We start from the raw sequence: 103,359 nt of genomic DNA on the forward strand, positions 1-103,359 counted from the left end.
TGTACAGGAACACAATTATCAGCCGGCCGGGGGTCATTGTGCTGTGGCTTTTGCCTAACGCACACCATTAAGTTGTAACTGATAGTAAAAGATATATAAACTCTGCTCATTTCAACCTCGGTGGAGAAGCGCCTGGAGTACCCAGTGTTTGCTCCCTGCATGTGTAATAAAGGAACCACTTGAATATTGCATCTGGACTCCAAGTGTTGAAATTTTGTACCAGAGTATTCCTCGGACCTTTCATCTGTAATCATGGATGGTCTGAAACACCAAAGGTAGTATTTGGAATCCATGTGGAATAAGTTGGAGCAATTTGTTCAGAAGCAGATGTGGCTATGAAACAGATTTTGGTAGATATCTGATCAAACATGGGAAAGGAAAAAGTAATGAAAGTGAACAAGGTAGAAGAGGTCAACTGAAAGCAACCTTTGGCTTTAAAACATCTTGATCGCAGCAGGAGACAGCATTGAAGCAGGTAAGAAGTTCGATGGCTCACAGACAGGAAAGAATCTAATTAGTGTAGGAGTCTCAATGATCATGCAGAAAGCCACAGCTTTGGCAAATGGAGAGTAATCATCTCCCAGATCTTTGCCAGTGCTCCTGGATAGTTTAACACGTGGTGGAGGTTGAGATAAGAACAGGACTTTTCCTTTGCATTTTATATCAATAAGACACAAAAAGAAACCCAAAACTGTATGTATCAGAACTTTACTATTTTTTGCTGTTTTTAAAATGGGCTTTCTGTTATGATCCCAGCTGATGTTACTACTGGATAAGCCAAATCCTAGGGTAGAACCTGGCTTTATAGATCCTAACTTTTATTTTTTTCTTAGAAACGTGGAGAGGGGCTACTGAACAGAGTTAAAGGGGTCAGCTCGTGAACTTTTAACAAAATAAATAAACATTTATTAAACAAGAAAAGATGAACTATATTACAATACTCCACCCGCAACAATACCTTTATAGTTATCTACAGATTTGTAAGGATAATACAAGTTACAAAAGCTAGCTTATATTCTAATGTTTACAGTAGGTATGCAGTTCATGTAAACCAATAAGTGACCTGTGGCCCAGCACACCACGCTCTGAAACCAAGTGACAGATACCACCCCAAACAAATGCTATGGATCTCTCATCAACTTCCCCCAGGCGCTTGTCACATCGTGAGCCAACTGGTCTCACTGAACCCCGTCTTTCACCTGAGGGTTTCCGATCTCCATTCCCGAAGAACTCGCTTTGGAATCTTCTGCCAAACAGCGCTTTCTCTCAGACACCTTCCAGAAGGGTCCACCTTCTGATATTCCTAACCCCTGGCTCGCCACATGCGTTCAAACTTTCTTCCACCTACTCATATGTTTAGCCATGCCAATCGAACACCACTGCTTCACATGCCCAAAGTAAAGAGTTACAGACCTTCAGCTGTCCCCTTGGATCTTATGATTTCTTGCAAGCCTCTATTACTTTAAATTTGCGTCCTGCAGATTTCTCTCTTTAAGCTTGGAGCCTTTCTTTGCTCCTTACTCTTAATTTCACTTAACAGGACCTTTTCCAGATCCCTGTATATTCCCTTTGACTAGAAGATCTTGGGACTTTCTCCTGTTTCACTCTTTGGTTTTGGGTACTTTCTTCTTTAGTTTTTTGAACCTGCTCCTTGCAGTTCCCTCTCCCATGTCCTGCTTCTTCTGTCAGCTGGTTTCAACTCTAGCTTGGGACTTGCTATATATCCTTCTCCCATGCTGCTTCTGGCAACTCCTTTCATATTTAGAGCGCACTGACCAACTGAATTCAAACTGCTTTCAGTTTCTGTATATGTGTGTGGGCCTCTCTCTCTTGACTCCTATTGCTAGGCAACATCACAGGTTTTTTCTACCCTGTTTGTTTTAGCTCCCCTTCAAGAGTTACAAAACCTCCTTAAAATGCAGGCGTCTTTTAAAGTGAAACTAAAACTCAAGTTCTCCTTAACACACAAATACTGAAATACAAATCAAACTTAAACATTAAAGCTAAAACTCATTCCCAACACTGTCAAATACAAATATAGCTTTGAGAAGCTATCTCTGGTTCCTAAAATGTATCAAAAAGATAGCTGCTGCAGGTCTCATGACCACAGGATTGGCCATTTATTCTGGAGCTAAAGAACAAAAGAATCCTCCTCATGATCATGGACTCTTACACCAAATTGTAAGGACATGATCATCACAAAACCACGGACTCTCGGATCAAAACTCGTAATGCCAATAGAGTTGTTAACGGACCTATCTCACACCTAGGACTGCCCAAGTCCATTTCAAAAGGGGATTATTGAGGGACAATGGACATTATTTCCATCTGGATCATCTTACCCCTCGAGTGGAGTCAGAGGGTCTGCCTAGACAATGGCTTCCTGACAGGAAACATGCTTCACATGCCCAAAGTAAAGAGTTACAGACCTTCAGCTGTCCCCTTGGGTCTTATGATGTCTTGCAAGCTTATATTACTTTAAATTTGCGTCCTGCAGATTTCTCTTTTAAAGCTTGGAGCCTTTCTTTGCTCCTTACTCTTAATTTCACTTAACAGGACCTTTTCCAGATTCCTGTATATTCCCTGATAAATTGTTCAAGAACTAGTGGCTGGGGCATTATCAGTCCTGAAACCAAAAGCCAGTTCCAGAAATAGATTAACATCCCTTTTTACATAATCGTGGCGAAAGAAGGTCACATGACTCAAGTGACCATTTTGAAATCCCTAGCTTCCTTTGAGAACTGAGAAACTCTCAGACTGCTGTTCTAACACCAACTGGAAAGAACTCCAGCAATATGACTAACCAAGCAGCCAACCGCCACCTCTCAACTCCTTGATGTCTGTTTGATTTTTTTAAAGTCTCTGACCTGCCAAGCGGTCTAAGCATAGAAACTCCATCATGCTGCATTGTCATTCGTTTCAAGGACTCTTGTGTGTCCAACCAGAAACTCATCTGGACCGAACTCCGCCACAAAGGAAATATCCTCTTTAGTTCGACTTCTCAAACTTTGGAATTCATGTAACCTAATATTCATTTCTGTGGTTCTTTTATTGTTGTTGCCCATAGTTGTTAATCTTCCTCTTTTCTGTGTGTGTGTTTGTGAGGTTGCAAATACTCCCCCCACCCCCCACTCTGGGTTTGAATGTGACTAAAGTAACCTGAGTTAATCATAACGCTGTGAGTCATTATTAAATTGGATTGCACAAACTGAGGGAGGAAACATGCCACTGCCTACTTTAAAGGTAAGCTTAAAAACTTCTGCTTAGAGACAGACAGAGAGGATGAAGCAGTTCTGTTTCTCTCTCTCCTGTCTGTAACAATTTGCATATCATCTTTCCTCTATTCTACACCCCTTTATAACTGAATAGCTGAAATTAAAAGCTTGGCATATAAAATTATGCATGTGAACACTGTAAACTAGTATGTTGATGAGTCAGCATAGAACGTTGCACTTTACAGGATGCTTTTAGATGGAGTATTTCTATCGAGAGCTTCCATAGTTTATCTAAGCTGTTACTGGCCAATTCCAGGTGTCCTTCAGCATGCAATTATGTGTCTGTCTTCCAGAATGGCTTCCCGAAAGGCAAAACAGGAATTCTGATGCCTGTTCAATGTCTGTGTAATACCCTAGTTAGTTTCTCCTTTGATGCTGACCACAGCGAGCAAGGAGATATGCCCCAACACCATGGACAGGAATTTCTACACGTTTACAAAGAATATCTTTGGCAACTGGGCAGCTGCTCCACTTGTCAGAAGAATTCTGTTATGTTTTATTTGAAAGGCCTGGAAGAGAGCCATTGAAAGGAATTCAACTGATGGGCCTGTCTCTTCAACCCTTTCATGGTCTGTTTTAAAGCTTTCGACAATCACTCTTAACTGCCTGGCTCATTCTGTGAATTGTTTGCGAGTTTTCTCTGTAACGAAAGTGTCTGATGGAACCAACATTCATTAATTTCTTCATTGTTGCGGAGTCAATATCCTAGAATTCCTTGCCTAACCACAAGGATTGCAGTGTTGCAAGCTGAAAGGCTGCCATCATCATCTCAAAAGACGAGGCAAAGTCAGCAGTCATCTGTGATACAGATAAAATCAGATGCCCTCTTGTTCATTAACAGGTGAGACAGATTTTGATACAGGTAGTTGGAGATGTCACTGACGTTGAAAAACAGTATCAGAAAATTTATTGGAATTACAACAGTTGTGTGTGCCCATAGCCCACAATCCAGCTTAACCTTAAATACAATTCTTTGGGTAGCATTGATAATGATATAATTTTGAGCCTTTAAGTAATATTTCCAAATCTTTAGATGAAAATAAGCTAAATGAACTTACAAAAAGAGTATGTATGAACTTCACAGAAAAAAGCTATAGAAATCAGAACTGTTGGAGAGACAGGATAGGGTGGAATGAATACAGGAAAAGATGGATAGGCATGGTTTCAAAAATTCTTTCATCATGGCTGCCATGAGAAATGTGTGTTTTTTAATTTAATGTGGGGGTCATTGGCAATTTTATTACCCATTCCTAATTGCACTTGGCAAGATACTTTCCTGAACCGATTCAAGCCATTTGCAACACCCAGACTGAGTAATGACAGCAGATTTTCCTCCCAAAAGGACGCCAGTGACCTATATGGAGTTTTACAACAATCCAGTAATTTCATGGTCACCATTACTGTTACTAGATTTTTATTCCAGATTTATTCAATTAACTGAATTCAACCTCCCAGCTGCTGTGAAATTTGAATTCATGACTCTGGGTCATTAATCTAATTATGCTACAATACCCCAAAAACACGTGACTGATTTTTTTTCGGATATCGACTGAAGCAAGCATTGCTAACTTTTTTGGCGGAGAAATAACTTTGAAACCTGTGGATTAGGCCTTGTTTACTCAAATGTGAAAGTGGTGTTATTCATCATTTTATATCTGGTACTTGCTCAGACCGAACAGAAATTAAATTATTTTGTTCAGTATACAAGGTTGGTCAATAGACCTATAATTGAACTTCTATTTGTGTTCTTCTAAAAGGATTTTTAAAACAATATAAAGCAAACCATGTGGACATCTGTATTAAATTATTATGATATTGCTTATCTATAGCCAATCTAAATATGTCTTGCTCTTAACATGCCAAACACATTGGAGAAAGCCTCAGAAAATAATATTTTCATCAAAAAATCTAAAAATGTAAGCCTCAAAGGTAGCAGTCCAATTTCTCACTTACTTGAGTCTGGTTTTAAGATTCTGTCATACTTCTATTAAAGTAGTATTACCCATTTTGTGATCCTTTTGCTTTATTGATCTGTCATTTCTGAAACCTTTTTGCGCGTGTTTTAAAGGGCATTATGTTATGTGCAACTGTGGGACAGAAAACAATGCACACTCCATTGGCCTCATTCCTCAAATTAATCATTGGGAAGTCCAAAGATATTTGACTTTGGTCTCTGCCACAAACTCCCATCTACTGATGCCATTCCACTCCCTAGCCACTGTATTAATCTTTCAATTCTGACCTCTTGAATAGCCCTGATTTTAATTGCTCCACCATGGCAGTCGTGTCTTAAGCTGACGAGATCCTAAATTTCAAATTCTCTCCCTAAACCTCTTTCTGCCTTAATATCTCCTTATGTGATTCCATGTCGAATACTATTTGATAAAGTTTCTATGAAATGCCATGGGATGTTTTACTTCATTAAAGGTGCTATATAAATACAAATGTTTCTTGTTGAAATAAACTATTCTTGTCCTCAGCACCTGGCCTCTTCGATCCCAGGTTAAGCATACAATTTCATATCCTCTCCAATACAAAAACCACTTACCCCCATCTCTGCAACATTGCCCATCTGCTGATTGCCTTATTCATGTCTTTGCTACTGTGACAATTCTGATCCTTCCTTGGTGCTTTCCTACCTTCTCCTCTACATAAACCTGAGCTCAACCTATACTCTATGAATTCTAAACATCAGCACATTGTTATGTTGTGGCAGATGATGTCTGCCAGGCAAGTCAAATCCACGAGGGAAACTTGATCATGTGGTCACAATGATTTTGCAATTTGTATTTTATTTTGAGATGCATGCCCTGAATTCAGTAGTAATAAATCCACCAATACTCTAGAGATTTTTACAAAACTAAATTAAACATTTATTAACAAAAGAAAAGATTTCAAGCGCATACATATGTCTACAAATTGCTAATATAATAACACCTAAAACTGGCTTCCAGTTACACCCCCGTTAAGGCAACAGTAAACAAAAAATAGATTTTAAGCAGATTCCAGCCAGTTAACACAATACCCTGGACAGTGGAGTTCAAAGTGCCTTTTCCCAGCTTCAGTTTCTGTAGATAGCAGCTTAATGCACAACTAGTGGAGGTTTTTCACACTTATGATAGATCTCACAATGCCTTTCACTCTGACAAATAACCTCTTCTTCTATATACATGTTTCTCCCTTTTAATGCAAATTCCATTGCTCCCATGTGTCTTTGGAACTTTACCTTTCTTATAATATAAATAGTATCAGTATCTTTGAGGGAAAATAAACACACTGCTTGGCCTAGCTTCTCTGGCTAGGTGTAACATCCTTTAAAGGATTGGGTCTGTATAAACAATTGTTTCTGATGAATCGGTCGCAACATAAATCTCAAAACGCTGCAATGCTAACATCCAGATCCAGAGTCTCCTTTTGATCATTGAATATCTTCTCTATTGTACATTCAACTTCCGTGAAGAATATCCTATTGTTTTCTCAATTCCAGTTTCATCTTCTTGCAACAGTATAGCCCCAATACCTATATCACTTGTGGCAATGGCCAACTTAAATTGCTTGGAATAATTAGGTACTGCCAAAACTGATGTCATAGTCAATAGAGTTTTCAAGCTGTCAAATGCCTTCTGATATTCCTGTGTCCATTGAAACTTTTTGTTCTCTTTTAATGGTTCAGTCAGTGGAGCAACCACACTGTTAAAATTTGGTACAAATTTCTGGTAAAACCCACTTATGCCCAGAAATCTCAAAACTTCTCATTTCATTCTAGGCACGGGAAAATCCATGATACCTTTGACTTTCCCATCTTCAGAAGCCATCTTACCATGTTCAATGGTATAGCCTAGTCATGTAACTTGTGCTTTTGCAAATTCACTTTTAGTCAAGCTCATCACCAAATTACTTCCTTGTAGTCAACTAAATAATTCTTCCAAATGTTGTAACTGCTCCTTCCATGTTTGACCGGAAACTATCAAGTCATCAATACAAACAGCACAATTGCTCAGCCCTGCAATTACTTTGTCAGTCTTTGAAATGTTGCAGGTGCATTTTTCATACCAAATGGCATGAATTTAAACTGATATAGTCTATCTGGCATCACAAAAGCCGATATCTCCTTTGCCCTCTCCGATGATGATACTTGCCAATATCCTCTCAGCAAGTTGATCTTTGTGATAAACTTTGATTGTCCCACTTTATCAATGCAATCTTCCAACCCTACTATAGGGTATGAACCTGCTTTGTCAGTGCATTCATCTTTCAATAGTCCACACACATCATGTGTAGCTAAATCTGTCCTCTGCAGCTTATTTCCACAAATAGCTTTGTGTGATTACAATAGCTTCTCCAAATCACTTTGACACTTGTCTGGAAGGTAACTCAATATTACGTTTAAATTTTCAAGTACTCTCATCCAATTTGATTAGAGGAAAATCAATTTTGAAGCCTTAATTTCTGCCTCTTTCTCCTTATCTACCACCACTGACACCTCCTTTTGGTCCTCTTCCCTGTCAAAGTACTTTTTAAGCATATTTACTTGACACACCCTCTGCTTCTTTCTTCGATCTGGAGTATTTATTAAATAATTTACTTCACTCAATTTCTTTTCAATCCTCTAAGGCCCACTAAACCTTGCCTTTAACCCAGTACTGGTAATAGAACTAACACTTTTCCCCCAGCAACAAAACTACGAGCTGTGGCTCTCCTATCTGTCTTCACTTTCATCACTTGCTGTGATGTCTTTAAATGTTCCTTAGCTAACTCACATGCTCTGTCCAATCTTTCTCTGAAGTTTGATGCATAATCCAGGGGAGTAGTTTCCAAATTTTTACCCACCAATTTCACATGAATCAATTTCAGTCATCCCTCTACCTCATGATCCCATAGACTAATCCAAAAGGACTAAACCCAGTTGACACATTAGGAGCATCCCTAATAGCAAATAACTAGAATGGGATTTCACTACCCCAACCCTGTGGATAATCCTGACTATACTTTTTAAAGTTTGATGCCATCTTTCCAAAGCCCCTTGTGATTCAGCATGGTAAGCGAATGACTTAAACTATTTTATTCCTAAAGTGTTCATTATTTCCTCAACCAGCTGTGACTTGAAATTTGAACCCTGATCTGATTGTATTTCTTTTGGTAAACCATATATTGTAAAAAATTTAATCAACTCTTCCACAATTATCTTTGTTGTAATATTTCTCAAAGGTATCAATTCAGGAAACCTTGTAGGCACATCCATTATTGTCAGTAAGTACTGATTTCCACTTTTAGTCTTAGGGAGAGGTCCTACACAATCAATCATGACCCTAGTAAAAGGTTCTTCAAATGCTTTAATTGGAATTAAAGGTGCCGGCTTAATCACTGCTCGTGGTTTCCCTATCATCTGACATGTGTGACATGTTCTACAGAATTTAACTACATCTCTCTGCAATCCAGGCCAATAAAAATGTTTTTGTACTTTTGCCTGTGTCTTTCTAATTCCTAAATGTCCCCCCATTGGAATTTCATGAGCTATTCTTAGTATCTCATTTCTATACAAAAACAGAATTACCTGGAAAAACTCAGCAGGTCCGGCAGCATCGGCGGAGAAGAAAAGAGTTGATGTTTCGAGTCCTCATGACCCTTCAACAGAACTAGGTGAATCCGAGGAAGGGGTGAAATATAAGCTGGTTTAAGGTTGGGGGGGGGGGTGGGTTGGGGGGGTTGGCTGGGGGGAGAGAAGTGGAGGGGGGTGTGGTTGTAGGGACAAGCAAGCAGTGATAGGAGCAGATAATCAAAAGATGTCACAGACAAAAGAACACAGAGGTGTTGAAGTTGGTGATATTATCTAAACGAATGTGCTAATAAAGAATGGATGGTAGGGCACCCAAGGTATAGCTCTAGTGGGGGTGGGGGCATAAAAGATTTAAAAATAATGGAAATAGGTGGGAAAAGGAAAATCTATATAAATTATTGGAAAAAACAAAAGGAAGGGGGAAGAAACAGAAAGGGGGTGGGGATGGAGGAGGGAGTTCAAGACCTAAACAACTTTAGGTCTTGAACTCAATCCTCCATCCCCACCCCCTTTCTGTTTCTTCCCCCTTCCTTTTGTTTTTTCCAATAATTTATATAGATTTTCCTTTTCCCACCTATTTCCATTATTTTTAAATCTTTTATGCCGCCACCTCCACTAGAGCTATACCTTGAGTGCCCTACCATCCATTCTTAATTAGCACATTCGTTTAGATAATATCACCAACTTCAACACCTCTGTGTTCTTTTGTTCTTTTGTCTGTGACATCTTTTGATTATCTGCTCCTATCACTGCTTGCTTGTCCCTATAACCACACCCCCCCTCCTCGTTTCTCCCCCCCCCCCCACCCCCACCCCCCCCCCCCTCCCCACCTTAAACCAGCTTATATTTCACCCCTCTCCTTGGATTCACCTAGTTCTGTTGAAGGGTCATGAGGACTCGAAACATCAACTCTTCTCCGCCGATGCTGCCAGACCTGCTGAGTTTTTCCAGGTAATTCTGTTTTTGTTTTGGATTTCCAGCATCCGCAGTTTTTTGTTTTTATCTCATTTCTATATCTAACTGGTATAATAATCTGATGTACTTACCTCCAGCTTTCATTTGCTGAAACTTGATATGGCTACCACTTTCTCATTAGTATATTACCCTAAAGGTAATAACATTCTGGAATACATTCTGCCTCTGTTTCTGAGTAAGCTGTCTGATATAACTGTTTTATTTGTGGATCCTTTTTCGGCAACTCTACCAACTGCTTTAAGTGAAACTAATCAGTCTGCACTGGAGTGCTGCTTTGGGCTGCAGTAGAGTGCTTAAGTTAGTCTTTGGTGACTGAGGGAATTTAAGGGTTAATTTCTATCTAAAGCCTAGTCTTTTTAATTTAGTAATTAACTAAAAGTTGCTGTTTGGGTTGGACAAAAGTGAGTTTTAGGCCAGCTTTAAAACAGGGTTTATACAGGCTCTGCTTGCAGCTACAACGAGTTAATTAGATAACTGGCTTAAACAGGTTTTCAGAGGCTTAATTCAGAGAGCATAAAAACAAGCCATCTTATAGTGCTGACTTTGTCTGTACTGGAATGTGCTTTGGGCTGCAGTAGAGTGCTTAAGTTGGAGTTTGGTGACTGAGGGAGTTCAGTGAGGAGGGAATGAGGTGATCCTTTGAGTACCGTGAGCATGGCTGGTTAAGTATTTACTACATTTATCGCTTATAGTTTTTAAGGTCTTATTTTGTGGTTAACTGTTTGTAAGGGTTATATCCTGTAACAATGAGGAGTAGAGAAGAAGGGCCCTAGAGTAATTGATATTATTTGATATTAAGTATCTTCCAAAAGGTTTAATTTAATTTAAAGGAGTAAGTTATGGCAGGAGAGCTCAAAGCCGTGGCGCGCTCCTCCTGCTCTATTTGGGAACCCTAGAACATTTCCAGTGCCTGGGGCCAGCATGTGTGCGGGAAGTGTTTCCAGCTGCAGCTCCTAGAAGCCTGGTTTTCAGAGCTGGAGCGGTGGCTGGGGACACTGTAGAGCATCCGTGAGGCGGAGACTCTCATGGATAGCATGTATAGAGAAGTGGTCATACCGCAGGCTAGGAGTCCACAGGCAGGAAGGGAATGGGTGACCACCAGGCAGAGCAAGAGGACCAGGCAAGCAGTGCAGGAATCTCCTATGGTTATTCCCCTGCAAAACAGATATACTGCTTTGGATACTGTTGATGGGAATGGTCTCTCAGGGGAAAGCAGCAACAGCCAAATTCATTGCACCACGGTTGGCTCTGCTGCACAGGGGAGGAGTAAAAAGTGTGGGAATGCAATAGTTATAGGGGATTCAATTGTAAGGGGGATAGGCATTTCTGTGACCACAAACATGATTCCAGGATGGTATGTTGCCTCCCTGGTGCTAGGGTCAAGGATGTCTCAGAACAGCTACAGGACATTCTGAATGGGGAGAGTGAACAACCAGTGGTTGTGGTACACACTGGTACAAAAGACATAGGTTAAAAAAAAGGTATGAGGTCCTAAAAGCAGAATATAGGAAGTTAGGAAGTAAGTTGAAAAGTAGGACCTCAAAGGTAGTGATCTCAGGATTACCAGTGCCATGTGCTAGTCAGAGTAGAAATAGCAGGATATATCGGATGAATACGTGCCTGAAGAGATGGTGTGAGGGGGAGGCTTTCAGATTCCTGGGATATTGGGACCGGTTCTGGCGGAGGTGGGACCAGTACAAACTGGATGGGTTACACTTGGGCAGGACCGGGACTGATGTCCTGGGGGGAGTATTTGCTAGAGTGGTTGGGGAGGGTTTAAGGTAAAATGGCAGGGGGATGGGAACCTATGCAAGGAGTCAGAGGAGGGGGAATCAAGGACAAGAACAAAAGACAGAAAGGAGAATAAGAAAAGTGATAGGCAGAGAAATCAAGGGCAAGAATCAAACAGGGCCTTAGTAAAAAATAGTGGGAATGGGACAAGTAATGTTAAAAAGACAAGCCTTAAGGCTTTATGTCTTAACGCGAGGAGCATTCGCGATAAAGTGGATGAATTAACTGTGCAAATAGATGTAAACAGGTATGATGTAGTCAGGATTACAGAGACATGGCTGCAGGGTGACCCAGGGATGGGAACTGAAAATCCAGGGGTATTCAGTATTTAGGAAGGACAGACAAAAAGGAAAAAGTGGTGGAGTTGCATTGCTGGTTAAAGAGGAAATTAGTGCAATAGTGAGGAAAGCTATTAGCTCCGACGATATGGACCCTGTATGGGTAGAGCTGAGAAACACTAAGAGGCAAAAAACGTCAGTCGGTGTTGTATATAGACCTCCAAACTGTAGTGGTGATGTTGGGAATGGTATTAAACAGGAAATTAGAGATGCATGCAATAAAGGAACATCTGTAATTATGGGTGACTTTAATCTGCATATAGATTGGGCAAATCAAATTAGTGATAATACCATAGAGGAGGAATTCCTGGAGTGAATATGAGATGGTTTTCTGGACCAATACATTGAGGAACCAAATAGAGAACAGGCCATCCTAGACTGGGTATTGTGTAATGAGAAAGGAATAATTAGCAGTCTAGTTGTGCGAGGCCCCTTGGGGATGTGTGGCCATAATACGAAAGAATTCTTCATCAAGATGGAGAGTGACATAGTTGATTCTGAGACTAGAGTCCTGAATCTTAATAAAGGAAACTACGATGGTATGAGGCACGAATTGGCTATGATGGATTGGGAAATGTTACTTAAAGGGATGACTGTGGACAGGCAACGGCAAACATTCAAAGAGCGCATGGGTGAACTGCAACAATTGTTTATTTCTATCTGGCGTAAAAGTAAAATAGTAAAGGTGGCCAAACCATGGCTTACAAGGGAAATTAGAGATAGTATTAGATCCAAGGAAGAGGCATACAAATTGGCCAGAAAAAACAACAAACCTGAGGATTGGGAGCAGTTTAGAATTCAGCAAAGGAGGACCAAAGGATTGATTAAGAAGGGGAAAATAAAATACGAGAGTAAGCTTGCGGGGAACATAAAAACTGACTGTAAAAGTTTCTACAGGTATGTGAAGAGAAAAAGACTGGTGAAGACAAATGTAGGTCCCTTGCAGTCAGAAACAGGGGAATTTATAATGGGGAACAAAGAAATGGCTGACCAACTAAATACATACTTTGGTTCTGTCTTCACAAAGGAGGACACAAATAACATACCAGAAATGTTGGGGAACATAGGGTTAAGTGAGAGGGAGGAACTGAAAGAAATCAGTATTAGTAGGGAAATGGTGATGGGGAAATTTATGGGATTGAAGGCTGATAAATCTCCAGGGCCTGATAATCTACATCCCAGAGTACTTAAGGAAGTGGCCCTAGAAATAGTGGATGCATTGGTGGTCATCTTCCAAGATTGTATAAACTCTGGAACAGTTCCTACAGATTGAAGGATAGCTAATGTAACCCCACTATTTAAAAATGGAGGTAGAGAGAAAACAGAGAATTATAGACCAGTCAGCCTGACATTGGAAGTGGGGAAAATTCTAGAGTCCATTATAAAAGATTTAATAGCTAAGCACGTGGAAAACATTGGCAGAATTAGACAGAGTCAGCATGGATTTACGAAAGGGAAATCATGCTTGACAAGTCTACTCGAATTTTTCGAGGATGTAACTAGTAGAGTTGTTGAAGAGGAGCCAGTAGATTTGGTTTATTTGGACTTTTGAAAGGCTTTCGACATGGTCCCACATAAGAGATGTGTAAAATTAAAGCGCATGGGATTGGGGGTAGTGTATTGAGATGGATAGAAAACTGGTTGGCAGACAAGAAACAAAGAGTAGGAATAAACGGGTCTTTTTCCGAATGGCAGGCAGTGACTAGAGGGGTACCGCAGGAATCGGTGCTGGGACCCCAGCTATTCACAATATATATTAATGATTTAGATGAGGGAACTAAATATAATATCTCCAAATTTGCAGATGACACAAAGTTGGATGGGGGGGGTGAGCTGTGAGGAGGATGCAGAGATGCTTCAGTGTGATTTGGACAAGCTGAGTGAGTGGGCAAATGCATGGCAGATTTAGTATAATACGGATAAATGTGAAGTTATCCACTTTGGTAGCAAAAACAGGAAGGCAGACTATTACCTGAATGGCTATAAATTGAGAGAGGGGAATGTGCAATGAGACCTGGATGTCCTTGTACATCAGTCGCTGAAGGTAAGCATGTAGATGCAGCAGGCGGTAAAGAAGGCAAATGGTATGTTGACCTTCAAGCAAGAGGATTTGAGCACAGGAGCAGGGATGTCTTGCTGCAATTATACAGGGCCTTGGTGAGACCACATCTGGAATATTGTGTGCAGTTTTGGTCTCCTTATCTGAGGAAGGATGTTCTTTCTATAGAGGGAGTGCAGCGAAGGTTTACCAGTCTGATTCCTGAGATGGCGGGACTGACATATGAGGAGAGATTTAGTCGGTTAGGATTATATTTGCTGGAGTTCAGAAGAATGAGGGGGGATCTCATAGAAACCTATAAAATTCTAATAGGACCAGACAGCATAGATACAGGAAGGATGTTCCCGATGGTGGGGGAGTCCAGAACCAGGGGTCACAGTCTGAGGAGACGGGGTAGACCATTTAGGACTGAGATGAGGAGAAATTTCTTCACCCAGAGAGTGGTGAGCCTATGGAATTCACTACCACAGATTTCCAACTCACTGACTTCATGTGCCCAACTTCATTACAATGAAAATACCTCAATTTTTGAGTGTTACTTCAATCCTTGGCACCTTCCGTTTTAGTCTGAGAGAAAACTTGCTGGGAATTTCCACCTACTCCTCTTCCCTGACTACCCACCTTCCTTTCACCTTCCCACTTTCTATGCTTCTCTGATCGAAAAGGGTGACAAAAAAAGGTTTAGATCTATGAACTAACTCAAAATCATCAGTTACCTCTGCTGCTTTGTCTTACTGTTTTCTCCCTCTGTTCCTCCACATGAGTTCTCACCACTGAAGGAATTGAATCTTTACATTCTTCCAAAAGAATTACTTCTCTAGGAGCTGTATATTTTGTCTCTATCTTCAATGCCATAATCCACCAGTCAAAATTACTTTGTTTTACTCTTTCAAACTCAATATAAATTTGCCCAGGCTGTTTTCTCATATTCCTACATTTCTGCCTGTATGCCTCAGGAACCAACTCATATGTACTCAAAATAACCTTTTCTCCCCACATCATAGTCCACTGACATTTCTTCTGACAGTGAAGCATAAACCTCATGTGCTCTATCCGCCAACATAAATTGTAACAATGTCCCATTTTCTTGTTCCCATTTTATCTGTTTAGCTATATTCTCAAATGAAATAAAGAACACTTCCACATCTCTTTCTTCAAACTTTGGAAGAGCTTGCACAAATTTAAACATCTCCCCACTGGGTCTTAGGCTAATGAACTTTCCTCAGCATCTGATGTCTCTGTTTTAAAATCTATCTTTTTAAATCGGTACTTTCTGTTTCTTTTCTTCTCTCTCACATCCATTGCTAACTTCTCTCTCTGGAGATCAAGTTCTTGCATTTCAATTTCTTTGTGAAATAATCTCTCTTTTTCCCTTTGTCTGCCCCTAGTTCCAGTTTTTCATTTCCAATTCTTTTTCGTTTCTTTTGCCTCCAAATCAAGTTTTTTTCAGTTCCTTTGCTTATTCAAATTCAAGCTTCTTCGTTGCTAACTGAAGTCTCACTATTTCCAGCTGTGACTCACTAGTGTCAGGTATCACTTCCAACTCTAAATGCTGTGCTATCACTTCAACTATGTCTGCTTTCTTTTCCCCTAAAGGTAACCTCAACTGCAACTTATCTGCCAACTTACCCTTAGATACTTTTTGCAACCCAATCAGAGTTTTATCTTCTACTTCCAAAAATATTTTAGCCATGGATAGTGCCATTTTGGCTGTCTCGCCACTTTAAAAAAATTTTTATACCAGTTCCTGAATCAAAAGTGCTTCTCATACACGTGATCTTAAGATTCACCAACTCCAAACCAATCAAGGAATTTCAAATGTCCCGGACTAGCCCCCGATTTGTTTTGACATGGCAGATGATGTGTGCCAGGTGCATCAAATCTACGAGGGAAACCTGATCACATGATCACAACGATTTTGCAATGCGTACTTTATTTCGAAATGCATGCCCTGAATTCAGTAGTAATAAGTCCACCAAGACTCTGGAGATTTTTTTTACAAAACTAAACCAAACATTTATTAACAAAAGAAAAGATTTCAAGCACATACATAGGTCTACAATTACTATTATAATAACTCCTAAAAACCCTAATTAATCTGGCTTCAAATTATACCCTTGTTAAGGTAACAATAAGCAAAAAATAGATTTTAAATAGATTCCAGCCAGTTAACACAATACCCTGGACAGTAGAATTCAAAATGGCTTTTCCCAGCTTTGGTCTCTGTAGACAGCAGCTTAATGCACAAATACTGGAGACCTTTCACACTTCTGGTAGATCTCCAAACACCTTTCTCTCTGACACATAGCCTCTTCCTTTATACATGTTTCTCCCTTTTAATGCAAATTCCATTGTTCCCATATGTCTTTGGAACTTTATCCTTCTCATAATATAAATCTATTCATGGTGCTAATACTATCAGTAACCTTTGGGAAAAATAAACACTGCTTGGCCTAGCTTCTCAGCCTAGGTGTAACATCCTACCATCTCTTTGAAATTCAAACTACCCTGATTTATCCAAAAATGCAAATTTTCCTCACCTCACATTCTAAAACTTCAGCCATGTTTACGTATTTAGCATTTCTTTTGATGAGTCAATACCTCCAGACCAGCTGTCTCAAATTCAATTAAATCACACACACACAGAAACTATCTAAACACCACTTTTAACCCACTTTTACAATAAATCATACCAATATTATGAGAATTATTATACTTTTGTGACAAAGTTCTATTCACCCATCACCCTTGTGCTTGCTTAAATAAATAGCTATTGAGCATGTGAAAGAGGCTATGACACGGTGATGTCACTCTCTGAGGAGATGAGTGTGAAGCATCTTGGAGAGTAGCGCCAACTATATTTTGGTTTTATTTAACCTTTATAAATAGTTAGCATGGAAATAAATATTTTTGAACAAAAGACCATTGCCTCCAGCAAGATCTCTTCTCAAGTAAGAAACCAATAAATCCCAAGATGAACCCACGATAGATAGTGGCAGCAGTGACTGCATCCACAGAGGAACAGTAGAAAACAGCAGGAAAAGCCTCAAGTGAAACATAGCAACATTTCAGAGCAACGGGTGAAGGACTTAGAGGCCAAATCACCAATCACTCCGGAGCCAACCAAACAATGAGGGCAGCCCAGCAGCTGGCAAGCTGGAAAAGACAACCTTGAACCAGAGTGAGAAATGGCTACTAATTTGACTAGAGTGAGAAATGGCTGCTACTTTGACTAGATTGAGAAATGGCTACTGCTTTGCCGCTACCGGAATCCTTTCAAAATATAGAGGGCCCCAGAGGCTAAGCAATGGCAAAATTGCGAAGATATTTTATCTCGTTCCGCGAGACCTGAGGCGTTGTAAAGAGAACAAAGATCTAGTTAGCACTTTGCTAAATTCCCAACAGCATAAAACAAATGATGTGCTGGTCAGACAGGTGGTGAGCGAACAAATAGCCTCCTAGGAGGATGTCATTGGAGCTGTTGACTCATACTTTAGTCTTGGGCGCAGTCAAAAACAGGGTGAAGAGATTGACTCATTCATCAATGGTACTGCTGAGCCAAAAATTGAAAGTATGGAACGCTAAAAGATGACTTGATCAGAGCTAGAATTGGTGTTTTAGATGCGAATCTTTCTGACTTCTTACAATATCGGGAAGATTTAAATTTAAGCAAAGCTGTACAACTGACCAGACAGGCCAAAGAAAACGGTTTTTGTCAGAGTTGAGAGGGAAATTTCTGAAGAACAGCCTGATGAAGTTGCTCAATTTTTGGGTTGTAAAGTCACAAGTGTAGCAAGGCAGCAACCAGTAAACGCCGTGAAAAGGTAACGACCACCATTTTTCACTATCCCCGGGAAAAAGGCGGGAGAAAGGTCCACAGGGCGGTAAGAATACCGCTTCCGAACTGCACAGTGCCATGGGTGAGGCAAGGTCAGCCATTTTAAAGTGGACTGCTGCCCTAGAAAATTTGTGTTCAGACGATGGATGGATAAATCTGTAAAGGAACTCTGTTCAAGAAACTCGAGTTGACGTGGAATATTGTGCATCAAACTTCATAAATAAAACTCCATCCCTACAACCACAGGATGACATCGTGTATCTTTCATTTTTCTTTGAAGTGAGGCTCGATGCAACGGAAGACAGATACACCAAGGCTCAAGGTGACCAGCTGCAAGATGACATTCTGTACCTTGATTTGCTGTTTTGGGAAAGAGTGGAAGAGGATGATATCCAAGATGCTACTAATGTCAATGATTTATCACAGGAAGAGACCTGGAGCTTTAAGGACAATCACAAGTTTTTCTTTGGAATATCCTTCGTTCTTCTCTTCATCCATCCAATTCAATCATGGATAAGGCATTACATAATACTTGTTTTGTTGCAGCAGTAGAAGTTTGTAGACCCTCTACATCTGTAGAAATCTTCTCAGAAGCTGAACAAGCTTCATTCTTTCATGCAAGAGCAGTCAGCAGTCCAATCTTTCCCCGAAGAGCCAAGAAGAAGGGTAAGAAAAAAAGGGAAGAAAATTAAAATCTCCCATCGCTTTTGTACTGTGGACCAGAGGCAGAAATCTGTCTGAGGAGGTTGCTGCCTTCCAAGGAGAAGATTCTCAAGAGCATATTTCCTATATGTTCTCAAAGAAAGCCAAGAACACAGTTGGAGATTAACGCCACCAGCGCAAGGGACTGTGAGGGGGAGGTGTAGAATAGTATATTTATAATAGTATGGGAATAAAGACGCAGCAAGAGATGTAAAGGATTAACTCTAATGATAGTTACTGAGCATGTGCATAAGGAGTTATGCCAGAGTGATGTCACTTATTGAGAGGAGATGAATGTAAAGCATCTCAGAGAGTACTCCAGCCATGTCTTGGTCTTATTTAACCTTTGTAAATAGTTAGCATGTAAATAAATGGTTTTGAATAAAAGACCAATGCTTTCAGCAAGATCTCTTCAAGATTAAGAGGCCAATGAATCCTGATATAAAGCCACGATAACAGACTTGGTGATCTACACTGGCTCCCAGTCCATGAACACAAAAATTCAAATCCCTTGTGCCCCCCTGTCCCCTTTCCTATATAAAGCAGATGGTGTTGGGGCTGTGCATTCTCTGAACTCTAGCCTGCCTTACAATGCACAGCGTAAATTGATGCAGTCAGAGAACTTGAATTACTCTGCTAAGTATTGACCTCCCCATTCCTATTGGCGTGAATTGAAGTTACTATATTTGCATCACAGTGTTGTCAATGTATGCAGCCTTCTTAGGCTGCTTTATTCAAGTCACTGTCGTAAATGATCACCAGAGGGCACCACATAACATCAAAAACAGCCACAGAAAGATAACAGAGGAACAGAAACATGAGAAACTCACTGCTGTTCTTCTCCGCTGATACTGCCAGACCTGCTGAGTTTTTCCAGGTAATTCTGTTTTTGTTTTGGATTTCCAGCATCCGCAGTTTTTTTTGTTTTTAAACTCACTGCATGTATTGCAAAGCAAATAGATATCATATATATATATATATATATATATAAAAAACTTCCATATCGAATACTGCAATTTCTTGACAAATATTTCATCTGAAGTTTGGAAAACTAATAATGTCTATCAAAGTTTCATTCCCCAATTATAACTTGTTGAACTGGAAGAAAAGTACTGTTAACCATCTTCGAATCTTTGTAACACTGCCTTGACCTAACAAAGATGAGTTGAACGCTTTTTCAAAAAAGAAATGAAGGAGGCTAGCCTGGTGCATGAAGATGAATTATTCAAGCACGCATGTCTGCACCCTTGACGTTTTCTTGGGATTTTAAAGTAATGGCCTGACTTGGTCAACTGTTGACAATAACTGCAAATTCTAATTATTTAAATGTCAGCCCAGCTCAGCTGTAGCATACTCAATTCCCAATCTTGGAATTGAGCAAACAATTCCAGACTGGCACTTCCAACAGAGCACCGAGAAGTAACCGTGCGGTCGGAGGTGCTGTCGTTCAAATGAAACCTTAGACTGAAGAGCTAACTCCCTGAACAACTGGCACTTTTTTTTGAAAATTTGCAGGGAGCTCTCCTAGCACACTGAGTAACATTCATGCCTTCAAACCCACTGCCAAAGCAGCTAACAGCGAGTTCAGCATAACTGAAAGGGAGAGCAGCTGAGATTCTACTTCTTAGGTAAGACTGACTTCAATACAATGAGACAAAGTAAACTGGAGAAATCTGTTTATGGGTGAAACAGCAGGTCGGTGAGAGATGTTGAAAAATTAATGTGACACAGGACCAGTTTATACCCCACCCCAAAAAAAGGATGACGAAAGAGATGAAACAACATATGCCTATAATTAGGGATAGAGTGACTGAACATCTCGAAATTTTTCAGCTTCTAAGAGACAGCCAGCATAGATTTGTAAAGGGTAGGCCATATCAGCCAAATGTCATCAAAATTTTTGAAGAAATGATTAAAGTAGTAGACAGGGCAATATTTATATTATTTATATGGACTCCTCCAAGGGCCTTCAAAGAAGTGCCTAGTGAGATAGTTGATGCATTGGTTTTAATTTTCCAAAATTCCATAGATTCGGGGAAGGTTCCATTAGATTGGAAAATAGCAGATGTAACTCCTTTATTCAAAAAGGGAGGGAGACAGAAACAGGAAACTACAGGCCAGTTAGCTTAACATCTGTCATAGGGAAAATATTAGAAGCTATTAATAAAGATGTTATAACAGGGCACTTAGAACAATTCAAGGCAATCAGGCAGAGTCAATGTGCTTTTATGAAAGGGAAATCATGTTTAACCAATTTATTGGAGTTCTTTGAAGGAGTCACATGTACTGTAGATAAAGGGGAACTGTACTTAGATTTCCAGAAAGCATTTGATAAGGTGCCACATCAAAGGTTATTATGGAAAATAAAAGCTCATGGTGTAGGGGGTAACATATTGGCATGGACACAAGATTGGCTAGCTAACAGGAAGCAGAGAGTTGGCATAAATGGATCTTTTTCTGGTTGGCAGGATATTACATTACGAGTTCTGTGCCACAGCGAACAGTGCTGGGGCCTCAACGTTTTGCAATTTATATAAATGACTTGGATGAAAGGACTGAAGGTATGGTGTAATTTGTCGATGACACAAGGATAGGTAGGAAAGTGAATTGTGAAGAGAACATAAGGAGACTAGAAAGGGACATAGATAGGTTAAGTGAGTGGGCAAAGATCTGGCAAATGGAGTATAATGTGGGCAAATTTGAAATGATCCATTTTGGCAGGAAGAATAAAAATGAAACTTAATACCTGAATAGTGAGAGATTCAAATATCTGGGATTCATAGGGATCTGAGTGTCCTAGTGCATGAATCACAAATGATGCATGGATAGAAGGTTGGCTAGCTAACAGAAAACAGAGAGTTGGCATAAATGGGTCTTTTCCTGTTTGGCAGAATGTGACGACTGGTGTGCCACAGGGATCAGTGCTGGAGCCTCAACTTTTTGCAATTTATATAAATGACTTGAATGAAGGGACTGAAGGTATGGTTGTGAAATTTGCTGATGATTAAAGATAGGTAGGAAAGTAAATTGTGAAGAGGACATAAAGAGGCTACAAAGCGACATAGATTGGTTGAGTGCAGGTACAGCAGGTTATTCGGAAAGCTATTAGAATGTTATCATTTATTGTGAATGGAATTGATTACAAAAGTAGGGACGTTATGCTTTAATTGTACAGGGCACTTATGAAATCCATCTGGAGTACTGTGTATTGTATTGGTCTCCTTATTTAGGGAAAAATGTAAATGTGTTAGAAGCAGTTCAGAGAAGGTTGACGAGAGTAGTATCAGGAATGGGCGGGTTGTCTTATGAGAAAATGTTGGGCAGGTTAGGCTCGTATCCCGTGGAGTTTAGAAGAGTAAGAGGTGACTTAATTGAAACCTTTATGATCCTGAGGGGTCTTGACAGGGTGGATATGGAGAGGATGTTTCCTCTTTTGAGACAATCTAGAACTAGGGGGTCACTGTTTAAAACTCAGGGGTTGCACAGAGATGAGAATTTTTTTCTCTCAGAGGGCCATGATCTTTGGATCTCTTCCATAAAAGGCTCTGGAGGCAGAATGTTTGAATATTTTTCAGGCAGATTTGGATAGATTCTTGATTAACAAGGCGTTTGTCGGGGATAGATAGGAATGTGGGTTTGAGGTTACAGTCAGATCAGCCATGATCTCATTGAATGGCGGAGCAGACTCAAAGGGCTGACAGGCCTACTCCTGCTCCCAATTCATATTTTAGTATGTTCCAGAAAGCGTTTGATAAAGTCTCACATATGAGACTGTTGACTAAAGTTGAAACTCAGTGAATTGAAAGCAAATATTGACTGGTTAGGAAATTGGCTGAGCATGAGGAAACAGGGTAGAGCTAATGGGCAGATACTTGCATTAGCAAGATATGACTGACTCATGGTGTACTATGAGGATCTATGTTGGGGGCTCAATTGTCAACATATTATCAACAATTTAGATGGTCGGATAGAAAGACACACATCCAGATTTTCCAATGATAAATATAGGCAGTGTTGTAAGAACTCTTGATGAAAGCGTTAAATTATAGTGCGATATTAACATTTTAATAGATTAAGTGTTGAGGCAAAATGGTAGCAAATGGGTTTCACTTGAGGTAAATATGAGGTAATCCACTTACGATCTAAAAAAGGATAGAGCAGGGTACTTTATGAATAGTGAAAAGCTAGAAACAGTGGATGTCCAAAGATACTTGCGGGGGTGGGGTGGGGGGGGCCGGGGGTACAGTCCAGGCACATAGTTAATTAAAATGCCATGAATGAAATCAGAAAGTAATCAGAAAAGGTTAATGGAATGCTGGCCTTTATATTTGGAGGGCTGGGGATCAAAGTTATGCTTTAGCTGTACAAAACCCTGGTGAGGTCATGCCTGGAGTACTGTCAATGGTTCTGGGCACCAAATCTTAGGAAGGATATGCTGGTCCTGGAAGGAGTGCGATGTATGTTTACCAGGATGATATCTGAGCTTCAAAAGTTCAACCGGCAGGTTACATAAACCAGGCTTTACATACACCAGGGTTTACATAAACCAGGCTTTACATAAACCAGGCTTTACATACACCAGGGTTTACATACACCAGGGTTTACATACACCAGGGTTTACATAAACCAGGGTTTACATAAACCAGGCTTTACATACACCAGGGTTTACATAAACCAGGGTTTACATAAACCAGGGTTTACATACACCAGGGTTTACATACACTAAACCAGGGTTTACATACACCAGGCTTTACATACACTAAACCAGGGTTTACATACACCAGGGTTTACATACACCAGGGTTTACATACACTAAACCAGGGTTTACATAAACCAGGGTTTACATACACCAGGGTTTACATACACCAGGGTTTACATACACTAAACCAGGGTTTACATAAACCAGGGTTTACATACACCAGGGTTTACATAAACCAGGGTTTACATAAACCAGGGTTTACATACACCAGGGTTTACATAAACCAGGGTTTACATAAACCAGGGTTTACATACACCAGGGTTTACATACACCAGGGTTTACATAAACCAGGGTTTACATACACCAGGGTTTACATAAACCAGGGTTTACATACACCAGGGTTTACATAAACCAGGGTTTACATACACCAGGGTTTACATAAACCAGGGTTTACATACACCAGGGTTTACATAAACCAGGGTTTACATAAACCAGGGTTTACATACACCAGGGTTTACATACACCAGGGTTTACATAAACCAGGCTTTACATACACCAGGGTTTACATAAACCAGGCTTTACATAAACCAGGCTTTACATACACCAGGGTTTACATAAACCAGGGTTTACATACACCAGGGTTTACATAAACTAGGCTTTACATAAACCAGGCTTTACATACACCAGGGTTTACATAAACCAGGGTTTACATACACCAGGGTTTACATAAACTAGGGTTTACATAAACCAGGGTTTACATACACCAGGGTTTACATAAACTAGGGTTTACATAAACCAGGGTTTACATACACCAGGGTTTACATACACCAGGGTTTACATACACCAGGGTTTACATACACCAGGGTTTACATAAACCAGGCTTTACATAAACCAGGGTTTACATAAACCAGGGTTTACATAAACCAGGGTTTACATAAACCAGGCTTTACATAAACCAGGGTTTACATAAACCAGGGTTTACATAAACCAGGCTTTACATACACCAGCGTTTACATAAACCAGGGTTTACATACACCAGGGTTTACATAAACCAGGGTTTACATAAACCAGGCTTTACATACACCAGCGTTTACATAAACCAGGGTTTACATAAACCAGGGTTTACATACACCAGGGTTCACATAAACCAGGGTTTACATACACCAGGGTTTACATAAACCAGGGTTCACATAAACCAGGGTTTACATAAACCAGGGTTTACATAAACCAGGGTTTACATAAACCAGGGTTTACATAAACCAGGGTTTACATACACCAGGGTTTACATAAACCAGGGTTTACATACACCAGGGTTTACATAAACCAGGGTTTACATACACCAGGGTTTACATAAACCAGGGTTTACATACACCAGGGTTTACATACACCAGGGTTTACATAAACCAGGGTTTACATAAACCAGGGTTTACATACACCAGGGTTTACATAAACCAGGGTTTACATAAACCAGGGTTTGCATACACCAGGGTTTACATAAACCAGGGTTTACATAAACCAGGGTTTACATACACCAGGGTTTACATACACCAGGGTTTACATACACCAGGCTTTACATAAACCAGGGTTTACATACACCAGGGTTTACATACACCAGGGTTTACATACACCAGGGTTTACATACACCAGGGTTTACATAAACCAGGGTTTACATACACCAGGCTTTACATAAACCAGGGTTTACATAAACCAGGGTTTACATAAACCAGGGTTTACATACACCAGGGTTTACATACACCAGGGTTTACATAAACCAGGGTTTACATAAACCAGGGTTTACATAAACCAGGGTTTACATACACCAGGGTTTACATACACCAGGGTTTACATACACCAGGGTTTACATAAACCAGGGTTTACATACACCAGGGTTTACATAAACCAGGGTTTACATAAACCAGGGTTTACATAAACCAGGGTTTACATAAACCAGGGTTTACATACACCAGGGTTTACATACACCAGGGTTTACATAAACCAGGGTTTACATAAACCAGGGTTTACATACACTAAACCAGGGTTTACATAAACCAGGGTTTACATAAACCAGGGTTTACATAAACCAGGGTTTACATAAACCAGGGTTTACATAAACCAGGGTTTACATACACCAGGGTTTACATACACCAGGCTTTACATAAACCAGGGTTTACATACACCAGGGTTTACATAAACCAGGGTTTACATAAACCAGGGTTTACATACACCAGGGTTTACATAAACCAGGGTTTACATACACCAGGGTTTACATAAACCAGGGTTTACATAAACCAGGGTTTACATAAACCAGGGTTTACATACACCAGGGTTTACATACACCAGGGTTTACATAAACCAGGGTTTACATACACCAGGGTTTACATACACCAGGGTTTACATAAACCAGGGTTTACATAAACCAGGGTTTACATACACCAGGGTTTACATAAACCAGGGTTTACATACACCAGGGTTTACATACACCAGGGTTTACATAAACCAGGGTTTACATACACCAGGGTTTACATACACCAGGGTTTACATAAACCAGGGTTTACATAAACCAGGGTTTACATAAACCAGGGTTTACATACACCAGGGTTTACATAAACCAGGGTTTACATAAACCAGGGTTTACATACACCAGGGTTTACATAAACCAGGGTTTACATAAACCAGGGTTTACATACACCAGGGTTTACATACACCAGGGTTTACATAAACCAGGGTTTACATAAACCAGGGTTTACATACACCAGGGTTTACATACACCAGGGTTTACATAAACCAGGGTTTACATAAACCAGGGTTTACATAAACCAGGGTTACATAAACCAGGGTTTACATAAACCAGGGTTTACATAAACCAGGGTTTACATACACCAGGCTTTACATACACCAGGGTTTACATAAACCAGGGTTTACATACACCAGGGTTTACATAAACCAGGGTTTACATAAACCAGGGTTTACATAAACCAGGGTTTACATACACTAAACCAGGGTTTACATAAACCAGGGTTTACATAAACCAGGGTTTACATACACCAGGGTTTACATACACCAGGGTTTACATAAACCAGGGTTTACATAAACCAGGCTTTACATAAACCAGGGTTTACATAAACCAGGGTTTACATAAACCAGGGTTTACATAAACCAGGGTTTACATAAACCAGGGTTTACATAAACCAGGCTTTACATAAACCAGGGTTTACATAAACCAGGGTTTACATAAACCAGGGTTTACATAAACCAGGGTTTACATACACCAGGGTTTACATAAACCAGGGTTTACATAAACCAGGGTTTACATAAACCAGGGTTTACATACACCAGGGTTTACATACACCAGGGTTTACATAAACCAGGGTTTACATAAACCAGGGTTTACATAAACCAGGGTTTACATACACCAGGGTTTACATAAACCAGGGTTTACATAAACCAGGGTTTACATAAACCAGGGTTTACATAAACCAGGGTTTACATACACCAGGGTTTACATACACCAGGGTTTACATAAACCAGGGTTTACATAAACCAGGGTTTACATACACCAGGGTTTACATACACCAGGGTTTACATACACCAGGGTTTACATAAACCAGGGTTTACATAAACCAGGGTTTACATACACCAGGGTTTACATACACCAGGGTTTACATACACTAAACCAGGGTTTACATAAACCAGGGTTTACATAAACCAGGGTTTACATAAACCAGGGTTTACATACACCAGGGTTTACATACACCAGGGTTTACATAAACCAGGGTTTACATAAACCAGGGTTTACATAAACCAGGGTTTACATACACCAGGGTTTACATAAACCAGGGTTTACATAAACCAGGGTTTACATAAACCAGGGTTTACATAAACCAGGGTTTACATACACCAGGGTTTACATAAACCAGGGTTTACATAAACCAGGGTTTACATACACCAGGGTTTACATAAACCAGGGTTTACATAAACCAGGGTTTACATAAACCAGGGTTTACATAAACCAGGGTTTACATAAACCAGGGTTTACATAAACCAGGGTTTACATAAACCAGGGTTTACATAAACCAGGGTTTACATAAACCAGGGTTTACATAAACCAGGGTTTACATACACCAGGGTTTACATAAACCAGGGTTTACATAAACCAGGGTTTACATAAACCAGGGTTTACATAAACCAGGGTTTACATAAACCAGGGTTTACATAAACCAGGGTTTACATAAACCAGGGTTTACATAAACCAGGGTTTACATAAACCAGGGTTTACATAAACCAGGGTTTACATAAACCAGGGTTTACATAAACCAGGGTTTACATAAACCAGGGTTTACATAAACCAGGGTTTACATAAACCAGGGTTTACATAAACCAGGGTTTACATAAACCAGGGTTTACATAAACCAGGGTTTACATAAACCAGGGTTTACATAAACCAGGGTTTACATAAACCAGGGTTTACATACACCAGGGTTTACATAAACCAGGGTTTACATAAACCAGGGTTTACATAAACCAGGGTTTACATAAACCAGGGTTTACATAAACCAGGGTTTACATAAACCAGGGTTTACATAAACCAGGGTTTACATAAACCAGGGTTTACATAAACCAGGGTTTACATAAACCAGGGTTTACATAAACCAGGGTTTACATAAACCAGGGTTTACATAAACCAGGGTTTACATAAACCAGGGTTTACATAAACCAGGGTTTACATAAACCAGGGTTTACATAAACCAGGGTTTACATAAACCAGGGTTTACATAAACCAGGGTTTACATAAACCAGGGTTTACATAAACCAGGGTTTACATAAACCAGGGTTTACATAAACCAGGGTTTACATAAACCAGGGTTTACATAAACCAGGGTTTACATACACCAGGGTTTACATAAACCAGGGTTTACATAAACCAGGGTTTACATAAACCAGGGTTTACATAAACCAGGGTTTACATAAACCAGGGTTTACATAAACCAGGGTTTACATAAACCAGGGTTTACATAAACCAGGGTTTACATAAACCAGGGTTTACATAAACCAGGGTTTACATAAACCAGGGTTTACATAAACCAGGGTTTACATAAACCAGGGTTTACATAAACCAGGGTTTACATAAACCAGGGTTTACATAAACCAGGGTTTACATAAACCAGGGTTTACATAAACCAGGGTTTACATAAACCAGGGTTTACATAAACCAGGGTTTACATAAACCAGGGTTTACATAAACCAGGGTTTACATACACCAGGGTTTACATAAACCAGGGTTTACATAAACCAGGGTTTACATAAACCAGGGTTTACATAAACCAGGGTTTACATAAACCAGGGTTTACATAAACCAGGGTTTACATTAACCAGGGTTTACATAAACCAGGGTTTACATTAACCAGGGTTTACATAAACCAGGGTTTACATAAACCAGGGTTTACATAAACCAGGGTTTACATACACCAGGGTTTACATAAACCAGGGTTTACATAAACCAGGGTTTACATACACCAGGGTTTACATACACCAGGGTTTACATAAACCAGGGTTTACATAAACCAGGGTTTACATAAACCAGGGTTTACATAAACCAGGGTTTACATAAACCAGGGTTTACATACACCAGGGTTTACATAAACCAGGGTTTACATAAACCAGGGTTTACATAAACCAGGGTTTACATAAACCAGGGTTTACATAAACCAGGGTTTACATAAACCAGGGTTTACATAAACCAGGGTTTACATACACCAGGGTTTACATAAACCAGGGTTTACATAAACCAGGGTTTACATACACCAGGGTTTACATAAACCAGGGTTTACATAAACCAGGGTTTACATAAACCAGGCTTTACATAAACCAGGGTTTACATAAACCAGGGTTTACATAAACCAGGGTTTACATAAACCAGGGTTTACATAAACCAGGGTTTACATACACCAGGGTTTACATAAACCAGGGTTTACATAAACCAGGGTTTACATAAACCAGGGTTTACATAAACCAGGGTTTACATAAACCAGGGTTTACATACACCAGGGTTTACATAAACCAGGGTTTACATAAACCAGGGTTTACATAAACCAGGGTTTACATAAACCAGGGTTTACATAAACCAGGGTTTACATTAACCAGGGTTTACATAAACCAGGGTTTACATAAACCAGGGTTTACATAAACCAGGGTTTACATAAACCAGGGTTTACATAAACCAGGGTTTACATAAACCAGGGTTTACATAAACCAGGGTTTACATACACCAGGGTTTACATAAACCAGGGTTTACATACACCAGGGTTTACATAAACCAGGGTTTACATAAACCAGGGTTTACATAAACCAGGGTTTACATAAACCAGGGTTTACATAAACCAGGGTTTACATACACCAGGGTTTACATAAACCAGGGTTTACATAAACCAGGGTTTACATAAACCAGGGTTTACATAAACCAGGGTTTACATAAACCAGGGTTTACATAAACCAGGGTTTACATAAACCAGGGTTTACATAAACCAGGGTTTACATAAACCAGGGTTTACATAAACCAGGGTTTACATAAACCAGGGTTTACATAAACCAGGGTTTACATAAACCAGGGTTTACATAAACCAGGGTTTACATAAACCAGGGTTTACATAAACCAGGGTTTACATAAACCAGGGTTTACATAAACCAGGGTTTACATAAACCAGGGTTTACATAAACCAGGGTTTACATAAACCAGGGTTTACATACACCAGGGTTTACATAAACCAGGGTTTACATAAACCAGGGTTTACATAAACCAGGGTTTACATAAACCAGGGTTTACATAAACCAGGGTTTACATAAACCAGGGTTTACATAAACCAGGGTTTACATAAACCAGGGTTTACATAAACCAGGGTTTACATAAACCAGGGTTTACATAAACCAGGGTTTACATAAACCAGGGTTTACATAAACCAGGGTTTACATAAACCAGGGTTTACATAAACCAGGGTTTACATAAACCAGGGTTTACATAAACCAGGGTTTACATAAACCAGGGTTTACATAAACCAGGGTTTACATAAACCAGGGTTTACATAAACCAGGGTTTACATAAACCAGGGTTTACATAAACCAGGGTTTACATAAACCAGGGTTTACATAAACCAGGGTTTACATAAACCAGGGTTTACATAAACCAGGGTTTACATAAACCAGGGTTTACATAAACCAGGGTTTACATAAACCAGGGTTTACATAAACCAGGGTTTACATAAACCAGGGTTTACATACACCAGGGTTTACATAAACCAGGGTTTACATAAACCAGGGTTTACATAAACCAGGGTTTACATAAACCAGGGTTTACATAAACCAGGGTTTACATAAACCAGGGTTTACATAAACCAGGGTTTACATAAACCAGGGTTTACATAAACCAGGGTTTACATAAACCAGGGTTTACATAAACCAGGGTTTACATAAACCAGGGTTTACATAAACCAGGGTTTACATAAACCAGGGTTTACATAAACCAGGGTTTACATAAACCAGGGTTTACATAAACCAGGGTTTACATAAACCAGGGTTTACATAAACCAGGGTTTACATAAACCAGGGTTTACATAAACCAGGGTTTACATAAACCAGGGTTTACATAAACCAGGGTTTACATAAACCAGGGTTTACATAAACCAGGGTTTACATAAACCAGGGTTTACATAAACCAGGGTTTACATAAACCAGGGTTTACATAAACCAGGGTTTACATAAACCAGGGTTTACATAAACCAGGGTTTACATAAACCAGGGTTTACATAAACCAGGGTTTACATAAACCAGGGTTTACATAAACCAGGGTTTACATAAACCAGGGTTTACATAAACCAGGGTTTACATAAACCAGGGTTTACATAAACCAGGGTTTACATAAACCAGGGTTTACATAAACCAGGGTTTACATAAACCAGGGTTTACATAAACCAGGGTTTACATAAACCAGGGTTTACATAAACCAGGGTTTACATAAACCAGGGTTTACATAAACCAGGGTTTACATAAACCAGGGTTTACATAAACCAGGGTTTACATACACCAGGGTTTACATAAACCAGGGTTTACATAAACCAGGGTTTACATAAACCAGGGTTTACATAAACCAGGGTTTACATAAACCAGGGTTTACATAAACCAGGGTTTACATAAACCAGGGTTTACATAAACCAGGGTTTACATAAACCAGGGTTTACATAAACCAGGGTTTACATAAACCAGGGTTTACATAAACCAGGGTTTACATAAACCAGGGTTTACATAAACCAGGGTTTACATAAACCAGGGTTTACATAAACCAGGGTTTACATAAACCAGGGTTTACATAAACCAGGGTTTACATAAACCAGGGTTTACATAAACCAGGGTTTACATAACCAGGGTTTACATAAACCAGGGTTTACATAAACCAGGGTTTACATAAACCAGGGTTTACATAAACCAGGGTTTACATAAACCAGGGTTTACATAAACCAGGGTTTACATACACCAGGGTTTACATAAACCAGGGTTTACATAAACCAGGGTTTACATAAACCAGGGTTTACATAAACCAGGGTTTACATAAACCAGGGTTTACATAAACCAGGGTTTACATAAACCAGGGTTTACATACACCAGGGTTTACATAAACCAGGGTTTACATAAACCAGGGTTTACATAAACCAGGGTTTACATAAACCAGGGTTTACATAAACCAGGGTTTACATAAACCAGGGTTTACATAAACCAGGGTTTACATACACCAGGGTTTACATAAACCAGGGTTTACATAAACCAGGGTTTACATACACCAGGGTTTACATAAACCAGGGTTTACATAAACCAGGGTTTACATAAACCAGGGTTTACATAAACCAGGGTTTACATAAACCAGGGTTTACATACACCAGGGTTTACATACACCAGGGTTTACATAAACCAGGGTTTACATAAACCAGGGTTTACATAAACCAGGGTTTACATAAACCAGGGTTTACATAAACCAGGGTTTACATAAACCAGGGTTTACATACACCAGGGTTTACATAAACCAGGGTTTACATAAACCAGGGTTTACATAAACCAGGCTTTACATAAACCAGGGTTTACATAAACCAGGGTTTACATAAACCAGGGTTTACATAAACCAGGGTTTACATAAACCAGGGTTTACATAAACCAGGGTTTACATAAACCAGGGTTTACATAAACCAGGGTTTACATAAACCAGGGTTTACATAAACCAGGGTTTACATAAACCAGGGTTTACATAAACCAGGGTTTACATAAACCAGGGTTTACATACACCAGGGTTTACATAAACCAGGCTTTACATAAACCAGGGTTTACATAAACCAGGGTTTACATAAACCAGGGTTTACATAAACCAGGGTTTACATAAACCAGGGTTTACATAAACCAGGGTTTACATACACCAGGGTTCACATAAACCAGGGTTTACATAAACCAGGGTTTACATAAACCAGGGTTTACATAAACCAGGGTTCACATAAACCAGGGTTCACATAAACCAGGGTTCACATAAACCAGGGTTTACATAAACCAGGGTTTACATACACCAGGGTTTACATAAACCAGGGTTTACATAAACCAGGGTTTACATAAACCAGGCTTTACATAAACCAGGCTTTACATAAACCAGGGTTTACATAAACCAGGGTTTACATAAACCAGGGTTTACATACACCAGGGTTTACATAAACCAGGGTTTACATAAACCAGGGTTCACATAAACCAGGGTTCACATAAACCAGGGTTTACATAAACCAGGGTTTACATAAACCAGGCTTTACATAAACCAGGCTTTACATAAACCAGGGTTTACATAAACCAGGGTTTACATAAACCAGGGTTTACATAAACCAGGGTTTACATAAACCAGGGTTTACATAAACCAGGGTTTACATAAACTAGGGTTTACATAAACCAGGGTTTACATAAACCAGGGTTTACATAAACTAAACCAGGGTTTACATAAACCAGGGTTTACATAAACCAGGGTTTACATAAACTAAACCAGGGTTTACATAAACCAGGGTTTACATAAACCAGGGTTTACATAAACTAGGGTTTACATAAACCAGGGTTTACATAAACCAGGGTTTACATAAACCAGGGTTTACATAAACTAGGGTTTACATAAACCAGGGTTTACATAAACTAGGGTTTACATAAACTAGGGTTTGGTCTCCTTATTTAGGGAAAGATGTAAATGTGTTAGAAGCAGTTCAGAGAAGGTTGACGAGAGTAGTATCAGGAATGGGCGGGTTGTCTTATGAGAAAACGTTGGGCAGGTTAGGCTCGTATCCCGTGGAGTTTAGAAGAGTAAGAGGTGACTTAATTGAAACCTTTATGATCCTGAGGGGTCTTGACAGGGTGGATATGGAGAGGATGTTTCCTCTTTTGAGACAATCTAGAACTAGGGGGTCACTGTTTAAAACTCAGGGTTTGCACAGAGATGAGAATTTTTTTTCTCAGAGGGTCATGATCTTTGGATCTCTTCCATAAAGGGCTCTGGAGGCAGAATGTTTGAATATTTTTCAGGCAGAGCTGGATAGATTCTTGATTAACAAGGCGTTTGTCCGGGATAGACAGGAATGTGGGTTTGAGGTTACAGTCAGATCAGCCATGATCTCATTGAATGGCGGAGCAGACTCAAAGGGCTGACAGGCCTACTCCTGCTCCCAGTTCATATTTTAGTATGTTCCAGAAAGCGTTTGATAAAGTCTCACATATGAGACTGTTGAAACTCAGTGAATTGAAAGCAAATATTGACTCGTTAGGAAATTAGCTGAGCATCAGGAAACATTGGTGATTGTATTGAAGTTTTCAAGATATTAAGGGAAACAAATAGTGTAGATAGAAACTATTTCTGCTGGTTGTCTAGAGGAATACAGGGGAAGATGAAACAGAAAAAAAAAGGGTACGATAGGCACAAAGAACTAAGCACTGCAGATAGCTTGGACGAATATAGGAAGTGAAGGGACGAAGTAAAAAAGGAAATAAGGAAATCAAAGAGAGGGCATGAAAAAAGATTAGGAAGTAAAGTTAAAGATAGCCCAAAGATGTTTCACCAATACATTAATGCTAAAAGGTTAGTTAAGGAAAAAGTGGGACCTGTCAGAGATGAAGATGGAAACTTGTGTGTAGATGCAGAGGCTGTGGGAAGGGTTTTGAATGAACATTTTGTCTCCGTGTTTATAAAGGAAAGGGAGGGTGTAGATATAATAGTCCAGGAGGAACACTACAAGATATTGGACAGGATGGTCATAAAGAGAGAGGAAGTACTCGAAGGGTTGAAATCCTTGAAAGTTGATAAGTCACCAAGGCCAGATGGATTGTTTCTGAGGCTGCTGAAGGAAGTCAGGGAGGGGATAGCAGATGCTCTGAGGATGATTTTCCAATCTTCACTAGATACAGGGGAGGTACTGGAGGACTGGAGAAATGCAAACATAGTTCCATTGTTTAAAAAGGGATCAAAGGAAATGCCAAACAATTATAGGCCAGTTAGTCTCACAGTTAGTCTGACATCAGTGGTGAGCAAATTAGTAGAATCAATCCTGAGAGATAGGATTAACTGTCATGTGGAAAGGAATGGACTAGTCAGGGATGGTCAGCATGGATTTAGTAAAGGAAGGTTTTGCCTCACAAACCTGATTGCATTCTTTGAGGAAGTGACAAGAAGGGTTGATGAAGGTAGTGCAGTGGATGTTGTGTACATGGATTTTAGCAAGGCATTTGACAAGGTCCCACATGGCAGATTGGTCAGGAAAGTAAAAGCCCATGGGGTTCAGGGTAATGTGGCAAACTGGATAAAAGGTTGGCTTTGTAACAGGAAACAAAGGGTAATGGTCGATGGATGCCCTTGTGAATGGAAAGTTGTCTCAAGTGGTGTTCCACAGGGCTCGGTGTTGGGACCCTTGCTGTTTGTGTTATATATTAAGGATTTGGACATGAACGTGGGGGGCCGATTAGGAAATTTGCAGATGACACGAAGATTGGCCGAGTAGCGGATAGTGTAGAGGATAGCCATAATCTCCAAAATGATATAGATGGGTTGGTGGAGTGGGCGGTAAAGTGGCAGATGGATTTTAACATTGAGAAGTGTGAGGTCATACATTTAGGGAGGTCAAACAGTTACAGGGATTACACAATAAATGGGAATATACTAAGAGGGGTAGATGAAGTGAGAGATCTTGGCGTACAAGTACACAGGTCCCTGAAGGCAGCAATTCAAGTAGACAAGGTTGTAAAGAAGGCATATGGAATGCTCTCCTTCACTGGGAGAGGTATAGAATATAAAAGTAAGGATATAACGTTGGAATTGTATAAAACACTGGTGATGCTACAACTGGAGTATTGTGTGCAGTTCTGGTCACATTACAGGAAGGACGTAATAGCTCTGGAGAGAGTGCAGAGGAGGTTTACAAGAATGTTGCCAGAGTTAGAAAAGTGTAGCTACGAGGAGAGATTGGATAGGTTGGGGTTATTTTCCTTAGAACAAAGAAGGTGACTTGATTGAGGTGTACAAAATTATGAGGGGAATAGATAGAGTGGACAGGATAAAATTGTTTCCCTTGGTGGAGAATTCTAGAACCAGGGAACATAGATAAGTGGCAGAAGGTGTGGGGGGGGGACATGAGGAAGAACTTTTTTACACAGAGGGTAGTGAGTGCCTGGAATTCGCTGCTCAAGTTGGTGGTAGAGGCAGAAACTCTAAACTCTTTTAAAAAGTACCTGGATCTGCACCTTAAGTGCTGTTAGCTGCAGGGCTATGGGCCGGGTGCAGGAAGGTGGGATTAGAAAGGGCACCTGGGTGTCCTCGGGCTGGCATGGACAAGATGGACCGAATGGCCTCCTTCTGTGCCGTAACTTTTCTATGGTTCTATGATTGGGGGAGAGTCTAAAAATTAGAGCCAGACCTTTCAGGAATGAAATTAGGAAACACTTCTACACACAAAGGGCGGTAGAAGTTTGAAACTCATTCCGCAACTGACAATTGTCAAAGAAATGATGCTAGATCAATGGTTAATTTTAAGTTTGAGATTGATAGACTTTAGTTAAAGGAATTGATGGAGATGAGGCAAGGACAGATAAGTAGAGTTAGGTCTCATCAACCATGATCTCACTGATTGGCAGAACGGGCCTGAGGGCTGAAATGGCCTATACCTGTTCCTACGTTCCTAGATTAACAGCTCACTGTATTGTTCTTTGCAGCACCTTGCTCTATGCAAATTTGTGGCTCTGTTTTTCCACACAGCCGTGATAGCTACAATTCAAAAATTATTTGGGTTATGAAATGCTGTGCAGCATCCTGAGCATGTGAAAGGAGCACTATATCTGCATGTCTTTTCTGATGCAGTAGTTTGTTAATTGCCTGTGTATATTGTGATATGCAGCAAATAGATACACTGTATCTTGACTATCACTATTCACGGTGACACCTTAATTGCTGAATACTTGTTTCACATTAATAATCCCCTGCAGAGATACTTCTTTATATTGCCTCCCTGCTGATTATTATTGTCCTGAGCACTTCTCATTTTTAAGAATCTGCTCCCTATATTGTGCTTTAGGAAAGGGACAAAAGATTTAGAAGGTTGACCTTGTTTTTCCAATTCAGCTGTACAATTAATGCAGCTGTAAAGTGGTAAACTTACTTCACTGTTCTGTTACCAGAGTCTGGGGCAGTATCAATCCAAACTGATAGATTTAATGAATAAGAACATTATTCTTGCAATGAATGCCAACCAAGAATGGACACACTGTTATTTTCAGCCTTTCCTTGACTTGTTGCTCAATTGCTTGCTCCTTCAAATAAACATCTGTCGTTCTAAACGAGGCAGAAAAGTCAATAGTTGAAGGTTTTTGAAGTAATGCTTCAAATCATTTGACATTATCCAGTAATGTATTGTTGATTATTCCTTGTGACCATGTCACCCTTTACTGTACAACTTGCTATCATTAAAAAAAGGCTCATTCCCAGTAGGCTTTAAGAAAGACACATTGGAAAGTGAGTGCAAGACAATGGCTTGAGGCTCAGCAAGGAACACAACCCAGGAATAAGTAAGAGCAGGCATAAGGCAGGAGGAAACAAGCATCTGCCAAGGGCTCAGGTCAACGAGTTAGTTGGATAATAGTTGAAAAGAGGAATTTATTCAGCTCCAAGTCAGAAAATGTGATAGTGACTAATATTTCTTATTTGCTCTCAGTCTTAAACCAATGGAACTTTTATGTTTAAGAAACACTTCGATGTTTGGTCCTTCTGTTAATTAGTTTAAAAATAATTAGCATCATCAATTCATACGTTTGATCCTGCAAATTAACAATGTTGCAAGTGTGTAATTGGTCCTGTCTCAACAATGGAGAACTGCAAGTAACAAAGTAACAACCAAACTGCACTAATCACGACAAGCAATTGCAGTAATAGGTACTGGCCAGTTTGTCACTTTGGAAAGCAGATTTCAAATATTACAAATCACTACAAGTAGAGACCAGTGTACCAGGATACTGCAGTGCCCCATGGTCAAAATACTTCCAAAAGGTTACATCTGCACTGAAATAGTTGGGGGGGGGGGGTGGGGGGGAACATGCAGAATAATCTCAACTGTCAAATGACTGAGTGATGAGTTAAGATGGTAAGGTGGTGGAGTCACATCAGCTGTTGCTAGATTGGATTGGGCTGAATTTTAACTCCCAAAAGGCTGTGTCAAAGGTGAAAATGCAAGAAATTTTAAAACCCGCCCACTTAACAGAGGTGTGCTGAGAGACAGATCCACTTATGGATTGCCTTCAATCATGCAACCATTCTATTTTTCACCACAGACCATGTTTTACATGCCTTGGGAAACTTCATAGTTTAATGATGGTGAGAATCCATGAGATAATGGCCTTTACAGCACCACTTTTGAGCCAGGAGGATCTGGAGTGTTTCATCCAAATGCAATCAACTACCCGGTAAACCCGACCCCTCCATTCCCACAAGCAGGACTTCCCAATCACTATTTGAACCCCCCTCCCTCCATCATCCCTGCAGCATGCAAGCCGGACCCTCCCCAGCCACAATGATATCCAGCAATGGCAGTCGGGACCTCCTGGGCCTCCATTCTCCCCATTTCTTCACAATCCGGATCCCCGGACTAGAATGAGATTCCCACCCATGATCTGGATTTCCACCCTGCTTCCCCCTTGCCCTTGCAATCTGGACTATCCCTGATGGTCTTGCTCACTCCACACTTGCATCCACTTGCCTTCGTAAAGCAGGCTTTTCAGTTGCAAGGCTTTCACCTTGTCAATCAGGCTACCTGTGGCTGGGACTACATCAGGAGGCCCTGCAGTTTAATTCTGGATATTGAATAATCCATTCTACTAGATTTCCAGACCTCACAACAGCTCTCTGCAAACCCTAGAGAGAATTTGCAACCCCTACTCCCCCCAGTTAAATCCAGGGCAGAGTACCAGATCTACGAGCTTCAATCAGTCCAGTAGCTTTTTTCATCTTGGACTTCAGTTGTTAAAAGTAATAGATATTATTCAAAATAGAAGAACATTCATTGAGATATGCAATAGGAAACACTCTGAAGGTTGGATATGCTACCTTCTAAAGACTGAGTAACTGCAGAATTTTTTTTAAAAGATGTGAAAATGTAATTCATCTTTTTTATTTATACCTACAAAGCCCTTAACCGCAACATTTGACACTGAAGCTTTTTAAGAGACTACTGGTGAACAAAATATTCAAGTAACAGCATTTAAATCTGATTACAATGGTCTGCAATAAACTTTTTTTTAAAAAAAGCTTTTCTTCTAATCAATGATATCAGGTATTACAGTGATCATCAAGTCTTCGTTTCCACGGCGCACAACAAGGGCCAGAGTGTCGTTGTTTTTAATTGCTTCGCTCACTTGTTCTGAAGAAGTGATTGTTTGTCCATTGATGCTGATAATGATATCACGGTCTTTTAAACCAGCACTGAAAATGAAGATTTTTCAAGAATTATGCAAGTGCAGTTGTACATAAATATGCAAAGTTCCAAAAGTCAATAATCAGGGCCATGACAATGAATTGTACCAAAGAACTGGATACATCATGGGTATCAGAAGCCCTATAGTTCATGGCAAGATTGCTGGTTAACCTACTGTAAAATCAGTTACTTTGGAAAACAAACCATTTCATCACAGAAATATAACCTCTGTCCCCTTTTGACAGCACTATAATGCAGTGGTGATGGATCAATGGACCAATTAAAAATATAAGCTAAGATAGAAATGAATTTCAAGTGTTCCTTTGCTTTTGCTTAACTTAGCGAACATCTCCATTGAAATGGAGGCCACAAAGGAATTTCCCACGTTAAGTATTTGTAAGAAACATTAAAAACTAATTTACTCCCAAAAAAATTGCACTTGTTAAATTGGTTTGTGTCAGGGAATGCAGCTCTGCACCTGATGTCACCACTTAGCACTCCCAGGTTAGATACAGCACACCCAGTAAAGTTGAATAAAGCTTCCTTGATGCGACCCCAACAATATGTCTCAGCCTATAGCTCATAAATGCACTCATGACTGCAGGAGTAATAATTCTCAGAGTGGAACTGTCTGATTGAAATTAGACTGAGAAACTGGATCCTCGACACACAGCATACAGTTGACACTTAAATTATTCTGGGGTGCATTTTAACCCAGGTCCAGAGACAAGAAAAGGAAGCTTCTAACCAAACCCACCCCCCCAACACTAGCCAGATTCTCTAGGTTGCACCTTGTGAACTAAAAGTCAATGGATGGAACTGCCCCCGTTGACCATGGAGATCTCTTTTCAGATTGCAATGCTTGAAACTAGCAAAGCCAGTATCCAGCTGACAGCAGAAATGGTTAGTGATGGTAAAAATTCATCAATGAACTGTAACTACTGATAAAATTCCTGTTGCCTCACACAATTGTACCTTTGCTTGTATCCCAGTAACCATGTTGCTAATGATTATGGATCAGAAACTGAAAATCTTATAGCTCCAACAGTGGCAAATCTTGTGTCTTTTTCTAATCTTACCTGATGCTGTCAAGTGATTTTAGAGAGTACCCAAACAGATTTGTTCTGTATAATAAAAGCATAATATTGCACATGCTCCTTTTCCCTTTTGTTCCATAACATCTTTGTTATTTAATCTTTCCCACCCTGTAACCCTGACCTTCCCTTTTGTTTTACCTGACCCGCCCCCTCACCTGATTCCCTGCCTCTTTTCAACAGCATAAACCCAACACATTTCTATCTCTCTTGAGTCCCAAAGAAGAGAAGAATCACATTGGATGCAGAATGTTAACTCTGTTTCTTTCTTCACAGATGCTGAGTTTTTCCAGTACTTTCTGTTTTTCTTTCAGATTCTGGCTGGAATTGAAATATTGAGGGTTTGAATGTCTTGACTAACAGTCAAACTCTGTTGAGTTCAGTACTCGAATTTTGCTTTATTTCCACCAGTTGGAATATGGAATCAAGCAGTAAACTGCGTCAAGAAGATATAATAATTCTCATCCTGTTATTGGAATTTATTGTAAAATAGAGTAGTAGTGGGATGTGTCTATGTGTGTGTGTGTGAAATTTAATTCAATTAGAGATAGCAAGCCTGGGTGATTTGATCTAAGAAGAGAGGATAGGTTTGAAATGTTAATTAGATAAACATGGGGAAGTTTAGAAACATAGGTGTCAAGGGAACATTTGCATTTTGAAATAAATCACACTTGTTTTCAAAGAAGGGGTGAAATGTGTCACCTTGCCAGGTGAAGTTTAAAAATAGTGTGTTTATTTTTCCCAAAGATTACTGATAAAACTTAGTGCCAAGGGAGAGTTTTATTATCAGGCAGACAAAGTCCAAAGACATTGTGAATCAATGGGTATTTGTATTCAAAGAGAAAGATATGTACAAAGAAGGAGCAAGAGCTGTGTGTAAGGGAAGGCATTTTTAAGATCTTACAAGTGTGTGAAAAAGCCTTCAGCCTCTATGCCTCAAGCTGCTGTCTTCAAAGACTGAAGTTAAGAAAACTCACTTGGACATTGACTTGTTCAGGGGTATCATGTTTCTTTGCCTGGGTCTTTTAAAATCTATGTGTCTTACTGTTGTCTTAACAGAAGTGTAACTGAGAGTTAGATTGATTAGGGGATCTAAAAATGATTATAGCAGTAATTTGCAAATCTATGTATGTATCTAAAGTCATTTCTTCCATTAATAATTGTTTAATCTAGTTTGTAAAAACTTATAAGACTTGGTGGTTTTATTACTACTGAATTCAGGGCACGTATCTCAAAATTTATACAAATTGCAAAACAAATTGTGGCAGCTGTTTCAAGTTTCTCTTTGGGATTTGAACAACTCAGCATTTACCATCTGCTGTGCCATAAACAACTTATAAGACTTGTTCTGCACAGTAGGTGTATCTTGGTTGATATGAAGTGGTATAAAAAGTTGCCTATCATTTGTACAGTCATAAAGCTATCTAAACACCAAATGGAATTAATTTTATAACACTGAGTATACAAATATTTTGCAACCATACGCATTCCATTCTAAACTCAATTCCCTCTATCTATGCACCGTAAACAGGATTGACTTATAAATCAGACAGTTACAGCACAGCCTACCATTCGTCCTCCTCTGTGCAGCATATACATGTATATCTAGAAGATAGCTAAACATCACAGGAGGTGTGATCAGAAATGCTTGCCACTACTGTAACAGAACCAAATCCCATTCAAACTCTGTGCTGATGGTTGCAAAAAATAGTTCAATGGCTTGTATAACAGGAGGGCTTGGTGTGTTGATATGGGCAATCAGCATCTGGTAAGCATTGTTTCATCCATGGCTGTGTCACTGAATACAACCAATAAATAGGTTCTTAATATCTGTTTGGATTTCAAGACCATTGCATCTTGTCACTTGCCATATCTTATATCTCCTACCTTGCAGCAGGTGTTGCTGGAATGACTTCAAATATATAAACCCCAGCAGAAACATCTGGAAAATCTTTGTCACGCATTTTCAGGTCATGTAAGAGACTGAAATGAAATGGAAAATCATTAGTCCTCTATGATCTCTGTAACTAAGCTGCATGCACTGAAATTTTCAGTATTGTGTTAGTCAAATCCAGCAATTTCAGGATAAGTTCATATTACGGATCTTTGCAGTTAGATGGTTGCAAAATCTCAAGCACTAAATTTCTCAATGGTGATGTGGTAATTAATTTCCCCCAATTAGCCTTAGTGATTGCTTCAAGCTAGTCCTCCTAATTGCATCAATAACACTCCTGCTCAAACGAGCATTTAAGAACAGCAGTAGAAGTGCTCGGTTGCAGGGATAAAGTGAAGCGTATTCTCCAAGACCAAAGTCTTACAACAAGTTTAATGAGTACTTGAGAGCAGGTACTCAACACTTACCTCGGTGTCAGCGCTACCATTCTTATTCCCATATACTTCTTCTTAGGTGAAGAGTTTTCTGTTGGTACAAAAACCAGAATTGGTAAATCCACGGCATATTCGAAATGGAGGATCACGCCTACTTATTGTGATGTACAACACAGGAAATATGACAACACAGATTCCTGCTTGAACTCAGCTTCACAGCTACCAGCAGTAATACTTTCCTCAAGCATCCAGAGTCTAGACACTGTGAAGTGTTCAGTACTGGGGGGAACATCACAGCCTTGTTTGATCTCTTCCTCAAATGCAATTTTCAGGCCAGAGCTGCTGAGTACAGGTTCAGAAGCTGTGTCGCTGGTTCCATTTTCCCCACTTTTTGCCCACCACTAATTGTACTGCACTTCGTCCTGTGCTAGAATGGCTGGGATCAGTTGACTCAGCAGAGACAAGGTGTAAAATGTGCCAACGGGTCACATATCAACTAAACCATTGGTACTGGGAGTAGAAGGCACCAAGAATTTGTGCTTAAATGAAAAGAATAAAAACAGCTTCTCTCTACATGCCGCACTTCTTGTGGAATTTTAAAAACATAAGTGCATCACAAATTGAAAAGCCGTGTCGTGTTCTTTCTGCTGATTTTACAGTTCTAATAATCAAAACCAGTTGAGGTTTTTCCACCTCACAGTTGGTCGCCTTCAAAATACACCAGTAGGAGCAACAATGGTGTGCAATATAAAAGTCAACCAAGAATCTGTTTATAATCAGTAATATGCAATTAATTTACTGACTCATACCTTTTAGCTGGCGGTCATGCGATTCTGCAAGGAACTGCTGAATTCTTTTTGCAGGGATTGCAAAAGATATCCCAGCTGTCACTTTAAGTGTGTTAATGCCAATGACTTCACCATCCTGCAGTATAAAATAGGCGATAACAAAAATACCATTTAATGAAATTGCTTGGCTAAGGAAATGCTTCTTGAACTTCTGATATCTTGAGTGGAACTTTAACCCTCAAAAATGAATAAGTTTGGGATAGGTAGTTAGTAAGAATGTAAAATATTTCAAACCTTAAACCCAACCTGTCCACTTCTGGTTTTAACAGAGGTGGGATGGGGAGGGGAGTGGTGGTGGGTGACCAACCAGCTCTCAATAGGCGGGTCTCTCATTTAAATGTTTAAAAGATGCTGCATGCCTCAGATTTTTTCTTTGTTCCAACTTGGACGCAAATGTCCAGGTTTCCCAGATCTCAGGTAACCCAGCAGCTAAAGGGAGGCAAGGGTCAAAGAGGGCTACAGCACATAAAAAGGCCTTTTGGCCCATCGAGTCTGCACCGGTCAAACAAGTACCTAACTATTCTAATCCCACTTTCCAGCACTAGGCCCATAGCTTTGTATGCCACGGCATCGCAAGTATACATCCAAATAACTCTTAAATGTTAGGTGGGTTTCTGCCTCTACCATCCTTTCAGGCAGTGAGTTCCAGATTCCCACCATCCTCTGGGTGAAAAAAATCTTCCTCACATCCGCTCTAAGCCTCCTGCCCCTTACCTTAAATCTATGCTCCCTGGTTATTGATCCCTCCACCAAGGGGAAAAGTTCCTTCCTGTCTACCCTATCTATGCTCCTCATAATTTTATACACCTCAATCATGTCCCCCCTCAATCTCCTCTGCTCTAGGGAAAATAATCCCAGTCTATCCAATCTCTCCTCATAACTAAAACTCTCCAGCCCAGGCAACATCCTGGTAAATCTCCTCTGCACTCTCTCTAGTGCAATCACATCCTCCCCATAATGCAGATTCCAAAACTGCACGCAATACTCTAGCTGTGGCCTAACCAGCATTTTATACAGTTCCAGCATAACCTCCCTGCTATTATATTCTATGCCTCAGCTAGTAAAGCAAGTATCCCATATGCCTTCTTAACCACCTTATCTACCTGTCCCGCTATGTTAAGGGACCGGTGGACATGTACACCAAGGTCCCTCTGATCCACGGTACTTCCCAGGGTCCTACCATTCATCATGTATTCCTGTGCCTTGTTTGTCCTGCCCAAGTGCATCACCTCACACATACCTGGAGTAAATTCCATTTGCCATTGATCCGCCCATCTATATCATCCTGTAGTCTAAGGCTATCCTCCTCACTATTTATCACCCCACCAATTTTCGTGTCATCTTTGAACTTATTGATCAACCCTCCTACATTCAAGTCCAAATCGTTTATATCTACCACAAACTGCAAGGGACCCAACCCTGATCCCTGTGGAACTCCACTGGACACAGGCATCCAGTCACAAAAATACCCCTCGACCATCACCCTCTGCTTCCTGCCACTCAGCCAATTCTGGATCCAAATTGCCATTGGACCCCATGGGCTTCGTTATCAGCTTCCCATGTGGGACCCTATCAAAGGCCTTGCTGAAGTCCAAGTAAACTACATCAAATGCATTGCCCTCATCTACACATCTGGTCACCTCTTTGAAAAATTCAATCAAATTGGTCAGACATGACCTCCCCTTAACAAAAGCATGCTGACTGTCCTTGATTAATCCCTGCCTCTCCAAGTGTAGATTAATTCTGTCCCTCAGAATTGCTTCCAATAGTTTCCCCACCACTGAGGTTAGACTGACTGGCCTGTAGTTCCCTGGTTTCTCCCTTCCTCCCTTCTTGAATAACGGTACCACATTGGCTGTCCTCCAGTCCTCTGGCACCTCTACTGTGGCCAGAGAGGTATTGAAAATTATTGCCAGCGCCCCTGCTATCTCCTCCCTTGCCTCACTCAACAGCCTGGGATACATTTCATCCAGGCTTGGAGATTTATCTACTTTTAAGCCTGCCAGACCACTTAGAACTACCTCCCTTTCTATGCTAATTTCTTTAATTGTACCACAGTCCTTCTGGCTGATTTCCATACCCATGTAGTCCCTCTTACTTGTGAACACTGACGCAAATTATTCATTTTAGAACCCTACCTACATCTTCCGGCTCCACACACAAATTACCACTATGATCCTTAATGGGCCCTACTCTTTCCCTAGTTATCCTCCTACTCTTAATGTACTTGGAAAATAACTTTGGATTTTCCTTTATTTTGCCTGTTTTTTCATGCCCCCTTTTTGCTCTCCTAATTTCCTTTTTAAGTTCCCCCCTATATATTCTATACTCCTCCAGGGATTTCACTGTTTTGAGCCCTCAGTATCTGCCATAAGCCTCCTTTTCCTCTTTAGCCAATCCTGCATATCCTTTGACATCCAGGGTTACCTGGATTTGTTGGTCCCACCCTTTGTCTTTACTGGAATATGTTGGCCCTGTACTCTCCTTATTTCCTTCTTCAATGAGTACCACTGATCTGATGCAGACTTACCTAAAAGTAGCTGCTCCCAGTCCACTTTAGCCAAATCATATCTGATCTTATTAAAATCAGCCTTCCCCCAATTTAGAACTCTGATTTCTGGCCCTTCCTTGTCCTTTTCCATAACAACCTTGAATCTAACAGAGTTATGATCACTATCTGCAAAATGCTCCCCCACTGATACCTCTGCCACTTGCCCGGCTTTATTCCCTAAAATTAAGTCCAGGACCGCTCCCTCTCTTGTAGGACCTTCTACCATCTGGCTTAAAAAGCTTTCCTAATGCATTTTAAGAATTCCACTCCCTCAAAGCTCTCACACTATGACTAACCCAGTTAATGTTGGGGAAGTTGAAACTCCCCCACTATTACTACCCTATTATTTTTTCACTTCTCTGAAATTTGCCTACATATCTGCTCTTCTATTTCTCTTTGACTGTTTGGGGGCCTATGGTACACTCCCAGCAATGTGCTTGCTCCTTTTTTGTTTCTCAATCCTACCCATATGGCTTTATTTGAGGAACCTTCTATGATGTCATCCCTCCTTGCTGCTGTAATTGATTCCTTGATCAATAATGCGATACCCCTTCCTCTTTTACATCCTTCCCTGTCTCACCTGAAGACCCTATATCCTGGAATATTGAGCTGCCAATCCTGCCCCTCTCTCAACCATGTCTCTGTGACAGCAATGATATCATACTTCCATGTGTTAAATTGTGCCCTCAACTCACCTGCCTTATTGTTCAGACTCCTTGCATTAAAATAAATACCATCCAACCTTGCCAAACTCCCTTGTGCCTTAACTGGCCTATAATTTCTATGCCTTCCAGACTCACTTGCTCTCTGTTCTAATCCTGGTTGTGCATCTCCCCCGGCTGAACCTCCTCACAGGATCCCCTCCCCCTGCCAAGTTAGTTTAAACCCTCCCCAACAGGTTAGGGTGTTGCATGGAAGAGGTAAATGCTTTTCCAGCACTAAATGTGGGCTAGGAGAATCTGGAGTTGTGCCTCTACGCCTCTCCCAAATCCTGCCCTCTCACCTTTTGATCCAGCAAGCAAACTGTTAACCTTGAGCAATCAAAACCACCGCGCCCCCCCCCCACCCCACACTCTGTTCATGAACATCCCCTCCATGAACTTCTCCCTTCCTCCGCCAATCTCTCAAGACCATGTCATTGATGTCCTTCCCCTATCCCTCTAGCTGCCTTCCCTCTTCCCACAGTCTCTCCAGACACCCCCATCGATGTCCCCCTTCCCTAACCTCCAATCTCTATTTCCCTCCCCATGTTCACTGGCTGCAATCTTGTGACACTGGCCTACCTGCCCAACAACCTGCCAGCCTGTCTCTCAGTAAGTGGCAAAGTCACTGGAAGGGATGCCATCTTCAATTAACAATTAGTCTTTCGTACTTTGAAGGTAATATTTTTTAAGTAGAATGAATTATCATCAAAAAAGATAACTATATCCTCATGTTAAATTCTGCAGCAGTTGCAGGCAACACCTTCTTCCAGTTTTCCTGACAGCAAAACTGCCCTGTCCCACTACCTCCCTGTTAAATATTGGGGCCTCAGTATTGTCAATTCTTGCAGAAGGTAAAAATGGTATGATGTAAAATTTGTTCAGAGACAAATTAGAACAGCTAAGAAGCTATTCTACCCGAAAATCATTGCCTTAAAAGCATGAAGGCTAATTGTTTATTGAAGACAGCATCCCATCCAGCAGCTTTGCCAGTTATTGATCCTTGCATACACTCTCTGATACTAATCTAGCCCCTGCTCCCCACACTGCACCCTTTAGCTGCTGCTTCTGCCACTATGCCTCTGTTCTGTCATCGCTGGCTTCAAAAGACTTTTCTTCAACTAGGCAGAGCCTACAACCCAGCCATTACTACACGAGAAACCCTGAAGTATCTTTCTGAATGTATCGTGTACCACAGTAATGGCACTTATTGTCAGCTTATGTAACATTCTCACTTCTGAGTCAGAGTGTTTAAACCCTGCCCTAGAGACTCAAGCGCAAAAGCAAAGCTGACACTCCAGTGCGGTACTAAGGGACTGCTACACTATCAGAGGTGCTTGTCTTTCGATGAGATGTTAAACTGAGGCTCCATTTGTTTTCTTAAGCGGACATAAATATTCCATGGGCATTACTTCAAAGAAAGGGCAATTCTCTCTTGTGTTTGGCTATTGGATCCTAGCCACTAGTTTGGTTGAACTTATGGATCCTGGTTGCATGCTTATTTCAGGATGGCAGAGTTGGTACCACAGAGTAGATCAGCAGACTGTTCTTAGGTAGAACATTCTATTATTTACAAAGGAACTCAGCAGCTACACTTGTGTGTTAACAACTCAAAACTTGTCTCTACATTACAGACTCTATAGACTACTGACTGCTGAGGTAGTCCGCGCTTCTCTGCTATTGGATACTGAGATCATGTGATCTTCCATTATGACATTCCTCTTCAAGGTATATTACACATCAGATTACCACATCCCTCCCCCTTTACTCAAATACATTTTACAGTTACAATTTTTCTCAAAATATCAAATTATTTACACAGATAAATAATTTACAAATTCAGTCTTTCGGGGATTCCTTATGCGTGTAGAATGTCTCAGCTGTACAGCTTCAGATGTTTTGTTAGGAACCACCTTTCCTGGTGTTGTCCAAACATCAGGTTCTTTGGTGGGCACCTGCAAATCTATTTCCTCAACTTTTTCAGGTACAGATGACCCTTCAGACACATTTGTACTCAGCTGAGTTCTTTCCACAGGAGACATTGATGCAGTTGTGATCACTGGAGTAAACATTTTTTGGTACTTCATTTCTCTCCTCCTGATATGATCCACATGGCTCTGTATGACTTGGGCTTCCACTTTCACGTGGGAAGGAAGAGGTCCAGTCACTGCATTTATTTCGCCTGATAACCACTTGGGTCCTTCTCCACAATTCTTCACATAGAGGGCAGAATTTTACGACTCGGCGAGCGGGGGCGGGGCCCACTTGCCGATGCGTAAAGTGGTGCATGGTAACATCAGGGGGAACTCCCGACGTCACTGTGCCCTATTTAAATTTTCAGGAAGGCGGGAGCGCAGCAAAATCAGCTACGCGCCCACCAACCTGTCAATGGCCAATTGAGGCCATTGACAGGGTCAATTAAGTAATTAAAAGACCTGCCCGTCCAACCTTAAGGTAGGCGGGCAGGCCAGGAGCTCCGGCGGGAACTAGAAAAAACATGAAACCTCATCCACGGGCGGGATGAGGTACCATGTAGGCTTTAAAAAATTTTAATTAAAATTTTGTAAAAATTATGGACAAGTCCCAACTCATGAAACATTGTCACATGAGGGGACATGTAAGGGAAATTTCATTTTTCTATTTTTAACTTTATTACATGTACAGGCTGCACTTAGCCTCAGGGAGATGAGTGCTCTCTTTCACGCGCATGCGTGAAAGAGCGCAAACTCGATTTTGGGAATCCACCCCCGCCCGCACAGGCAGTGCATAGCACTTCCATGCGGACATCACGCTGGGCGGGCCTTAATTGACCTGCCCATGTAAAATGGCGGTGTGCCTCCGATTGGGGGCGCCGAATGGAAGGGCGCCTGTGCACGCCCACTCATCAACCACAGGGGGAAAATTCAGCCTATACTGCCTCTCCTACGGTAAACGCGCTGTCACGACTATGCCAGTCGTGTCCAGTTTTCTTACTTCCCTGAATCCTTTTCAACTTTCCCCCTAAATTTGGCGTTATTAAGCTCAATCTCGTCCAGAGACAATGATTCATCAACAATTCCACACGTGTGATATCTGTTGTTGTGTGTGGGGTGATCCCATAATGGAAAAGAAAATGTGCTAGCTTGGTCATTATTGAATCTCTAGTTAATTTATTCATGCCGGCTTTGAATGTTTGAACCACTCTCTTGGCCAGTCCATTTGAGGAAGTGTGGTACGGTTAAGTTTTTACGTGAGTAATACTCGAGGCACTCGTAAATGCCAAGTTGTTATTTGATACAACCACTTCTGGTAGTCCGTTGATGACGAAATTTTGACGTAGCTTGTCAATTGTAGCAGAAGATGTTGGTGACTTCACCTTATATATGCCCATCCATTTTGAGTGAGCATCAACAATAAGGAGAAACAGTGTTCCCATAAAAGGTCCCACAGTAGTCAGTCTGTAATCATACATATGGCCTTTCTGGCCACTCCCAAGGGTGTAATGGAGCTCTGCAGGTAGCTTTTGCACTTGCTGACACTGCATTCAACTCCTCACTAAGCTCTCTATTTCTCCATCCAGGCCACCATAGATAGCTGTGTGCTATGGTCTTCACTTGGGAAACACCTGGATGTGCACTACGTAGTTCAGTTAACAGTGGTTTTCATCCTATTGGAGGAACAGTCACTCAACCTCCCCATAATAATATACCATCCTGACTGGTTATCTCATATCTTCTGTGAAAATACGGTTTCATTTTATCAGATCGCTGCTCTTCTGACCAACAATGAAGAACTTGCTCATGTACTTTGGATAGGACTGGGTCTCGACTTGTTCAATCTCTGATTTGTTTGGCACATACTGGTGATGAATCTATGAAGTTCAATAATAAAACCAGTCCTTGAGGAACTGGAACATCCTCATCATTTTCTTTTAAGGGCAAACGACTAAGTGCATCAGCATTTGCTATCTGATTTCCAGGTCTATGGATGAAAGTACACTCATACGCTGCCAGTATCAATGCCCATCTTTGTATTCTTGCTAAGGTTATGGGTGGTATAGCCTTGTCCTCGCTAAACAATCCTTGCAAAGGCTTGTGGTCCGGTACGATAGTGAAATGACGACCGTGTATGCACTGGTGAAATTTCTTGACACCAAAGATGATTGACAGAACTTTATCTGTGAGTATCCCTTGTCTTCTGTGGTGAGCATTCCTGATACACATCCAATAGGCCGTTCTGAGCCATCATCCATTCGATAGGATAGCACCTCTCCCACTCCATAGGGAGATGCCTCACTTACCAACACCAACTCTTTTCTCGGGTCAAAATGCACTAACAGGGTGGATGTGTGCAGCAATTGTTTCACCTTTGTGAAAGCTACTTTCTGTGGTGTTTGCCACGGCCAATGTTGGTTTTTCTTGAGTGGGTAATACAGGGATGCCAGTTCTGTTGGCAAATTAGGCAAGAAGCACCCAAAGTAATTGATCATCCCCAAGAACGATTTTAGCTCAGAGGTGTTTTTTGGCACGGGTGCCTCTAATGGCTCTTACTTTTTCCTCAACAAGGTGGAGGCCCTGTGAATCTACCCTGTGACCTAAATAGCTGACCTCTTTCGCTTGGAACGTGCATTTTTTTTAAAACACACTCCAACCTGCGAGAAATGTTTCAAAATTTCTTTCAAGTTTGCCCAATGCTCCTTTTCAGTCAGTCCTGTCACCAGAATATCATCTAAATAAACTACAATGTGGGGCAGTCCTTGCAGTAAACTTTCCATTCTTCTCTGGAGTATGACACAAGCTGAGGATACACCGAAAGGCAAAAGGGTATATTGGTACAACTCTTTGTGTGTATTATTGGGACAAATTGTCAGGAGGCCTTCTCTAACTCTGTAAGTGTTGATATCATATCAAGCTTCATGCCAGCTTAGCATACAGGTCTTCAATTTGTTGTATAGGTGTCTGTCCAACTTAGCCACTTTATTAATTGTCAATTTGTAGTCTCCACAAATTCTAACACTTTGGTTGGGTTTAAATACGGGGACAATTGGTGTTGCCCATTCTGAGAAATGCACAGGTTGTATCACTCCCAGTTTCTCTAAGTTCAGCGTCGGCTTTTTCCCACATTGCATAAGGTACAGGTCTTCCCTTCATGAATTGGGGCATTGCCTCTGGATTCACATGAATTTTTGCCTAAAGCCCTTGTACCTTCCCAAGTTCTTCTTTGAAGACTGAGGAGTATTTCTGTAGTGGCTCTGGTAGCCCATTTTCTCTCAGTTGGAAGATTTCAGCCCATTCCAATTTAGTTTCTTTCAGCCAGTTTCATCCGAGGAGGCTTGGCCCCCTCACCTGCTACCACCATCAGGACTAGTTTTACTGATTGGCTTCCGTACTGTATAGTAACCCTGCTAATGCCCTTGACTTTGACTTTGTAAGTTTTCAATTTGGCATCTGTTTCTTCCAAGTTTAATTTGCGTTTCCCATAATTCGGGCATTTGAAGGTATGTTCACCTATTCCCATAATGGAAGCTCCTGTGTCCACCTCCATTCTAATGGGTCTATCATTCACCCTCACTATTACATACATTGTTTCTGTTCTTTCTACCTTCAAATTATACAATGAATACATATTTGAATCTGTTACTTCAAGCTCATCTATGTTGTGGATCTCATGGGGTTTTTTCTTTTGATTGAAAGTCTGCCTGATTCTATCCTTGCAATGTCTCATGAGGTGTCTGTTTCGATGACAGTAAAAGCATTCGTTTTGTTAAACTTCCATTCATTACAAGGTTGTCTGCTTCCATCTCTGTTACCATAATTCCATGTTTTTGCTACATTTCTTTTTATTTTTCTGCTAGCAGTGGCTGCTTCCCGTTTCTCATCAGAGCCATGCATTTTCGTGCCATTTTTGGCTGGGGCTCCTCACCCAACATGGAGGACAGTGTCATTTTGCACTTCCTGTATGACTTGAATTCCTTACTGTGCTTTCCATGGCCAGTGCTATCTCTAGCGCCTTCTGAAAATCTATATTTGTTTCAGGCAGTAATCTCTTCTGAATCATATCTTCATTTATACAGCACACCAAACAATCTCTAAGCATATCATTTATAGACGTACCAAACTCACAATGTTCTGTTAACTGTTTCTGACTTGCCACATAACAAGCAACTGTCTCCCCCCGGGGCTCTATCTCTTGAGTTAAATTTGAACCGTTGCATCATTGCCGAGGGCTTTGGTTGGTAACAACTCTTTACGAGGTTCACTAAATCATCAAAACCTGTTGAATCTGGAGCACAGGGTGCTTTCAAAATTCATATTGATCCGTAGGTCTTACTCCTACATGTGGATAAGAGGATCGCTCACCTCTCCTCCTTCACTGCAATGTATTTCATTTGGAAAAAGAACACGAGGCGTTCAACATAATGAGACCAATTTGCTGAGGCAGTATCAAAAGGATCAATTGTTCCAAACTGCGGCAAGCTTCAAGTAGACTACTCAACAATTAGGACAAAATTCTACTTACAATTGCCGTGTGAAGTATGGTCCAATTTCGTTTCTCTTGATTTCCTTCTTTAACTTGTTTTATTCTCATCCTTCCTTGCTTTTTCTTTGATTTTTCACCTGTTGCCAGTTTGTTGGATCCTAGCCACTAATTTGGTTGGAGTTATGGATCCTGGTTACATGCTTATTCTGGGATGGCTGAGTTGGTACCATAGACCGAGTAGCTCAGCAGACCGTTCTTAGGTAGAACACATTCTATTTATTTACAAAGGAACTCAGCAGCTGCGCTTGTCTGTTAACAACTCAAACCCTGGGCGAAATTTTATGGCAGTGGGATTTTACGTTCCCACGGAAGCCAATGAGGTTTAGAATGTCTCACCGCATTTTACAGCCCTGTCCTTGCCGAAAGAGGACCGTAAAATTCTAGCCCGTGTCTACATTACAGAGTCCAACTATAGACTGCTGACTACTGAAGTAGCCTGCGCTATTCCGCTATTGGATACTAAGATCATGTGATCTTTCATTTTAACATTCTTCTTAAAGGTATATTACACATCAGATTACCACATTGTCCCTTGACCAACATGATTTAAACAGTTTATCTTGTTCTTATCATATTGCTGTTTTCGAGAGCTTGCTAAGCACAAATTGGGTGCCATGTTTCTTATATTACAACAGTGACTACACTTCATTGGCTATAACTCTGGGGCGCCCTGAGGTTGTGAAAGGCACAACGTAAGTGCAAATCCCTTTTGTTGAAACATCAATGGAATTTGTGCAGTTTGACTAACTGTAAATTGCTTCAGGTAAAAAGAGAATTCTCCATGGTATGAAAGTTGTTTGAAGAAAGAATTTATTTTCAGGAATTAGGGGAGGGAAAGTCTAAATTATGGAAATGAGGCTGAGTTAGCGGCAATGGTTGAGCCACAAAAATATCTGACTTGAGTCCTATCACAACCCTCATAACCTTACTGTTGTTATTTAGAGTTCTTGGCATGTGCTGAATAATTTTGTCATTCATTAAGCATCTGCTTTCACCATTAATGTGCAAGTGGATAACAGCAGTTTCCATAATTTCACAAATTAATTTTTGGAAACTCATTGCACTTCCAAGAAGTAATCAAATATTGACAGTTGGCCTGGTTGGACTTGAGCCATTGGTGTGATACTTGATCAGTTTAAAAAAAAAAACATTTTTCTCATGCGTCATTCTGAAACTGTAGTTCCAAAAGTGATTCCTTTAACTGGAGAGCAGGAAGTGAGGAATAGCAGCCTGGTTAATTCCTCTCCCATGGGAAAGTTTCTACCTCAGTAAAGCCTATAACCGCTGCTTTTCACACTTGTTTTAAATTGGAGTGTTGTTTCATTACGTCTCCTCTCCTGAAAGGGGGAAAATCATTTTATGATCTAATTCCACAGGTGCCATTTACTCATCAAACTGGCATGTGAATGATGGAGACTCAGCCCATTTGTGGGATGCAATACAGCCCTCACCCAATCCTGTCCTCACCCAACATCAGGGCATGAGCAGGATCACTAGATGGCTAGTCCAACAGAGATTAACGTCATAACTGGCAAAAAATTCCAACAGTAATGCCACATGCAGGCCGGGACTGTCAATTGCTTTTTGGTACTGAAAGCTTCCCTGCCACACCCCATCCATTTTCACCTCTACAAAATGTGGCCCAAATTCTGAAGATAAATGAGTGCCGCCTCATCGGAAAGTTTGACACAACTGGGAAAAGTATCAGCTAAATTACTACTTGTGTTTTACATTAAGTGTTACAGTCCATAGCCTGGAGGATACTAAAGATGAAATGTGGCATCCCCTGTGCTACCCTGGTTTAGCTTGTCTAATTCCATGGAGAACACATATTCCACCTGAATCCTTCCTTGTTTATGTGGTTCAGTATTCCATCAATGAAGTGATTGAGTCATTGGGGCAAACTCAAAAGAGCTACATAATATTAAACAAAGAAGAACAGGTTATAATTGTTGAGCTGGCTATGTGGTTATGTTATAATACATCTCCAAAGGTGGATCATGGGAGGATGTTTTCCCTGGGTAGAAAATCTAGAACTAGGGGGTTATAGTTTCAGAATAAGGGATTGATCATCTAGGACTGAGATGAGGAGAAATTTAACATGCAGGTGCAGCAAGCAATTAGGGAGGCTACTAGTATGTTCGCCTTTATCACAAGAGGATTTGAGTATATGAGTGGTAAAGTCTTGCTTCAAATGTACAGAACCTTGGTTAGACCACAACTGGAGCACTGTGAGCAGTTTTGGGCCCATTACCTTAGGAAGGATATTATTACCATAGAGGGAGTGCAACAAAGATTCACAGACTTATTCCCGGGATGGCGAACTATCCTAAGAAGAGAGATTGGGGAAAATGGGACTGTGTTCACTCGAGTTTTGAAGAATGAGAGGTGATCTCATTGAAACCTACAAAATACTTAAAGGGATGGACAGGGTAGATACAAGTACAATGTTTCTCCTGGATGGGGAGTCTAGAACCAGGGGACACGATTTCAAAATAAAGCAGAAGCCACTGAGGACCGAGATGAGGATACTCAGAGGGTCGCGAATCTTTGGAACTCGCCACCCCAGAGGTTCTGTGGAAGCTCAGTCATTGAGTATGTTTAAAGTAGAGACTGACAGATTAATAAATGCCAATGGCGTAGAGGGATATAGGAATAGTGTGGGGAAAAGGCATTGAAGTTGATGATCAGCCATGATCAGATTAAATGGCTCAATGGGTTGAATGGCCGACTCCTGTCCCTATGTTCCTGTGTTCCTAAATTTCTTCACTCAAAGGGGTTTCTGTATCTATGGAATTCTTTACCCTAGAGAGCTGTGAATGCTCAATCGTTGACAGAGATTGATAGATTTTTGGATTCTAAGAGGATCGAGGGATATGGTGATAGTGCAGGAAAGTGGAGTTGAGGTAGAAGATCTTATTGAATAGCACAGCAAGCTCAAAGGGCCAAACGGCCCACTTCTGCTCCTACAGAACATAATTTGTTTGCAAGCGTGCTAGCTTGAAAACAAGAAAAGGCAGTGCCATATTTCAAATGCCAATCTCACTAAAAGGAAATGTACAATAGAAGTGCTGCAGACAGCTGTAAATTTTAATGCTTTCTGTCAGAATGTGGCTTTTCACCTATTTACTCTCATCAGCCCCTGCCTTACCAAAGTAATTTTGCGCCACAGCGTAGCAGCTGGTCTACTTCAATATGCCTGGCCTGAAGAGAATTAATGGAGAAATTGAGGTCACACACACCAGATCCAAGTAGAAAATTTAAGCTAAGATAGATAAGTTCTGATAGACACAAAACTTCCTGTGCTTCATATTTTGTTCCATGTACAATAAACAGCTTCCTTTAGTTCCATTATGGTGAGAAAATTAACTCAAAGCTTCATAGGGAAGAATTCTCCCCCTGTTGGGGGGGGGGAAATTCAGGTGCGGGCATGTGCGGGCACACCTCTGATCAACACCCCCAATAGGGGGCACGCCACCATTTTATGTGGGCGGGCCAATGAAGGCCCACTCAGCGTGACGTCTGCCAGGAAATGCTATGCGTTCCCTGTGCGGGCGAAAGGGGGGAATCCCTCAGCCGAGGGTGCGTTCTTTCATGCATGTGTGCAGAAGAGCACACTCATCTCCCTGAGGCTAAGCGCTGCCTCAGGGAGATTGGCACCAAATTTTAAAATGGCGCAGGTGGAAAAATAAAATTTCCCTGCCATGTCCCCTCATGTGACACTGTCACATGAGTTGGGACATGTCCATCACTTTTAATCAAACTTTCATTAAATTTTTAAAATCCCTCAAGAAACCTCATCCTGCCCATGGATGGGGTTTCATGCTTTTTCTGAAGCCCACCAGGGCTCCCTGCCTGTCCACCAACCTTAAGATTGGACGGGCAGGTCCATTAATTATTTCAATTAGTTTTTGAATGGCCTCAATAGGCCGTTGACAAGTCGGTGGGTGCAAGCCCCACTGGCCTGAAAATTGAAATGAGGGGTGACGTTGGGAGTACCACCCGACATCATCCCATGTCACTTTACGTGTCGGTGAGCGGACCCCGCCCCCTGCTCACCGACCTAAAGATCCTGGCCATAGTGTCAGTGTCATAATGTTGTATATTGGCAATAGTAAACTGAGCATGTTAAGTTTCACCAGAAGTTAAATGACTGAGTCCTTGTGGATACATTGTCAACAATTCTAAACATGTAAATTTGATCATGGGATACAATTCGCATTTTCACTGTCCTTATATTCTTCAGTGGTAAATATTAATCTCAAAGCCGATAGCCACCAGAATAATTTGAGCTCTTCAAGAGTTCAAAGCTTAAATACTAGAAAAGGCTATTTTAAAAAATATCTATTTAATAAGTATATGTTAAACTGCAGCTCACCAGATTGACAAGTGGTCCTCCTGAGTTTCCATACTGTAAAAAAAAAAAAGAACATGTTCAGAGGGCACGATTTTAAAGTAACTTTTCTATCCGTAATCAACTCACAAGACATCTTTGACTCAGAATATTTTTAAATTCAAAACTCTAGTTCTCTGATTTTAAAATTGCAATGTTGCATTCCTGTCTGTCTGTATGTTGGATTTTTCCCAAAGTCTGTAATATTTGCAAGAAATTACAATATTCAGAGAACTAATAACACACACTGATTGAAATCCCCAGAATAAAATCCTAGAGCAGCCCATAGAAATAACTAACCTGCTGTCTGTGTAAGCCGCTATGTTATAATTTGCAATTTTTGCTAAGCACCCTACTTAGCTAGTTTTAAATTTTCTATATTCTTCGATGGGTTTCCCAATAAGATGCTTCATTTTCTCTTTCCAGGATAGGTTGAACAACCCAAGCAAACTGTCTGAGCTTATCAGAATGTTTTTACAATTTGGCCACCTCAGATTACTGTGGCTCTGTTCTCATGAAGAGGCCACTTCTGAAAACATTCAGTATTTTTAAGTATATTTTTTTCCAAATGTTTTGGGATGGCAGGATGGGGCACCTCAGAGTGCAGGCTCAACATCGGTGATTTCCCATTCTTAACCATGCTGCATGTCAAAGGACAATGAATAGCGGGGGAAGCAAGTCTGGATTCTCAGTCATTTTTAGGCTCCGAGCTGTAAACTTAAAGTGGACTCGTGAAATCCTGGGATTATGTGGGCCACCGATCCTTCATACATCTGCAGTGCGTATGTGGTTTAGAAATGGGGCAGTTGATAAAAGGACTCCACATCCTGACACCATGACATTTGAGAATGAAGCTGCTATTGTGAAAATATCAAGCCCTTCTGAATAATATGATTAATTGCTGGCCTTTGTCCATGGCTTTTGAAATTGTTCCAGGACAACAACTGATGGTAAGATTCGTCAATCCAGTGGGTCTGCTCTTATCTGTTCATTCAAACTGAAATTGTGCAAAAAACACCACCTCTGCCTTCAAAGTTTCTTACTTTAAATTATTAGACATACATGAATGTGCAGGGCCAAAAGAAACCCATCAAGGTCCATCTGGCTATATTCTGAGAAACATTATAGCTCAACACACCACTATCAAAGATTTTTCCAGGTATTTATTCAAACCCTTGTTGAAGTTGTTGACACAATCAGCTCCCACTGCCTCCCTTAGCACCATTCCACATATTTAGATGCCTCTATGCAGTCTAAATCTCAACTGTCTTTTATATCTTGCATGTTCTAAATCTAAGGCAATGTCCATTTGCAAAATCTTTGGCAATGCTAAACTATTGGCGTTTATCTTCTGTGTCTCATAAGACCTGATTACTTCAAAAAAATAAACCCTAACTTAATAACTCAATTATAAATAAATACTAATTAACAGTACTAATTATGAGTAGGCAGGATTATAACATTAGAAACTCCGTTCCTGAGACTCCGGATGGAATCAGCCCAGATTTGCACAAAGTGCAGTAGCGGGTAGGAAAAGGGACGTTTTACCTCCCGGCTGCAATGGCGACTTTTCGCACCGTATTGTCCCATTCCCAGCCTCATTAACAATACATTCCTGGGTCGCCTGGTCATTAGCAGGGCAGCCTCTGATTTAGCCCTCCTGCCGTCACCTCAGGCCTTCAATAATCCAGGCACCATATTTAAAGGGTGCCCCTGCACACAGCTAGCATTTTCTAGCATCGGAAGCTCCTGCAAGGTCATGGGTGTCAAAGGGAGGAAACATGCTGCCTCCAAATTTAGCAACGCCTCCCTCAGGTGCCTACTAGACACTGTGGAGACCCGCCATGATGTCCTCTAACCCCACTCTGGGCAAAGACCAGCAATCAAGGTCACCAGTCCAGCATGGGAGACGGTAGCAGCGGTGGTCAGCGCCAACACCCTGCAAAAAAGGACAGCCGTCCAGTGCCAAAAGAGGATGAATGATCTCCTCTGTTCTGCCAGGGTAAGTCACTCTTCTCATCACTCTCAACTCACACACTCACAAACCCATCACACATCCACAGGGATCTCACTCACAAGGCACATTACCATTCACTCTCTTGCACACGCCTTCATCTGCCCTGTGGATCGGTCCTCATTACGTCCATGGCAGCACTCACCACCTACACATGCCAGCCATCCTTCTCATCTGGCCTGGCAGGCATCCTGGTGCACTCTCTCCATCTGTATTCATGCAGGACAACAAAAGGGAGAGGTTGCAGACTGGTGGAGGAATGCCCGACATCAAGGTCCCCACAGACTTTGAAAATACAGTCATCCAGCTGGCCGGCAACAATATGAGCTAATACTGTGCTGATGGTGAAGTTGGCGGTGCTCAACCAAGTGAGGCCCCAGCAGTGCAACCTCCATCAGACAACAATTCTGTGAATTAATTCTCCTGTTCCGCAGTCCCCTGCCATGCACTAAATTTTTCTCCTTGCTTTTGCAGGCACATCTGGGAAACGGCCAAAAGGGTCCAACACCCAGGTCCTCAACTCAAGCCCCAAAGTCACCTCGAAAAAGAATCTGATGACCACCCTCACTGAAGACCCATCACTGCGCTCACCCACACCCTCCACCAGTGCAGAGACACACACTTCGGTGGGACTTAGTTCTAGAGGAGCCTCTGGGTCACAATCTGGTGAGCACATGGCATTGTCTGATGCACAGCATGCAGCCACAGGGACTTCTCAGGTTCCTGGCACTCGGAGGACTGCTGGAGGCCAGAACTTAGCTGAGTCCAAGTCAGATGAGGAGCCTCTGGATTCAGTCCGACCTCAGTTGCTGGAGCTGCAAAGGCAGTCTTGGGAACATCAGGAAGGCACGTCCACTGTTGCAAGGCACAATGGAGGAGCCTGTCCACCTTCAGTCTGAGGTGACAGCACCGACATGCCATCGCACCGAGGTCAACACTGGTAGGATGGCAGCCGCCATGGAGACCTTGGTCCAGGACATCGATTTTCTGCATTGATGCGTGGGCTGAACCCCTTCACTGAGGCCATAGTTGGTCTCCAACAATGTCAACGCGAGAGGGGTGCAGGGCAGCTCATTCTCACTCCAGCTTCCCCTTCCCCTCAAGGAGTCAGCCAGGGGCCTTCAGACACACATAGGGAGGAGGATCAGCAGGTGCACACCCCAGGGCCATCCACCCAGGTGTCTCCAGGAGTGTCTAGCCCATCCAAATCCCCTCTTCCTGTGACCCCAGCTGCTCCAACTCCCACAGGCTGAGGCTAGTGTCACTGCCACACAGCAGGACCCTGAAGCTGGCTGGGGCCCTCCAGGTCTCGGCCTTCCAGAGGACGCCCATCAAGGTCATCACAGACAGGATGTAGCAGTCAGCAGGCTGCCTTCACCTCCACTGTGGATGTTGGGGGAGCACCAAGACGTAGCAGCAGAGTTAGGAAGGTTAAGAAGATGTAGTTGCATAGCCTGGGCACCAGTGTTAATCACTTGTACTTAATGTTCACTATTGTAAATAAACTCCGAAGAATATCTCCTTGCCTATGGCTCCTTGTTATGATGAGCAGTATTTGTGCACTTAAAGTTTCGTGGCTATGTCTCCATGACCCTGATCACAGAGCGCAAGTGAGCTGCCATCAGCCAGACAGGACTCAGACATTCACAGATGCAAGGTGAGGATGTCAGGACTGACCTCACCGCATCTCATCATCATCCTCTGCAAACCTTGTGGCTATGAGGGCCTCCAGAGCACACCTGCCTTGTCCTGCCAGTGCAATGACCTCATTGTCGGCATCCTTGTCTTTGAGGATGTCATCCCCTTCGATGTGCTCATCGCAGGATACATGCAACTAATTCATCTCCTCCTCAGCCAGGTCCCCGCCACTTTGCAGGGCCAGGTTGCGGGCTGTGCAGCAAGTGACAATGATCTGCGACACCCCGGGGGGGGGGGACTGTATTGCAGTGCTCCACTGGACCTGCTGAGGCACCACAACCTCATTTTCAAAGTGCCTACAATTTGCTCCACCAAAGTCCGGGTTACACATGAGCCTCATTGTACCATCGCTCTGCTGCAGCAGCATGGGTGTATTCAGCCACAGCCTCTGTGGGTAGCCCGTGTCCCCAAGGAGCCAAACCTGCAGCCTCTCTGGACCCTGGAAGATGTCAGGGATCTGAGACCTGCTAAGGATGTGGGAGTCATGATTGCTCCCTGGGAATCATGCGTGGACCTGCATATGTGTTTGTGGTGGTCGCACACCAGTTGAACATTCAGCCAGTGGAAGCCCTTGCAGTTGATGTAATTGACTGCTTGTTGCCCTGGAGATCAAAGCACCATATGAGTGCAGTCGATGGCACCCTGCACTTGTGGAAAACCAGAAATCTGCGCAAATCCCAGCGCTCTTGCTTCCTGGCTTTCCTGATCCCGGGTGAAATTCACAAAGTTCTGTGCCCTCATGAATATGGTGTCTGTGACCTCCTGGATACACTTGTGCGTGGAGACTTGTGAGATCCCACACAGGTCACCTGTGGAGCCCTGGAAGGAGGCACTGGCATAACAACTGAGCGCTGCAGTCACTTACACAGCCACTGGCAGTGGATGCCCTCCATGTCCCCGTGGCAACAAATCCTGCAGTAGGTGGCATATGTGACTGATTAGTTCCCTAGACATGCGCAGTCTTCGGTGACACTGGTTCTCAGTCATCTGCAGGAATCGCAGGCGCTGACTATGGACCCTGGGTCTGGCGAGGAGCCTATAAACGACGGCTCGCTGTGGATCCTCAGCTGCGTGCACAGCAGGCCCTGCTGGCCCTGTCATCCTGAGGGAGCTGCTCCTCCCTTTGCAGAGCCAGGAGCCTTTGCCGCTTTCTTCTTCTTCCCTGGTCTTTATAAGCCATGAGGCATATTGCTAAATCACCATGATCCTGATGTTCACCTCCTGCAGGATCAAAGAGAGAGACGCATGGGTTAGCATGGGTGTACTGAGAACCTCTGTTAGATAAGTCTGCAGGCCCCTTCATGCATACAGGAAGGTGCCGGCCACCACTTTGATGGCCAGTGTGTAGTGCACTCATTGGCTGCCCGGAACCCACCCACCTCCACCCCACTCCACAAGATTGATTGGTGGCAGCTTTGGCCGTTGGACTGCATGATGTGCTCTCAGCTCAGGCACAGGCATTCCCCTAAACAACACTGCAAGGCTGCGCTGTTAGCTTGAACCATATTGGATACTGGTCCACACCTTAATAAAGATATTGCAATGGTTGTGAGCGCCAGTAACTGCACCATGGCCACCTCTTGCAAGGAGATTGTACAACTTGCTCAGTTGGCCAGTTACTCTGCTGCCCCCTAAAATGCACATTCATTTGCAGTCTGCACCCGAGGGGTAAAAGTTTGTGCAGCATTTAGTGGCATTTCTGTGCTTTTGCATTGCTTGAGTGGGCAGAAGAGCTTCAGGAGCCCCACTCCAAGCATGTCAATGGGGCTGCAGCTGAACAATCTCTGCTGGAGAAGAATGCTCACTTTTGACAAGCTTTGCCAAGTGCTTGGCTGCTTCCCTCACCCACCACCACCCCCAAACCCCACCCCCCACCCCCCACCCCCCCAACACCCCTGCATGTGCTTGAGTACTTCCTTCAATCTGTCTGTACTGCCTTTCCCCCACCTTCCAGCATGTGTTGACTATTTCCTTCAAACTGTCTATGCTGCCTGACCCCCAGCACCCCCATTTCCAGTCTGACCCACACAGGAGCCCTTGCCCTGGCATCACACTGAAAGCCAGAGGGAAAAAGTGACTTGCCTGTGAATGTGCAGTGCCTCTTTCTTGATGTCCTTACTGGTGATGCTCGCAAGCGCTGTGCAAGGTTGTGTGCACTCAATGTTTAGGTCACCAGGTGTATGCCTTTTAAAGGCCGTCATGAAGCACGTCGCTCTGAAGTCATGCCAATGTTGGCAGTAAATTTGACGTGGGCCGGGGGGGATGATTCTGGCGAGCAGGGCTTATAGTAAAATGTATGAAAATGACGTTCCTGACATGCGGTGGCAATAAACGCGGCCCGACATTACGGGTGGAGTGGACGATCACAACTGGCTTCACAACGGTGTCAAACCGATTTTTGGCCTTCTCGCCATATTGTCCCCAGCCCCCACCGCACAACTGACACCAATGGAGCCAGAAAAGTCTGGCCACCAACTGTCCTTGGCAGCTGCCTGAGGTTGCACAAGACTGTTTGCAACTTTGATGTCGTATCTGACCCCGAAATAAGCTTCTGACCACTTACCCATACCATCACTAAGACTGGCTAGTTCCAACTCCTTAATTGCCAGACTCCACCCTTGCCTTAGCTCATCTGTTACTGATGTCTTTGTTACCTCCAGACTTGATTACCCCAAGGCTTGTTTTCCAACCACACTAAGTCCTTTTCACCCATCACCTCTGCGCTCAACATGCCACAATCTTAAAATTATCATCCTCCTTTTCAAATCCTGCCATGCTTCTCCCTATTTCTGTAATCACCTCCAGCTCCACAACTTTATGTTTATTCTTTCACAGGAAGTGGATGTCACTATCAAGGCCAGCATTTGTTGCCCATCCTTAACTGCACTTGAGGGCAGTTAAAAGTCAAGCATGTTGCTGTGGGTCTGGAGTCACATGTAGGCCAGACCAGGTAAGGATGGCGGATTTCCTTCTCTGAAGAACATTAGTGAAGCAGATGGCTTTTTATAACAATCAACGATAGTTTCATAGTCACCATTACTACTAGGTTTGACTTCCTGATTTATTAATTCATTGAATTTAAATTCCACCAGCTGCTATGGTGGGATTTGAACCCATGAACCTAGAGCTTTAGTCTGGGTATTTGAATTACTTGTACGGTGACATTACCACTACATCACCATCTCCCCCTCCCCATGTCTTGCGAGATCTGTGTTCCTCTAATTCCTGTCTTTTCAGCAACTCCGATTTTAATCACTCCACCATTCATGTCTGTGCCTTCAGCTGTCTATGCACTAAGCTCTAGAATTCCCTCCCTAAACTTTTTCAGCTCTTCACCTCCCTTTCATTATTAATGACGCTCCTTAAAACATACCTCTTTGACCAAGCTTTTGGTCACTTGCCCTAATATCTTCTTATGTGGCTCAGTGTCAAATTTTATTTGATAAAAAATCTGTGACGTGCCAAGGGCCATTTTATTATGTTAAAGGTATCATATAAATGCATGTTTCTGTATTTGTTTTGTTCAGGATAAAAGTAACTGGATGGTAATTTACCCATTCAAAAATCAGGATTACACTTACGAGCAAGATTATGCATTGTGCATTGAGACATGTTATTCTCATTGTTAAATTGTACAGATCATGGCATGTTTCAAAATCACACTCTGCTTTCTGCCTTGCTTAACTATTGTTTGTCCCTCATACTGTCAAGGTTCTTTGTTTTGTTGGAGCACAATCACGAGGAACATTATCTTAAAAAGTCATCATTGATTGCACTGAGTTATCCATTTCCCAGGCAAGTGTCTATTGCACAAAGTGAGTATTGGATTAGAGAAATTATTACTTTAGAAACTAGTTTAGCATTTCACCTTGTCAGGATTCAAGAGCAGTTTTATTATTAGCTATGAATATAGATTTTTATCTTATTTTTGCACATATTCTGCTCTTTGACCTTACGTTGATTATGGCATCTGTCTGAATGTAGTCCATATCAGAATCTTTCAGGCCGAGCTCCTTGCCTCCTCTCTCTGTGGTGCTGACAATCCCTGTCGTCACTGTATTCTGCAGCGAAAATGGACTGCCAATTGCCACCACAAACTCTCCTGGTCTGAGATCTGAAGAGCGAGCAAGCAAAAGCACAGGTAGAGGGTTCTATTCACAGAGAAAAAGATCAGATTAATGCTCAGTTTTAAAGTTTTGTAAACATAGAGTGTGAAATAGTTAAAGAAATGCACGGTTTCACATAAAAGAGAGTTGAAATCTTAAAGCACAGAAGGAGGCTATTCAGCTATCATGCCTATGCCAGCTCTGTGAAACAACTATGAAATTAATCTCACTCCCCTGCTCTTTCCCCATGGCACTGTGAATTTTTCCTTTTCAAGTCTGCGTTAAATAATATTCTCTTAATTTCCCCTCTGGTTCTTTTGTCAACTACGTTAAATCTGTATTCTCTGGTTACTGACCTTCTTGCCAGTGGAAGCAGTTTCTTCCTATCTACACTATCAAAATCCATCATAGTTTTCACCATAACTGTCTTGAAATGTTAATCTGTGACTGGAAGTGGAGAAAGGAAGGAAGCAGTCCCGGTAGCACCCACAAAGCGCTCTTGGTGCTGCCGGGACTGCTGGAGTGGCCGGCCAATCGGTTTGGCTGGACGTGACTTCCCTTCCAATGAGGGGCAGAAGAACCGCTGGCAGCCTAGTTAGCATCCCTCCAGCGCATTGTGGCTACGGGGCAGGCTGGCATCCGGCGAGCTGGCTCCACGCTGACTTGGGCTGGGGCAAGCTGTCCATGCCCCCCTGCCCTCTAGAATATGCTGTTTAGTGTTCCAACTCTTTGTGTCAACTGCCTCCAAGTTGGCCCCTGACTTGTTCAGTATTTGTATAGAAGGAACCTATGACCAATTGAGAGCCAAATCGACCAATATCCTTGTCTTTGGGGATAAAATGGGATTTGTAAAACTAACTACTTCTTAGCAACAAAACTAAAGGCAATTCAAAGTAAGTACTGGCCCAGCTTAACATTAATCGGGGGGGGGAAAAAACTCTACCTCAGTTAACTTACTTTTGGGTGTATTTTAATTAATGCTATATCTGACTTCTGGTCAACATCTTTGACCTTTGCTTCATAAGCTTCTCCATTCTTCAGCTCCACTTTTATTTTCTGCTTATTGCTGAGTACATGAGCATTGGTGACAATTAGACCATCTTCTGATACGATGAACCCTGAGCCACTTGCCACAGGGACTTCACGATTAGTGAAGGGCATCCTGCAAAGCAACATGACATAGTAACAGAACACAGTCATCCAAGTATGGTGCAGGTTTCCAGCATGGCGGCGTACTCCAAGTTAGCATATAGTTTCAGCTATTAACTGTTCTTGGTTACAGACTATTTTTTCATCAAAACTTACTCTTATAAGGATATCTTAATTTCTCTTCATGGTGTTTGATCCATGAAAAAGGACAGTTTAAAAAACCATGAGAAGTAGAAATGATACTACATGGCTAGCTCTTCAGAAAGCTGGTGCAGTGTGAATGGCTGCCTTCTGCACCTTGGGTTATCCTGAACATCTTGGGGAGTTGAAGGCTAATAATTGAAATTTTTTTGTATCTTGAAGCAACAGGCTTTCCTAAATAAACAAGGTGGCAGTGGGGTATGACAGGGGAGAGCTGGGTTTATCAACTGTTCCAAAATATTTGAGCATTATAACTTTAGTGTCGAGCCTAATAAGCATTAGGCAGAGGATTCATTAATTATTGGTATAAAAAGATAGGCCCTTTGAAGTAAAAAGCTATAACCGTTTATGCAGATAGACTGTTTTCAAAGGATTCAAGAACAGATGCAGCGTAAGTTTCTATCTGTGACATTCACCTTTGATGTAGGCAAACTAAGTTTGTGAAGTTTTCAACAGTTATCTGGAGGTCTCTAAAGATACAGAAACCAAAAGAGCTACTCTCTATGTATAGTTAAGTTGATCACTTACACTGCATATGAATAGCTCTTTCCATTATCAAGGATCTTGTGCTTACTCGAAGAGTGTCATTGTGAACCACAGAAGGAATGAAGGAGGTAAACCTAGGATTGATCATAGCACTGTCCTGTAAACATTTAGGATCTAAAACATTGTGCTTGACTCCGCTTAGGCTTACTTGTGGAGGTTTCATCACATGACCTCGAACCAACATTCCCACTATTTTCGAGTTCACAGACGAACTTAAATGCATGATTCCTTAAAAAGAATTTTGTGCAGTCTCACATGCATGATCATTTAAAGCAGCTGACTTGTGTATGGCCAGCTTAGAGGAACTCCATCCAGTCAACCACCTTTTATTCCCCATCTCCAATGTATGGATAATATTTTTAATTCTTTCCTGGAATACAGGCGTCGCTAACAAGTACATTGTTTATTGCCCATACCTAGTTATCCTTGAGTAGCTGGCAGTAAACATTCTTCCTGAACTCATATAATGTTGGGTTACAATGTTATTTATTATGGACTAGCAAACTAAACTGTTCAAATAAAATGAAATAAACACTTGTTTTAAAAAACATATCCTATAATTTTTCTCCTGTTTCAATCTTTAAAACTTGGAGGGTCCAGGACAATCCTGGAAAGTTGGTGACCCTAGATTGTACCTGGTGGAAGTTCCTCTTAAATGGGAGCTCTGCCCTCCTTAATTGTGCCATAATCCCTCACGACGCTTTTTCTGTATAACGATGTCGTGAGCTCTCACCTTCAAAGGCATCATGAGGTCCTGAATTGGTACTATGAATAGTAAGATAAAAACAAAAAAACTGCGGATGCTGGAAATCCAAAACAAAAACAGAATTACCTGGAAAAACTCAGCAGGTCTGGCAGCATCGGCGGAGAAGAAAAGAGTTGACGTTTCGAGTCCTCATGACCCTTCGACAGAACTTGAGTTCGAGTCCAGGAAAGAGCTGAAATATAAACTGGTTTAACTTAAACCTTAAACCAGCTTATATTTCAGCTCTTTCCTGGACTCGAACTCAAGTTCTGTCGAAGGGTCATGAGGACTCGAAACGTCAACTCTTTTCTTCTCCGCCGATGCTGCCAGACCTGCTGAGTTTTTCCAGGTAATTCTGTTTTTGCTATGAATAGTAAGCGCTGCCCACATAACAATTCAGGAAATACAAAGAGCTGACGTTTCGAGTCCTCATGACCCTTCAGCAAAACTGGGTGAATCCAATGGGAGGGGTGAAATATAAGCTGGTTTAAGTTGGGGTGGGGGGGAAGTGGGGGGAGAAGTTGGGGGGTGTGTGGTTGTAGGGACAAGCAAGCAGTGATAGGAGCAGATAATCAAAAGATGTCACAGACAAAAGAACAAAATAATGTAGAGGTGTTGAAGTTGGTGATATTATCTAAACGAATATGCTAATTAAGAATGGATGGTAGGGCACTCAAGGTATAGCTCTAGTGGGGGTTGGGGGGGCATAAAAGATTTAAAAATAATGGAAATAGGTGGGAAAAGAAAAATCTATATAAATTATTGGAAAAAACGAAAGGAAGGGGGAAGAAACAGAAAGGGGGTGGGGATGGAGGAGGGAGTTCAAGATCTAAAGTTGTTGAATTCAATATTCAGTCCGGAAGGCTGTAAAGTGCCTAGTCGGAATATGAGGTGCTGTTCCTCCAGTTTACGTTGGGCTTCACTGGAACAATGCAGCTAGCCAAGGACAGACATGTGGGCAAGAGAGCAGGGTGGAGTGTTAAAATGGCAAGCGACAGGGAGGTTTGGGTCATTCTTGTGGACAGACCGCAGGTGTTCTGCAAAGCGGTCGCCCAGTTTACGTTTGGTCTCTCCAATGTAGAGGAGACCACATTGGGAGCAACGAATGCAGTAGACTAAGTTGGGGGAAATGCAAGTGAAATGCTGCTTCACTTGAAAGGAGTGTTTGGGCCCTTGGACAGTGAGGAGAGAGGAAGTGAAGGGGCAGGTGTTGCATCTTTTGCGTAGGCATGGGGAGGTGCCATAGGTGGGGGTTGAGGAGTAGGGGGTGATGGAGGAGTGGACCAGGGTGTCCCGGAGTGAAAGATCCCTGCGGAATGCCGCCAAGGTAGCTGTGGGAGTCGGTAGGCGTGTAATGGATATTGGTGGACAGTTTATCACCAGAGATTGAGACATTAGAGGTCAAGGAAGGGAAGGGAAGTGTCAGAGATGGACCATGTGAAAATGATAGAGGGGTGGAAATTAGAAGCAAAATTAATACATTTTTCCAAGTCCCGACGAGAGCATGAAGCAGCACCGAAGTAATCATCGATGTACCAGAGAAAGAGTTGTGGAAGGGGGCCGGAGTAGTGCATCGATGATTACTTCGGTGCTGCCTCATGCTCTCGTCAGGACTTGGAAAAATTTATTAATTTTGCTTCCAATCTCCACCTCCATCATTTTCACGTGGTCCATCTCTGACACTTCCCTTCCCTTCCTTGACCTCTCTGTCTCAATCTCTGGTGATAGACTGTCCACCAATATCCATTACAAGCCTACGGACTCCCACAGCTACCTCGACTACAGCTCCTCACACCCCGCTTCCTGTAAGGACTCCATCCCATTCTCTCAGTTCCTTTGCCTCCGTCGCATCTGTTCTGATGATGCTACCTTCAAAAACAGTTCCTCTGACATGTCCCCCTTCTTCCTTAACCGAAGTTTTCCACCCACGGTTGTTGACAGGGCCCTCAACCGTGTCCGGCCCATCTCCCGCACATCCGCCCTCACGCTTTCTCCTCCATCCCAGAAACATGATAGGGTCCCCCTTGTCCTCACTTATCACCCCACCAGCCTCCGCATTCAAAGGATCATCCTCCACCATTTCCGCCAACTCCAGCACGATGCCACCACCAAACACATCTTCCCTTCATCCCCCCGGCGGCATTCCTTAGGGATCGTTCCCTCTGTGACACCCTGGTCCACTCCTCCATCACCTCCTACTCCTCAACCCCCACCTATGGCATCACCCCATGCCCACGCAAAAGATGCAACACTTGCCCCTTCACTTCCTCTCTCCTCACCGTCCAAGGGCCAAACACTCCTTTTAAGTGAAGCAGCATTTCCCCTAACTTAGTCTACTGCATTCGTTGCTCCCAATGCGGTCTCCTCTACATTGGAGAGACCAAATGTAAACTGGGCAACTGCTTTGCAGAACAGCTGCGGTCTGTCCACAAGAATGACCCAAACCTCCCTGTCGCTTGCCATTTTTACACTCCATCCTGCTCTCTTGCCCACATGTCTGTCCTTGGCTAGCTGCATTGTTCCAGTGAAGCCCAACGTAAACTGGAGGAACAGCACCTCATATTCCGACTAGGCACTTTACAGCCTTCCGGACTGAATACTGAATTCAACAACTTTAGATCTTGAACTCCCTCCTCCATCCCCACCCCCTTTCTGTTTCTTCCCCCTTCCTTTAGATTTTTTACAATAATTTAAATAGATTTTTCTTTTCCCACCTATTTCCATTATTTTTAATCTTTTATGCCCCCCCACCCCCACTAGAGCTATAACTTGAGTGCCCTACCATCCATTCTTAATTAGCACATTTGTTTAGGTAATATCACCATCTTCAACGCCCCTGTGTTCTTTTGTTCTTTTGTCTGTGACATCTTTTGATTATCTGCTCCTATCACTGCTTGCTTGTCCCTACAACTACTCCACCTCCCTCCACTTCTCTCCCCCCCACCCACCCCCCCTACCTTAAACCAGCTTATATTTCACCCCTTTCCTTGGATTCACCTAGTTCTGTTGAAGGGTCATGAGGACTCGAAACGTAAAATCTTTTCTTCTCTGCCGATGCTGCCAGACCTGCTGAGTTTTTCCAGGTAATTCTGTTTTTGTTTTGGATTTCCAGCATCTGCAGTTTTTTGTTTTTAATTAGGAAATACAAATCCCACCGCAGAAAATTTCTCTTTTCTGGGCACAATAGTTCGATACACATGGGCCAGGATTTTACAGCCCCGCTACTGTGTGTCTTCCCTGGGCAGATGTGGTGAGCTATTTAAATCTCCATTCAGTTCAGTGGAACCGTAATATACCGCCAGGCGGGAAGGGCCTAAAAATCCTGGCCATGGTTAAGCCCCCAACTGATCAGAAGAGACAAATTTCAGTTACTAGGCTGGAACTTCTCCCTCTGATTTTGATCAGGAGATCTTTTACAGATATTGAAAGGGGACACAAATAGATCTCAGCATTCATTAGTAGCCATAAAATAAAAACAAAAAAATTGCGGATGCTGGAAATCCAAAACAAAAACAGAATTACCTGGAAAAACTCAGCAGATCTGGCAGCATCGGCGGAGAAGAAAAGAGTTGACGTTTCGAGTCCTCATGACCCTTCGACAGAACTTGAGTTCGAGTCCAAGAAAGAGTTGAAATATAAGCTGGTTTAAGGTGTGTGGGTGGGGGGCGGTGGAGAGAGAGAGAAAGAGAGAAGTGGAGGGGGTTGGTGTGGTTGTAGGAACAAACAAGCAGTGATAGAAGCAGATCATCAAAAGATGTCAACAACAATAGAACAAAAGAACACATAGGTGTTAAAGTTGATGATATTATCTAAACGAATGTGCTAATTAAGAATGGATGGTAGGGCACTCAAGGTATACCTCTAGTGGGGGTGGGGAGAGCATAAAAGATTTTAAAATATTTAAAAATAATGGAAATAGGTGGGAAAAGAAAAATCTATATAATTTATTGGAAAAAAACAAAAGGAAGGGGGAAGCAGAAACGTGGTGTGGATGGAGGAGGGAGCTCAAGACCTAAAGTTGTTGAATTCAATATTCAGTCCGGAAGGCTGTAAAGTGCCTAGTCGGAAGATGAGGTGTTGTTCCTCCAGTTTGAGTTGGGCTTCACTGGAACAATGCAACAAGCCAAGGACAGACATGTGGGCAAGAGAGCAGGGTGGAGTGTTAAAATGGCAAGCGACAGGGAGGTTTGGGACATTCTTGCAGACAGACCGCAGGTGTTCTGCAAAACGGTCGCCCAGTTTACGTTCGGCAGACCAAACGTAAACTGGGCAACCGCTTTGCAGAACACCTGTGGTCTGTCTGCAAGAATGACCCAAACCTCCCTGTCGCTTGCCATTTTAACACTCCACCCTGCTCTCCTGCCCACATGTCTGTCCTTGGCTTGTTGCATTGTTCCAGTGAAGCCCAACTCAAACTGGAGGAACAACACCTCATCTTCCGACTAGGCACTTTACAGCCTTCCGGACTGAATATTGAATTCAACAACTTTAGGTCTTGAGCTCCCTCCCCCATCCCCACCCCGTTTCTGCTTCCCCCTTCCTTTTGTTTTTTTCCAATAAATTATATAGATTTTTCTTTTCCAACCTATTTCCATTATTTTTAAATATTTTAAAATCTTTTATGCTCTCCCCACCCCCACTAGAGCTATACCTTGAGTGCCCTACCATCCATTCTTAATTAGTACATTCGTTTAGATAATATCACCAACTTTAACACCTATGTGTTCTTTTGTTCTATTGTTGGTGACATCTTTTGATGATCTGCTTCTATCGCTGCTTGTTTGTCCCTACAACCACACCAACCCCCTCCACTTCTCTCTCTCTCTCCGCTGCCCCCCCCCCCCCCCCCCCCCCCCCCCCCCCCCCGCCCCACACACACACACACCTTAAACCAGCTTATATTTCAACTCTTTCTTGGACTCGAACTCAAGTTCTGTCAAAGGGTCATGAGGACTCGAAACGTCAACTCTTTTCTTCTCCGCCGATGCTGCCAGACCTGCTGAGTTTTTCCAGGTAATTCTGTTTTCATTAGTAGCCATGCTGATTGAATGTTAGAAATGACCACTGAAAAGGGCAATCAGACCTGTGCTGATGACGTTTTACAACTGCAGCTATCCACTCCTGTCACTTTAGGTCCTGTCCAAATCTGCTACACCAGCTTTGTAGAATGCTGAGAGATTGAAAGTGTGCCAAAGATTTTATGACATTTGAGAAGGACACAATTTCTTACATATACTGATGGATATCTGATCAATCTTGACATTGGCACTTGTTGCTTATTATTCCATAACTCCTGTGAACGTTGAGATAAGATGCATTGTTTGAAGGCTCTTTGGGGAGAGGAAGCATAGATTTTGCTCAGGAGATATAATTCAGAAAATACCTGTTCTTTTCCTTGCCACGCTAAGGTATTTTGTGCCCTGTTCCTTAGGTGTCACTGGAAAAGACCACCTTGTCATGCTGAACCTTAATAATATGCAATTGCCAAGTACATGCATGTATATTTTACTGTTAAAGTCATTTTCTCTCACCTCCGAAAAAGTTCAAGATGAACCACAGCAGGAGCAATTTTCTCCACCACGTCTGCGATGAAGTTAAACTTGAATCGCATGCTGTCCGGGTGCTGGTGACCTAAACTAAGCAATTTTTTTTCATTTAGTAAAAAAAAACTACAACATAGGCAGTCTGTCACTAACTTGATGGGGACAGAGTGGATTGTTTTTCATTGTTGTTCATTAATAAGAGATTATCAAAACCCTTATGAGTTCATTGGCCACAGCATAAGAATCCTGCAATTTAAATAAGTCTCTACCTGTCTTCTTCAAAGGCTGAAGTCTGCACTTTTTCTTCCTGAACTTGAAGAAAAATTTTTCTCCCTTTTCCTCAATTTCGCTATTTTTTTCCTTTTCTCATATGGTATCTAATTTGTAGCATGAGTATTGCAGAATTTTGTATCAGAGAATATGAGTCTAAACTCAAATTTCCTCACAAACCCTGAAGTCCCAATGAAGGAGAGGCATCAATGATGACCAAACATGGGGTGAGGAAATTAAGGGTTAAGTCAACTTGCAGCATCTTTTGCACACTTCCTAATAGTGGTAAAGCAGTGGCTTTGGAACACCTTTAACATTGGTTCAAGAAATGAAACTAAGTAGGCCCAGAAAAATAAATAGAAATGAGAGGAGGAAGAAAGCAACATGAACTCACTTTACAAAGAATTTATGGAAAAATAATTTTGTTAATGTTCAAGGTTGAACAACGGAAGGTTGTCAAGCAGCTCGGCAACTGGACTGCTTTTTTAAAAATGAAGAAACATTACTTCACTGTTGACATTTAAAAAGTGGGAACGATTGATGGATGAAATGTAATTTATGCCCTGCTCTAATCACCAAGGTATTAATTCCTTTCTTTTATCTTTAGGAAAGTAAAGGCAAAGTTACTATTTGTTTTTATGGCTGAGAGCCTCACTCAGTATTGGAGACTTGCCAAAAATAATCATAAGTCAAGATTGGGAAGTCGAGCCAAGATGTACAGTAAATTTTGGACTGACCCAGGAGCTTTGGGTTTGCAATCTCATGTTTGGGTTCATTTTTTAAAATAATGAAACTAAATTGCATCAGCAGTGTCAATTGTTGCTTCTGCAGTCCAGCTCAAATATTAACAGTGATTGTGCAGCATTGCTAACCAAGTGAGGCTATGCATGCTTTATAATAGAAGGCGGCAGAGATGGTGGCATCGTATCATTGAGGAAGTTGTGTGGAGTAAGCCATGACATAATGGCTCTGTATTTAGATGCTTCACCTGTCATGGTATATTTCTCAAAGTTACTATTGGAGTACTAGTTCTTGCTATGTTTGGTCGCGCTGTGCAAAATAGGTTCTCAAAGGGTTAATCAAATGACAACTAACAATGAATTGAACCCAAAGTAATTATTGTTCCAGTACATTTAATCTCAAGTCCCACTAATATATACTGCACAGTGAAGTCTTGGTATTCAACGTTGAATCCAAGAATAATATTCCATTTGATTTCAGACTGGGACGAAAAATAATCTGTTCAGCTAAAACCTAAATATAAAACTCTTAGATTCACTCCGCCCTGTTTGATCCTTATGCTATTGAAGTACAAATTGAAGTGCTGAAAATCAAAGCAGCAACAGAAATTTTACTTAAAAATCTGCTGAAATGATCAGATGCTGGCAATGAACTCAGAGGCAAGTGGCTAGCTTAGTCTTTTTCACCCTGCTGTCCTCACTGCTCTAGGGAGTCAGTCTGCTACACAAACTCCCAAGTGAAACTATAAAATCCTTTTGAGCTTTTGCAGAAGCTTTTAAATCAATTTCCCATCTGTGCTTAAAGGTTCTGTCACCTTCCTGTGATATTAGAACATTAAGGTAGTCGGCACGAGATTCCTTTAACTTCACCAAGTAAAATGTCAAAAATCTTAACTAACTTTGCCAAAACAGAAGATGTGATTTCAAAGCCTGAGATGAATAACATCATCCTTCCCTGGACAAGTTTATACACTCAGAAAAAATGCTGTGGCAGCAGGCAGAAAAATTAAAAGATGGAATTTTTGCCAGCAGCCAAGATTTTATCTTCATAAATACAGTGTGCGCGCACACAAAAAAATACAGCCTGAGGGGCTCAAGTTTCCAGGACTCAACTGCGGGACAAACTGATAAAATGTAGTTTCCAAAACAAACAACACTGCTCGATGTCAGAGTTTCAGCTTCCTCAATCACAGCAGCTGTTGCACAGAGTATGTCAGTTGGAACTAGATTGTTGACCAAAAGGTTCTCACTGCTCAAAGACTCAGACATAGCTGTGGCATAGTGATGCCATTCTTACAGAAAGACCATGCTATTTCCTTGGGAAAATGCAACTTCTGTTACGCCAGAAAATTGTGTAGTTCCACTACAAATTCTACTTGATGGCTCCTAATGAAATCTCATTGATGCCCTCATTCTCTGTTGCCCACAGAGCAGCCATTGTGCTTGCCCACTTAACAGAAGTTGGATTTGAATGCCAAGGCTGGGAGCTAGAGCAGTGTAAGGTCTTAACCACTACAGTTTCTAACTTCATTGGGACAGGGTCTATGCTGAGTTTTAAGTGGCAAGTGACCAAATTTGATCATTTCAACATGCACTGGTGGACAAATAATATCATGGAAATGTCTGCTCCAACTGATTCAGAATCCGCTTACTTGACTGACTGAGTTGACAGACATTTTCCCAACCTTTCTTTATAGGATAGGAAAAATTGCTCAGCAATTCTCAGCCAGCTGTCATGGCCAGGGTAAAATCTGTTTCTATTGCTGTTATCCTCAAAGAACAGAAAGACATGGACCAACCTCAGGAGGTCATTTATGGCCAATTAAGTATTTCTGAATTATAATCTCTGTTGTAATGTAGGAAACAGGCAGCTGAATTGAACATAGCTCTGTCAGGCACAATTCAGTGACAGCACTGTTGAGTCAGAAGTTTGTGGGTTCTATGCCCAGTCCAGAAGCGTCTTTGGAACAAATAAAATATCAAGATTAACACTCCGTGCAGTAAAGAGGCAGGAGGTGCTGAGAGATGGTAAACAGCGATCCTGTATGTCCTCTCACATGTATGTAAATAATCCCATGCTAGGGATCTTCTGTCATTGTCCTGGCCAATATTTATCCCTCAAGCACCATCACTAAACAAATTAACTGGCCAATATCACACTTCTGTTTGTGGGTGTTTGCTGTATGCAAATTCCCCATTTCCTACATTACAACAGTGAGTACACTTTAAAACTATTTCCAAAGGCTGTAAAACACTTTGGACATCCTGAGGTTATGAAAGACGCTCTATAAATGTACGCCTTTCATTGTTTCACAGCCAGATTCCAGAAACAGTAATGTGATAAAGATCTGTTTTAGTGGTGTTGACTGAGGAATAACTATTGGCTAGAACACCAGGGGGATCTCCCCAGCTCTTTTCTTCAAAATAGTGCCATGGGTCTCCCTGAGAGATGGTTTAAAAGTCTCTTCAAAAAGTTAGCACCTCCACCAGTGCAGCACCTCCTCAGTACTGCACTGAAATGTCAGCCTGTATTATGAGTTCAAGCCTTTGGGGTGCGATTGGAATGATAAACCTCCTGACTCAGAAGCACAGGTGTTCTCCATTGAGCCATAGCCTCACCAACAGGTGTACTGGTGCCAAAAGGAAACAGTTACATGAATTACTTTATTTCTTGTGTCTTTGTAGACAAATTTACATCAGCACAAGTCCTCAGAACTAGTTGCACTACTGGCCCATGAGGAAGGTGCAATATTAAACATTGGTTCCTGTACACTTGACTGCTATTTGTAACCAACCTAAAAAGGTCATTATTGGCTGCAGCACATGGCCTTGTTGACTCAGCGGTCTAACTATGACTCTGCTCATCCGCCGTAGAAACACCAGCTTTTAAAAACTGCTGACAAAAGGTTCAAAAATATATCTGGGAACCACATTACACCATCAGCACAAAAAGGCTGCAAGATCACTTTCATAGCTGATATAAGCCAGAGGTGCTGGCTTTGGCAGCTCAGTTATTTGAGATGATGACATTGCTGAGAAGAATCCTAGAATCAAAGAGGGAGGCCATTCAGGCAAGCAAGACCATGCCAGCTCTATGCTATAGCAAATTTAGCAAGGCTCACTCCCCCACCCATACCCATAGTTCTGCCTTGTGACGCTTAACCAATTTCCTTCAAAAACCCCAAATGAATCTATCCCCACCACCTTTTCAAGCAATGCATTCAAAATCATAACTACTTGCGATGTAAGGAAGTTTTTCCTCATGTCACCTTTTACCAGTTTAAATGTGTCCCCTGGTTCTCAACCCTCCTGCCAATGGGAACAGTTTCTCTCCATCTACTTTGTCTCATGATTTTGAACACCTCTTTTATTTCTCCTCTCAAACTGCTTAGTAAATATAGATTCAAACTTACTTTGAAGCAGTCATGTTCCATTGTAATGTGTTGATATAACTCTACATTAGTATTCACTCTCTATTTTTGAGCCTTCTTTAAGTTATCTTACATCTTCCGGATCCCCAGCCCAAAGCATTTATTAAATGTGCCACATTGAAACAACAATACTTTTGTTATTCCATTCATGTTTATATAAAAGCTCACATTATTGCATAGGTTCTGGTTTTTAAGAAGTATATGACAGTTTTTTCTTTATTCATTCATTTTTCTTTATTCATTCATGGGATGTGGGTGTCACTGGCCAGGCCAACATTTATTGCCCATCATATACTGCAGATGAATGGATCACTAGCTTTCTGAAAATTATCAGGAAGTGAGACACAAATGTCAATGTGAACTATTGACGTGGTTGGCTTTGCTGAAGGCCAATCATGTCATTTGTTCCATGCTGCGTTCTACCGCTGTGCACAAGTTTGCCTTTAAATGAACTATCAGTGGAGATCTGGCCTGTGGGAATTCCTTCCTGCACAACAGTTTATTTCCCATTGTGGCATCCATAATGCAATTTGCACATTCCTTTCAATTATGACTTCCCTTAAAAACTGTTGATGCCCATAGCCACTCCTTTACTGTTGTGTTCATGCCTTATTCTTGTGCTCTTCCATAAGAACCACAACACCTTCCAGAGTAAATTCATTTTTGGAATATTATTGCCATATCTTTTTGCTTTGCTAAATATTTGGAGGCTATTGGAGGCAAATTGGATGCCTATCCATCAAAACTTACTTCCATTGCTACCTAACAGAAATTACTAGCATGTGTATAGCTCTGTCAGTAAATCTGATTTTCCAGTTCGTGTCCCACCATCCCCCTCAAAAACTATGTACCCTACAGCAAAACCTTTGGCATTAATGAGATGAGAAATAGGCCTTTTTATTTTTGAACAGAGGCACTTGCACTCAACTGAAAATGTAAATATTATCTTCCTTCTGAATTTGAGTGGAGCCACCAACTGGGGAAGTGATGATTTGAAGACTGAACTAGCAGGTTTACACTAATAAATATAAATTATATTGGAATGAAAAAACTCATTCTCCAACACTTTAATAAGAGCCCCCATATATGTAAATGTATAAATAAGTACGTATCTCTCTCTCTCAGGGGCAGTATGCAGTGATGGGTCGAAGGATCAGCATGCAAGCTTGAGTTGAGAGTGCAGAGCACAGGTTTGGGTTAATGAGGCAGTGGACAAAGCTCAGCTGAAGGGGCAGTGTGCAAGGCTGGGTTGTGGTGGGACAATGCTTGACTGAAAGGGAATTGACGAGTAGCCTCCAACTGAATGATTTCTTGTGCAGTTCTTCCCCCATGAACCCGCTGCCCATTCACTGGCGGGCAGTGGTATACCGTATTCCTACATACCTGCATTACATGCTCCCTTCTGGATCAGGATTACAGGAAGCGCGTTTGAGGACTGATGCTTGCGGCTCAAAGCCTTTAGATTGCAGATGTTCTTGTATGTTTGCCCATCACTCCCACACACTTGATCGCTGTGCATGCAGCTGCAGATGCCCTTCTTGCGTTTGCCAGCGGAGTAGCTGCACTGGAAGCCTTCTGCACAGACACCATGCATGTCATCCCGACCCCCGCAGCTTTCACCCTCAGCCGCGGCGCATAAAGTGCAGCAACCACACGAGTCCTTTACCTGGCCCTCGGAGCAATTCACCGGAGTCGGGGGGCATCTGGAAGTGTCGCAGACCTCGGGACAAACATGCCTCATCACTCTGCCGCTCACTGCAATGAAGCAGAAGCTTAATAGCAGCCCAGCGCTCAACATGGTCCAAGAAGAAGGGGAAAACTGGGTTCAGCTGCAAGAAAAATAAAAACCCACAGGAATTGGGAAGAATGCAACAGTGCTGGTCCTTCTTTCTCACAGAAGATCACAGGGGCTTGCAGGAGAAATGAAACGCAGTTTCCCCCCCCCCCCCTTTGCAGAAGTGTAATGACTTGCTGCGCTGAAAGCTTTGATTCTCCGGATGGAACAGCTCAGTAACTCAGTCCTGGCACTGCTCAGGTTTCTCCCAGCTTATGGGTGTAGTTTGTAGTCTGTTGCTGTGGGAAAGTAGGGCAAGAACCAGAGCCAATGGAATCTGTGCCAAAATCCCCTCCACAACTCCCATTGGATGTTTCCCATTAAGTGCATTCTTTGCAAAAAGGTTTAACCCTTGCAAGCAGCCCATTTAAGATCAGTTCTGATCAGGAATCGTTTTTAAATTAGAGTTTTGGACCATCTGTAGTATAATGATTGTTAACATATCTTTATGAGTCTGTGTACTCTGTACAATTATTTTACAGCTCGCATCAAAGCAAAGAGCCTTGCATATTTCCCATGTATGGCTTATCTCCTCCAACAGATGGGAGGAGGGCAACACATCTTGGATGAACTTTTCCATAAGAAAATAGAAGCCGTGTTCTCAGTCTTCCTGCTTCAAAAGATTCAGTAAAGTACCGTGTAGTGTCACCTCCGTTCAGTTGGCAGCCCTTTCAGCTCTAAACCAAAAAGTTTAAGCCCCGAGATTGAAACCCTTAGTTTAGGCTGACACCTAAGAGAGTGCTGCTTTGCCAGAGATGCCACCTTTCAGCTGAAACGTTAAACAGAATGGATGCAAACAGGATGGATGACAGTATTTTGAAGCTGGAAGTTTTTCTGGTGCACTGACCAATTTTTTTTGCCTCAGACAATGCCACTAAAACCAGAATATCTGCCCATTTATCTCATGTGCTGCTTGTGGGATCTTGCTGTATACATTTTTCTACTAAGCAACAGCAATTACAGATCAAAATTAATTTGTAGCTTGTGAAGCACTTTGGAACATTTTGAGGGCAAGAAAGGCGCTACATAAATGCAGATTTTTTTTCCTATTGCTGTGCCAAAGTATTGATGATATTCGCTACAGACATGATACGAGAGAAAGAAGCGAGCACTCCTATTTATGTAATGTCATCCATTTCTTCTACCCCAGACAGCTGTGGATGCTCAGTCATTGAGTATATTAAAGTCGGAGATTGATAGATTTTTGGACACTAAGGGAATCGTAGGATATGGGGAAAGGATGGGAACGTGGAGTTGAAGTGGAATCCCATTGAATGCAAAGCATGCTCAAGGAGCTGAATGCCTTTATATCCTTAGGCACTCGGCTTCTCTTAAAGCACTTCACAGCCATTCGAGTACTGTACTTTGGAAATTTGTTTGTCATAGTGTTTATTTAGTCTGTTGGCCAGCATTGCTACTTTAGATCTAGCATTGTGCAATGAGGCGGGGTTAATTGGTAATCTCATACTAAAAGATCCATTGAAGAAAAGTGATCATAATACAATTGGACTCTGTAAGAAATTTGAAAGTGACACACTCAATTCACAAACAAGGATATTAAACTGAATCAAAGCCAATTACGTAGGTATCGGGGGGGTTAAGGTTGATTGGGGAAATAGGCTATATGTCGGGTGGTAAATAAAACATTGGCAAACTTTTTTAAGAATGAATCAAAATGTTAAAAAATAAATGCATTCCATTGAAAATCAAAAGCAAGAAAAATCCATTCATGGTTTACTAGGGAAGTTAAGGACCGTATTAGATTAAGAGTAAAGGCTCGACATTTCTTTAAATGTTTATTCATTTATGGGATGTGGGCGTCACTGACAAGGCCAGTATTTATTGTCTATCCCTGATTAACCTTGAGAAGGTGGCGGTGAGCTGCTTCCTTGAACTGCTGCAGTCCATGTGGTGTAGGTACACCCACAGTACTGTTTGGAAGGGAGTTCCAGGATTTTGACCCAGCGACAGTGAAGGAATGGCGAAATAGTTCCAAGTCAGGATGGTGTATTGCAAGGAATAGTAGTAAGCTTGAGAATTGGGAGTATTTATGAACCAACAAAGGACAGCCAAAAAGTTATTAAAAAGGGAAAAGATGGAATATGAAAGTAAACTAGCCAGGAATATAAAAACAGATTGTAAAAGCTTTTACAAGTGTATAAAAAGAGAGCTAAAATAAACATTAGTCATTTAGAGGCAGGAGAAATTAGCATGGGGAATGAGGAAATGGCAGCGATGTTGAACAAATATTATAGTTTTCATCACAGTAGAAGACACAAGTTACATACCAGAAATAGAGGGTAGCCAAGGGGCTAATAAGAGTGAGGAACAGAGGAAAACTGTTGGTGAAACTTAAGGGACTAAAATCAAATAAATCCTCAGGAGGTGACGGCCTACATCCCAGGGTTCTAAAAGAGGTACCTGCAGAGAACGGAGATGCACTGGTTGTTATGTTCCAATATTCCCTAGATTCTAGAATTATCCTAGCTGGTTGGAAGTTAACAATGTAATTCCTCTAGGCTAGAAAGAAGAGAGAGAAGGATTACAGGAAATCGTAGGCCTGACATCAGTTGGCGAAAAAATCCTGGAATCTATTGTTAAGCCTTAACAAAGCACTGAGGAACTTAAAGAGTGGAATATTCTGTGCCTGCTGGCGCCGGGCATTCTCGGTGGCATGAGCAGACAATGTGGCGAGAGGGCCAAAAAAAATCACAGAATCACAGCATTTTAACAGCACAGAAGGAGGCCATTTGGCCCATCATGTCTGCACTGTCACTCCAAATGAGCATTATGACCTAGTGCCAAAGCCCTGCCTTTTCCCCATACCCCTGCGCATTGTTTCTATTCAAAGAATCATCTAATGTCATCTTGAATGTCTCGATTGAACCTGCCTCCACCACACTTCCAGGCAGTGCATTCCAGACCCAAGCTATTCATTGTGTGAAAAAGTTTTCTTTTTCACATGATCACAACATCGTGAAACCAGTTTGCGATCACCTGCTCAGCCCGTCAATGGCGGGCCGTGTTTCCCACCATTGGACATCAAGAACCTCACTGTAATATATCTGCATATCATTGTAAGGATAGCCTGCAGGTCTCATTCCCCCACACTGGCTCATCCACCCACATCAGCGTGGTTACACGCCAACGTGTTTCACAACTGCACATAAGTCACATGCACCTCTGGCAAGCTGCACTTTGTTTGGGACTTGGAGGTTTGCCTACCTTCCTTTGGGCAGGACTCGCAGTCATCAGTGCCAGGCTTCGCAGACAGCACCACATCACTTTTAGGGAGGTTCACGGGCAGGTCTCCACCTACCAGACCAGCTAAAAGGCAGGTGGCTTTGTACAGCTGCAGGGCGAGGGCTTGCTTGGGGAAGCAGGAGAAGTGGCTTCAGGCAAAGGGAAGAGGCTGCAAGATGAGGGCTGTACTAGGGATGGGGGATATCCCAGGGTTTGTGTGGGGGGCACATGCTGATCTGTGCAATTGGCCTCAAGATGGTGAGGGCTGAGGAGCCAGTCTCTAGAGCAGCTGAGGCCAGATGGAGATGTGAGGATGTGTCTGAAAGAGTGAGTGGTGATGTCTTTTGAGCTGGCAGCGAGTGAGATAACAGTGTATGTATGATGGGCTTGAGGATATGAGTTTAGAATGACGAGGTGGTTGCCTTACCCTGGCAGCACAGTTGAGATCATTCATCCTCTTGCTGCATCAGATGGCCAACTTCTTCTGTGCAACATTGGCACTGGTCATCACTGCCACCACCTACCAAGCCAGAGGGGTAATGTTGCTGCCCCTCCTGCAGCCAGAGTGAAGGTAGAGGACTTCAGGGCAGGCCTCCACAGCGTCTAAAAGGCGCTCAAGGGATGCATCATGAAACCTGGAGGCTGCAGTCTTCTTGCCTTTTGGGGCCATGTCTTATTTGCAGCAGTCCTGGGCTGGAAGCACTGAGAGGTGTGCATGCGGCTGGACTTTAAATGTTGAGCCCGATGTGGTCAAGCGGCAAGGTGATGGCGTGGCGGGCGAATCAGAGCCCGCCCGCCATGGAAAAGGTGTGCATCCTGGGAACGCATTGTTAATGTGGCGGGTTTGGGATGATAGTGTGAGAAGCCACCATAGTGGCTGGTGGGTAAAACATTGTTAATGCACTTAATGCATATTGGGACGATTCCACCCAAAGTATGATCAGTCAAAGTCAACGTGGTTTTACAGGAGGGAAGCCGTGCTTGACAAACTTATTAGAAATTTTTAAAGATTTAGCTAGCAGGGTAGATAAAGGCAAACCAGTAGATGTTTACTTGGATTTCCAAAAGACATTTGATAAGATGCCACACAAAAGGTGAGGGCTTATGGAGTTGGGGGTAATATATTAGCATGGATAGAGGATTAGTTAGTAGACAGGTGGCAGAGTCAGGATAAATGGGACATTTTTAAGTTGGCAGCCTGTCACTGGTGAAGTGTCACAAGGATCATTGCTGGGACCTCCTCTTTACGAGATATATTAATTACTTAGACAAAGAAGCCAAGAATCATGTATCGATGTTTGCTGATGATACAAAGCTAGTTGGGAATGACAGCTGTGAGGAGGATACAAGAGGATACAAAGAAATACAGACAGGCTATGTGAGTGGATAACAAAGGCAGCAGATGGAGTATAGTGTGGGGAAATGTGAGATTATTCACTTTGGTTGTAAGAATGAAAAGGAATATTTTTTCAAAGGTGTGAGACTCGTAAATATTGATGTTCAGAGAGACTTAGGTGTACTTGTGCAAGAAAAACAGAGGGGAGAATTTTTCCTATGGCGGGTGGGCTGGGCAGGAGCAGGCGGGGGTGAATGCAGAGCAGACCACCATCCACGACCTGCTGCACGCCGCCATTTTACACGGGCAGGCCAATTAAGGCCCATCCAGTGCAATGCAGTGCTCAGCACTACCTGTGCAGGCGGGGGGGGGAGGAGAGAGAGTCGGGGCCTGAGCTCTTTCGCGCATGCACAGGAAAGAGTGCAGCAATCTCCCTGGGGCATGGAGCTACCTCAGCGAGATTGAATGGATTAGAAAACCTTTTGATAAATAAAGTAAAATTTTATTTAAACATGTCCCCTCATGTGACAGTGTCACACGAGCAAGGATATGTTTGTGAAGTTTGGAAAATTAAAGAAGTCTTGCTACAATTATACAGGGCTTTGATGAGACCACAACTGGAATACTGTATGCAGCTTTGGTCTCCATATCTAAGGAAAGACATACCTATCTTGGAGGTGGTACACAGCAGAGGTTCACTAGATTGGTTCCTGGGCTGAGAGGATTGTTCTATGATGAAAGGATGAGTAAATTGGGCTTGTACTCCCTGGAGTTTAGAAGGATGAGAGGTGATTATAAAGAAACATGCAAGATTCTGAATAAAGATGTTGTTTCCCCTGTCTGCTGAATCTAGAACGCGGAGCTACAGTGATAAAAGCAAAATATTGCGGATGCTGGAAATCTGAAACACAGACAGAAAATGCTGGAAAAACTCAGCAGGCCTAACAGCATTTGTGGAGAGAGAAACAGAGTTAACGTTTTGAGTCCGCTCTGAAGAAGAGTCGCACGGACTCGAAACGTTAACTCTGTTGCTCTCTGAGTTTCCCTATGGAGTTTTTCCAGCATTTCCTGTTTTTGTGACATGGAGCCACAGGAAAAGGAGCCAATCATTTAGGACTGAGACAAGAAGAAATTTCTTCCCTCAAAGGGTTGTGAATCATTGGAATTCTCTTCCCAGAGGTTTGTGAAACCTCCATCGTTGAATATATTTAAGTTGGAATAGACAGACTTTTGGCCTTTATAGAATCAAGGGACATGGGAAGGATTCAGGAAAGAGCAATTGAGGCAATAGATCAGCTATGATCGTATTGAGTGGTAAAGCAGGCTCGAGAAGTCTTATGGTCTACACCTGCTCCTATTTCTTCCGTTCTTACTGAGTCCTCGATCAGTTTTGCAACTTTGTTGGAGTTGGCAAAGGCCTAATAAATTACTATTTATATTATATTCCAGGCTGGAACTCGTAGTATGGTTGTTAGATGGGCCTTGACATCCATTGCCAGGTAGCCAAGACTACTGTTCACATGTGGTTGCTTCAAACAGTCGTTCTTTGTTTACTGTGGTGGGATTTCTGTGAAATGGATGAGCTGTCTCCTACTTGAAAATGTTTGTTGTCACAGCTGTTACGATATTTAACATATAAAGTAGATAATTTTTTTAAACAAGTTATCCTAATTGTAGTTCATATCGCAGTAAATCTGAATGAACAATGGCACTTCAGGTGCAAACATTGTTATACTCTTGCTGCCATATAATTTATTTTCTTGGCTTTTATTCCCCATTCTCCTCTACTCCACTCTTAAGCTGTTGACTGCTCCCAGAGTTATGGTTTCAAGACATTCCTAACCTCTTAGGTTCAATGGCCTTCTCTGCACCAAAAACTCCATTAAGTTTTATGACTAAGATATTATGGAGGAGTGCACTCATAGGGCAGAATTTTACAGCCCTGTTTCAGTGGGGACAGGGCCGTAAAATGCGGCGAGACATTCTAAACCTCATTGGCTTCGACGGGAACATAAAACCCCCCTCCCGTAAAATTTCGCCCATAGAATGGCAAGCAACAAGGCCAACTGCGGATGTTACTTTAGTCCATAATTCTGCTAAATTTTGTGCAAGTTTGGTGCTTGCAAAAATGTAATATGCCCTTACTGGGAATTATTCTCCATACAATTTCCCCAACTCACAGAAATATTGGGATCAAGACTGGGTTCTTGGAACATTCACCATTCTCCTGAATGGATGCAGCAGCAGCAAAGCTGAAGAAGCTTGCCATCATCCAGTACTTGATCAGCATATTTTCCATCAGGTTCAATATCCATCTCCCTCTACCACTTGTGTACTGTGGCTATAAGTGTTTATTTATTACAGGATGTAATACAGTAACTCACTAGGTTTAGCTGTGACATCTAAAGCTAAAGACAAGAGTAGCCAGGTCTTGAACAGCACAACCTCTAGGTTCTCCTCAAATTGGAAATATATTGGCATTTCTCTATGGTCACAAAGTTAAAATGCTAGAATTACCAACCTCACCGTCATCATCACAGAACTGTAGGGAAGACCTGCTACCATCTTCTCAAGGGTAGACATGGATGGAGTTTTGCCAGTGATATTTTCACCCTGTGAACAAATAATAATTAGCATTGCTCATTTGGGTGTCAGATGGCTGCTTTAATTTTACAATGATCAGTGATGAACAGCAACTGAAACCCAGTATCTGGCTCTGACTTAGGACGTTGGTCAAGTTCCAGAAATTGTGGGTCACCCAGGGTCACTTTTCCTCTGTTGGGTGGATTTTTCCACATTCTAGCTGGGCCATTAACTGGACACTGCCAGGGATACAAGAAATTTCGACTTGAACTAAGGGAAAACCTGACACCATCTGTTATATTTTGTTTCAATCAGACTTCCTGCTGCCATCGGTGAGGTCTCATTGACGCCAGCATGGAAATATCTGCTGACCAGATTACTGTAACCTGCTGACAATGCAAAGGAGATATATTGGCAAGCTCCATGTGACGGAAAAACAATACATTAGGAAAAAGCATGACAGACCGAAAGATTCAAATATTAGTGCAACAAACTTAATACGAATCATATGTATTCAGTTTAGGCACTGTTATTTGAATCATGCTAATGATCGTGGCATCCTTATTATTCAGTTTCAACAGTATTAGTTTCCGGTGTCTGTGGGCAGCATGAGTAATTGTTTACATAAGGAAATCTAAATGAGGTGCCTGAGAGGAAATTCCAAAGTTATTTGAGATGGCAGTTCCCTCTATTGGTAAGTTATCATGAACACAGTTCAAAGTCATAAATAATTAAGTCCACATCGCATAAACATTGTATTCCACTGAGAAACTGTTGACTATGCAGAGTCCTAACCATGTTTTTTTTTAAAAAAAAACAAAATGAAAATTAAAAACATCTTTTCCTTTCTCCCATGTTGGCCTTGGTCCCAAACCTTCATTTGGGAAGCCTGTGGGTGTTATTACCTGACAAACACGTACCTGCTCGCTTTTTCTTTTCAAAAGCAGGCAAACCTGTCCCCAGCTCAAAGAAGCCCAAATTGGAAAGATTGTTCAGATTTTTGGTGTAAAGTTGAAAACTTAACACTGAGTCCTCAAATTTATTCGGCTTACTTTGAGCAAAGCGAGGTGTCAGCCTTGGGTCTGTTGAAGCAATCTGGTCTCTGGGTAGGATTTTCCCCTTGTTGGACGGGCAGACCCGGGAGCAGACGGGAAGCGGACCACTGCCCATGATTGGGCCCCGATTGCAATTTCATGCTGGCTGGCCAATTAACAGCCAGCATGAAACGCGCACTGAGAACCTCAGCGCTGCCGAGCTCTGAAGGCACAGAGCTGCCTCAGGGAGCTCAAGAATTTTACAATCAAAAAATAAAGATTTTAAAAATAAGGGAAACATGTGACTCAGTCACATGAACAGGGACGTATTAAAAATGATGTTTACAAATTTTTACTTTTTTAAAATTACTGTTGGAAACCTCATCCCGCCCGTGGATGAGGTTTCCTAAAAATCCAAAGGCCGCTTGGCCGATTCGCCTGCCCGTCAACCGTAAGGTTGAATGGGCAGTGAAAAATACTACCTAATTAATTGATTACTAGACTTAATAGCCCTCTTAATTGTCGGCGGGCGTGCTGTTGACTCACAGGTGCATTTGCTGACCGAAATATTGCACAAGCACGCAATGATGTCAGGGCGCTCGCCTGACATCATCACGCACTATTTTACACCCGATTGTGGCAGGTACGTGCCCGCCTATGGGACGTAAAATCCTGCCCTCTGTGTCAGAAGGTTGTGGGTTCAAGCACCAGTCCAAACTTGAATATGCAATCTACTATGATACTTTAGTGCAGAACTGGAGGTACACTGCGTTATCAGAGCTGCCATTGTACAGATGAAATGTTAACCTGAGGCCTCATCTGTCTTCTCAAGTGGCTGTAATATATTCCATGGTACTCTTCAAAGAATTCTCCTGTTGTCCTGATCAGCAGTTATCCCTTAACCAATAGTACCAAAAAGCGGATTGAATGGTCATTTATCTTATTGCTTTTTTTGTGAGGTGCTTTTTCCATGATGTGTTGGAACTGATTACCAAGGTTACACCAGTGATTGTTGTTGAAAGGCACTTCATTCACTGGGAAACCCTTTGGGATACCAGGGGCGATGAAAGGGACGATATCAATTCAAGTCATTTCTTTTATCTAATGAAAATATTTAATCTCCTTTCAATTTTTTGAATGTTCACTTGGTATTGAAGCGGTATGAGTTCCCATAGTTTACAAACTATTTCATCAGACCTTAAAAATACATCGTATGGATGTACAGATAGTGCAGTGAATCATTCCCACAGCTGTTTGTCTATTCCAACACAGTGAAATGTATGAGAATGGATGGTTGCTTTCCCTGTGGGAACTTTTATATCAAAGCTTCTCTCAGGAGTTTAATTGAAAGAAAGACCTGTATTTATAAATCACTTTTCATGACCTCCAGATGTCTTGAGCGCTTTACAACCAATTAGGTACTTTTGAAGTGTAATCATTGTTCTAAAGTAAGAATTGCCGCAGCCAATTTGCTTAAACTCCCACAAACAGCATTTTGATAGTAATTAGATAATATGTTTTTTGGTGATTTTGATTGAAGGATAACTGGCTTTCTTTGAAGTAGTCATGGGATCTTTTACAGTCATCCACCCGAGCAGGCAGATTGGGCCTCAATTTAAAGTTTCATCTAAAAGATGGCACTTCCAACAATGCTCCAACATTGTTGCACTAAAATGGAACTTGAACCTTGAATTTTGTGATTCGGAGCAAGAGTGCTGCTGAGTGCGCCACAATTGACATTGCAAGAAACTGAAAGAAAGACGTGTGTTTATATAAAGCCTTTCACCACCTCAGGATGCCTCAATCCACTTTACAGCCAATTAACTACTGAAGTGCAGTTACTGACAGCCAACTTGCACAAAGGAATCTGCCATAAACAATAATATGCTAGAGATCCAGATAATCAATTTAAAATAAAAGCAAAATATTGCGGATGCTGGAAATCTGAAACAAAAGCAGAAAATGCTGGAAAAACTCAGCAGGTCTGACAGCATCTGTGGAGAGAGAAAAACAAAGTTAACATTTCGAGTCCATATGACCTTTCTTCAGAGCTGAAGAGAAGTGGAAATATGATGAAATTTATACTGGTTAAGGGGGTTGGGGCAGCTGGAGCTGGATGGAAGGCCAGTGATAGGCGGGGACAAAGGGGGGATTGACAAAGATGTCATGAACTAAAGGACAAAGAGTTACAGTAGTGGTTAGTGCTAGTAAAGGTGCTAATGATGGTGTAAAGGTAAGAAAGCAGAATGTGATTATAGCAGAACAAGGATAGCATTGTCTGAAAGAATATCATGGAACAACTGACAGATGACCCTGTAAGGAGTGGGGTGGGAGGAGGGGATGGTGGTGGCGGGGTGGGGGGGAAAAGAAAGGATAGGAAATTAGATAAAACTATGGATAAATGAATAAATATAAAAATAAAACAAGCGGATTAAAAAATAAAAATGAATGTAAAAGAAAGGGGATATAAGGGGCTGGGGATGTAGGAGAGAGTTCATGATCTGAAGTTGTTGAACTCAATATTCAGTCCGGAAGGCTGTAAAGTGCCTAATCAGAAGATGAGGTGCTGTTCCTCCAGTTTGCATTGAGCTTCACTGGAACAATGCAGCAGGCCAAGGATGGACATGTGGGCATGAGAGCAGGGTGGTGTGTTAGAATGGCAAGTGACAGGGAGGTCTGGGTCATGCTTGCAGACAGACCGAAGGTGTTCCGCAAAGCGGTCACCCAGTCTGCGTTTGGTCTCTCCATTGTAGAGGAGACCACATTGGGAGCAGTGGATGCTGTAGACCAAATTGAAGGAGGTACAAATGAAGCACTGCTTCACCTGAAAAGAGTGTTTGGCCCCTTGGACGATGATGAGGGAGGAGGTAAAGGGGCAGGTGTTGCACCTTCTACTATTGCATGGGAAGGCGCCGTGGGTACGGGATAAGGTGATGGGGTGATGGAGGAGTGGACCAGGGTGTCCCGGAGGGAATGGTCCCTACAGAATGGGTGAGGGGAAGATGTGTTTGGTGGTGGCATCATGCTGGAGTTGGCAAATTTGGTGGAGGATGATCCTTTGAATGTGGAGGCTGGTGGGGTGAAAAGTGAGGACAAGGGGGACCCGATCATGGTTCTGGGATGGAGAGGAAGGTGTGAGGGCAGAGGCACAGGAGATGGGCTGGACAGGGCTGAGGGCCCTGTCAACCACAGTGGGGGGGGATCCTCAGTTAAGGAAGAAGGAAGACATGCCAGAAGCACTGTTTTGGAAAGTGGCATCATCGGAACAGATGCAAGAGGCTTAGGAACTGAGAAAATGGGATGGAGCCCTTACAGGAAGTGGGGTGTGAAGAGCTGTAGTCAAGGTAGCTGTGGGAGTCAGTAGGCTTGTAATGAATATTGGTGGACAGTCTATCACCAGAAATGGAGACAGAAAGGTCAAGGAAGAGAAGGGAAGTGTCGGAGATGGACCATGTGAAGTTGATAGAGGGGTGGAAGTTGGAAGCAAAATTGACACATTTTTCCAGGTCCAGTCGAGAGCATGAAGAGGTACCGAAGCAGTCATCGATGCACTGAAAAGAGTTGTGGGAGGGGGCCTGAGTAGGACTGGAACAAGTAATGTTCCACATACCTCATAAAGAGACAGGCATAACTGGGACCCATGCGAGTACCCATAACCACACCTTTTATTTTGAGGAAGTGAGACAAGTTTAGGGAGAAATTGGTCAGAGAGAGAACAAGTTCAGCCAGTTGGAGGAGAGTGCTGATGGATGGTGATTGTTTGGGCGTCTGTTCAAGGAAGAACCATCCTGGTGGGGGATGGAGGTGTAGAGGGATTGGACTTCCATGGTGAAGAGGAGGCAGTTGGGGCCAGGGAACTGGAAATTGTTGATATGACATAGGGCATCAGAGGAATCGCGGATGTAGGTGGGAAGAGCCTGGACTAGGGGAGATAGAAAGAAATTATTTCCGTTGGGCAGGGTCAGGCTAACATGATTGATCGACCGGGAAAGTCCTGTTTGTGGATTTTGGGAAGGAAGTAGAAACGGGCTGTCCTGGGATGGGAGACTATGAGATTGGAAGCTGTGGAGGGAAGATCTCTAGATGAGATGAGGTCAGTTATAGTCCTGGAAACAATGACTTGATGTTCGGTGGTGGGGTCATGGTCCAGCAGGAGGTAGGAAGAGGTATTTGACGCTCAGCCTCTGCAAGGTAGAGGTCAGTATGCCAGCACCACCCTTTTCGGCACATTTGGATAATCAATTTGATTGATTTTGCTTAAGGAAAAATATTGACCAGGATACCAGGGAGAACTCGGCTGTTCTTTTTCTAAAATAGCCAGATCTGCAAGATCTTTTATGGTCATCCGAGAGGATATGGTTGGGGGCCACGATTTTATGTTTCATCCAAAATATAGTACTTCCAACAATGCAGCACTCCATTGGAGTGCCATCCCTTGACTTTTTTCACAAGTCCTGGATGGCACAAGAATCCACATTCTTCTGACTCAGTGAGCCAGACATTGATGTGAGAGTTAGGGTCTGTAAAAGAACTGATTGTACATGATCTGGAACTGCCTTATGAGGTTTCTCATATTGTAGGTTATAATCTTTCAACATAAAAAAATACACATTTAATCTTTCAAATTTGGGAATTTTTTTCACTCATTAATGGAGTACTGGAAAATTGGCAAGGCTGGACTGAAATTATATTCTGAAATGGAATTTTATTTTACCAGGGTTGTTGCATGTGCAAAGTCATGAATATGCACCTCTTCCATTGTTAAAAAAAGAACTTGATGCCATGATGGATCATAAAGTAATGGTAGATTTCTTAAATGAGGGCTTTGTATCTGTTTTCATACTGGAAGCAGAGGCCGAATACGAGTGTTATGATGTGGCAGATGATGTGTATCAGGCAGATCAAATCCACAAGGGAAACTTGATCACGCAGTCACAACGATTTTGCAATTTGTAGTTTTTTCAAGATGCGTGCCCTGAGTTCAGGGATTTTTAGAAAACTAAATTAAACATTTATTAACAAAAGAAAAGATTTCAAGCCCATACATAGGTCTACAAATTACTACTATAATAACTCCTAAAACCCCTAATTAATCTGGCTTCCACTTACACCCCCATTAAGGCAATGGTAAATAAAATAGATTTAAACAGATCCTGGCAAGACACCACAATACCCTGGGCAATAGAATTCAAAGTGGCTTTTCCCAGCTTCCGGTTCTGTATACAGCAGCTTAATGCACAACTATTGGAGGCTTTTCACACTTCGGATAGATCTTATAATGCCTTCCCTGACACATAGCTTCAGCCTTCTTTATACATGTTTCTCCCTTGTAATGTAAATTCCATTGTTCCCATATCCCTTTGGAACTTTACTTTTCTCATAATATAAATCTATTCATGGTGCTAATTTTGTCAATAACCTTTGGGAAAAATAAACACACTACTTGGCCTAGCTTCTCAGGCTAGCTGTAATGTCCTACCATCTCTTTGAAATTCTAACTAGCCTGCTTTATCTAAAAATGCAAATTCTCCTCACTTCACATTCTAAAACTTCAACCATGTTGATGTACTTAGAATTTCAAACCTAGCTTCTTTAGATGAGTCAAAGCCTCCAGACAAGCTGTCTCCAATTCAATTAAATCCCACACACATACTGACACACAGAAAAACTATCCAAACCCCACTATTAAATACATTTACAATAAATCACAACAATATTATGAGAATTATTACACTTTTGTGACAACGAGTTGAAAAGTAAAAATTGGTATTGGAGAAGATAATGGCCCTTAAAATAGATATAGATCACTAGAACATAATGGTTTCCTTAGAATATTAAAAGAAGCAGGTGGGGAAATGGCAGATGCATTAGTTGTAATTTTCAGTAGTTCTCTAAGTTCAATACTTGTGCTTTTAGTTTGGAAAATTGCAAATGTCATTCCATCATTTATGGAAAAGAGACAGAAAAAACAGGAATCGACAGTTTAACATCAGCTAATGGGACCTCCTGGATTCTATCATCAGGAATAGAGTGAATGAGAACTTGAATGATCTTCAATGAGCACTTGATCAAAGAAAATCAGGATGTATTTGTGAAGGGTAGGTCATGTCTAACTAATCTAGTTGAATTTTTTGAAGAGAACGCTGACAAGCTGGATATGGATGTTGTCTAATATGAACATCCTTGAGGATTCTGCACAAGATACTTTTAGTAAAAATAAAAGCAACGGAGGTAACCTTGCAAGGTTGGCTGGTTTGGCTATGCCTCAGGTTGGAAATCCTCGTCCTTGTGTTCGAATCTCTTCATGGCCTCACTCATCCAATCCATTGCCTCTTGGGCCTCCCGAGTTTCCATTGTTCCCTCACTGGTGGTCGTGCTCTCAGCTGCCAAAAACCTAAGCTCTGGAATTTTCTCCCTAAACTTTTCCACTTCTCTAGCTCTCTCTCCTCCTTTAATAATCTCCTTAAAAACTTCTCTTTGACCAAGCTTTTAGCCACCTGTTCTCTTATCTCATTATGTGACTCAGTGTCAAATTTTATTTGTCCCTGTGAAGCACCTTAAAACATTAAGGTCACTATATAACTGCAAGTTGGTGGCGCTGGTAATTGGTTGGGTGTTAAGAGGCAGCCAGTAGGGGTAAAAAGCATGCACTTTAATTAGTGGAATGGGACAAGTCTCAGGGATCTACACTGGGGTTTCAGCTTTTAACCGTACACAGCAAAGACTTGGAAAAAGGAATAGAGAAAGCTGCATCCAAGTTTGAAGACAACATTAGGTTATGAGTCTCAGTGAGTTGTGTAGAGGGAAGCAAGAAATTACAAATGTGTGAAAACAGACTAAGCTCGTGGGCAAAGCTGTGGCAGATAAAGTCCAGTGTGCGAAATTTGCCACTGAGAAAGTCAAATCAGAATATTTTCTGAATGGAGTGAGACTAGGAGCTGTGGGTGACAGAGATTTGGGGCAGAATTTTCTGCCTGTCGAGTGGGTGGGCCCAACCCAATCTCTGACAGGCGGGGAGCCGATCCCGGCCAGCGATTGGGGCCACTCTGCCATTTTACGTGGGCGGGCCAATTAAGGCCCACCCAGCATGACGTCCAGCTGGAAGCGCTATGCGCTCCTTGTGCAGGCGGGGGGAGGGGGTGGGGCGGGTTCCCTAAAAGCAAGAGTGCGCTCTTTCATGCACGCGCACAGAAGAGCGCATATCTCCCTGAGGCTAAGTGCAGCACGAGGGGGACATGTTCATAATTTACAGATTAACTTTATTAAAATTTTTAACACCCTGCATGAAACCTCATCTCGCCAGTGGATGAGGTTTCATGTTTTCTCTATTTGCCGCCAGAGCTCCTGGCCTGCCCGCCAACCTTAAGGTTGGACGGGCAGGTCCTTTAATTGATTAAATGATGCTGTCAATGGCCTCAATTGGCCATTGACAGGTCGGCAGGCCCACAGCTGAATTTGCTGCACCCCCGCCTTCCTGAAAATTTAAATGGGGCAGGATGATATCGGGGGTTCTGCCCGATGTCATTCTGCATCATTTTACGCGTCGGCGAGCGGGCCCCGCCCCCTGCTCGTTGACGGCAAAATTCTGCCTTTTGTTTTCATGTGTATAAATCAGTAAAATCTCGTGCACAGGAACAAAAAGTCATTTTTTTTATTCTTAGATGGGATAGAGCATCGTTGGCAAGGCCCTTGTTCTTCTTGGTGGTAGAGGTCACAGGTTTGGAAGATGCTGTCGAAAGAGGCTTGGTGAGTTGCTATAGTATGTCTTGTGTGTGGTACATACTGCTGCCACTGTCCATCTACGGTGGAGGGAATAAAAGTTTAAGGAGGTGGATGGGGTGTTCACCAAGCAGGCTGCTTTGTCCTGGATAGTGTGAAGCTTGAGTATTGTTGGAGCCACACTCTCCAGACAAGTGGAGAGTATTCTATCACATTCTTGACTTATGCCTTGTAGATGGTGAACAGGCTTTGGGAATATAGCAAATGAGTTACTCGCTGCAGGATTCCCAGCCTCTGACCTGCTCTAAAAGGATAATGGAATGTTGGTTTTTATCACAAAAGGGTTGGAAGTGAGATGAGGCTTCAGTTGTATGGAGCCTTGTTCAGATGCCACCCAGAATACTTTGATAAAAACAAAAAAACTGCGGATGCTGGAAATCGAAAAAACAAAAACAAAAACAGAATTACCTGGAAAAACTCAGCAGGTCTGGCAGCATCGGCAGAGAAGAAAAGAGTTGACGTTTCGAGTCCTCATGACCCTTCGACAGAACTTGAGTTCGAGTCCAAGAAAGAGTTGAAATATAAGCTGGTTTAAGGTGTGTGTGTGGGGGGCGGAGAGAGAGAGAGAGGTGGAATGGGGGTGTGGTTGTAGGGACAAACAAGCAGTGATAGAAGCAGTGATGTTGTTGACATCTTTTGATGATCTGCTTCTATCACTGCTTGTTTGTCCCTACAACCACACCCCCACTCCACCCCTCTCTCTCTCCGCCCCCCACACACACACCTTAAACCAGTTTATATTTCAACTCTTTCTTGGACTCGAACTCAAGTTCTGTCGAAGGGTCATGAGGACTCGAAACGTCAATTCTTTTCTTCTCCGCCGATGCTGCCAGACCTGCTGAGTTTTTCCAGGTAATTCTGTTTTTGTTTTTCACCCAGAATACTTTGTTCAGTAAGGCACCATATCTCAGGAAAGATATATTGAGCTTGTATGGGGCAAAGCAGTGAATAATAGCAGGGCTTAAAGAGTTAAATTATGAGGACAGGTTGTATAGACTAAGGTTGTATTCTCTTCGAAGGTTATGAGGTGATCTAATTGAGATTTTTAAAATGATAACATAATTTGATAGGTAGATACAAAGAAACTTTTCTCTAATGGGGGAATTGAGAAAGAGGTGGAACAACCATAAAACTCAAGTTGGGCCATTTAGGAGTGAAATCAGGAAGCACTTCTCCACACATTGTGTGAAGACTCTTTACCTGTGAAGGATGTGTGCTGGGACAATTAAAATCTTCACAAATAACATTAACAGATGTTTATTAGGTATCGGGAAATAAATATAGGAAAATGGTGTTGAGGAGAGAATTTGAAGGGGTTAAGAGAGTGACACATTTTTGAGACTGAGGTAGTATGGCTGATTTTTCAAGGCTTGTGTTTCCAGCTGGCCCACATATACAGCCAAAAAAATGTGTGTACTGTCTCTAATTTTCCATCCATTGATTTCAATTCCATTAAACTGTTTCATTTATCTTCCACTTACCAGTTCTAGTGAAGGATTCTCATCCAAACAGTAGTCTCTTTTTCTGCTCACAATGTTGATGGGCCAGTGTATATCTGGTTAATATTGTTTCAGATTTCTAGTACCTGTATTTATTTGGTCTGTTTGCTTTCATTTGAAGGTAAATCTATCAAATAAGTGTTCTTTGCAAATTAATAAAAACTACCCATTAAAAAATTAACTTGGCCTGCAAATTCCCAATTTCAGTTCCCGCACATTAGTAAAGATCTACCCCTTGATGGGTGAATGGGAAAAAAGACACTATCTGCAGGATGTGGGCAGGTTCCCACAGCCATTCCAGACTGTTGAAACTGCAGTCCGCACTATTACTACATGTTGAGTCAGAGTCACACAAGTCAGCCATGAATCACAAAAGCCACTATGAAATTCCATCCTATGTTCCAAGTACTGATGGGCTGAGGAAGACCTAAACAAGTTGTGAGAATTGCTTTCCACAACAAGGCTGCTTTAAAAAAAATCTTTGAAATCTCAGCATGTACCAAAAAGATGGGCACTTTTTTAAGAATTTGTGCGCCATTTATCTCCTGGTATTGGGCATGTCCCAAAGCAGCACAGGGAAACTTTCTTTCAGTCTTTGACACTTTAGATATTATACAAATGCAAAGAACCCCAAGGGCAGTAAATTCATTTTCATTCACTTTTCACTGATATGTATATTCCATTGACCCACTAAATACTGAGTTTTCCTTTAAATTTAAAATATGTGTCCTCTCCTTATTTTGGAATTTGCTTTCTCCAGCCTTCCAATCAAAAAGGCTAAAAAAAAATGTTTGCCTTTGAATTCAGGGGCCTAGAATATAAAGAGGAGGATGTTTTGCTACAACTATACAAAGCACTGGTTAGACCACATCAGGAATACAGTGTACACATCTGGGCACCGTACCTTAGAAAGAATATGTTGGCCTTGGAATGAGTGCAGTGCAGATTCAGCTGAATGTAATCATAGCTCCAGGGGTTAGTTTATGAGGAGAGATTACATAACCAAGTCTCCTATTCCCAAGAGTGTATTGTCGGCCCAGGGAATTACAAGGATACCTGCCATGGAGAGAGAGTTTTCTGCCATAGAGCTTCATGCAGATTTCTCAAATGAATCCCTGCAGAGTGTTTACACAGCCAGGCATACTTTGAATGCCAGTGTCTGCCACCTTAAACACGATACAGATGCCTTATGGCTTTACAACTAATCACGATTTTCACCAAACTATCTGCATTAGAGTGGTATGAGTGATGTGACTCTGACCCAGATGAGGGAGTTAGGGAAGTGAGAACTCCACTCAAACACCCCCATTTCTTCACCATTGCCTCCCCTTGTCCCAAGCCATTACCCAGCATGCTGCCTCATCTGCTGATGGCTGCCTTAGCGTACACAGGTACAGCTGAAACAGGCTTTGGGGCTCCTAAACCCAGAAGGTACAGCTAGGTTTAAAACAGCAGACAGGGCAGGAACCTGAGCAGCTGATCTCTAATCCTGCTGAGGCCTCGCAGGATGCATTGCGGGGTGAGGGGGGTGGTGGGGGTCCGTGGTTGGGGCGGGGGGCGGGGGGCGGTGGGGGTGGTTGTGGAATGGGGAAGAAAGGTGTTAGTATCTCTCGGAATGGATGAATGGTAAGGGCAAAATATCCTTGCTCATCTCTAGTGAACTGGTAATCTGCATCAGAAACAGCATTCCGATAAAGTGTATTGGCAGTCATCAGATCAAAGTGATACAGTCAGACCATCTCATGAGCTGGACTATCATCCCTTGTAACTGTTCCACCATTGGTGCCCTCAGCAACCTGGACTGCAAATTCTGCAGTTCCTTCCCTAAATCTCTCTGCCATTCTTTTCTCCTTTAAAACGCTCCTTAAAACCTACCTCTTTGAACAAACTTCTGATCACTTGCCCTGATATCTCCTTATGTGGTTTAGTGTCAAACTTTGATAATGTTCGCTTAAAACACCTCAAGACGTATTCAGTTTAAGGCACAATATGAAAGCAAGTTGTCGTTGCTTACATTATATACAGGGCAGCGTGTCTGGTGAATGAGTTGCAGAAAAATACAAGATGTGATAGAAGCAGCTGTGAGGCTGCACATGTGCTTTCTAAAGCCCCTCTGACTCATATCACCAGTCCTAGGATTTTAGAAAAATTAGTTTGAAGCAAATATGTTAAACTCTTTGGGCTGAATTCTCCCATCCAGGACTAAGCCCTGTGGTGGGGGCTGGGACGGGGAGTGGTTCCTGCTGCAGAGGGAAATCCCATGGTATTGCACGGCCCCAGTGCCATTAGTTACTCAGCTGGGGTTTCCTGACAACTTGCCCGGCAGGACAGGCTGGTTGGCCCTTGAAGTAGCAGGCCAAGGAAAATCAAGAAATATTAAATCACAACTGGTTGCACGGGTGAACAATTGAATGTCACAATCAGAGAACTTTTGTAAATATAATCACTTTCACTTTAATAATGTCTGCCGTCTTGATTCAGCATAGTCCTTGACGCTTAGCATTCCTTCATCTTCCTGTGGATACTCCATCCCTCGGAATGAGGGACCTGCAGGGAGTCAACAGTATGTGCCAGGGCCCTTGTGAGCCATGTGCAATCCTTTAAACTCTCATGTGGCCAAGGGCCCTAGCATTTTCAATAGTACCTGCTGAGGTTCCCAGAATCACAGATCACAGAATTGCTACAGTGGAATAGGAGACCATTCGGCCCATCGTGTCATACCAGCTCTCCAGATGAGCATCATGACTCAGTGCCATTCTTCTGCCTTTTCCCCATAACCCTGTACATTGTTTCAATTTAAATAACCATCTGTCAGTTGTCCAGTTGAGGTGACCTGCATCTCCACCCACCCAGTGACCCAACTCCCATGCAGCATCTCGAAATCTCCACCATGAGGCTCTGCACAATTTCAAGCAGACCAGCGATGGTGGTAGTCACGTTTCTCTTGATCTCCAATACTGTTTTCCCTCCCTCAGTCACCCACACCCTATCCCTCATAACCATTGACCCCCCTGGTATAACTTTCCATCTCCAACCCTCTCCCATCATCTTCGACAGTGTCCAGATTAATGTCCACATCCCCTTCCTCCTCGAGAATCCCACCCCATTACCATTGATTTGCCCACCCTCCTCCTGCCCAACCTCTTCGAGCCCATGTCCATCTCTGCGTTCCTGTCAACAACCCTCGGCACCCTTCAAGTGGCACCATTACACCCTCACTCTCCCACCCTAACAACTCCCTCAGCCCTCTGTAACCCTCACCATTCCATCCAACCATGGCTACCATCTGTTCTCACCCCAGGAGTCTACAACTGACTCCACCGAACACTCCCTGTGAACTCCTTCACATCTCAACACTCCCCGGTGCCTCTTCACACCTCTACACCCCCATGCCCCTTCACACCTCTACACACCCCCATGCCCCTTCACTCCTCTATACCCACCCATGCCCCTTCACTCCTTGACATCTCCATGCCCATTCACATATCCACATAACCCACACCACCCACAAACCACCACTGCCCTTCCCATGCTCCTGCCCCATCCCATCTGTCATAAGGTCCCTCTGAAGCCCTTTCCCCAGCATCCCAACTGCTCATGTCCTCCTCTAGGCCTGAACCCCCGTACTACCTCTTCACTCCTCTCCTATCATTCTTTCAAACCCCAACCCCCTTTGCTGCCAACAAGCAACTCTTGCAGCCTCCCAGCTGCAGCTGGATGATCCGATCCCTTGGCAAAGTCCCTGGAGGAAGATCTGAAGCCTTGGCAAGGTCCCTGGATGAAGGTCTGAAGCCTTGGCAAGGCCCTTGAATAAAGGTCTGAAGCCTTGGTGAAATCCTTAGAGGAAGGTCTGAAGCCTTGGTGAAGTCCCTGGAGGAAGGTCTGAAGCCTTGGCGAAGTTGCTACACTGAGAACAACCACCTCCTGGATGCTGCTTTACGGAGGAGATCCACGTGGTTGAAGGTCCACCCACCCAGTGCTACACGTGGTATCCCAGGGTTCAGCCATTGGAGGCCTCCATCTTCTCTTTGGATCTTCTTCTTAAAATACGTCCCAACTTTTTCACACCACATTGACCTAGATGAGTTCTGGACCTGCATGATTTCCTGCTAGCGTCGTGTACAATTGGGCGTGAGGGGCTACAGGGCCCCTCCAAGATTTGAGATTTATATTTCTGTCTGTTTTCTATGATCTTTCATTTTTGCTTCCCCTCCACCTTCTAGCAATTTCCCATTCCTGCTCTAGAGGTAGTTAAAGTGGAATTGTTGGAAAGTATTCAGTTAACTGTGAGCCCTTCTGCTCATTGTCTGTGACACCACATTGACTGCAGGAAGTAGTGCAAAAGGGATAGCTCAAAAAGTTGGAAAAAAAATTTCCAGGAGAAGTATTATGCAAACACCAAATGTCTTTTTGAAGCACGTGTCTATAGGACCGGGATTTAAGGTTTCTCTTCTTGTTCTTGGCTCCTGTTTGCTCTCCCACTCTGGTTGTGTTGGTGAAGTTAGTTATTGGCAAGAGTTGGTGTGAAACTGTTCGAGTTGGTTTGAGCCTGCTGACGCTTCATAATGAAAATCTGAAAGGTCATGTGGGAGGGGATGGGTGAGGTGGCGGAGAAAAGCGGTGGGAATCACCTTAATCTTGGACGTAAAGCATTGTTTCTTTCCGAGAAGTAGACCCCACCTCAATCCCAGTCTATAAATGGTAAGAAATCTGTGGTCATTGGAGGGGTTGGAAATAACATCTCCAACAAAACTACTAGGTCTTTGTGCATTTTGCAAGTATTGCTCAGTGCATTCAACATCCCACCTACTGACAGTTTTCATATGTTCTGAGAAGCATGTTTTTTTTACCCTTATCTAGTTGACATTCTGAAAATCTAGACAGAATTGCTGCATTCAGAGCTTTGCAGAAAAGATTAGAAATGTGCCCCATCCTGAAAGTCAGAAGTATTCTGCTTTAAAAAATGTTTCTGGTATGCAATCACCTCCTACAATGGAATGATGGCATTAGGCCATTGCTAAATGTAAACATGTTTTTCCATCCAGCATAAAGCAAGCCCAGGCAAATTGTAACTTGTTCAGCAATAATGACCCCCAACTTGGCAGAGCAATCAGTGGGGTCGATCCTGACATATTGTGATCATGTAAAATAGCTGGTACCAAACTGGCAGTTAATTTTATTGTCACTGACTTCAATTATTGCAGTAAGTGCATCGCCCTTTTATGGTGTCTCATGGTTGCCCATATAGACAGTGCTAATTGGCTTTTTTATTGAGACTGCATTTGTAAAAATGAATGAATGTTCACGTCAATGAATGCAGTTACACTCCTCCAGTGAAAGATGGGCCTAAGGCAAACCCAGTTGATTCTGCCTGGGGTTGTTGGCACGTAATTTAGCTGCACCCTCTGCTGCTCTGATTTGTTGCTTTGGAACCATCATCTGAGTCAGCCATTGCTCAGCGGGTCACACTGTGGTTGCGGGTTCAAATCCCACTCCAGAGATTTGCGCACAAAATCTAGGCTGATACTTTAATTGCTATCATTGGATGAAATATTACATCAAGGCTCCATCTGCCCTCATAGTTCCCATGGTACTACTTCAAAGAAATGCAAGGGAAGATCTCCCCCATGTCTTGGCCAATATTCATCCCTCAACAAACCAAAAAGGTAAACAGCTCTGGTCATTATCATCCTTGCTGTTTGTGTAAATTAACTGATGCATTTCCTACCACAGCAACTGCACTTCAAAAACACTTTATATAAAAAGCCCTGGGGCGTCCTGAGGTTGGCAATGATGCTACATAATGCACATTTTTTCTTTTCCCTTCAAACTATCCTATGTTTGTCGGTCAACTGCTCTTCATAGAGTGGCAGATGAGAAATCACTAGGATCTTTAAGGGTTGCAACCAGACCTAGCCCCTCCTCCCTTCCCCAATTGGAAA

At 42.2% G+C, this 103,359-nt stretch overlaps 1 protein-coding gene across 1 annotated transcript; it reads right to left on the minus strand.

Annotated features, from left to right (window-relative positions):
* Positions 1–38,900: 38,900 nt before the first annotated feature.
* Positions 38,901–80,150, minus strand: LOC121290232 (serine protease HTRA1-like). Its single transcript, XM_041210544.1, has 9 exons — positions 79,493–80,150; positions 73,657–73,756; positions 66,442–66,646; positions 65,335–65,529; positions 57,652–57,684; positions 43,464–43,578; positions 42,688–42,745; positions 42,214–42,309; positions 38,901–39,240 (listed from the first exon to the last, which is right to left on the minus strand). Exons 1-9 carry the CDS (start codon positions 79,905–79,907, stop codon positions 39,075–39,077), a joined length of 1,383 nt encoding a protein of 460 aa, XP_041066478.1. The 5' UTR covers positions 79,908–80,150; the 3' UTR covers positions 38,901–39,074.
* Between the last annotated feature and the right edge of the window lie 23,209 nt (positions 80,151–103,359).

The sequence above is a fragment of the Carcharodon carcharias genome, chromosome 17, assembly GCF_017639515.1.
Source record: "Carcharodon carcharias isolate sCarCar2 chromosome 17, sCarCar2.pri, whole genome shotgun sequence".
NCBI classification, from domain to species: domain Eukaryota; kingdom Metazoa; phylum Chordata; class Chondrichthyes; order Lamniformes; family Lamnidae; genus Carcharodon; species Carcharodon carcharias.

Bases quoted from the DNA above. Each gene is read 5' to 3' on its own strand.
- LOC121290232 (XM_041210544.1), bottom strand. From the start codon at position 79,907: ATGTTGAGCGCTGGGCTGCTATTAAGCTTCTGCTTCATTGCAGTGAGC. The intron at 66,647-73,656 runs GTGAGAGAAAAT...GTTGCTTTGCAG, and splicing joins CATCTTGAACTTTTTCGGAG to GATGCCCTTCACTAATCGTG. The intron at 39,241-42,213 runs GTAGGAGATATA...CTTCATTTTCAG, and splicing joins CCAGCAACACCTGCTGCAAG to TGCTGGTTTAAAAGACCGTG.